At 37.5% G+C, this 144179-nt stretch overlaps 1 protein-coding gene and 1 non-coding gene across 3 annotated transcripts; one reads left to right on the plus strand and one right to left on the minus strand.

Moving 5' to 3' along the window:
* Nucleotides 1–24310: 24310 nt before the first annotated feature.
* LRIG3 (leucine rich repeats and immunoglobulin like domains 3) lies at nucleotides 24311–71891 on the minus strand. Of its 2 annotated transcripts, none has more exons than XM_077111242.1 (19): nucleotides 71650–71891; nucleotides 65855–65926; nucleotides 65578–65652; nucleotides 46409–46540; nucleotides 45738–45881; nucleotides 44561–44704; nucleotides 44115–44258; nucleotides 43553–43696; nucleotides 42530–42610; nucleotides 41556–41627; nucleotides 39504–39575; nucleotides 38827–38990; nucleotides 36436–36756; nucleotides 35020–35301; nucleotides 33611–34063; nucleotides 32546–32704; nucleotides 30745–30888; nucleotides 30373–30648; nucleotides 24311–29152 (listed from the first exon to the last, which is right to left on the minus strand). In XM_077111242.1, the coding sequence occupies exons 1-19, from the start codon at nucleotides 71889–71891 to the stop codon at nucleotides 28908–28910; spliced, it is 3366 nt and encodes a 1121-aa protein (XP_076967357.1). In that variant the 3' UTR covers nucleotides 24311–28907. The 2 variants fall into 2 exon arrangements, with proteins under 2 accessions (XP_076967357.1, XP_076967358.1); XM_077111243.1 differs by lacking the exon at nucleotides 71650–71891 and adding an exon at nucleotides 69578–71621.
* A 32703-nt stretch (nucleotides 71892–104594) lies between these two features.
* LOC143643051 (small nucleolar RNA SNORA15) lies at nucleotides 104595–104739 on the plus strand. The gene has a single exon (XR_013156093.1). It is a non-coding gene; the product is annotated as a small nucleolar RNA SNORA15 (small nucleolar RNA).
* Nucleotides 104740–144179: the final 39440 nt, after the last annotated feature.

Raw genomic sequence — 144179 nt, forward strand, 5'->3', positions numbered from 1 at the left:
AAATTTGTTCATCTATCTCTAAGCATTGCAATTGCCTGTTCTTGTCCACTGAATTGGTGGTGGAGAAAAAGAAGTGAGGAGGGAATGGTTCGAGGCCAAGATGGTCATGCTAGGGGATGCTTCAGATTATAACCATTATGTGTGTGCCATTTCATGTAATAATGGACAAGTTCTTATTTGAAATTTCTAGTCTTTCTAAATGTTTAGAAGTGCTTGACATATTTAAAAATAGAAGTAGTAGGATAACACTTTAAATAGTTTTTAGAAATTGGTGGGAAATATTGTCTTTGGGAATGAAATGGTTAAACCACCTCTGAACATGGTACTCTTGTACCTGTTCATTGGTTTGAGAGAGGTGGGAGGGGAAAAACTGCAAAAGGTATTTTGCTAATAAGTACTAGAAAATTTCTGATTATTCATTGCCCTGTATGTTATGTGCATTCATTTAACTTTGCTCTACTGTATATATTGTGCATATACTGGAAAAATGAGTCCTAATTTTGTAATATCTAGTCTCTAGATAGTAAAGAAGTTGTCAGTATATGACCAAAGTAGAGTTAGTAGACTAACACATTTTGTTCATTTTGTTAAAATTCATAGAAAGACTGTTTTCTGAAAATGACTTTTGGAAATGAAATTGGAAAACCACATCTAAGTAAGACATGTGCCTGTAACTCATCCACTGTGTTTATGGTCAAGCGATGAATCAGGAGAAATGAAGGGCTCTTCAGAGTGTTTCCATTTAGAAGACACTTTCAGATGTAACTGTTGTTGCATGTGTTTAGTTTATTCAAAACCACTGTGTATATAGTAGATGAATTTAAGTTCCTATTGGAAACATTTAGTCTTTCTAGATGTTTAGAAGTAAACAAAATATGTTAGAAGTAAAGATAGTAAAATGACACTTTTTTGGTAGATATTGTTTTGTTAAAATTCATATGAAATTTATTTTGGAAATGGAATGGTCAAACCACCTTCAGAGCAGTACACATTATGTTTTTGCTGTTTCAGGGCAAAGGGAAGAAGGAAATTCCAAGGCTTCTCTGCTTGTAAGTCTATAGTTGGACAAGATAAATCATCCTCCTCTATGTTCTGTGCATTTTATTTTACTTTGCTGTGTATATAGTGTATGGCTAAGCAAGTCTTAATTTTATATCCTTTAGTCTTTCTAAATGTTAAAGAAGTTGCCAGTGTATGACAGATGTAGAGCAAGTAAACTAATACAGTTTGTACATTTTGTGTTAAAATGTATAAGGAATGGAACTTCGGGTATTCGTGTAACAACTGAAACTCAAAGTTAGAGCCCTGAAGTTATGAAAGTCAGTATTAATCCATATAGCAAGAGCTAAAAAAGTTGAAAAAGTGGTAAGACTTTGCCTAGAGATATGAACGAGGCTGATCTGGTTAGGGTTAAGGTAAATCAGAATACAGGGTAAAGGACGATATGGTTCATATTCTAAAATTTCAACTTCTGTGTAAAAGGAAGAGATGTTTATTTGGTGCAAAATTTATATTTTTGGTAGTGCATTATCTAATTTAACTTGATTGGTCAGTTTATTCGAACACTGTGGTTTTATGAAAACTTGAATAGGGAGTGAGTGCTTGTTGGTTTGTGTGGATCAGGGTAATGCTCTTATACATTCTAGAGTAATTTGGATAGAAAATAAAAAAGTTTTTGCAAAGTCCCCTGGAGGGACTAGGGAGAAAGGAGGAAATGTTGAACTTCCTCACTTGCGGAATTTAATAGGCTGAGCCCTCAATCTTGGGGCTCACCGTTTTAAAACTTATTCATGCAAAGGAAAAGCTAAGCCTACTTATAATTATGCTTAAGAGTCACCCCCAGAGAAACTCTTTTGTTGCTCAGATGTGGCCTCTTTCTCTAAGCCAAATCGGCAGATGAACTCAGTGTCCTACCCCACTACATGGGGTACACCACTATGTGATGACATTGTGAGCTATTGATTATATACTTTGGATGAACTGTATGGTGCATGAAGATATCTCAATAAACATATTTTTAAAATGTATAGGGAAGCCTTTCTTCTGAAAATGATGGAATTTAACTTGTGGAAATGAAATTGTTAAAATGCCTTCTAAGCATTGAAGATACAACCACTGGGTTGATAGAGGTAAGGAGAAGGGTTCTAGACCAGAATGTTTCTATTTAGAAGACACTTTCGGATTATATCCTTTGTTATATGTGTGTGGTTTATTCAATGCTACTGTGTGTATCATGGACAAATTTAAGTGCTTATTTGAAACATCTAGTCTTTCTAGATGCTTAAAAGTATACAACATATGTTAAAAGTAGAGAGTGTTAAATAACATTTTAAATGACTTTTTTTCAGTTAATACATAGGAATGGCTGTATTTGGGGAATGGCATTGCTAAAGAAGAGGTCTTGAAGCAGTCTGCTGATGGAGTGGGGGTTGGGGGCAGGGACGGAAGTACAGAGGGAGGGGTTTTTTGCCCATGTATTGTTAGACAAGTTCAGATTGCCTGCCCATTGTTCTGTGTAGGCATTGTAGTTATTGCTGGGTATTAAAGGACAACTCCTAATGTCCAAAGTCTTTGAAAAATAGAGGCAGTAAAATAATCCCCATGTAAATGTCCTTGTGTTAGTTTATAGGAAGGACTGTCCTCCAGGAGTGACCTTTGTAATCCACCTCTTGGAGTTAGACATGTTTCTGTTCTTAGTCATTGGTATCGTGGAATAGAAAGAAGAGGGAGGGCAAAGAGAAGGGCTGTCTGCTAGTGTTGCTACATCTAAAAGATGGCTTTAAATTATAATCATAGTTCTGTGTGCATTTTTGGGGGGGTAAGATACCTATTTATTGTGGATAAAATTGTTCTTTGTTTCACAACATCTAAGCTTTTTAGATCTCTTTGAGGTGATTTTTTTTTTTTATAAAAAGTAGAGCTAATTAGGAAAGTGCAAATCAAAACCATACTGAGATGTCATTTCACACCAACTAGAATGGTCACTATTACACAAACAGGGAACTATTAAACAAGCATACAAGTCTTGGAGAGAATGCAGAGAAATTGGACACTTATTCACTGCTGATAGGAATGTAAAATGCTATAGCCACTGTGGAGGACAGTTTGGCAGTTCCTCAGGAAGCAAAACATAGAGGTGCCCTTAGACCTGGCATTCCCGCTACTTGGGATACACCCACAAAATCGAAAGCAAGGATGCGAACAGAAATTTGCACACTCATGTTCATAATGGCATTATTCACAGTTGCCAAAAGATGGAAACAACCCAAATGTCCATCAACAGATGAACAGATTAAAAAATGTGGTATATGCATACGATGGAGTATTATTCAGCAGTAAGAAGGAATAAAGTCTGAAGCATGTGTCGACATACATGCATCAACATGGATGGACTTCAAGGACATGATGTTAATAAGTCAGACACCAAAGGACAAATATTGTATCATCTCACTGATACGAACTAATTATGTAAACTCATAAACATAAAGTATACACTATAGGTTACCAGTAAATAGGATGGGGAGCTTCATATGTGCAGAATATTTAGCTAGGTTGACATTAAACATTTGGGAATCAACAGAGGTGACAGTAGCATGTTATTGTGAGAAAAATTAACAGGGCGGAATGGTGTGTGAATGTGGTGGGAAGGGGAAGTTTAGAGTCATGTATGTCACCAGAATTGGAGGTTAAAATATGAGAATGCATAACACAGTGAATCTTGTAATGGGCAGTGTCGGTGATTGACTCTACAAATATATAAACTAGAGCAAATGTACAACACTGTTACAAGGAGTTAATAATAGGGATTTATGGGAAAATGTACCTATTGCAAACTATGGACTATTGTTCACAGTAATGTTTTTTTAATCTACTTAATTTACTTTAACAATTTCTCCCCTATCATTTATTTATTTATTTATGTATTTATTTGCATGGTCAGGCACCAGGAATCAAACCCGCATCTCCAGCATGGCAGGCAAGAACTCTGCCTGCTAAGCCACCATGGACTGCCCTATTTATTTATTTTTAATCCATATTTTTTACTCATCTGTCCATGCTGTAGGTAAAAGGAACATCAGACACAAGGTTTTCACAATCACATAGCCACATTGCAAAAGCTATCATTATACATTCATCTTCAAGAAACATGGCTACTGGAACAAAGCTCCGCAGTTTAAGGCACTTCCCTCTAGCCTCTCTATACCTTAAACTAAAAAGGGGATATCTATATTATGCATAAGAATAACCTCCAGGATAACCTCTCAACTCTGTTTGAAATCTTTCAGCCACTGACACTTTATTTATATTGTCTCATTTCTTTCTTCCCCCTTTTGGTGGAGAAGGTTTTCTTGATCCCTTGATGCTGAGTCCCAGCTCATTCTAGGATTTCTGTCCCATATTGCCAGGGAGATTTACACCCCTGGGAGTCATGTCCCATGTAGAGCGTGGGAGGGGCAGGGAATTTGATGGCCACGTTGGCTGAGAGAGAGATAAGCCGCATCTGTCTCTCTATTATTGTTGCTCTATTTGAGCAACAAAACAGGTTCTCAGGGTGAATCTTAGGCCTAGTTTTAAGTAGGCTTAGCCTATCCTTTGCGGAGGTAAGTGTCATCTGAACAAACCCCAAGATTGAGGGCTTGGCCTATTGATTTTATTGTCCCCACTGCTTGTGAGAATATCAGTATATCACAATATCTCACTGCAATATTTTAATACAGTAATATTTTAATACTCTTTTATCAACAGTAACAAATGTACAATACCAATAATATGGGTCAGTAATAGGGGGAGATGAGGAGTATGGAAGGATTTTTATTTCTTTTCTGGAGTTACTAAAATATTCTAAATTTGATCACAGGAATATAAGCACAACTATGTGATGATACTGTGAACCAGGGATTGTATACTTCGGATGATTTCTGTGCTGTGGGAATATATCTTAATATGACTGCATTAAAAAGCAGAACTAGTGAATTAAGAAACGTAAATATCTTTTTGTTAAATTAATAGAAAAGAAGCACCTTCGGCAAAGAATTGTTAAACCACCTCTGAGCAGTAGTTATCAGGACTTTTTCATTGGGTTGGCTGCAGAAGGGCAGAAGGAAGTGCAGGAGGAGAGATGTAAGAAGATGTGTTCATATTTCCATTTTGATATGGCCATTGTATGTGCACATCTCTAGGATATACAATGGGAAAACATTGTTAAATAGTTCAATGGAAACTTACCTTCTTGCTAATATTTTAATATCGATCTGATAATGAATTCTTTTAGACACATGATACTTATTGTACTCTTGCTTTATGTCTCATTTTAAATTGAGCATTTAGAGAACACAGTATTTGTAACTCTACCAATATAGAGAGGCCTGTTGTCATTTTGGTCTTTTATGAAATTTTTTTCCCAAGAAGGGAAAGAATACACTTTTCCCCAATTGAGTTGGTGTCGTATATTCTTATCACAATACTCATGGCTTTGGGACTTTGAATTGGTAAATATTCATGAAAATGATACATTCTGTGTGATCTCAACCACATAAAAATGTATACTCAGCTGTGTGTATATCCATCAAGAACTAGAAATATATGTCAAACTATTAACTGCTGGTGATTCTAGATGACTTTTGTGTTCTTTGCTTCTTGTACTTTTCAATTTTCAACATTGCACAATTAACTTACAAGTTTGAAAAAATGTTATTTTAAAAACAAAATGAGTGTTTGACATACAGTAAGCACTGAAGAATTTTTAATCAAATTATATAACAATGAGGGCCCTTCTTTCACCTCTCAGATTGTCAAAAATTTATAGGCATCATAATAGTTTTGATGGGGTACATATATTTTTAAAAAGTATATGCTTGTATATGTGTGATATATAGTATATATGGTGATCTCTATATATTTGGATATATGGTGCTTTAAGAGGAAAATAGGCTGTAAAATTATGATCACGTTAAAATAGATAATACATGAAAATGATGGATATACAGTTTAGCACTGAGCAGAGAAATGACAGATGATGTGAATTTTCTTTTCTTTAGTGTCTAAAGATTTACACCTATTAATGTATAATAAGAACAACAATAATAAAAGAGTGTAATTGTTGTCATTTTATCTAAAGGGAGTGGGAAAAGGAGAAACACAGTAATAGGCATTTGGGGGAAGTTGGTTTAGATATACAGATAGTTCAGATACTAATATGGTAAATGGGGATATAATCTCTAGGACTTCACCTCATCTAAGTGATGAATGTAAACCTGAATCTTGCTAGTGAGTTTTAACTAATAAGTTTATAATTTTCCTTAAAACTGAGGCAATGGCAGTGAACATTCTGGGCTGTCAAAAGCCAATTCCTTGACTTTCCCATTGACAGCCTTTAACTTAAGCAAATCATTCACCTAAATGCAAAGACATGAGCAACTTATCATTGAAAAATGGTATTCAGTTTTCTAACAAATGTTTATTCGGCACCTAATTCCATGCCAGTACTAGTTAGGTCCTGGGGATACTGCAGAAAAGTGAAGCAAACGGCTTTAGCTTTAGCACACTGCTTGCTTGGGTTCAGGAGAGAGGCATTTAAGGAGCACTCATTCTCAAATATGGCAGATTTTGTGAAAAGGAAAATGTAGCATGCTACTACTTAACAGACATTTACTGAGTACTATTATGTGTAGCCTTGAACCCTATAGAGCAATATCCCTGCCTTCATGGAACTCACATTCTAGTGAAAGAAGAGAGAAATTAAGCAAAACAAATAGATATAAGGTATGCTAAGTGGTTGTTAATTCTAAGGAAAAAAATAAATCAGGAAGGAGGATGAGAAATGGTGAGCTATCAAAATTAGATAGGTGGTAGAGGTAGGCTGTCAGAAAAGGTCATAAATAACTAAAGACCAGATGGAGGGAAGGGGGCAAGCAGTGTAAAGATTTAGCAGATGATATTTTGGAGGAGATAATGAAAAAAGAAGGAGAAAGAGGCAGAAACTGAGCTCCCCTTCCGGGGCAAAGACTCCGTGTCGAGGGTATGGCTGTGCTTTCCAGGAACGGTGTAAGTAAATAAGCCACGTGCTGTAGGTAGTGAGGGAGGAAAGAAAATATTAGGTGACAATGTCAGAGAGGTAACAGCAATCCAGATCCTATATGGTCTTGTGGACAAATGTAAAGCTCTTTGGCTCTTACTCTGTAGTCAGTACAATATTCTGAGCATAAGACAGATATGATGTAACTTATGTTATAATAGGAATACTCTAGTAGTTGTCCTGAAAATAGACTGGAGTAGGAAAAAGATAAAAGTGGGGATACCAGTTAGGAGGATGTTTCAAAATTCAGGTGATGATGAGGTAGAGTTGGACAAATTGGTGGCAAGGGAGGAGATGAGAAATTTATGGATTCTGGGTATATTTTGAAAGCTGAGCCAATGGAATTTGCCAACAGAAGTTAAAAGTGATTCTATAAACTGTTTAAAAAATAAACAGAAAACTGCAAGTGCTGGAGAAGATGTGGAGGAAAAGGTACACCTATCCACTGTTGGTGGGAATGTAGAATTCTATAGCCATTCTGGAGGGCAGAGTAATAGTTCCTCAAGAAGCTAAATATAAAATGGCCATGTGGTCAAGCAATCTTGTTACCAGTTATATACTCAAAAGAGTTGAAAGCAGGGGCACAAATAGACATGGACACTGATATTTATGGCAGCATTATTCACAATTGTCAATGGAAGGAGGCAACCCAAATGTCCATCAACTGATGAGTGGAAGGGTGAACTGTGGTGTACCCATATGATGGAATATTGTGCTGCTGCAGAAAGGATGAATTTGTGAGGCAGATAACGATGTGAATTAATCTTGAGGATATTATGTTGCACAAAATAGACCAGAAACAAAAGGACAAACTTGTATAATCTCACTAATATGAACTAACTATAATGAGCAAGTTCAGAGAGTTAAATTTGAGAGCATAGGTTATTAGGAGATAGAAAGAGGGCAGAGATTGGGCAATCAAGTACAGGATGCTCAATAAGGTTGAATGTAGATGTTCAGTAATGGACAGCCCATTACTGTGTGATGGTAGCTCAATACTGTAGGTTTAATTAACAGAGCTGAATATGTATGAAAGAGGAAGGCTAGGGTCATGAATGTCACCAGAAGGAAAGCTAGAGGCTAAAACTGGGGAGCCTATAACTTAGCGAAACCCAGACTGGGCAATGAAGATTGTTAATTGTACAATTATAAGAAAGTTAAAACAAATGTACATCACTATGGCAAGGCATTAATAACAGGGTATTGTATGGGAGAGATGCAGTTAATGTAAACTAAGGTCTTTAGTCAACAGTAACATTGTAATATTCTTTCATTGATTGTAACAAAGGCACTATACCAAAGTTGAATGTCAGTAATAGGAGGACATAAGGAATAAGGGATTTTTTCCCTTGGAAGCAATGAAAATGTTCTCAAATTGACTGTAGTGGTGAATGCGTATCTATGTGATTATAACACGAGCCACTGATTGTATGCTTAGGATGGATTTTATGGTATGTGAACAAAGCTTTTTTTAAAAAAAGAAAATAGTGCTGTCATGATTTTTTTTTTGTAAAGAGTAGTTCCTGCTGAAGTTATGTGTACAAATCCATTTACACTTATCTATGCAAGAAAAACCAATTTGTGTCTTCAAGTGGATTATTTTGTGATTCTGATCTAGGTCATGAGTAAAGCTATAATGCTAAGTCTCTTGGCTTCTACATACCCTAATCTTTAAAACGAAAAAAGTGATTCTAATTTTGTTCTCATAAAAGTAAGGAAAGAATGGAGTTGCCATTAAAGAAAAACGAAAGAACAAAGGAGGGACAGCCTTTTGACAGGAAGGTAAGGAAGTCACTGTTAGTCTTGTAAAGTTCAAGATGCCTAACAGACATCTAAATGGAGATGTCAGGGGAGACATTAAGGCTGGAGATATAAACCTGAGACTCATCAGCACTTAGATGTTATTTAAAGTTATGCAGTTATGAGCAAAATAGCACACATCAATAGTGGGCATAGATAGCGAGGAGAAGAGGTTCAAGACTAACAATGGGGATTCCAATGCTAAGGTACTGGGGTAAGAGGAGAAATGAGAAGAGCTTTTCCAGGGTAGCAGGAAAATATTTTAGAATCCAAGAGAAGAAAAAATTTTAAGGTGGTGAGACTGATCAACTGACAAATATTGTTTGTAGGTCAAGCAGAGCGAAGGCTGATAAATGACCACTAGATTTCAAAACATGGAAGTCATTGATGACCACGAAGAAAGCATTCCTTTAGAGGAAAGGTGGGTACAAAAACTTGATGGGGTAGTTTCATGAGAGGAGAGGAGGAAAGGAGTTAGTACAATTCTTCCAAGAGTTTTGTGGTTTAAAAAAAAGGAGAAAAATGGAGGTAATAGAGCTAGAAATGGCATCCAGAAAGGCTTTTACCTTTAATATTAGAGAAATAACAATTGTCTGTGTCCTTTTAAAAAAAAGATCCAGGAAAGGGGAAAAATGAATTATGCAAGGAAGAGAGGGGGTGATTATTGGAGCAGTGTCCTTGAGGGGGCAGGAGGGTGGGGAAAATCTAGTGTGCAGGTGGAGGTATCATGACTTTCCTAGAAAAAAATGGAAGATAAACAAAGTTGTATGTGCTCACATGTTATTGGGAGGGTGAAATCCCAGGAAAACAGAAATAAGGATATAAGCGGTATGATGGTAAAGGAGGGAAAACAAATATAAGGGAATACTACTGATCAAGTCATAACTTTATAACAAACTCATTGCTTATTCTCACAGTATATCTCCAGAAATACTGTTTGAAGTCACTAAGGAGAGAAAGGGAGAAGAATCTGTCTAACAGCTCATGTATCTATTAGTTAAAGTTTCCTCTCCTAGGGAAGTCCTGGGGTGGGAGGCAGGGGGTGTTCATATCAGCAATGGGTAAGGAAACCACCCCTGGGCTATGCCCACAAATGACTCAGAGCAGGGCCCTTGCCCTGTGACAGAAGTGGCCGTAGTAGCATGAACCTGGCATTTTGCGTTACGCTGCTCCTGCCAGAGAACAAGGAAATTATATGTATATGGAATGATACGTAAGCCAGTAACTGCACAGAAGGTCGGGTCTTTGGTTGGAAAATTGACAGTTTATCCAAATTAACAAGAGAGTTTGCAAGATGTTTGGGCATAGATATGGGTAGGTAGGTAGTGGGAGAGCTTGTAAAAATTCTCTTCTCTTCACTTCAGTTTTCTCAGTAAGAAATAGCTGAAAGTAAAATCTGGGCAGGAGGAGGTGTTGGAGGCAGTCATCTAGGAGAATGGGAGCATAAAAAGGGGTCCTGGTAGCACTCAGCTTGTCTAAAGAGTCTTCTGAAGCTTTCTGGGGAAAGGGACCTTGGAGCTGAAACTTTAAGAATAAGCTCGAGTTATTCGACTGAACAGGGGCTTATCTTTTAGAAAAGGGAATATAGTATCTCCAAAGACCTGGGACCAGGGAAAGTGTAACATGTTTAAATATAAATATTGCTGAGTGTATGCACAATTAGCAAAAAGTAGGAATTGAGTTTGTAAAAATAGTTGGATACAAGATTTGCTTATTAGGTTTTATATTCCATGGGATTGTATAGATAAAATCTCTAACAGGAAATAAAGATAAAAATAATTAAATTAGCAAATGAAGAAAAAGATAATTACTCTTAATTACTTAATTACTTTGTGTTTGGTCTTGTCTGAAGATGTTGATAATGAAAATACTTGGTGAATTAAGATTACGAAAGTGGAAGTCAAGAATTAAGAAATGTATAAATACTTGTGAAGTACAGATACACTGGCAATTATGGATGTCCCCAGTGAAAGTCACAGTCAGCCTCATGAACAGAAAAGTAAGTGTTTTGGTTTGCTAATGCTGCCCAAAAGCAACATACCAAAATGGAATCGCTTTTAAAAAGGGAACTTATTAAGTTGCAAGTTTACAGTTCAAAGGCCATACAGATGTCCAAACCAAGGCATCCAGAGACAGATACCTTGACTCAGTAAAGGACTGATGACACGGTTTCTCTCTCAGCTGGGATGGCTCATGGCAATGTCTGCTGGCTTTCTCTGCTGGCTTCTTCAAACGCTTCCACAAGGGCATTTTCCTTCTTCATCTCCAAAGGTCTCTAGCTGTTTGGGCTCTCTCTGTCAGTTTTGTCAGCTGTCTCCAAAATGTTTCCTCTTTTAAAGGACTTGAATAAACTAATCAAGACTCACCTTAAATGGGTGGAGTCATAGCTCCATCCAATTGAGAGATCACACCCACAATTGAGTGGATTATGTCTCCATGAAAACAATCTAATTAAAAGGTCCCACCTGACAATATTGAATCAGGATTAGAAGAATAAGGTTTTTCTGGGATACATACTCAGCACAGTGAGTATAACTGCAATTCACAAATACTAAAAGTAGTCATCATTTTGCAGATAATAGGCTATGTTATGTTCGGCTCCTGTAGCTATTACATCAGAGAGGAATTTAATGACATATTTATGATAGTTAGTACCATTGCTAAAAGTATCCTAAGAGCATACTCAGAATAACACAAACACATATCTGTGAGCCTATGTAGATATTCACAGCTTTGGCAGAGAAGCTAAATAAAATGTGAAATGGAAGAACATAAAAATAAAACCAATTACTACCTTGGCAATAAGAGTTATTTTACTCTACTTAGGTATCTTTCCAAAAATAAGAAAATGTGTTAGCTTCAATTCAGATAGTAATATGTTTCAATATTTATATCTCTAGAAGATTTTTTTACTTCCCATAAATAATCGAAATATACTTGGACAAAATGACTTCAAAAATCATGGAGAATTAAGAGCAAATTTTACCGAGTAATGAGAATCCATTAAAAAATGTCACATGCGTATCTTCAACTAAACTTCCTGGTCATTGCCCCTCTCATCACATGCGTCCTGAAAAATGCTTCTTTGATGAGACCCTTTTCATTCTATTCATCTGTGTGTCTGCTATGTCTTCAGAGTTATAAATTATGGAGAATACTAAAAGTAACAGGCTACCTCCTTTGAGGAAATTCCCAGAGAAAACTTACAAGAATTACAGTTTCATCCTTCATCCCCAACTCAAATAAGGTAATTGGCTGAAGTTCATTAGGCTTCTCATTATGGAAAAGGGTCTGGTAGAACCACATGAATCATGAGTGGTTCCATCCTTAGCTATTAAGACACAGTGGAAAATATAAGTCACTGCATGCATGACATGCTGTGGTCCATGGAGGGGAAGAAGTGGTGTGCCTCCTTTAATTACTCCCATGGAACTGAGCACATGTCTAGCCATGGTCTTTTCTTTTACTATTTTCCAAATAATCGCTACTCTAATTGCTTCAGCTGGAGCAGCTCGTGCTCATTCTAATACTTGCCTGCCAGTGTTCTCTCTTTCCTCCACTCTCCCCCCACACCTGCCCTCATCCCTACTGCCCACCCCCCTTTTATATAAATTTGATGAAGGTCTGGTTTTTACTCCTTGAAAGTTTAAGTGGTTGAATTAAATCACAACTTTCTTTGCTCAATCATTCAGGGAGCTCTTTCAGAATTGGGGAAACATTTTATTTACGACTCAGCTTCCCACCTGTGCTGACATGGCATGGACTTTACAGCTATATTGAAAGCGTTATAACCAGTACCTCAGAAATTCCACATTCTCTTGAGCTGCATTATTATGGAACATTTGTCAGTCAGCCAGTTGCCTTGTCAGCCCCTAATTGATTTATATTAGCATCTGTAGGAATGAGGTGGGATGAGGGAGAGGTGAGCCTGGGCTCACTTGAGACTACCCAGCTGCGGAGTTTCATGTGGGCTGGAGAGGTTTACAAATGGAATTGAATATAAGCACCATGTTTTTCTTTATTTTTTGTTTTATTTTATGCAATGTGCCTCAATTACAGATGTTCACAAAGGCAATATAAACTTTTACTACTTGGTCAAAGTTAAGTGAGCTTAGCCACTCCATCACTTGGCTATAAAGAACACCTGGCCCTAAAGGCTGGCTTCGTTTTTCCCTTGGGCAGGAGGACAATAAAGAAACCAAGAAAACCCTTAAGATTGTTCCCCTCTGACAACTTTCATTTTCAAAAAAAAAAAGTGGTTGTTACCTTTAATAGCTCTTTCTTAAACTTAGACCCTACTCCTCCTGGGTTAGAAACATAAATCTACATTTCTCATTTAGAAACACCTGGTCTGAAGTAAGGTCCAGGTGAGGGAGTCGGGAGAAATCTGTAAAAGGGGATCACCTATGAGGATGCACAGACTACTTACTCACTACAAAGTTGTTTCTGGTGTGCAAATGGTCTATGCAAGAGGTCTCACAAGTGGAGATCTAGAGTGTCTTGGCCCATATGGTATTTTAGCTCTTGATGTCCTCGATAGACACCACAGTCCCTGCCACACCCTAGTGTATCACATGTGGTCCAATGCACACATTTAGAGTACATGTGTGACCTTCGTTGCTATGAGTTGCAATCTCTAATTTATATCCTGTCATCTTGTTTCTGCAAGAGGCGTAGAGCAGGGGGTTAGGTATGATAAGAGATAGGTATGGTCTGAATCTGGAGATGACAGAGGTGTACAGTGAGAGAAAGGAGTTTCATAGGTTTGTTCAGGACACTGACTATGGGGCAGTCACAGCTGAGAGTGACCCTAACAAAGGACCTACATTTTTTTTTTTTTACTTCTTGCTCCCAGAGAACCACTGGCTGGTCAACAGTGGCCCTGGTGGCAGGCCTGTGGGATAGAACAACTTGGTGATGGGACATCTGGGCCATAACACTTGGGCCACAGTATGCCTTGATACCCACATGCTTTGGTCACAGTACACCTTATTCATAGCATATCTGTGTCACAGAGCTCCTTGGTCACCATGTGCTTTGGTCACAAGTTGTCTTGGTTACTGAATGCCTTAGACTTGACACATTTAGGTCAGAGAGCACCTTAAAAGCAATATCCCTGAGCTAAATGCCCCATGGCCCCCCACATGCTTTGGCCCCAGCATATTGGTCACAGAGCAACTTTGAAACAGTACATTTCTGTCGTGGCACTGAGTGTCTTGTTCATAATGACTTGACCATACCATGTCTTGTCTATAGTATGTTTGCTTTATTGTACTGGGGTCTATGTGGATGGGTCACAGCTACCTTTGGCTACTGTGGGCCTCTGCCTCTGTGTTCTTGGGTCACACGGTGCCTAGCATGCTTTGGTCACTACATACTTGGTGGTCACTCTTCACCTGGACACCATGTTCCTGAGTTACTGCACACCTGGGTCATTGTGTGCTTGGGTCGTGGCTCATCTGGGTAATGGCATGACTTGGCTATGAAGTGATTTCCATTTGTGAAGTAATGGTAATTAGAAATACCTCTTGGGTTTTGGCATTCTTATGGCAGGAGGGATTCCAGAAGTACAGTAAGAGAGACATCACATAGCTAGCAGGACAGATACTCAATGTCACATTGATATGCATAGTAAAAGAATGTGTGCTCCAAAATGCTAGGCAGGCATTCTGTAGATTTGTTTGTACACACACAGAAGATATCAGAAAGGGATATATATCCAAATGGTGGCACTTAGTTTTTTGAGCTAGTGGCATTAAATCTACTTTTATTCTTTGTAAACTTCTTTATTTAGCTTTTTTTTAATATTTCAAAGAAAATGAAGCCCTTTATTCTTCAGGACCCAACTCCAGTGTCACAACTGTTGGGTACTTTGCCAGATGGTTGCCAGTAGGTATCAATCACTTTTCCATCTTATTCTGGACACTTTCTCTGTCACTCTAAGGGACGACACTGAGGAAATGTGGGGATGGGCAGGAGTCTGTCTCTTCAGCTTGCCATCTTTGTTCCTTTGAAAGCCTACCTTTCCTCCAACAGAATATGACATCACATTTCTGTTCACAAACTACTCAATGGACATATGTCGAATTATCTGCAGCCACCTCTACTGCCCCATCTCTGTATTAATTTTATAAGGCCTAGAAAAAATCCAAAGATCATTTTCTAATTTTTCTTGGCTTCCATGGTAATGAAACCAAAGCAGTCTAGAGAGGTTACATTACCTTTTCCTAAGAGTCTCCTGAAAAGCTGATTCTATAACATCCTTCATAGCTTAATAAAGCTTCTCTCTATAACCAACCTGAGGTCCTCTTTCTGAGCTTGAGAGCAGATATAGGACCTGCCCAAAAATCATCCAAAAAGCATCAATTTGACCATTGTGAACACAGGAATCCAGTTTCACCTCTGGGGTCCCGGGCCCTTACGTCCAGACTTTATAGAACTCTGAACAGTTTTGAGTGCTTTCGCAGACATATTATCCCGTGAACTTCATGACAATCTCGTGACAAATGCAGTACTCATTTTATTAATCATATTTCACAAATTAAGAAATAAAAGATTAATTTCCAGACACAATCTCTGATTTCAGGTTGGATGTAAAACCTGCTTTTGTCTTTTAACATAGGATCATGACTATGGCTATTCAGAACCCATAAGATCAGAGTGAGATAAGCATAGGAGCAGATCATAGTTTACCATAGTAAATCAAGGATTTGTCCGAGATTTTCACTAACAGAAATGAAAACAGGATTTCTACTTGTCTTGTATTTTATTCCATAATTGTAGGAAAAGAAATAGTAGTATAAGTAGTAGTAAGCAGCTATCCTTATTTAACACATTACTGAAGCTGGGAATCATACTCATGTGTATTATTTATAATCCCTACAAGAACCCTGGAAAATAGGTGTCATTTCCAATTTACATATGATAAAGCTTTGATTTAAAGATACTAAATAATTTACATCCTACCGTAGCAGGCTAGAGCAGGAATTGGCATCTCGATATGACTGACCCCTAAATCTCCCCCTAAACCATTGTGCCTCACTAAATCATAATCATGCACATTATTTGTATTGTATTCTCAATACTTATTCCACAAATAAATAAATAAAAAGCACTGGTAGTGGCTTGATCTAATTTGTTTATATTTGGAAATTTCTTCCTTATTTTCATCCCTACAAAATCACTTTTCCTCATTCAATAGTGAATCCCCCTAGACTTTTCCAAAAATATGGTCTTCCTTGAAAACAAACTCACTTGTGGATATTAAGACATTAAGTGGGTTTAGTACATACATTACTTTCCAACTTTTACCTCAAAATTTGTTGAGACTTTTCAATTATGAAAAGAGGAATACATAATTTGTCCACTTTTACCAGGACATACTAAACTGGCCACAAAGTGGTAATTTAATCATACACCACTTACATCATTAAAAATTTAGCCTGCTCTCTTATGCATTAATCTTTAAAATGTGGTCAAAAGGAATCCAGAGGTTGTGTGCCACCTCTTTGGGTTCTTAGAGAAAAGAGCATTGTTCCTGGTGGACGTGCATTTTCTGAGGTTCATCTGAGCTCAGGATGGGACCCTAGTATATGAAGGAAAATGCTCTTACAGCTCAAAACTCAAACACTGAAAATTACTTAATTGAGGATTAGGAAATATATCTTCCAGTCATAATATACCTACCATGAGCTAATCCCTTAAATAGGCTTTAATTTCACTCACTTGTAAAATCTGTCAGAGATACTGTGGTTCTCAATTAAACAAGGTGACCTATGTATTTACTAATCTTTAATTTCATTGCTTCCTTTTTCTAAGTCTAGAAACTAATTCAAGTCTACCTCACCCTAAAACCAACCTCTTTCAGTCCTGCCTCTCCTTCAAAATCAACTTCCCTTCATGGCTACACTTCTTGAAAACAATCTGCACTTCCTTTTTTTTACCTTCAAACTACTACTTAACTCACCATCATCTGTCATCTTCTGCCACTGCTTTGCTGACTTTGCTGGGACAGAGCCACATGAATACCCTCAATGCTTTTGCTGGTCTGACATCCCATTGGAGCTGTCCATAGTAATTGCCCTTGAAGGAACGCCACTTCCTTCACAAAGACAGGACTACAAATCTTGGATCCTCTAGCATTCTCTGGCCTGGAGGAAGTCATTTAACTTCTCTGAGTCTTAGGTTTCTCATCATTAAAATAGAAAGGCACCACCAACATTGAAAGACTATAAACTTTTAATAACATGGCACATTAATAATTCTAAAACGGTATGGGACACCCCTGTAGGGCACTCTCGAACAACGCTTTGACCATAATAGGACTTTCTTGAAAGTAACATCACTTCTATTCCTCCTCATTTCTTTTACGTCTTCATCTCTTCTTACCTGATTAAAATCTATGGTCCAGCGCTACAGGCACTCCAGCCTACAAATCCAACTCCTTTGTATCATGATACAACTATAATCCTGGATAAATCCAACTCTTTGCCTTTTCCATACCTGCACTTGTACAGCTGAACAGAGGCTGCAGAAAAGCAAACACTATACAATCTGATCTCACTTGAAATTCCTGTCCACAAACTCAAGCAGGCTTCTTACTGCAATGCAGAACCATACTATATATTTCATTACCATCACTCTCCCACTTTCTTAGTGGTCTGTTTTATACTGTCTCTTCTCATCCCAAGTCTCTTAAATCTTCTCCCCTATTTTTTTTTTCTTTTTTGGGGGAGCGTGGTCGTGTGTGTGCATAGTCTGGGAATTGAACCCAGGTCTCCCTCATGCTTTTCCCTTTTTTTGCTCTCAGCTAACTCCTGTTTCACTGAGACTTTAGAAGACATCAGAAGAATTTCACTAGCTCCTGCCACCACATCTATCTACCTTCTTCCATATCAGGGTCCGTATAGTCTGCTTCCTCCTGGTTCCAGGGTGGAACTGTCCAAGCCTATTGGGGCTGCCACTGGTACACCAGACTCCACCCCACGCTCTTGTCTTCTCAGGAACCTTGCTTCCTCAATTCATTCTCTCTCAACCTCTCTCCCTCTTTCTGTCCCCCTCTTTTTCTCACTCTCTTTCTCTCATGAATCAGCAACTTTTAACTCTCCACTCGATCTTTCTCACTGGAATACAAATATGCTATGCTTTTTTCTACTATCTTGAAAAAAAGAAAAAGATGAAATAGCTCTTGACTTTGCTTTTATCTTACAGGGCTGCCTGATTTCCCTTTCCTGTTATAGAAGAACCCCTTAAAAGAATTGTTAAGACTTTTTGTATGAATTTCTTTCTCCCCATTCTCTTTTAAACACATGCAAAACAATTTTTTTTAATCCAAGACTCTACCAGTTACTGTCAAGGTTATGAAGGCTATCCACATTGTTAAATCCAATCTTAAACTCTCAGTTTTCGTCTTTCTTGACCTGTTGGCAGAATTGTCATGATCAATCATTCCCTTCTCCTTGACATGCTTTTTTTACTAGGCTTCCAAGGACACTATCTTGGCTTGTTTTCCTCCTACCTAAGTTGGGCCTCCTTCTCAGTCAGCTTACCTAGCTGCTCTCCTTATCTCCCAGATCTCTTATTGCTGGAGAATCCCAAAACTCAGCCTTGGACCTTTTCCCTGTCTATACTCATTCCCCAGGTAGGCTCAGTAAGTCTATAGGCATTACATATCATCTAGAAAATTTCTCACTTTAACCATTTTCAAATATACAATTTAGTGATTGAAAAACCATAGAACTTACAACACAAAGAGTAAACGCTAATGTAAACTATGGACTATATATAGTTAATAGTTTATTAACTATGTAATAATAATATTACTTCATCAAGTGCAATAAAGGCACCACACTAATGCAAAATGTTAATAAATAGTGAAAACTGCATGTTAATAAATAGTGAAAACTGCATATTAATAAATGGGAACGCTATACTTTCTGCATGATTTTTATGTAAACTTACAACGGCTCTGATAAAAAAATGAAAAAATATATATCTATACTACTGAGTCTTGAATTTGTAAATTCATATATTCAACCTCCAACTTGACATTTCCACTTGGATGTCACTCAGAATCAATGCATCTTTCCAAAACTGAGCTGACATTCTCCACTAACCAGCTCCTTCTACTCTCTTCCCCCTCAAGTTACTGAAACCAAACCCTTATGATCATCCTTGATTCCACTTTTTTCTGACAGACTATATCCAATTCCTCAGCAAATCCCATTGACTGTAAGTTCAACATATATGAATGTTATAATCCTCACTGCCTTTACAACTTTAATCCTCGTTCAAACCAATATGACATCCTGCCTGGATTATTAAAATAGTCAACTAACTATTTTAACCTTGCTCCTCACCTGTCCCTTTGACCTATTATCAATTTAGCCATAAGATGAAGCTGTTAACATGTAAGTCCCTCTTCTGCTCAAAACCCTTCCAGGTGTATCACTGTCCCTCAGGGAAGAGGCCAACATCCTTGCTACAGCCCATGAAGCCCCATGATTGGATCCCTGTGTTACTTTTCTGACCTCATCTCCTACTCCTTTCTTTCTTCGACAAATCCAGTCACATCCTCCTGCTTCAACTCCTTTACACTTCGACTGTTTACTCTCTGTGGAATGTTCTTCCTCCAGATATCAATATTGCTGAATCCCTCCTGTCTTTCAGGACTTAGTTCAAATGATAGTGAATTTTCTCTGGCCACCCTATCTAAATTTTAGCATCTACCTCCGACACTGTTAAACCCACTTCCTTGCTTTATTTTTCTTTTAGTTCTTGTTACTCTGTAATATACCATAGATTTGACTTTTTATCTTGCTTATTATCTCTCCTCCACTAAAAGTTTAATAAGAGTTGCAATGTTTGTTTTGTCTGGCATTGCATTCCTAGAACATGGAATAATATTTGGCCTATAAAAAGTGTTCAGGACATGTTCTTTAAATGAATGAATGACTATTAGGCTATTAAAATGCTTTAAATCTCTTTTTTTGGTTTTAATTTTTCTTTTATCTTTCTGGTTCTCTGTTAATTTTACTTTGTTTGCTTGTCCCCTACGTTTTTAGCTCCCTTACATACTCACTCTACATATTCTCTTCATTTCGTAATCTCTCAAGACTTATACTCTAATTTATATGCTGATGATTCCATTTCTTCATCCAGAGCATGTTTTGCTCTCCTGAGCTTTTTACTCTCTACTGAAATTTCCACTTGGCTCTCTAATGAATCCCTCAAATTGCATATAATCAGATCCATTATTTTCTTCCCCCAAGCTTATCATGTTCTATATACTGCTTAATGGTGCTACCACTCCTGTAATCACACAAGCTAGAACTTTGGTGTATTTTTCAGTTTCTCTCAGTCACTTCCAAATCCAATTAGTAGGTCCCTTTCTAATCAGAATGGCGCTATGATTTCTTGCTTTAATTTTCACCCAGGAAATATAAACCTCTATGCATGTATGTGTGTATGTGTATGCATATGTGTTTCATATATATTCACGCTCAAAAATAAGATGAACATTTCTATGGACTAGACTCAAACAACAACAACAGCACACACAAACAGGGCAGTAATAGAGGCTAAAGCCATGCATTTTGAAGTCTAAAGGAGACAAACATATCCAGAAGTTTGAACACAAACAAAAAATTCCCCAAATATGGTAGGGACACAATGAGGCTCACAGCCTGAAACTGAAAATTGGAGCAAACCTCTTCACATGTGAAAAGCAATGGAAAGCACAGTGACCACTGACCAGGGTTAAGATTTGTGTCAATCTGTGCACTTGCAAAGCTCGTAGGAGGCAAATTGAGCTTGACCCAGCTCTACCTGCCAGCTTGGTGACTGAACCTGATAAGTGCTGAAATATTCCATGGCTTCTAATATAAAGCCTGGTTCTGGAGTGGGGTTCTAACACTGCCACAAGGCAATTGTGAAATTGCTAGAGAAGAAAATTGAAAAGAAAAGATAAACTACAAAGAAATTCCAAAATACATAACCAGAACTAACGCTAAGAGAGATGGTCACCAAGATTGACAGGTGAGAGATTATATCAGCCTTAAAAACGTAAAAGCAATGGAACAAATCTCTAGGTGATTTTGAAATGCTTTTGTTCAAGATTCTCAAGAGACACAACAAAATAGCACCCAGATGAGAAGCTGTGAAACACCAACTGCCAAATACAACTCAAGAAGAAATGGATAACAAAGGAAACAACTAGCAGTCTATACACACACACACACACACACACACACACACACACATACACACACACCCCTACATATATTTCTTGGTATAAGGGGGAAAAGGACTTTATAGAATGCAGTTAAAGTATTAGATAATTCAAATAAACAGTTGCCTAGAAAGAACACAGAAGGAGATTACATGAAAAATGTGAAAGATTATTTGAGGTTCCCAAATACATTTTGAAGGGATTTTAGAATTTAGGAGTGAATATAAAGACAGAGCAATTTTCTAAAAAAATAATTGTCCAGAAAAGAAGACATGGGTTTTCAGAAAAGTGCATCCTGGGTGCCAAGTATGAAAAATGAACCTACACCTACAATCATCATAGTGAAATTGAAAAGCATCAAGCTTTTAAAGTGAAAAGTCTTAAAAGCTACCAGAAAAAAAGATGAATTGGTAGGAAAGGGATAACTGCTAGACAGACAACAGATTTCAACAGATAATTCTGGAAGATAATGGGGTAATATCTTTGAAATGCTAAGGGAAAAATATTATCAGTTTAACCCTTTATGTGTAGCTAAATCATAATACAGTGAGGGTAAGATAGAGATAGCCACCTCTGTTATATCTTCCCTCACTTTTCCTAGAACAAAATCCTCATTTCATTATATTCATTAAGTTTCTGCATACAGTCCATCCTCCTCTTATTTATATTTGTGCCATAAGTGTTTTAGCACCACTGCCTACTTGTATTATCTGTGTCATTTAAGTATGTTTCTTTCTATTGATTTTTCTCCTCATTGTGGGTCATATTTTCCTGCTTTGCATGCCCGGTAACTTTTTATTGTATGCCAGACTTTATGAATTTGACCTTGTTGGGTGCTTGAGCTTTCTGTCTTCCTACAAATATTTTTGGGCTTTATCCTGAAGAACAGTTTGTTTCCTTTGAAACAATTTGATCTCTTTGAGGATTGCTGTTTTAAGTTCTGTTAGGTGGAACCAGAGAAGTCTTTGGTGTAGGGCTGGTTTTACCCCCTACTGAGGCATTGTCCTTCTGAGTACTTGACCTGGTCTCCTTGAATTAGGTTTTCCTTTCAGCTGGTAGGAACAACTAACACTGTCCCTGTGTGAGCTTCAACGATTGTTCCTTCTAAAGCTTTTGGGTGGTCCTTTTGCTGGCTTTGATTAATTGCCTCCCCTGCATGCACTGATCAGTACTTAACTCTACTTGAGGGGGATTCTCTGCAGACCTCTGGAATTCTCTATCTGTACAGTTCGTTCTTCTTTAATACCCTGGCTGCCTTGGCTTTCTCAGAGCCCCAATTCTGTCTCCTTGGCTCAGATAGATGATTGGGTTCCCTTTAACTCCTTTTCACTGTGTCACAACGTGGAATCACAGGGCTTGTCTCATCTGTTCACCTTTTTCAGGCATCACTATCCTGTGCTAATGTCTGGAAACGATTATTGCAAAAATCATTATGTTTTAAAGAAATCGCTTGTTATAAAAAACAATTGTATTATAAAACCAAATTATTTCAGTGAGGAAAAGAAGGGGAACTTTTGAAGCTAGCAGTTTTCACACTAAAAAATGCCAGCAATAAAGGTTTTAGTTATAAATATATAGCTAATAACATCTGAATACTTCTGAGTAAATTCCAGCTTTTGATCACGAGGTTTTGCACAGATTTTTCTTTTCCTAACTACAACCACTCACTATTATCAGCACTGTTTCTTGGATATGTGTAATACACAAATCATAAGGCTACTCAAAGGAGATATTCTGTGTGTGCAACAGCATTTTTTTTCCTGATAGTGATCAGGTTGTCTCCAGTTGCATTCTGAGAAAAGAAAATGATATCCCCTAATTAATTTGTCATATTAATATGTACTTTTATTATGACTTGCACCATAAGGAAAGCATCATAGTTTTAGCAGGGTATTACTCCCTGGTGAGAAGAATCCTTCAGTAATCCAGGCTGTGCCTCATTCTTTTTTTTTCTCTTTTGTATGGTATATGGTGGTGTCACATTTCACTATTCTTCCATGTGAGTATCCCATTATTGTAGCACCATTTGTTGAATTTTTGTTTGTTTGCTTTTCATTTGTTTGTTTTCACTGGGGAAGTGCATGGATGGGGAATAGAACCCAGGTCTCCTGCATGACAGGTGAGAATTCTACCACTGAACTACCCTTGCAGCCCTCTCATTCATTTTTTATATCCCCAGAGCCTAGCACACGACTGGCGCCACAGCTGGTACCCGTGTGTTGTTAGGATTTCTTTAAGAGTCCTTGAAACACATTTGCAAAAATCTTGATTAGCCAAATATACTCCATAAGCCTCCTTTATCGACATTCAAGATGGAAATCAGGACATGGTGGCAGCCGCAGATGTCCAGTAAATCCTGTGCAGGTCAAAGACTCAATGACCCACAAAGCACTGTGATCCCATGTCGTGACACTGTTGTTAGGGTTGGTCTTTGAGGTCAAGCTGTCCATTTTTTAACAGGAATGCAACAGATTAGCTTAATGACTTTAATGAAGGACAAAGTCAATAGACATCTTGAACAGTGTGTCACATTAAAATTACAGTTTCAAGTTAGGAACAGGACAAACTACTCGATAATAAATACACCCAAAATGCAGTGTACAACCACAAGAAACATTGTTTCTTGATATAAATAAGGCTTCAAAGGATATATTGCCAGGGTGGTGGGGAAGCTGTATTTTCAATAGTCATTGAGAATCCCAGATTCTTCCATTAGTGGATTCAAGGAAGGGAAGCTCTGGTCTGTGGCCTTTTGGATCAGTCAGCAGCCAGGAAAGGCTATGAAGGAAGGTCTGTGGAAGGTTTTATGGGACAGGCCTTAACCTGGAACCTAACACCTGTGCTCGCCATCCACTGGAAAATAAAACTTGGGTCACGTAATTACAGTCATCCCATACAGCAAGGATGTTGAAAAATGTCTAGTAGCTTGCCACATATGACTAGTTCCTTCAGAAAAAGGAAATCTACACACCTACAGCCTTACCTTCAATACACTGAGCATGGGCTGCTTTTCTTGCTCAGTGTTAAACCATATCTATTGATGATTGTTTAAAAAAAACATAGATATTTTGATTTCCTTTTATTTTTCCGTAGAAATAAACACACAGGCTGTTTATTAGCATTTCTCATACCAGTGGTATCACAGCTAGCTATGTAGCAGCTTCCTCATTTTTTATATGCTGATTCATATAAAGTTTTATTGGGAAAAATTGCTATGCTTGGGATAAAGCAAAGGTTTGTTCTTTAAGGAGGAATTGGATTCTGCCAGGTGAGAGAGGAGAAAAATCACTTAAGAGCAATAAATATGTCATCTGTCTAGAAGCTTATTAGAGGAAGGCTGTCTCAATGGTATTGTCATAGCCCAAGCGTCCAAGCACCTGGGCACATAGTAGCCACTCAATAAATACTTGCTGAAGCAAAGATGAGAAAATATGATGCATAAGGATATGAGTTATGAAAGAGCATAGTGAGTAGGGGCTGGTGAGGAGGATAGCTTATGGTTGAAACATTTTGGAGTGGGGGTAGGGGCCAGGCATAGCTCGAAAGGGGGTCTTGGGATCAGTGTGAAAGGTCTTAGATGCCATAACTAGGACTTAAAGTTTAGCCATCAAAGATTTATAAACAGGGAAGTGATCTACTCAGATCTATTTTAGAAAAATAATTCTGTGGGAGTAAAGATGTTGAATGGGGGAAGAGAGAGACAAAGGTCAAGAAGACCAGTAAGATAATGCTGCTACAGACAGAGGAAGGCCTGAACTTCAGCTATGGCAGTGAACAAGGGGGAAGAGAAGACATCAACAGCTTTAAGAAAATTCAGGTGCAAAATCAGCAGCAATGGCGACATGATTAAACAAGAAAGGAAGTAAAGACCTGGACTTGTAGGTGGAGAGAACAGAGAAATCAGCTACGTTTGGGACATGCTGAGTGAAGTGCACGTTACACTTCCCGGTAGGATAGTTCAGTTCATAGCAATTTTTCCCGATAAAACTTTATATGAATCAGCATATAAAAAATGAGGGAGCTGTTACATAGCTAGCTGTGATACCATCGGATAGTTCAGTAAGAAAACAAAGATTTTAGAAGCAAAATGCGTGCCAGTGCCAGTGCCAGGGGGCCTAAGCTACATCATTTAACACATTGTATTGTAACTATTTATTTATGGATTCCTATCCAAGACAATAATTAGGGCAGGTATCATTTTACTCATTTTCACAGTATCTGTGCAAAATAAACAACTAAGTACATAAAAAAAAGTTTGAAGGATGACAGTGTACTATCAAATGTCAACTCCAAGCTGAAGCTAAGTCAAAATAAAGCCATATGCAGAAATTTCATCATAACCCCTAAACTAATGACAATAATCTCCTAAAGATATTAAGAGTCATGCTCAAATCTGATTTTTTTTAAAGTTAAGCTTGTCAAATTCAGAGCCAAAATAACCATGAAACCCAATAAAGATATGTGGAAAACAGAGAAAATGATTGTATACAAAATCCAAGAATTATAACAGTTGTAAGTTGTTTTGCCTTATTCTTAAAATGTATTCTTAAAAAATGCAATTCTAATTTTAAAAATGGTGCATGCTAATACTGGTTAAACTTTTCTTGTATTTATAAATATCATTTTATGGGAGGATATACAATTCAGGTCCTTGACACTAACAGAGTAGGAGTGGAAAAATGTGCTTACAAATTTTTCAGTGGTAAGAATGTATTTGATCAATTGTACACATTTCAATCTATAATATAGATTCTGGTAATCTGTTTTATCTCAAGTGAAATCAAACCTCTTTACCAATATACACCCCAGTATCAGATTTCTCAAAACAATAAATGGCCCCAAATAGTTAGACAATTCAGCAAATACATGTGTTAAATCCTCTTGTCTATTAAAAGAAGATACCAACTAAAACACCTCTATGCCACTTTAGGTCAAATCTGAAACCTCTCAGGACCGTTGAAGTACTCTCTTGTTACGCATTAGTTTAAGAAATACTTCATGGTAAAGATAAGTTCTGGAAACTGGATATTTCTGGATTGGTAAAACTATTCTTTCACGGAGGACCTGTACCACTCTTTGAAAACTAATAGTTTTTTTGGCAGGACATCCTGTTATTCAGTGTCAATAAAATGCTGTTATAAAAAGTAGCAAATTCTGTCTCAGCGGAACTTCCAAAAAAAAAATAAATAAAAGAAAAAGTCGTGAGTTCTAAATTATCCTATGGCATGAGTCCAATCACTGCAGATTCCAACAGTGGAAAGAGACCAAGCATTATACAATGACATTTGTTTCTCATTCTCCTGCAAAATACCAATTTAGCACATCTTCTATTATACTATTGATTATAAATTACTTCCTATTGTATCAAAAGGACTAAAATGTCTCAAGTGTGTAACAAATGCTAAACCATTCTTTTTTTCTATCAACCTTTAAAAAGTAACGTGATTGGTTCTATTTTGATAAATGACATTTTGTTCCCTTCGTAGGAAAACTGTTAACATTTATAAAATATTAACACAATTAAGGAATATTTCTTCCCCAATATATTAAAAACAGAGAAGAGATACACAATAAACATTATATAAATAGTGTCAACAATGGAATTAAGAAATTAAGAACAAACATCCAAAAGCTGCATGACCATGCTTAAGGACATATTGTACATGAATTTGTCTTATATTGAAAAGCATAGAAAAATTAAATTGAAATTTGTAAACATTCTTCTAATAAATAAACCAAATTATTTGACCTTTATCTACATTTGGCTTTTTTTTCTTTAGTATATATCATTTTAGGATATTTTAATTCCTTTTAGATTCATATTATTAATTCAACTTGGAGTCTCAAAATTATTTATATTTTTCCTGAAAATACCCCAAATAAATCAAATTTCTCTCCTTTCCCCAGACAATTAAGATTATATCTAGTCCTCACGTTCTGGCACCTAAGCAGAGCAGAAGGGTAAAATCATATTGATATAGAGTCAATCTAATTTTTAATTTCAGGCATTAATAATTTAAACCTTTGTGCTTCAGCCTGGAAAGAGTAAATCCTTTAAAAGAAGCTCATAATCATTGACTAAGGGGCTTGTTGATGCTTTATCACATGTGGCATTAATGAAGACAATTTAACAACAAAATTTTGAAAACCTGGCATATGATAAAACAAAGCATACAGAATCACTTCTCTGTCCTTACACTGGTGGTCCAGGGAAGGTTCAACTTCCTGTCTTGGACTCTGGCATCTAAATTAAAAGAGGAATATCTTACTGCAATCTGGGTTCCAGGTTTCTGGCTCGCCAACAACAAAGCCTTAAAACCAAGCAGGAAAACTTAACTCCCAACATATCCTGTGAAAAGTATCTGCTTTTCTAATAGCTGTTTTCAATTTAGTTCAAAGAATGGACAATGGCATAAATTCACACCTTCAACTTTAGTAGATTTTAAAACAATGTGCTATATTAACTCCTTTTTTGCCATGTTAATTTAACTTGGGCAAGAAGGTTTTTCTTTAAATTAGACATATAGACAAGGATTTAGTAAAGGAAAAAAATCTAGTTTTATCACCAGAATTATGAAACTTAATATATTTGTCCCATTTAACTACTTTAAACTTCAGCTAGTTTTGAAACTATAATTGTATGCATTTATTGTGTATAGATGCCAGCCATTAAATGACATTTAATGTAAATACTGTGCTAAACAAATATTTTTATAGTTTATGTGTTCAAGTAACAGTTTTGATACTAAGTGTTTAACAAGTAGAATTTAGATGGCAAAATTAGGAAAATGTTTGGTTAATTCTTAAAGAATGTTGCAAAAGTACCATTTATGTAAAAACTGCTCATCCAGCAAAAAAAAAAAAATCAGGGTGTTCAGAAAGAAATTCTGTCAGCATCCCATTACAATCTGAACAGTGGATAAAAATCCACCTCAGTTATAGCCATTTTAGTTTCCGAAATGTGCAATAAACCACTCTCTAGTTATGGTAGAAGGAATGGTAAATGTGAAACTATTTGGAAAAGCATGAGGCATTATACCTTATAATGTATTGATATAACTAAAGAAACATGGCTTAAGCAGTGATTTAAACAAAGTTATTATACTATATTACACCAGACTCTCAAAACAGATCTAGTTTTAACAGAGTTAAAAAAAATTGACTGTACCTTGGATCTTTATAGTTCTTTATAGTTCACAATGTACTTTCACATACGTCAATCCTGTTTGACTCTGTATTACAAAAACTTTGGAAGATAAGCAGAATGGCCATTTTTGTTCATATTTTAATGTGCTGAAAGTGATAATGTACGACAATTAAGGCTAAAATATTTTGAAGACAATAAAGACCAGAATTCTATGCAGAATTGGTCATCGTATAAGTGGGGCTGGGATAAAAATGACACATCTTATGAAATGTAATGTGCGAAATAAAAAGAAGTGGCCTCTATTCAAAAAAGGTACAAGACAACTATTATTTAAAATGCTTTAGTACTTGTTTTCAATAAAAAGAAATCTGGTCTTATAAAAATACATAAAATAGTTATGGGATTTATACCATTAATTTACATAAGATACTTTTTTGCATAAAACAAAGTTATAAAATAGTTTAAAGTCATAGTCTTATATGGAAGTTATTTTTGTATAAAATTTTTATAACTTCTGTAATTTTGGTTCATCTGTATAAATAAGGCATTTTATCCTTTAAAAATTCACAACTCCATTAAAAACATAGGATTCTCTCTCTTTTAAATAAATGTCCATTTGAGGTAGTATGTTAAACTTTTCTTTGGCCCCATTCAGTCTATGTGTCCAAGTCATAAGACTGAGAATTCGGAGTCCTATAGTTTTCTGAGGTCTGTTTATAGGTACATGTGTGATTTTCTTCATGATATTTTGTCCTTTCTTTCCTTTCTTCTTCTGCTTCAGAGTCCAAGTCTAGGGAAGCATGAGCTTTTAAGTGAAAGGCTCTTGGCTGAAAATCTGATGGCTGTCCACAACTTGAAATGGCATCCAACTGAGGTCTCCTCAGAGGCTTTCCAAATGTTCCTGAAAGAGAGAAACCCCTTGAATAATGGGTCCTTTTGCTAGTCTGTAAATCAACAAAAATACATTTCAAATGAACCAAGCCAGTGAACATGAGTAAGCTTTTTTTTTTACAAGCCCACACTGTCATATTCTGGTGTACATTTATATTATGGATAGAGTACTTAAGAATAGAGCTGAGAATATTTTCATTTCCTCTTTTATAGCCACTGAATCCATTCTTTATTGCTTCTCATGACCTATATTAATCATTGGGCAATGAGCAGCATACTTTTCCCCAAATTCCACCTTTAGTACTTGAGAGCCTACATTTCTCCACGAAGGGCATTTGGATAATAACATATAAGTTAATTGTGCTGGAATATAAAAGCGTCTTTCAAAATAATCCTCATCTTATGCCCTTTCTTCTTTAATTATAGCAAACTATTTTTCAGTTAACTCAAGTTCCTATCTCATTATAAAACACATCATACAAAGCATAATATAAAACGTACTGTTTTCCTTTTTCCAAAAATGAGTATAAATAATTATACCCTGACAAAGCAAAAAATTTCTTAAAGGTTAGGTAAAATATTTTCAAAAACTACTTTTTCCTTTAATTAAGGCAAATTGTGACTCCCACATTCTCCATTCAGTGTAAAAATGATCTCATTTCTTCAGTTGTCCCAAAGCAACAGATAGAAAAACCCACAATCTCATTTTGGTGCCAGCCAGAAACTAACCCCAACTTGGGCTTTGAGGCTCTTTGTTCTTCTTTGCCAAAGGTGAAGTCCAGCTCATCTGACTAGCTTTTGTTGCTAGGTAGGATGCTGTTTTCCATCCTTCTGCTGTGGGTTCAGTTAGAAGACACTAGACACATGAAACCACAGCCATGCAGCCCACACAATTCCACCCCAAAGGCTTTTGTAGCCCAAACCACTTTTCCCACATGGCTGACAAGCTGAGCTCCTAAGTCACTCCCCAAACTCCTGTGTTTTGAAAATGCCACACACAGTGTTACTGGAATGCTCCAAAGGCTGTCGTAGCAATGGAATAAATACAAAATCAAGTAAAATCACTGATTTTGCTCTTAGAAACATTCTTACTAATAGGAAGTCAGGAAAGCATCCTAAGAAAAAAACCCCAATTTCACCAGTTTGGCATTCAAAGCTCTCATTGGTGTCCCATACTCAACTTGCAGAATGGGTCATGAATCAAGGCACCTAATGATTTAATAAACTTACCCATGAAGGAATTACTCAAAGTAACCAATGCTGGCTCTAGATTTGTACTGAAATCTAGAGAGGACTTGTTTAAACACAGATTCTTTGCTCTGGGTCCTTCATTCTGAGAGTAAGTAGAGTTAATTAGCTTCTTCACAGGTGAGGGCACTCCCGCATGGCTGATGCTCTGCTCAAAGGTCTCTTCTGAAGGATAAGGACATGGGTAACACTCTTTTTTCTTCAAGTAACCAGTCTCATAGTGGTCCATCAAAGCTGTTCTTGTGTCAGGATTGCAACCTTTTAATTTGGGGAGAATATTAGAGGGAGACCGAATTATTACTTCTAGAAGTCCGTCTGGGACAGAAACAGTACTCAGGTGAGAAGACCACATACCTGTATGGTAGAGCTCGAAAGGATCTGAACCATACACATTCCCCTTCAAGTAGACAGGGCCTGAGGATCCCAGAAAGGGACAAAAGAATGGATCTGTGACAACTTCCACATCAGCTTCACTGCTGTTGTCAATATGGCAGGTCCCTTAAAAACAAGTATCTGAGTCACTGAACCATTTCTATTCAAATACCATTCAACAGTCCCTCCAGTTTTGGTATTTCCCATATTTATAGGTGAAAGTTTTGACTAGATGTCATATAGAAGGAAAAGCTTTAGAAATGTACAGTAGGGTTTGTTTGTGAGGTTGGGTTTTTTTTTTCCATCTGACAAGGCCCAAGGATTATTAATCGAGTACATTTGCAACACCTTTTTAAAAAGAAGACTTGATTAAGCTTTGTATTGGACAGGCCAACCTTGTCACTGAGCCCACCCAACTTCTGATGGACAATGATCTCTGCATTGGATTCTGCAGCCTAAGTAGCATGATCTGGACTACATGACACCATCAATGCTTTCCCCTTCCTCCAAATGGTCACAGACGACCAGAGTCAGGGATTGGCCCTTGACCAACAACCTTTTAATGTCCAGCTCAAAGACAAGCTCAGTCAAACAAATCCTTCCTATCAGGTATTTGAGCCAACCAACCCAGAAAAGATTTCCTGGTATGGGGCAGTTGTCAGATAAGACATCCATCAGGGTGAGAGATGCCATGATGACTCATGTGGGTAGCAAGCAGGAACCAGGCCACCGGGAAGTGGATGGTGGTCTCAGAGAGAAGCAAGCTTGCGGAGTGTGGCTCAGCAAGGTCAGTGGGCTCTAGAGCTGCCCTCAGTGCATGTTCACCCCAGCCCTATCATCCCACGGCTCGGCATTTATCACACCCCGGCTCTGATAGTGCCATGAGGCTTTCACAAGCATCTTCCCAGTAAACCCCACTACACTTGAGCAAGCTTGGGTCTCAGCTCTTTGCAACCAAATGTATCTAACTAGAACACTCACTTTTATTCTCAGATATTCTCTTCTAACTCTACGCCCTCTATCATGGCCTTATCAAACACTTTGTTAATTATCGGTTGGATTGACTAAACTGTAAAGTCAAGAACATGTTTACCTTTCCCTCCCAACCATGGCAAAATGTTTGAAAGCGACATCAATAGTTTTTGTTTGTTGAATCTTTAATACATGCCTAGTGTAATGTAGATACTTTCATGCTTTCATTTCATTGCATTTTCACAATGCAGTAGGATAAGTACTACAATTATCCCTGGTTTACAGAAAAAGAATATGAGGCTTGCAGAGGTTAAGTCATTTGCCCAAGGGTACCTAGGGAGTAAGGGGCACAAGTGGGTCTTGAACCAAACCTGTGCTCCTATATTATGCCACCTCTATCGCTATTCTTAAAACCATACAGCTCTCAAAGCGACAGTCAGAATCACTTTTCACTAATAAAATGATTTTGAATCACCTGACTTTTTGACCATCCATGATGGCAGTTAATGTCATTTAAGCAAAGAGAATGTTCAGGGCCTAAGAACATTCGGAATGTAAAGAAACATTACACTGCATGGAGGAATTAAAATGAACTAAACCTACTCATCTTCTTGTTGGAAACAAAGGTTTTTAAAAGAAAAGGTATTTAAGAGAAAGGTATAAAATGATACAGTTTCAACTTTACTAGTAACCTTGGGCCATCCTAAATAAATGTCAGGATAGCAATTTCTTGTAAAAATTAATATTACACCTCAGCCTTCCATTTATGATTTCACAACAGCTAAAGCCCATGTTTATTTTAAACGCTTACCATTACTGTCATGTTGTGGTAGGAAATAGCCACCTCCTGAAGAAGTAAGGAACTGGTGGTGGCTTCCACTTTCTGAGGAGCCATATCCATCCTGTCTGTCAGCTAATGTTCCCTGAGATGACAAATAACTGGGGATATCTGCTGGCAAGTTGGTCTCATCTGTAATCAAAGAACAACATTTTATTAATTAAGAATGGCTATTGGGTGGGTCACGGTGGTTCAGCAGGTGGAGTTCTCGCCTGCCATATCAGAGCCATGGGTTCAGTTCCTGGTGCCTGCCCATACAAAAAAAAAGAATGTCTGTGATTGTGATTGCCTCACAGCCTTCCCCTGATAGAAAGTATACAGTGGTTTTGTTTCTGCCTTCATCAAATAAGGGGAGATCTATTCTAGTAAAACCATCCTGATTGTAGTGTTTAGGTGGGGCGAAATAGAGCTTTGCTCTTCTGGAAAGTACAAGCTGATCTTCCATCACCCGCTGGATGCTCCTCCCAAATTTAAAAGACAATCAATGTTTAAAAAGATAAAGGCTTAAGACTTTTTAAAGAGACAGTATGAAGTCCTTGAATTAAGCTTGATTTCTGCCATGCTCACTGCTTAATTTTATTCACCAACATGAGTTTGTACATATTATTCAAGTCACAGCCCCTTCATCACAAATCACTAAAATCCTACCTAGATGCACTCACGCACACATGCATATACGCGAATGCCAAAACAAAAGCCTACTGCAGAGAGCACACCTCATAACCAAAGAGCTGTTCCCGGTTCCCCACCATTATCTTGTGAAGAGTTAAGACTCTCTCACTCTGTGATTTGGACTCTACCTCACAGCCAACAGGATGTTCTGGTGAGGTCTTAACAACAAGTATGAATCTTTCACCATCAGATTTATTTTGGACCGGGGGGTGTTATTTTCAGCTGACCATCTTTCTGCAGCTTGTAGCCCATGAGTCGCCCTTTGGACATCCACATGCCACGAGACGCATCTTCTAGAAGAAAATTACAGCAGCACCACAAACCCAAATGACCACTGCATGCCACACCGGCCCTCTGTTTACACACCTGTGTTGGTAACGCTGCAATCCTCGTTCCTCCGCCTTGTGTGGTATATGATGACCACCCACACAAGGGACGTGCCCACCACACAGCAAACCACGGCAATGATCACGACTCCCACCGTGGCCCATCCGTCATTGTCCAGCGACGGGGCGGTCAGCTGGGGGGAGTCACAGGTGGGCGTGGGGATGACACTGAGGCGCACGTTGCCTCTCTCGGTGCCAAGCGTATTGGACATTTCACACGTGTACTTCCCAGCGTCACTGACATCCGAATCCACAATGATCAGCAGCTGATTGCCTGCCGCAAAAAAGTGCCTCTCGGTTACGACCAAAGGGCTGTCATCTTTGGTCCAGTTCAGTCTGGGAGGCGGGCTGCCCCCCGCAATGCACTGCAGGACGGCGGTTTCTCCCTTGGTCACGGTTCGGTCTAACAGAGGCCGCAAAAACGATGGCGTTTCTGAAAGGACAAAGTTACAGTTTTCATTTCCTAACTGGAAATTCAGTTTCCATTATCCAAAGACCCGGCACCTGAATTTATTCCAATTGGAAGCTAAAATTTTATTCTTTTACAACTAGCGAGCATGGTTCTTTAATTGCCTTAATATACCCAATGTTTGGGATTTCATTATTCTGCTGTCATTGACTAATAAAAGCAGTTAAGGATAATAATGATTATTTCAGTCTCAACCTTCCTCCCAGCTTCTCTCGCCAAGGCTGGGGAATTGGGGTGGGGGAAGCAAAAAGTTTAGACATCTTTATAAAACAGAAAATATATGAAGATAATTTTCAAAACAAGAATATGCTGATGGATGAAAAAAATCCAAACATCTAAGTCTTTGAACTGAAATTTTCTAGTGCCAGATACCCAGACCTACATTCAAATTCTGCAAATTACTTTTATTTGGTGTCTTAATTGGTTAGTTTAATTAATTAAGTCCTTTAAAGATGCTCATATGAAAAACCTGTTCACCTTTTTAAAAAGTGTTTAGGTAAATGTAAAAAAAAAAAGAACTCTGATTTCCAGAGGGAGAAAAGACCATTCCCTATTTGTCCATACATCTATTTTTATACATTCTTTAAAATGCTCTTTAGAGACAGTTTGTAAGAAACAATGGAGAGAGGTAGAGGCTGACAAATTGCTGCACAGAGGGAAGGCATACAAATATGGGGGTCTCCTCTCTTACTTTTCCCCTCTCCCCTCAGAATGGAGGGCGCAGAGTCAACTCAGTGCCAGAGACTTTCAGTCTCTCCCTTCTTCAGAGCCTCTGCGAAGCCGTCTGTGCTCTCTAGGAAAGGGCAGTGCCCTGTTGATCTTTTTCGTTCACCCTCACACTTCTGACACTTGGGGCATTTGGTTGAGCTAGGATCCTTCAGATTGACTGATAACACAGAATCTTAAAAAAATTTACCTACCTAGGACAGTCAGAGTTGCATTGGCAGAAATACTTCCTGCACTGTTCTGAGCTGTACAGCTATAAACCCCGATGTCCTCCGTCTTCACGTCCACGATGAAGAACACGTCATCCTCTGGCATGACATGCATGCGCCTCTCCCTCGCGGCAGGGAAATCGGTGCCCCCGTCCTTCTGCCAGGCGATCTGCGGGGTGGGGTGTCCCACAGCAGCGCACTCCAGGCGGGCCATGGCCCCAGCACGGATGGTCAGGTCCATGGGGGTCTTGGTGAACAAAGGAAGCACTGAAATCAGAACAAGAAGGCGTTAGCGCTAAGTTCCCTTTTCTTTCTTGTTTGGTTATATATAAATGTTCCATGATACAGGTAAGGCAGGGGTTATTCTCATTTAAAGGCAAGGAAAGTAAGGTTGAGTTGGAGAGATGAAGTCTCTTGCTCGAAGTTACACATGTACGGACATGATGGGATCAGGATGAGACACAGGTCATCTGATCCTCAGATGGGAGCTCTTTCTGCTGATTTCAGGCCATATTTTAGTTTCCTTCAATAACTAATGTGAAACTTGGATAAATAACTTCATCTCTTTGTACTCTGATTACTCACTTCCTTTTTTCTTTTTTAAAAAAAAAAGTATTTTCCAGTTCTAACGTTCTGTGAATTTAGGAATGTGCTTTGGCTACAGTTTTAAACTCAAAACTGTTCTATGTGCCAGGTCTCAGCAATCCTATGTTGAATGAATGCCTTAATGAATCATATTCCAAATCTCCCACCATGGCAGATACAAATGGTAAAATGACAAAGCGGTAAAGATCTTACTTTAAAATTGTGTATGTACCATAGAAAACAAATGAAGATGTACTTGTGTTGACAGTAGCTAACATTATTGCATTAATTGAGCACTTATTACATTCCAGGCATTCTGTTAAGCCCTTTACACACAGTATTTTAATCAATGCTTAGAACACACTTAGGAGGTAGGTGCTATTACCCCCAATTTAAGGATGTGGAAACTGAGGCACAGAGAGGCTAAGTAACTTGCTGAGGGTCACACACCTTAAGCAATAGTACCAGGATTCAAATTCATATTGTCGAGTTAAAGACAGTATTCTTTAACACTACACTTTGTGACCTCCCACACTGGACTAGTACATCGTGAACCCCCCAAGAACAGAAAGAATCTGGTTCAGCCTGTCACCCACCATGCTGAGTAGTGTGCCTTCAACACAATAAATGCCTGCTTAAATACAAATAACAGAGAATCTTAATTTTATGGAGAGGAAGGAGGAAAAGGAACAAATTAGGTGGGAAACATAAGGGTGGAGCAACAGGGATCAGGAATAACAGAAAGAAAGGAAACCAAGTGCTTTCTATTTCTAAAAGGTGCCTTTAAACGCAAACAGAAAAAGTCAGATCACATACTATTTACAGTAAGCTTGGCCTTGACAGAATAGGATGAGCCAAAGTGATTGGAAATGACACACTGATATTTCCCTTCGCTGGCAAATCCCACGCTGCGCAGCCGAAGGATGGTGGTGTACTCCATCACCTCACCGCCCTGGGCCCGGAGGTGTGCATAGTTTTCCATTTCAGCATCATGCAGGAGTTCGTTGTCTTTTTTCCAAGCAAAAGTCATCGGGGAATCACTGCTGCTAGCAGCTGAGCAGATAAAAGTCAAATTGGAGCCTTTTATTGCCGACTGTGTTTCTGGCTGGACCGTGATCTGGGGTTTAGGAAAATCATCTGTTCAAAGCGGAGAGGAGGAAACAAAACAACATTCAAGCTTAAAAACCCTTAAGTCCAAATGCTGCTCGAATCTGAACACCAAGAAACTCAAAACAAGCAATGGCTTAGCATGTACCCTCTGTGTGTATTTTACAGATGGATCAGCTGTCCCAGTTGAAATGACAGCTCGCGAGGGTGTTCAAAGTAATTCATTTATCTCAAATACAGACTGAGCCCTATTTATTAATTATTATTATTACCTGAGAGGTTTATATTGGAATTAATCAGAAAACCCATTGTTTACTCCAGATCGCTTGCTTCTTATAAACCCGAGAAGAAGTCAGTCAAGAAACTTCCAGGCTCATGGATTATCTTTGAATGCTACCATGGAGAACTGCCGTTTTTACCATGTTCTCCATAAATAAGGAGCAGTAGGATTAAGAAATCAAGCACCAATCTCGATAATCAATATCACTAAAGACAGCAATTAATACTTGATTTGCCAAAAACAGCCAATGTTTAAAAAACAGTAACTTAGCCATGGCAGGAGATAAAAATCCCATGGCGCAAGAAAGAGCATTCTCCAAAACTAACTGAGACACTGGGTTTGGACTGAAGTTTTGAGCAGCCAATCAATCAAACCGCGGTGCTACACTGTCAGAGCTACATTATAATTAGAGCTAAGCAACTCTTTCATTCTAAGCAGTTATATTTAGTTCTCTGTTACTTTTTTCAAAAGTTACCTTTTTGAACTTCAATCTCTCAGAGATGGTCTAAACCCTGGAGGGAACATCTTAGATCTACCAAAGTATATCTGGGTGCTCTGAGAAAAATAACTTCTTGTGTGTGAACTGGGTGGGTGGTGGGGGGTGTTCTGATAACTCCAATGCTGTTCATTGTCAATGACATGTTTGTCTATAGCCTTCAATTTGGTTTCTTGATGAAATTTATTCTGACATTTTCATCTGGTATATCAGTGTTCATATCCACAACGGAGGGGGGAAAAATCCATGAACAAAGTCCATATGGCTCAAAATAAAAAGGAGTCCATGTCTTATGACTAGAGAAGAGTGGAATGAGGGTCATGGAAAGGAATCGTGCTGGCTCTTATAGACGAATGCCAAAAGCTTATTTGGATCCAAAAGCAACACCAGAAGTTTTATTTCCAGAAACTGTTGGCTCTGATTAATGCTGCAACCTAAAAATATGTATTTGTCTCTTACTTGACCAAACTAAACAATCCTAGGCGAAGCAGTTTAAAATGAAATTTTAAATGTCAATGTAAAATACGTTTCTGTAATATCTTTACATAAGTTTAAATTTAAATAAATTTTGATTTCATGTTTTATGCAACCATTTATTTTTTACAAATGTCTTCATGGCAGCTAATAGTAAAAGAGCAGCACAGTGTAGTGAAGAGATGAGTGTATCAGGGATATGAAAACTTGACTTTTCAACTACTAAAGAGCTCTATGAACCCTGGGTGAGAAAATTTCTAATACTGAGACTCTTGGAGGCTAAAACAATGAACCTTAAAATTATGTATAATAAATTCAAACCATTGTAGTGCTTTACATACCAATAGTTAAATTCTTAACACCCATAGATCATTAGCTAATAATTTTCCCTTTTACTGCATGAATTTGCCTAGGGTTTAGTTCAGTGTCTTCAAAGAGCTTGCAGGGGTCTCTCAACAATTCAGAAGGTTTTCTGAATTGGGAAGAACAGGTGACAGATTTCCAGTTTAATAAATGCAGAGACTGAGATTTAGGGAATTTAAGTTAAATAGAAGGGGCTGAGACTATCCTTCATTTCTCCCAAGATCCAGTGTTATTCTCTTTCTACCAAAATTATCCAGGTGTCAAAACAAAGATGAAGCAATTTTAGAAAACTGTTTGTCTTATTTATAAAATTTGAAAAATCAGCAAACTATAACCCCCTTTTGGTCTACTGCAGCAACAGAAATAAAGACTTTATTAAGAGAACACAAATCTTTTTAAAATTAATATTTGCGCAAATGCCCTCCCCCCCCCACAACAACAAAAAGAAACAAAGAAAAGAAAATGAAAGGGCAATAGCTATACTCACCACACACAAAGCCATCTGGGCTAACAGCAAAAATACTTCTTCCTTTTAGCAGCTGAGGATGGGCACAACTGGCATTTACAAAGCTCTGAAAGTTGTTTTCTGCCACCCACTGTGGGAGCCATTTTAGTTGGCAGTCACATAAAAGGCTTGATGTATTTAAATGACTGAGGAGAGTAATTACATTCAATTTGTTTTGTATAAAATGCAGATTTCTACAAGTAAACTAAACTCAAGTAAATATTAACAAAGCAATGAGTTTGGAAACCAAATATGCATATCCCATGTATAGAAAAATCCTGTAGCCTATTTTAAATGCAAGAAATATATCTAGCATGCTATTTTTAGTTCTTATTGTCCTACTGAGATAGAAGTGTTGATGTATCAAAAATACCATACTACTGAAAAGCTGCTACTACGATGAAGCACTGTACTGTATTAAGTCCCACATATAATAGTTGAGAATTCAAAGCCAAAAGAAACAGACTCCTTATTTCCACAAAGGGAACAAATAAACAACTTATTTGGGTTTTCGGCATAAAAATTAAGTAATTTTTTTTATTTTACTTAAATAAATGGGCTAGGTACATTTTAGAGACACATCATCTAAGATGACACACCCCATGGCAGATCTCCCCTTTTATGTTTTGGTTGAACCTCTTGGAAGGAAAAGAACTTACAATTGTTGAAGTTTCTTCATTTGTGAAAATGCATTGCCTTGTAATGACATGATTGCATTGTCACTCAGGTCTCTGAAAAACAACCAAATTGAATATATCAATTAAGGCAAAGTTGGGGTCTGCACCACCCACCCATTCACCAAACAAAGAATCTATGCACTGAAACACCTGAAGGAGACCTTTCCAGGAGAACTGATTATGAAGCCCAGGATGTCGAATGAGGATATTTGTATCAGGGGCAGGGTCTGTACGGCGGGAGGGGTTCACTTTACATCATCACGTACAGGTTATTTGACTCATGAGGGCCCAGGCTGTTCTGCTACCTTATTTCATTGTATTTCTTATTGTTTCAATTAGTAACTATTAATAACTTTTAAATACATAAATAAAACTCCTCGTAATTATGCTTTTTGACAAATATCACTTATAGTACACTTTTTTTTGTGATATGTGCAAGATGATAGGTGATTTACACATATTATAGTATTTATTCCTCACAGTTAACTGAAAGAAGATGGTCTTATTACCTTGCTCAGCATGAAAGGGGCAGACTGGATTTGAACCCAATTATTTTCAATCCCCAACTTATGCTCTTTAATTGCCTGCCTACTCTACCCCACACTCCTCAATACTGTAAAGGTAGAAAGGTATTCAGCCAAGATATACTTGTTTACAAAAAGATAAAACAAAACAAACCACTTCAGACAGACTATGAGACAATCTTCTAGGTTGATTTTATATTTAACTTGTACTAACAAGCAGTTTAAGTTAAAGTATTCTCCACAAAGATTAATACTCTGCGTACTACTCGGTCTACAAAAGTAATCTCGCATGAGACAAGAGGCAATCTAAGACAGAGAACGAAGCTACCAGATATAGGTAGAGAACAAAGTTTGGAAAATCCTCGGAGCTTAAGAAAATTGAAGCAGAGGTTTCTATGCCACTGATCCACTAATTCCACTTTCCCAGAAATGGCATGGGCCAGATGACAAACCCTTCCAGTGTGATTTCCTTTGAAAATAACTTGTTTCAATAAGTACAGCGGTACTGGTCCATCCTTCCAAAACTCTGCTTTGCAGTACTGTTCTGACCACCTGAGCTGCTATGTCATCGGTATGGCCAGGCTTCCACGCTGTCTTCAAACTAACAGGTACAGCCAGAGGGTGACAACAAAGTAGAGCTTAGAGATAGCAGCTAAATCTTCACCCTCAAACAGCTGACAGCTGAACCACGTGTATATTGTAAATTATTACTTCTTTTGTCCGAGTTAGTAGATACTAAAAATTTGAGATGCAAAGATTCCTTAATAGAGAGAACATATTCTATATTGCTTTGTACTTTCATGGGTAAGTATAAAACATACACCCATGTTATATGCATGACTGGTTCAGTCAGTCAAAACATGGTGCTCAAGTAAGGTTTGCACTCCTATCAGGGTTGGCTAGCTTTGTTCTCCTGGTGTCTGAAAATTCCTGAGCCCCTCCATGTCATTTTAAAAACATGTGTCAAGAGATACTGGGAGTAGGAGCAGAGAATGTGCAGGCAGGAGACTGTGTGACTCAGGCTGCTGTGAAGGCACCCCAGGTCCTGGTTTAGGGTGCTGCTCCTTCCAGTTTCCAACTGTCCAATAGAATCAATGAACCCTTGGGGCCCCCACTTCTTAATTTAAAAATAAAGATTATAATAGCTATTGAATAGTTTCTTATGAGAGGTAAATGAGACTATATATATAGGTATATCCTGACATATACATAATATGTGTTAGTTTTTTTTATTAATATATCAACACTTCAGGAAAACAACTGGTAAGTAAACCTAAAAATGAGACATAGGTATGCTCTGAAATGCAAAGGAAAGCACACACCTGTATTTTATACACTCACATACACATGCACAGATAGACCCTGTAGATAGATGTTTTAAATATCCCTTGCTTTATGGTACTGAGAGGATTCCCCCAAAATTACATTCCAGTCTGCCCCATCATTCATGACATGTAAAGAGATAACCATCTTACACTATCTTTAGAGTAACTAAATTCCAGATACTCACAGGTGTTCTAAAGCATCCAAACCAGTGAAGGCTTTTTTGGTAATAGATCTAATCCGATTTCCCTGGAGTACTCTGAAAAAAAACAATGTTGGAACAGTTACTAAAACCCATTTTGAGGGACCTCTCATGAAAACAGTCACTTTTAAAAATTATTTGGGAACGATGCTATTGTCTTCATTTAAACAATGGCCTATAAAGATGCATCCGGGTCATCCATTTCATTAATACAGTTCAGCATGGTGCTCAAATTTCAATCAAGCAAGCCCAGCAAAAATAGGTGTCTCGTATACAATGGCAGCATCATGGATGGTGACATTAAAGCAGTAATTTTCATAGTTTTTAGCGATAGGCAGAAAATTTATTCCAAATAAACTGTCTTAGGACTCCAATACATAAAACAGGTATTAATGAAGCCTTTCTCCTCACTCCATCTGCCTGCGGGTAGCTTCATCAGACTTTAGGGCTATGTGGAACTCAGTTTGAAAACCACTGCTTAAAACATACAATTCAGTCATCTGCAAAATATAAGCATGTTTTTATCCCCTATTACTTGGAGCATCATGCAGTATTATCAGTGGGTATTGGATCACTTCATTTAAAAAAGCCCTCTGAGTAGAGGGCAACGTTGAAGCTTTCAAAACAATAACTGCAGTAACTTGTACATAATGATAATGTTGAAAGTCTAGCACCCGAAATAATTTAAAATTAGTATCAAAGATTAAAATAAGTTGCACAATTTCACAGTTGTGTAAAATAAGTATACAAACTAAAGCATAATGAAAAACTTTTACTCAAGGAAGAAAAACTATTACACATCTGTGTAAAAGCACTCATTTTGGGAAATGATAAGGGTGACAACGAGGAGACGCCCCTCTTTTAACTCTTTAAATTGCCAACTTGTGGAACTGACTTCAGCTAAGACAGAATTTTTAGGTCAAAGAGTGAGCCAAATTATAGTGCAAATCTTAACTCACAGCCGCCTCAATTTGTCAAGCCCAGAGAAAGCACCATTCATGTCTTCAATTGTCCAGGAAATTTCATTGTTTTTCAGGTCTCTAGTGAAAAAAAAAAAAAAGGACGCTATTAAAACTTGTACCAGGTACTTAGAGAAGATACAAGAATTTCCTTTAAAAGATATGATCAGAAATCTAAGATCACCTCACAGGTGGCAGATAATTTGTAATAAATTTCTCACCATTCCCCCCATCTCCTCTACCCTATTCAAAACAAAACCTTATTTTCCTATATAACTCGTAATCCCTGCCCTCTTCTCTCAATAGTGGGGGATTTTTGCCCATAACCAGGAAAGTTGGGCAATACAAAGCTCTGACCCTATTAATTTCTCTACCGAGATGATTAAATTCTGAAAGACTTGAATAGTCTGAAAAATACATTAAACTTTAAAACCGCTGTTCCAACCACACAAAACAAGAGTTCGCCAAATCATACAGCATATCTTTCAATTATGTAATGCTCCAAACAGTGAATGGAGCAAAAGTTTCTGACAGTGCAAAAATCAAAAGCCCATCTCAAATGAACATTTGAGAGCTTTTTCAAAGGTCAATTCATTCAACTCTTTTTTTTCTCTTAGGCAAGAGGTCAGCTTGTGAATATAACAGGCATTATAGAAAAGCATCTCCCCTTACAGGTTTCTGAAGATCCTTTTGCTCGGGGTAATTTTTAATCTGTGTTTTATAAAGAAAAATTAGTGAATTTAAAACTGTCTCCCTTGTAAGCAGTTACAAACTTCCTGGAGATCCTGGAGAAGCTAACTGTAATCTCCCAAACCATCTGATTGCCTGTCCTTTTTAGTCCTTTCAAGGAACACATATGGATGAAATGGACCTATTTTAATCAAACTGATCTGGGAAAGATTAAGACACTACTTCTGAGGCTGCACACATTTCCTTCACAACAAAGGAAATCTGCTTGGAGAAAAGGGGGCTTATTTAGGAACCAATTAGGTCTGCGTTCTGAGAGCAAAATGTGTAACTTACAACGTCTTTAAACTAGAAAGCCCCCGGAAGGCACAATCAGCAATGTAGGTCACTTTATTGTTTCCAATGTGCAATGTATTTAGTAAACTTAGACCAAGGAAGCTGGAATCGTCTAACCTCGATAACCGATTGAAAGTTAGGTCCCTGTAAAAAAAAATAAAAAAAGAGAGAGAAAGAAACAAAAAACAAATGATAATCTCTATTTTTCAATTCCACATGACTTATTTTGTGAGAAAAAAAAGGCAACATATGTAACTACAGTAATCCTCAAAGACTCTGCTTTAATAATGTTCAGGTAAACATTATTTCTAATCTTAGTAACTGAATCAAAATGCATTCTCCTTCTTTGAAAATAACCATCACTGCTTCAGCCAACACACAACAGAACTGAAAAGGCAGAGCTGGCTTCAACTTATTGCCACAAAAATATGACTAGGTTGCATGTGAAAAAAGCTGTCACCTAGGAAACTTTGTTACGAGAATTTCACAGATCAGTGGTAAGAAGCTCATGCTCTGGCATGATCCCTGCTCTCAAACCTGAGGAGAATAAAAGGCAACTCACAGCTCACTGAGTTTCTGGCAGAACTCCCAGGCATCAGGGCTGATCCTGTTGATGGCATTTTGGCTGAGATGAAGTTCCTGCAGCATCAGCAAGCCGTAAAGCCAGCCTTTGGTAATCTCTGTCAAGTTGTTATGGTCCAACTGCCTACATTGACAAGGAGAACCAAAAGCAGGATCTAAAGTTTATTAATGGTCTCTTCAAAGGGGACATATGATTACAACCTATTACAAATTTCCTATTGTTTACTAACTGCTAAACTTGTATTATATAAATACACCCTCATGTGCTTATAAATTATCCTCACCAATACTTGAAACAAAACTGAATAGAACTATACATAGGATTGTGAATTATGCGATTTGAACATAGAATTTCAAATAACAGCTATCAAATGTTTCCTGAGCATTCTATGATCATACTACTAGACTGGGCTAACCCACACTTACAAGATTTCCATGTTGCTCAGCCCCCAAAAAGCTCCATCCATAAGTTTTGTTACTCCATTTCTTTGCATTTTTAAAGACTTCAGAGCACTGAGCCCTTGGAACGTGAGCCCATCGATGTTTTTAATCTTGTTTCGGTTTAGTTCGCTGCATTGGACAATACATTAAACAGTTAACTTATAAGACAATTAAATTCTGGGCATAGTAAAAAATATGACATTACTACAAGACAGTTAAACCAGTCAGTGTTAAATTACATAGAATTTTTCAAATCTCTCAGCATTTTTATTGACTATATATTATTGATTTATTAGTGGTGAGTGACTTTCCTTCTGAAATGTATGATTTATTTTTGAAACAATAAAATATTGAAACTAGACTGCACTTTAATTTCTAAACAGTTATTCCTTGGTATAGAAGTAAACTGATTAATATTTGCTTTTAAATGATCCAGAATGAGAACACTGAATATTAAATTAAAACGTGAGGTCTTTTCAGGGAGTAAGGCTGTCAGAGGTTTATCCTGGTCAACCTACTTTACAAAAATTGTTCATTTATCTCTCACAATTCTCTTCATGTTTAATGCTCTTTCTTTAAGACAGTGGTTCTCAACCGTGGTTGTCCTCTGGAATCATCTCAGGAACTTTAAAATTACTGAAGCCTGGCTCCTACCCTCAGAGGTTCTAATATAATTGATCTGGGGTGTGGTCTGGGCATTGGGATTTTTAAAAGCTCCCCAAGTGTCTGTAATGTGCAGCCAAGGTGAAAACCACTGTCACAGGAGCCTGTTCACAAATCGTTCTACCATTATTAACAACACAATTCTCTATAGCCATTTAAGCCATCAGAGCCTCCTGGAGTTGTCAGTAGTATTCTCATAAACCACACCTGTCCCTACGATTTCTCCAGTGCCACAATGAAGCTTTTGTAAGGAGGCTGTTCAGTGATTACACCGTTCACTCTCTCAATAACATTCTAACGTGTCTTGTCAGGCAGGAGCTTGCTCCAGGTGACATTTAAGTTTCCTTCTGATTCAGAGATTCTACAACTCCAGCTCTCAAAGGAAAGATGACCACATCCTTGCTTCTGAGCGCTTTTGCCACACTGTGTTTTCTAGGTGGTAGGCACCATGGGATCAGAAGAGGCAAGGAAACAATATCCAAGAGGACATTTCACTTACAGATGCTGCAGCTGGGGCAGTTTAAACATTTTGGGGGGCACGGCTGAGAGGCGATTCTTGTTCAGCTTCAACACCAGGAGCTTATTGGCCAAATTGTCAAAACAACCAGGTTCCATTGATGTGACTCGGTTGCTGCTGAGATACCTGTCGAAAGTTTGAAGATGAGCTTCCCTTTCAGGTTTCTTTGGGATGTTACAGTGCATGCGTTCACGGTGTTACGAAGGCTATCCAGAACACCCAATCGTCATTTCTAACAATGGACCTAAGGCAATTGACTGGTTAGGTCTTGCCAAGAAAAGAGTGACTGGAATATATGAAGATTACAAAAAAATTGCTATGGAGGTATTTACCTACTTTTTATGAAACCTATTTATTAATTAAAAAAACGGCAACAGCTTCACTTAATTATTTTTTTAAAAGAAGCACTTTTCAGCCCATAAAGATTTTCTGACAGTTAAAGTCTAATTTTTTTTTTGTAATCCAAAAGAGTAAGAAGGAAACAGAGTGTGGATATTGAGGCTTTCAGCGAATTACAAGCCAATAGGAAAGTTATATTTCTTGACCGACGAGCAGCAAAATAGGCAGCTCATTATATCTTGAAGTGAATTTTTTCATTATAACACCATATTTGCATCACAGTGAAAACTTCTGTTAAAGAAAACTTCGCTTACAGATATTTGAGTTGTAGAGGTGGAAATGCAGTTTTAAGCTCTGAAATATTATTGTTGCTCAGGTCCAAAGTTTCAAGGGATTGAAACGGTTTCAGATGTTCAGGCAATATTTCAACAATCTTGTTTCCAGCCCTAGAATTTAAAGATAGCACAGATAACCAGGTTAATGGTACAACGATCTGAAAAGAGAAAAATATTTTCTATTCCCAAATTGTTCTTCAGAACTATGGAAAAGGGATTTCTCTAAACTGCGATACTTTAAAGTTAAACAGCAACATCACGGACCACTTTAACTTTGCACTAAATAGGAAATGACAATATAAAAAATCTTCCTATCTAAATCTGGCATAGCTGTCTAGCAGCTGTGGTGCACTTAAAAATAACTGCTTGATTTTTCCTTATTTTTGTTAGTGGTTCTTACTTCTCATTTATGAAATGATATATGAAATGTCTGATACCCACCCTACTTGCATACCAGGCACCCACATGTTAATTCCCTATACCTTCCTTCTTGATAAATAATCTATTTCTAATTCTCCTCTTGGAATCCAGCCACACTACAGATACCAAAGAACTGAAAATAACTCATCAGGTTGGGCTTTTATGATTTTTTTTTTTAAAGTCATGCCACAGAAATCCCCTTTTCTTTAAGAAATGGCAAATTTCAACGCACCGTGAAAGTCTTCAAAACCAGTGGAACGCACTGCACCAGGGCTTTGAATATTATAAAAGTATTACAGAAGAGCAGAACAGCCTAAATAATTCCTGAGGGTGATTAGATTAAAAGGTTTCTTTTCTTTTCCTTTTTTGACATTAACAGTCTTAAACATTTTAAACAGCAGATCTGTGCAGTCTGATATGGACGTGACTCGCCACGTGAATATTTAAAATTAAAGTTAAATAAAAAGTTAAAATCAGTTCTTTAAGTCATATTAGCTGCATTTAAAGTGCTCAACTGCCAATGTGGCTGGTGGCTATCACGGTGCACAGTGGACATAGAGAACCTTTCCACCATCCTGGCCAAGAGACTAAGCTTTTTAAAGTACTTACAAAGTCATCAGTTCAACAGCTCCCAAGGGAACTCAGCTTTAAGTGACAATCTTGCTAGAAAACAGGAATCAACGTGATGAGCAAGTCACCTTAATTGCCACATGTGCTTGAAATTAGATCAGGTGGCTTGGTCATTTTAGATAATCATTTGACAGGGAAAAATATTATTATCAAGGTAGAAAGGCTCAGGAGATGATAGAGTCTAACTACAAATCATAGAAATGGCTTCTCTTTACCACCCAAAGAACAGTGAAACGATCTGAACATTATAAGCAGAATGTTATACAAGTTGTCTGTTATATACAGTTTTATAGACAAGTTGTATGTTATATGCAATTATACTGTTTGTTTACTACATAGACTGCAGTTAACCTTCACTTAATGAGAAAACTTAGAAAAAATATCTCATATATGTATCTTTTCTACCAATAACTGTATTTCTATACTATTCTAAGTTCATTAAGTTCTTTCACATTATAACCCACAGACCTCAGACCACCTCAGTAGGTGTATATGACTGAGTTAGTTGTACCTCATATTTACTTTCACCAGACCTTACGCGTCAATCTGACACAGCCCTTAGTCTACCATATTGCAAGTTCCTTAGAAGCAGGCATATGTCTCTATCCCTCTGTCTTTATTGGGATATGAACAAAAATCTAAAACTGTTGAATACATATTAGGTGTCAAACCCTATGCTAAGCATTTTTCATTTACCATGGCATTTAATCATAATAATATTTCTCTGGTGTAGATATTAGAGATTATCTTAAAAATTATACAACTACAGTTTTTAACCTAGCAAGTCCTCACCCTCCTGAGCTACCTCACAAAATAAGTCTGGATCGGCCAGAAAATCTCTGAAGGTTTGGTTCAGAACAGAGTTTCAAAGGTGTTTTGGCAATTGACTTCTCACATGGAAAGGTACCTCCACAAAGGTCCGCTACCTCCCACCTTGCAAAAATGATGAACTTTTGGATCATAAACTCATATGGGGACCCACTCTGCTTCACTGAATCTTCCTGGTACCACTGCTAAGAATGGTCAAGAAAAAAGTTTCTCCCAAGCTATGCTGCACCCCAGGCAGTTGAGAGAGTTCCCCAAGGGTTTGCATGTGCCCGGTGTCACCAGGGCAGAAGGCACATTTTCTGAACATGCTCAAGCATTAGGGGCCTCTTTCTTCACAAGAAAACATGGAGCAAAAATGGTTGTATGTTTTTATATTTAAACAACAACAACAAACTAACGAAATCCCTCAAAGTATGTGAAAACCTTCCATAGGTGTTTCTGTGTTGCCTTTTTTTTCTTTTTTTTGTATGCTGTATGGTGGGGGTCACATTTCATTCCATTTCATTCTTTTTTCTATGTGACTATCCCACTATTGCAGCACCATTTGTTGAATCTTTTTTTTTTCTTTTTGTTTGTTTGCTTTGTGAAGTGCACGGTACAGGAATCGAACCCGGGTCTCCCGCATGGCAGGCGAGAATTCTCCTGCTGAACTATATCCTTTGCACCCCTCCATAGGTCATTTTTAAGGACTACGGGATTTGTCTGTTTTGATTTTTAAAATCTAGGTTATCAGAGATTCTAAGCCCATTTCTTAGGAACTAAGCCTACAAAAGGGAACAAGGACAGGCTATGAAATGTCCTAAGACTCTATCTTTGGTGCTGATAATAATAAAATTTTAGAAAAATAAAATAAAAAGGATTAAGTGTAAGTCATAAATATCAGTCCCCTCAGATCCCCATAAAGGCTTACAGACTTTGAAGTCCATTTGGCCATGACCTCTGATTTTGACCATTTCCCACATCTGGATTTGCCAGTGAGCAAACGTCCGGACCTAACTGTAAGGTATAGGAGTAATGCGAAGGCACACAATTCGTCAATCTCTAGGCCCCAAGATAGATGCCTTAGGGTCACAGGGTGTGTGGGGATTTAACAAAACCACACATTGGGGGACAAAACTGTTTTCTTAAATACATAACCCAAACGTTTTCATTACCAGGATGTCCTCCCACAAACTGAGAAGTAATCCTAACATGTTCCCCTTTCCCTCACTTCTCCTACCCTTGTCCACAACTGTTACCTCCCATCAAATTCTGCATCTGGTTTTGGCCCCCAGAGTGTCTGGGGCTAGTATTGCTACACTTGCATATAACAACAACAAAAAGAAAACACTCCAGCAGCTACAGAGCAAATTTGTTTTTTGAGAGAGGGGAAAGGGAGACCCACAGGTGTCTATCACATTGGTCAAATAAGGCTACAAGTTAGATAACAGGCCATGCAGTCTTTGGTTTATGTATTCGTTTGTTTATAAGGTAATTATGAGCAAGGTATTAAAACTGCCAATTACTTGAGTGACGAATAAAATTTTCCTTGCAGTAAAAGTATGTTCCAGCCAAAGCCAGCAATTTCCTGAACTGCACACCTCCTAAATTGCAGTGTGAAAGTGCTCAGTTATAGATGGAGCATGTACAGTGCGTTCTTTGTCAGCACTCATGTCTAGCACAAAAATCTCTCACAACTGCCAGGATAATAGTCCCTGTATCACACAATTTTAAATCTGTCTTAATGGAACTGAATTAAATCCAAATACCAGTTTCATATTAGCTCTCAGATCAACTGGCAAATAAGCACCTGATGTGTACCAGTTTAAAAATCAACAACAAAAAATTTACTTTATATCATGAAAGAGGGGTAAAAAAAGGAGACAACTATATTTAAAAATTAAATTTAAAAATCTTGACTATCTAAAACCCTCAAAACAAAGATATTTCATGGAGTAGGCTCCAAATTTAGAAGATAGAGATTCAATTCAATTCCAGCTTTATTTTTTCCCCCAGTAGGGGCAAATGCCAAAATTGATCAACACATTACAAATATTGCATTTAATTAGTATTTTTGGCAGGAAATGCACAACACTTTAAAAAAAAACTCAATACATATATATATATTTATTTCTTACATAAATGTGAAATCGACATCTTTTCATTGTTCAAAAATCATAATATGGTACTCTTAAGTATCTGAAGGCATTTCAGCCTTGTGCAAATCAATTTTAGAGACTAGGAATATTTTGGTCATCTATGTTTGTTGATATTTCAGGGAGTTCCAGGGTCACATTCATAGCTGAGGTGAAGTATAATTAGTTCCTTGTGGACAAACACAAACCAGGGGGCTTGCTTGGTCAGGGAAAGCAGACGGTTCCTTGGATTTTTGAGGCCTCTGGAAAAACAGGAGTCCCGGGTATTTCAGCCTTGCCTTCTCAGGCCCAATAATAGAAGTTTCAGTTTGTTGCCAGTTTCACCTTTCAGCCAATTTTGCCAAATATCTCTAACATGCAGAAGCAAACCTGGCTTATCGTTTTCATATAATGATATTCACGTGAGAATGTTGGAGATAGGTATTGCCCCTGGCCTCAGAGAACATCAAGTTCTGGTGGGGAGAACAGGTAAACCAGAAAGGGCAGGAAAGTGTTAAGTACTATGATAAAGAACAGAGTGCCGCTGCCAGAAACAGGCTCCTGAAGAGCCTTCGTGAGCATTGTGGGGGGGTCTGCCAAACTACAAGCAGGAAGGAACAATTCCGCCAGGACCTGCGGGATGAGGAGTTAGCCGGGCAAAGGAGAAGGCAGATGAGAATTCCCAGCAGAGGCAAAGACATGCATCAGAATCAGGCAGAGAAAGGAGTCTTCCCTACCAGGAAGTGAAAGAATGACTTGATGGCTGGAGCATCCAGTACATGGGTGGAGACTGGAGAAAGATGAAGTTTAAGAGTTAGGTGGTTGGGAAGAGATGAGAGCAGGTCAGGTATGTGGCATTTAGGTCGAGATCAGCTGGGGAGGGGACTGAAGGATTTCAAATACTGCAGTGAGGTGATGGAGATGTGCATTTTAGAATGACTGCTCTGGCAGCTGGGCATAGAAAGACTTACAGAGGGATGGGGTAGTCAGGTGGCTCCTGGCTCCATGCAGGAAGACAGAGGATGTGTTGGGATAAGGTGATGGTCTGTCTAGACATCCACTTTGGGGCTTGTGCTGGTTTGAAGCTGTTATGTACCCCAGAATAGGCCATGTTCTGGGGTTAATCCATTCCTGTGGGTGCAGATCTATTGTTGGTGGGATCTTTTGATTAGGTTATTTCAATTGAGATGTAATCCACCACCTTCAAGGTGGGTCTTAATCATTTTTACTAGACTCCTTTTTTGAGAGTATAAAAAACAGAAAATGCCAAAAGAGCTTAGAGAGAAAAGCCCAGAGAAGCTAAGAGAGGACCCACATAAGCTCAGAGAGGAGGCCCTGGAACCAGGAGCTGAAAGCAATGAAACTTGGGTGCAAAGAACCAGCAGACACAGGCCATGTGCCTTGCTATCTGACAGAGGAACACTGGATGCCAGTAGCTGCCTTCAGAGAAGGTATCCAACTGTCGATGCCTTAAATAGGATATTTTCAGGGCCTTAGAACTTGTAAGCTAATAAATCCCCATTGTAAAAGCCAACCCATCTCTGGTATATTGCATTCAGCAGCTTTAGCAAACTGAAACAGGGGTGAAGTACCACTCTTTCTCTGGTTTTCTGGGGTAGGGGTTGTGCTTTTCTCCTTCACTGGAGTACAAGCTCAGATACCAGCTCTGCAGTCTCTGGCAGTGCAGGCCCAGTCTACCAGCATTACTGTACTTTGCATTCACTCTTTCTGTTTCCAACTTTGTTTTTCCAATGAGACCAAAATGGGAATAATTGTCATTGTGCTTTACGTTTCTGATACAGGAGGCAATCTAATGTGTAGCACCCAGCCCCTCTCACTCAGGTCTGAGATGGTAGCGATGACATGTGCCATTCTCATATACAAGAAATATGCTCATTTGTTCTGATACTCTGAACTGTACTGAATGCAAGCATGGAGAAAACTTGTAACACTAAAATATAACTTATGAGGTTACAAATAGGATCACTTAGTAGAATGATGATTAGTTCTACTTTCTAACTCACTGGTGATCCCCAGAAAGCAAAAGTGTCTCAACAGAACTTTTATATACTCTTAAGTGGATATACATGTTAGTTTATTTCCAGAGTCTGAGAGTCACAGAGTAAATATTGTTAGTAATGAACCAGAACATCAGTTTTTTTCATACTGGAATTCCTGAATCAAACTGTAGCCTCTTGATGAATAAGAAATATCTGTCAATATTTTCAACTGTATCCTACCTATTGTACAACATAACAGGCAGCTTAAGGCCTTGGAGCTGTGATGTGTTACGAAGTGCAATCTTAGCTACACAGAGCTTTGTGCAGGCAGCATTTTTCCTTGAGAGAGGGTATGTGCACTGAAATTTAATTTGAAACCATTTTTCATATGTTTGCAATACCCCCTTTTCTTAGAATGCATTACTCTAACCACATCCTTAAGTCCAATTCAGTTACTGCAACTAACAAATTGCTGAAACCATGGTCACTCCATACAAACAAGTCTCAAGCAAGCATATTAAATGTATTGACCAGTTAATGTCTACCTCACCCCAGGAAATACTGATTTCTATATGTAACTTGCAGGCAAGCAGCATAGCATTATTTATAAAGGAATTACAAGTTGTTAAAGAAAACACTACATTTTCAAACACATTAAAGGTCATCTGTACTTCTAATAACCACCCCAACAACCTCCCCCAAAAAAGCTTCCTTGAAACTACTTTGGCTGGAATAACTAACACCCCACAATATCAGGCTTTTATGACCAGAGATTTGGCAAGCAAAGAACCACTTCATGCAGATAAAAATAAACTGGCTCTGCTCATCTCTTTTCTAAAAAGATAATTAAGAAGTTTCATTAAAAGAATACATGTCTACACTGGCCCACTGGTCCTGTGGCATTAAAGAATAAAGCAACTGAGTAAACTTTTGCAAGGGCAAAGATTCTTGGTTAAGAATTAATGCTACTAAGTAACAAATGAGCCTCAATATAAGGAGCAAAGAGTCAGATCTTTCAGCTGAAAGCCAGGACAACATAAAATATAATTATCTTTTGAATCTCAAAATTGATAAAGTTGACTGCCATGTTTTAATACAGAAGTCCTAGGATAATCAGGATCCAAGTCATGTGCCAGTCATCACAGGCTAAAAATGAAAAAAAAAGAAAGAGCCCATTCATATCACATACGAAACAACTCTTCTTTGATCTGCAAGTGTAAATTCAGTTTAGCCCTTTATATAAACAGAAATTTAAGAAGGCCTAAAAGACTGCAGGATGCCAAAGAAGACACTTATTGAACAATTATTTTAATCTGAAGTAATTTAATTATGTACAATAAAACAAATTCTCTTTCAATTCAGTAAAATTTAAAGTTTTTGTTCTTTACCTGCTTCCTCTTTTAAACTTCCAAAGCCATTTTCATATGCCAGAAGGCTGTTATGCTTAAGTTCTGTAAGTGGAGAGAGTTCCTGAGCCATCTTTGATTTCCCAGACCCCAGTATTAAACGAATGGAGGCTCAAGCCCCTAACGATATTAATTGATCCAGAAACTCTAGACCAAGCTTTAGATTAGCCCACAGGATTTATATTCACTGTTGTTCAAGATGTATCTGGACACAAGAAAGCAGTACGCTCATTACAGCTGCCAGCCAGAGGCAGTAAAGATAAAACTGTGTGATCCTATGCATTAATCAACCTGCTAAAAAGTAGGATCTCTTGCATAAAGCGATTTAAACTACAGTTCCCCAACCAAGAAATTTTGATTTTATCCCCAGTTCAGTCTTGATCTTTATTTACACCTTGGTTTCCCATCTGTTAACTGAGGGGATGTAAAGGAATGGCCTCTTTCAGCTTTAATGAATTGCAACCCTGGACTTGAATGACAAACACTGCAAGTGTTGCTACAGAAGCTTCACACAACCATATGTGAAAACCACAGCCTCTTACAGAACCTGGACTCACTTTTGGTGGATTTCTTTCCCCCTCTCTCTTCTGTTGGCATCTTGTTCCCTGAATCCCCAATCTTCCTCTTAGTATATTCCCTCATTTTCATGGGGCATAGCTTCCATCAGCTTAGAAGGCAATTTTTTTCTTTCTTAACGGCTGAAAATGTCGTCATAGGATTGACAGTTTGGATTGGTACAGAGCACAGGTTAGAAATCATTTTCCTTAGAATGATGACGATATTGCTTCACTCTGCTCCAGCTTTCACAGATGTAAGCGTGAGATGCCAAAGACCGTGCTGCTCTCTCCTAGTGGTTCTCAAACTTCCGACCGGGATCAGATCTGGGGATGCCTGAAGCACTTTTTGCTGGGTTTCGCTTCAGTGGCTCTGAGGTGGGGATGTGTCTTTTTACCAAGTTTCCAGGGAATGCTGCTGCTGCTGGAAACACCCAGAGAACCACTGCCGGTCCTCACAGGCAAACTGCCCTGTGTTTTGTTTTACTTCTTATCTCTTCTCCGAGCTTCTCTTTACTGCTGGTATTCTGAAGTCGCCCAGTAACGTACTTGAGTGTAGACCTTTTTCTTTTTCATTGGGCTGGCACTCGGTAGGACCTTTCAAACTTGAAGTGTTTTCCTCAATTCTGGGAAAGATTTTGGTATCTTTGATAATTTCTTCCTTTCCATTTTCTGAACTGCCACTCTGTGCAATTCCGATTAGTTGGCTATTAACCTCCTAATCAATTCTCTTCTCGATTTTGCTCTCCTGCTTTCTATCCCTTTGTCTTTTGGTTCTCCTTTCTGAGAGATTTCCTCAACTTTCTTCCAACATATCTATTAACAAAATTTTTTTTTTGAGTTTCTGGTATTATATTTTAAAGAATTTTTCCTTCTGCTCTATTCCTTTTTACTATTATTTTTAACCATTCTTTTCTTGTTTTGTGGATCTAACATCTTCCCTGTTCTCTTCAAAGATAATTAGATTGTTTTGAAGCTTCCTTCTCCTTCCATTTTCTCTGTATCCTTTTCCCATTTGTTTCAGACTCTTAACTGTGTTGTCAGAAACTTCCTTAAAAGTCTGGTGATCACTGGCTATGCATTCATAGTGAACAAAGAAGCACTACAAAACTTTTGGAGGGTTGTATGTGTGATGTGGTTGTTGGCTCATGAGCTTCATTACTGGGTGATCAGGAGGGGCCCATTTCATGATGGGATCTTCACATGCCAGTTTCTCTGGGTCTTTTCTCTTTAATCCTCCAATCTCCATTCTGGTAAGTCTAAGCAAAACTGCTAATATTTAGGAAGGTTAGCAGGGGAAAGAAGCTGAAAGGATTCGGATTTGACTTAATTTCCTTCATTTCAGAAGATATTACCCACACTTTCCATCCCCAACCACAGCAGGGTCTGTGTCCCAAATTCCAGAGACTTTTGGTTTAAACTCTCCAAAAAGTGAACGTCCATTCTTCACATTAGGTGAGGCAGTCAAGGGGCTTTTTGATTTGGAGAGGAAACTGGAAGTCTCCTTCTCATAAAAGAGTGTTACCCAATTCCCCTGTTTTCAGTCCTACTCTGTACTCCCCCACTTTTATAGAATTTGACTTCCTGAACCATTCTGGGGTTCTGCAAAACAGAAATGCTTGGTCTTTTAGGGTCAAAGCTACTTTACCCCTCTTTTAAATCAGCTACAATCTGTCCATTTGCTTCCAAAATTTTTACAATTTATTTAAGCTGCCTCCTTCTATTTTCTCTTTGTTCTCTGTGTGTGTACTTTTGTTACTCTTTTACTTTTATTTTAAGAAACTTTTAGAAAGAAATGGATGTATTCAGTCCACCATGCTTAAAAGGAAGTCTTCAATAATATTATATAAATTTTATAATATTAATATAAATATTAATAATTGTTATCATTTTTCTCTACAAACCAAAATAAATATCAAAACCTTTCTGCAAAAGTTACCGTAGTTTTTTAACTTAAAAAAAATCATTCAACTTAGATTTTTGTGAGATAATTTAAAAATATGGCCTATATAAAGAATTTTCATATAAGATGATAGTTTAGGCCAAAAAACATTACGTTATTATTTGGAACCTCAAAATAATAAATGATTATCATGCAGAGGATTAATTTTGTATGAGCACATCAGGCTAAATTAATGTCATTTTATTCATTTTATTTTCTGATATGATATGTAAACTAGAAGACTAGGAACATTACAGATGCAGAACATTTCACCAAGTATTTAACTTGCCTTGTAAATGAGACTGCACCGAAAATGTGATCATGATGATCATATAGGCAGGTGATTTCACATTCCTTATCTTTATTCATAGGCTGACATCAACCTAAATTTGGAGAAGCTGTTTGGTGGCTGCTACTGGACATTTCCTGTGATCGTATGCTGCCGATGTTTGTAGAAAATGGACAGAAATGTGGAAGGATTAAGTGCAAATGCCATAAAACTAAGGGTGTAGCTCATTTATTAGAGGATTCATGATCTAAAACCTTTCACTCTATTAAAATGATCTAGAAGCAAGGAGAGACATTCAGCAGAGATAAAGCCAAGGCTTTGAATTTTCAACCAATTATCTGTACGAGACCTATTTGAAAGCAATTCTTGTGCAAGAGACAACAGACTTAGGGATTTCAGCCAACCACAAACTTAACACGAGTCAACATTATAACATGACTGCTTAAAATGCTCATATAGTCTTTAACTCTGTTAATGTCCAGTGTTCTGATCAAAAGAGCTAACAGTCCTACCATATCCTGCATTAGTCAGACCACATGTCAAATAGCTTACTCTGGGCCCCATGTGTTACACTGTCATGCTGGAGGGGTGTAGAATGAGGAGGACTTCAAGGAGCTAGGCCTACAGTGTCCTGTACAGTAGCTGCTAGTAACTACATGTGGCTATTAAATTACCCAGGTTCGATTCCTGGAGCCTGCCCATGCCAAAAAAAAAAAATGTAATTAAATTAGAAATTCTTCACACTAGCCACATTTCAAGTGTTCAGTATCAAGTGCCTAGTTGCTACTGAGATAGAAAGCAAAGAGAGAGTATTTCTATCATCGTGTAAAGTGCTACAGGATAGCACTGCTCTAGACCCCAGAGCGCATAGAGAAATTGCACATTGGAATTTGAGATAGGAGAATACAAAGCTTTAAAAAATCGTTATTTATATTTTAAGACTTGTAAGTATCATTGTACAGAAAAGAGAATAAGGTCGTTCTCCCCAGCACTTCCAGGAACTAGGTCACTAGAAACTGCAGAAGGGCAGAGCTCAGCTCAACACATAAAAAGTCCTAGCAATTACAACCACCCAACGATGGAATGGCTCCTGACCACTGAGTGGGCTCTGTCTGTGCAAGTGCTCAAAGGGAGGCTGGACAACCTCTCTTTCAGAGATTTCTCTAGACAGAAAGTGCTATCTCCCAATTTCAAGTCACTGGGATGTACGCAAATGCTCAAAGCTTCCCCCAAATGAGACCTATTTGAAAGTAATTCTTGTGTAATTCTAAAACCAATTATATAATGCAGCAAAATATTTACTCCCAATTCCTCTCACTTTTTTCTTAACACTCATAATGGGATAGAGGTGAGAAAGAAAATGCAAAGAAATACTAGGAGAGGAGAATAAAAGAAAGGGAGATTTAGACAATGAACGCCCACTGGCCTGACCTTCTGCAAGCTTCTTCATCTTTGAAGAGTACTGCCTTTTATTCCTTGGCCAATACTTTGCTCTGGATTACACAGCCATAGTGATAAAGTTCAAAAGCACCTAAAAATGTATGCTCATTTTGATTCTACTTCATAATATACCTGTTTTGTTGTAAAAACATTAAGAATTTCACACACACAGTAAAACTGACAGCCCAAGGATGTATACGGTGTTTCCCCTAGGCTCTATGGCACCTTCGCAATTACACAAATATTACCTTAATATTTCATTTTTCCTTCAACCTCACCCCAGAAGCTGTTCTATGTGGTAGCTAAACCTATAAAAAGGAGTGAGAGAGCCAGCCAGGTGATTTTAAGAAAGGAAGTGCTTAGATTTATAATTGCCTTTCCTTTTCCTGTCTTGATTTTAGCACTTAAGTATCTCATAGCCATGGAAAGAAGGCAACACTGTTTAGAACTTTGCTTCATTGTTTCCATCTCTTTACCCCATTAGAGCCCCAAACCTCTGGCCCATAGAAGACAGCAGAGAAATTAGAATAAGGAAGAGGAGGAAAAAGTACCCAGGCCAGGATAAAGATACATGTTGAATCTCGCTTTCCCAACCACCAAAAGCAACTGGCTCTAATACTGTGTGTTTTGGCAGAACAACGCTCGTTCACCAGTACAAACAACTTATCATAGTAAGATGTTTGTGTGTTTGTTTGGTAAGACTTGAGCTTCATGAGCTTCTTTCCTTTAAAGACAGTAAGTCTGGCTTGTCTGTACCGGTGATGGTTGTAGTTCTCTACTGTGATGCCCTTCACCCATGAAGAAAACATGAGTTCACTCACCCACATCAGTAGAGAATATATGTGGGGATAAATTTTGAAATTAAGATGTTAAATTCCATGGGTAAGGATGGGTTATGATTTATGTTCACTTAATCAGAGGAAAGCTCCCTCATTCCTCCAGAAACTGAAGTTATAATTTTGCCTAAACCTGTTCCCATCTTCCTTAATTAACATGACAACTGGTAACCTCTTTGCAAATATTGGCCACATACTTACAAAATTACTCCAAGTATATAATGTCTGCCCTCCCTATATCCACCTTTATCTCTGAGCTGTGAACCTACTAAAATACCAACACCCTTTTTAATCCTAAACTGAGTTTGAGGAATCATTTAAATGAACTCTGTGCCATGCAACCAAGCAACAGTCTCTTGAATCCCCATCTCCTAAACTACTTTTTTTAAAACGTCTGATTTCTAGGCTGTAATGAGAAAGACACCCTAGGGATGAACATTCTCCAGATCTGATTTCTGTGATCACTAGTTCAAATCGACCTGATTCATCATATCAGTCAACAGTCATATGACTTTTCCCTTTGTGGGAAAAAGCTGTGGTCCTGACATACAGTGGGGCACAGAGCAAAGAACAGCTCCAGGGACCTATGGCTAGCAGGTTCTTGGCAAGGTTAAGATTGTTCATTATAAAGGCCATCTCATTTTTGGCTTCCCCCCTTTAGCCCACTGCCTCAAGCCTTTGCTAGTCTGCCAAGCCACGCCCCCACCCCAACCATAACAGCAGCAGCTGCTGCTGCTTCACACTGCACAGCTCTTTCATGTGCATTATGCCATTTGAACTGAGATAGATGGGCAAGCATTTTCTACCATTTAACAGATAAACAAAGCAGAGTCAATCAGGTCATTTAGTGTGAGACAAAGCTAAAACGTGCGTGTCCGATTCCCAGTTCCGGTCTCTCCACCACTGCACAAAGGCTTTCTCTCTCTCAAGCACCCATCTTTAATGAGCATCTCCTAGGTGCCTGAGACTGGACTGGGCTGCCATGGGGATTAAGAGCTCACGAAGACACAGGTCCTACACCGGGATGAGACATGTGACAAATGTCACAAGAGAACCACAGGTGCTGTGATTGTGGCAGTCTCAAAACTGAAAAGAAAGGAAAACCACCACCCTTCCCAGAATTCTACGACTATTTGCTCACACCGCACAAATTGCCAAAACGACTTGCCATCCACTATTGTTCTCTGCGGCTTATGAGTTACGTCTGACCTCTGAGGGAAGGGCCTCGGTCTCATACTTCCCCGAAGTCCCCAAAGCCTCCCCAGGACCGAGGGTGCCTGCCGGGATGGACCGGCACCTTACAGGGCAGCCACTGGGTTCTAAGGCCAGGGGGACAGAGGCACATCCATCATCAACACACCCTTGAAGATCCCTTCAGACGCAGCCGGTTTCTAGCTTCAGCATTAGAACAGATCAGTTTTGTGGCAGTTCTGTGTACTTTGGCGATTTGAATTTTTACTTCAGACCCTGCTGAAGTCATTCACGTGTGCAGGGCGCGGACGGGACGGAAAGTCTGAGCTGCTGAACACCGGAGTCACCCTCGGTGCGGTGAGACACTGAAACTCGGAAAGGCAAATGGGAAAGGGGGCTTTTATCCCCACCTCACCCGCACTCTGGGGCACACGCTCCCTGGCTGAAAAAAGTGAGCTGAAGTCCTGCACTGCCTCAATTATTTCACTTGTTCTTTAAAATATATACATATTATGGTTGCAGTGGTTATAATTTATTTACTTTGTAGGTCAGATGTACACACACTCTGTTTCCAAGGTAAATCTTTATCCACTGGGTTAGACCAAGTTTATAAGAGGAGCCCTGTCTAAGTTATGCTAAGAGAATGTGCCTGATCCTAAATATTCCTTAATTCATGCATTAATTAAGTACCAATTATATTTCAGGCACCACATAAGGGGCTGGGGAAAACAAGAGTCTGCTAGAGGTCCCACAGAAGCTGGTTTGTAAGGAAGAAAAATACAAACAAAATCATTTTACCACTGAATGGCTGGATATGCAAAGTGAGGTGGGGCTGGAGGGGCAGGAGAAGATGTTGAGGGGTAGATGCCTCCCAGTCCAGAAGCACACGGCACTCCCTCCTCACTCACCGGGTCCTGATTCAAATATCACCTTCCCAGTGAGACCCTACCCGCCTCCCCATTTTAAATTGGTTATCTCCTCTTCCTCACACACTCTTTTTTTTTTTTTAAAGAAAATAAGCAATACACTTAGAACCACCAAAAACAGCTATCTTAGAAGTAGCTTAACCATAGGCATGTTCAAATAAAGTATCCATATAATTATTGTAAAGCCTGTGTTTGCAAACGAATTCCATAAACCAATTTAAAATTAAGGCAACAAGGAAGAAATCTACATATTTAGATAGCAAAGTTCTAAAGTTCTAAGCATTAAAAACTAACTTAGATATCATCTGACCAGCTGTCAAAATGCCTCACATACTCTTAATCCTTCCTCCCTGCTTTTTTTTGCTCCCAGGGACTTGTCACCTTCTGACTACCTTTCATTTATTCTTTGTCCTTTGACTTCCCTGAGAATGTCAGCTGCATGGGGACAGAGATTTGGTCCCTTCTGGTCACTGCTGAATTCCCAGAGCCTTCCTAGAACAGTGCCTGGCATTAGGCAGCTCTTTGTAAATATTTAAAAAGAAGTCTTCCCCGACCACCTTTTGAGAGGGCCACTGAGTGCCACAGAGCTCTCTAGCCTTTTAACTTCCTTTCTCTTCCTTCATGGCACTCATCACAAATGGAAATTCTCTTTCCTTTTAGAGTGTGTTTACTTGTTCTTTTCCTCCCCTCACTAGGATGGAAGCGTCCTGATAAAAGGGAGCTTGTTTTGGTCACTGCTGTGTCCCCAGCACGTAAAGAGTCTGCCACACAGAAGGTGTCCCATACATTTTAGATGAACGGATGGTAATGACCATCATCCTCCCCATCATGGCTAACACCCGTGCAGGGCTCCGAATACATCAATCGGCTTTACGTGTAACCCTCACAGTAACCCTATAAGTAGGCACTGTTATTATTCTCATTTTATAGCTGAAGAAAGACAGAAGAGACAATAAGTAACTAGCCTAAGGTCACACACCTTGGGGAGGCCAGCATTAATTAATTATGGGCCATGTGACCCAAGCGTTGCTTTTAATCACTATTATGTGACATGATCGGAGCTGTGTTTTAGAATAGAGCCATCATCTCTCCTGGACTATTGCTGTGGTCTTCTATTTACCTATCTCTTTTAATCCACCCTCCTGCCATCTCCAGCCCATTCTCCACATTAGAGCCGGAGTGACACATTCAAATCTAATCACCTCACTTTGCCTTAAATCTCTTCAATGACTTTCCATCAGTACAGAGCTCAAGTTCTGAGGTCCCCACCAGCAAAGGTCATCAATATTTACCTTAACCTCTCTGCAATGATGACAATGTCATCTCTGGAAACTTGACAAGCTATGAAGAAAATGCTGAACTTGGGAGGACCTCTCTAACTTTGAGATAAGACGTAAAGAGAAAAACCTTATTTTATTATAACCATGACCCTGTCAGTAATATGAGGAATACTTATGCAATATCAGATCAGAATCGGAAGGGAAGATGTGTTAAAATAAATATTCCTGGGCTCCACCCAAATCCATTGGCTCAGCCTCTCTTGGGATGAAGTTAGGGAATCTACATTTTTAGCAAAGTATTCTGTGTTCCTTTGACATCCACTAACCCTTCAACTCTAGGACACCACAGAAGTATCTGCATCTTGGGTAACACTATACAACCACCTGTGTCAAGACTAAGACCCAGCTAACATTGTTTAACGACCAATAAGGCCTCTTTTGTTTGGCAATAATGTTACATAATTCATATTCAAAACTGCCCTAAAATCTAGATCACAGGCTTAAAAGATGTCCAAAGCTGGAACAGCTCATGCCACATCACACGAAGCCGTAACTATCACATCTGGCAAAGCCAATGCACTTATGATGCCAGGTCAGCAGAATTTGACTATAAGCTATGTTCATTCCAAAGATTATTCCATTTCATCCCTCAAAATAGTCCCTGCTGCCAGAGTTAGGAAATTGTGAAAGAAAAACAAATTGAAAACACAAAACATGCCTTGCCATAGCATGCCAACTGACTTCTGAGGTAGTTCTGCATAGGATTCAATGAAGAGCTGGTCTGTTTTGGCTTTTTACATTCCAAGATATCTAAAAAGTCTAGAGATGATCTTTGTTAATGGACAAATTCAACATCCAATCAACCTGGAAACCCAGGCTTCCTTGACATTATCAGAATTGGTCCCCAAATGAATTCACCTTTGCACCTGGGGTACCATTTGACCCAATACTCCCAATCTTAGCTATGCGGCTGAGAGAAGAGGGAGGTCTTAGCAGGTACCATCTTCTCTGCTTCTCAGCCCCTCCAGCTGGGAGGGAGCCAATGTGCAGTGGGGAGCACAGACATTAAAGCTTATGCTCAAATGTCCCCGTGATTTTTCCTTTTCTTTAACAGAAGTATTCAAATCATTGGACTTGTGCAAATTATCTGGAAAAATGTTTTCCCCTACAAAATGAAAATTTAAAGGAAAATACCTTGAAAACATAAATGTCAAATAGTCCTGAGAACGACTTTGTAAGATATGGGATTTAATTATGGTGCTACAGCAAGTTTTGAATCTGAGTCACGTTATGTGGTTGAACAATATTATTTTGAAATTTTAGAAATGTAATGAAGTGCTGATTTTCAGCCCTGATTACTTTCAAGTGCTTCTATGTACAAAAAAAAAAGCATTCCACCCTACACAACACCCCACAGGAATTGAAAGTGTTTTAGAAGAAAATGACTGTGTACTGCACTATCCAAAGAAACTCAAAGGAGAAAAGAAAACATCTGTGGAAGAAAATACCCAGGGACTAAATTTTTTTAACAAATGTTGTAGGTATGAAAACAATCTCTCACTATCCATATTGAATTAGCAGAACCTTCACTCCAATTACTCTTCACAGATTCTACGTAATCTAGGTGATAAATCAGATCTATCATTATATAAGATGTACAAAGCAATCACAGGTCCGATGTACTGTGACAAATTAAGGGGAAAGTGAGATTACGCAGGCTGATTTTACATACAGCACACACTTACATTAAACGCAACAAAAACAACACTTTTTTTTATAGCGTCCAAATTTCCAAGGTTTCTAACTATCCAGAGTTCATCCCACTTTTTTAAATGACAAATTACAGCTTTGAAGTATAAAATCACTAGTTTATTTATTTCCACTAGAACTTTCTGATTTCCTCACAAATTCTTACTGTTGCCAACACTACACCATGCCAAAGAGAAGATATACCATGCCGGAGAGAAGGTGTTTTCTCCACCCTACCCAGATTATGAAACTCCACTGCAGAAACCCTCCCTCAGCGATGAAGCAAATTACAACCCTCGTGTCTCTCCTGAACTCGCTGACAGAATCTGCCAATACATAGGGCAAGCGCAGCAGAGCCAAGCAGGGATTTAAAAACGTCCCATCAGTCAAACAAGTATAGCAAAAGATTTCTAAGACAACAAAGCCAGTATTCCCTTTGGACTCCAAAACTTTAAGCAACTGCGAAAAACAAAGAAAATAGGTATTAATGCTAGCATGAAAATATTTTTTTTTAATTCAGTTGTTTATTGTCAAATACCAACTGCTTTTTCTTGCATTCTTTTCTGTTTCTGATCTTTGGAAAAACCACATCAGTATCAAATGTCACTTAGTGCTTACTCAAACAGAGGAAAGCAGACACGGCGGCTGCACCAATGACTTAGCGCCTAGGTCCTCCGTAAAAACAAACCTCTATAAATCACCAGATGTAAGCAATTGGGTAGTGATCATTTTAATTAATTGAACAGCTTTCCTGAAATTCACTGTATAATTTCAACCCTCTCAACACCTTTCCAAGAAGGAACCAACAGCAGTCGTTTTTCTTAGATTGTGCAGAGAAGGCAAACATTTTTAACTTCAGTGTTTTGGTGTTAAGCTACTTACTTTTGGAAATCAAACCACGTGCATACTAAATGTTATGTGTAAAGACGAAGGCCAAAGCCTATCTCTATGCATGAATACAAACATGTTATCTGCCCTAAAAATACAGAGAAATTAACACAATTTTAATTTTATTTGAAAACTCAAGTGTGCAACGCAACATGCAATATTTCTGATTTCAATCACATGTTTAATATTAAGTGCATAAGATGATATTTTGAGTTGACGTTTCTGAACCCCAATTTTCACTGCAGGCAGCACAGTTAAGAGGACACTCCAACAGCTTACTACCCACTCCTACTTTTCCTCACAAAACAACTCTGATCAGGCTCCACCAGGAACTGATCGTATGCCAACGAGTGAGCAATTCCAGAAGTCCTAGCCTACAGAATACACCGAAGTACATGGTTTTATGGAGTGAAGCTGGCGTCTCTGAATCTTGGAAATGCAATGACGGGAAAGTATAAAGTGTGTTCTTACGACACTGGAAACTTAGGATGATACAATTAGAGGCTGGTAAGCAAATCAACGATTTAAAGAAATCTTCTCTCCATTAACCCCGACGGAAGTATTCAAAAGGGCCACATACTTTGCTTGCAAGAATTTTACTCTAGCCCTTACAGTCCCTGCAAACATATGTGAAATTCAGCTAATAGTCACTTACAAGGAGAGAAGTGTAATATTTGCTGAGACTGGTCCCAGATTTGGAATGGTCTCCAATCCATTGTTGTTCAATTTTCTACACATGTCAAAAAAAAAAAAATAAAAAAAGCTGGTTAGGTAATACGTAATTCATAGAGGTTGAAACTTTTTTATGTAAGGATACAGCCCGAGTAGAGGGTTTTAAATAATTTATTTACATTCCAAATGTTCTCTACAATTAAATCCCATGATGGATAACATTTTACTCAAACCTCAAATAGAGAACAAATAAGACTCACACTTCTCGAAGCTTCTGAAGGTGGCTCAGGGAACTTGCTTTGATGAAAGACAATCTGTTGTGACTTAAGTCCCTATGAGAAAACAAAAATAAAATTAAGTAGTTTCTAAAAATCACTAAGTGTGTAATGATATGCAAGACAGGTTGGGCTTATGAAATATCTCTATCCAGCACTAATGACACCATAAGAAATCAATGGTCCATCCCGTCCATAAACTAGATGGTAACAAGTACACCAAACTCAAAAATATAAACTCGAACAAAATCAGTTTAGGAGGCTGGCAGACTCAAATGCTTAAAGCCCACAAACAAATGTTTTTGGCACGGGGTGAACAGATCTTTTGTGAACTGGTTGTTTTGCTTCACCCTCCCTTCCCCATTCCATCTCCCCACTCCCAACTTGATATGATGAAGTCATGACTTATGAAAAGTGGCTAATTAAGCAGTTTGCTAAAACTGAAGCCTCTAAAGAAACTTTTTGTCATTATAAACCTAAGCACCAGTGCCCTTATTACATATAGTCACAAACAGAAATTGCTTCTTACACATACTTGTTTCTCTGGATTAAGGCACCAAATTATTCAGTTTTTCTCTCCCTCAATCTGTGTGTGTGTGTGTGTGTGTGTGTGTGTGTGTGTGTATAAGTATTGGAGAGTGCATAAAGCAACTTTAACCCTCCATTGTTAATTCCAAAATTTCAATATTTAGTAATACAGCATATAATTTAAACCACATTAACCACCTAACAAAGCTAAACAGACCGTAAAGAAACCTGAATAGGCTTCTTCTAAATCATCAAAATAAATGGACTTCATACTCAAAAACTCAATCTACCTTAGTAACAATTTCCATAGAACATTGTTATTATTTCAAAAAAAAGAGAAAAAGGAAAAGAGACTTCCTATGTACGCAATTCCCTAGGCTAGGAAATTATCTCAGCACTTAAGATTCAAAATATGAAACACAGTCTGGAAAATATGCTTGGTTATATTCCCTATGTGTGCCACTATACTGAATAATGTGCCTTCAAAATGGAATAATGCAAAAGAAATAGCTGAACAGCTACTGAACCACCAGTATGGTTCAAAGCTCCACACGAAATGAGGTCAACCAATCCTTACTAAATTAATTCTTAGTGTTTAAAAATGAAGATGAGCCATCCAGATAGCCAAAGTAGATTGGAGGAAAGCATGAATCATCTGTCCTATGCCATAAAAAGGGGGGAAAAAAAAGGCAGAGAAATCACATACCCAGAGAAGCACCGTGATATTTAGTGCACATCAAGTAGTTGACAATGTAACAGTAAGAAATAAGAGATCCTCTCTGTCTGCATTTTTATTCTGCGAATAAACCTGGATTTCTCTATTTCATCTAAAAAGAAAAAAAAATCTGCAAAGGTTTTATTTGAAACATGTTTGCCTAAAGACCTACCAGACAGTAACAGACATGAGTAGATTTGTTCTGGTAGAGTTATAACATGAAAAAAAAAAAAAATCTGGCACAGTCTTTAAACTATAAAAACGCTGCAATTACAACCACTGCTGTGCTCACCCCGCTGGAGCCAGACACTTTCCCTCACAGCTCAGCTCCCGTCCATCTGGACTTCATCAAGGAAATCGTGAGCCCAACAACTCATGGTGGGTTTCAAACAAAATCTGTGTGCTTTTAGCACCACAGACAGTCACAGATTTCCCACATGGCTAAAAAAAAAAAAAAAAAAACCAAGGGAAAGAGTCCTTCACCTGGGAGGTAAGCCTGAGTCAACAACAAGTTTCATTTGGGCCCACCTGACTGAAGGACATTTAAGCAGCTTAAAACTGTCCGCTGTTGTTTCAAGTTTTAAAGGGAGAGTGGGAACTGATTTGGTATTTACGTTTAATGAAGGTGCATTGCTTTTCAATTAAAAAAATTAAAACCACACTCTTCACCTCATTTTGGAGATTTTCATAAGGCATTTCTGGGAGAAATGAGATTGGGCACTTAACTTTTTTTCACCCAGTAATGGATGAGAACCCCAAAAACAGATTTTTAAAGTGAGAAACTGACTTGGGAGCACAGAACACATGCTGGGGACCGGTCATTTTTGAACCAGAAGCAGGAGCTGGCAAGCTGAAATATTTCCATTATTGAAACACACTCCCATTCCTGACTTTTCTGTACTATTAAAACCACATTATATATGGGAGAGAAAAAAAAATCATTCCTTAAGTTACTTTTACTGCTAAATACTTACGCCACAAAATTTTTAATGTACCTAAATTTAGATTTAATACCGTTTACACTTCAGAAATGATTACTTTCCAGTTAAAGGATGTCACATTTTCCTAAATCTTCCCTATATTGTTTTTATGGCTACACTATTAAAAGCAGATTCAAGCTGTACAATGCAATGTTTTCTTAAGCCTGTAAGTACATAAAACATTCAATAGGGAAACCAGATTCTTCAACTTTAGGTTTCCATTAATAAGCATCTTTCCCAGGAAACTTAACAAAAAAAGGTATAGCAAGGATTAGAATGGAAAGGGGAAGGTGATGAGGTAGAGAGGTGCTATTTTCCCAGTACTCAGCTAACCAAGTGCTTGAAAATCAAGGTCTACATGGTAGCCAGAAGGCTCTCTTCCTACATTTTACCAAGCAAATAAATACATGTGAAAATAATTCATTTACAATATTTGGGTCCAGCTATGATTCTCTTCCTTTTAGCATTTGGGAATCTGACTTCCAAGTCAAATTTTAAAATGCAAATCCAACACAGCTTCTTAATCAATCCCACTGGGATCTGCAGAGCTGCTAATTCAGCAGAAATCTGGAAGGCTGAAAAACAAAAAGCCAGGCTGTAGCTGTTTTAAGACACCGATCCAAAGTGACTCATAAATCAGCCTGCTATGTTCAAGTTTTAGTCTGGAAAATATAGAAAAACAGCTGTGAAAACCATAAGGACTATTACCTCCCACCCCACCCCCAATTCTGGTAGAGACCAGAGGATTTATAACAAGCCCACACTAAAGAAGTCACACCAGCAGAAACTACCTTTCAGACTTTCGCCTGAGCCCTGCTGAGAACCCAAACATTGCTAGGTGATAAGATGAATAATTCTTAAACTCCAGTGAGAATTTTAATAATATTTGAAGCTCTCACTGGCAATTAAACAACTTTTCCCAGTTTTGGCTAAGTAACGTATACTCAAACAAGCATTCCTTTTAAAGTTCAGAACTCTTTGCAAGCACAAACTCTAGACATGCATTCAAGTACACTTTTAAAGCAATAACTTTTCAAAAAGTCATTGTTTCAAGAGCCACTATCATTAAAGCATTAGAGGTCACTTTTTGAAAAGAAAACCAAGCACAGTATCATCATCATCATTTTACAGCTCAAACTAGTCTCCTTTCTGTACGTACAACTCCTATGGTAACAGATTACAGCTGAACAAAGTGAAAAAAACACATGCACATGTATAATAAATATAGAGACTCAATTTTTTTACTTTTGCAAATTCAACAACAATTGGTCGAACTAATGAAATAAAATTTACGCCCTAAACTTTTTCTGAAAAATGCTCTCATAAACTAATCCAAAAACTACTTTCACTATTTTAATTACATATGGAAAAGGAAGTTAAGACACAGGGAAGAACAATATGCACTTTTCTACCTGTTTTTGAACCCTGAAACAAAGAGCCTACTTAAATGCCTTTCTAATTATGTAAAAGTAGTAGCTATCTTACCCCTTTGTTGCAAATACCAAGTAACAGGGAAGGTAAAATTCATTCCACGTGCTTTTCTGCTCTTTTATAAGGTGGAGAGAGAAGACTTCTAAAGCTTTAGGCACAAACAAAAGAAACATTTACAATAAAAGAACTTAGCCACAAGGTTTGCAGACACCTACAAAGATGGTTAAAGTCACCGAAGCACAAGAATGACAGAGCTGTCCAATGAGCGATCACAGTGGGGTTTCTGACAACAGACCCAGGGCTTATTTATACAAGTGGAACTTATTTTCACATACATTCAAGGAATGTGGACTTGCATTGAGACAATTTACTGCTGGCGGAAATGTAATTAAAGACTGTGCTAACCAAATAAACTGTAATTTGTTTTTAGTGTGCCACCAAATTATCTGCAAAACAAAATCCTAATTAGGTCAGCTACTTTTAAGGCAATGTTTAAATAGGTATCAAACCCTTTTTGGTTTAAATCAACTTCTAATCAAGAGCAATATAGTTATTTTTTAACGGCATTTAAATACACAAAAAAATATACTGCAAACTAGGATATCCAATAAGCCACTTGACACTGAGAAAGTACTAAATATAAGTTAGATTCACTGAGCGAGCCAAGTGTAACAAAACGTATCCCAAGAAATACTATATTCTTTTCTTTTTCTTTCATTTCTGTATTATTCATAGGTGTTCACCCCCAGTCATTCAAATGTTCAGTTCCATATGTTGTCAATAGAGCCATTCACGTTTCATGAATAAGGCAGCATGACCTCCACAAGAGGCAATTGAACAGAATTAGCCACAACTAATTGAAACTCTTCCTGCTTTAGGTTAAAGCCTCTTATCTCCTTCTTCAGTTGTAATAAAAACACTAAATAAGACATCCTCATGATATGAGACAATATATCAATCCAATACTCCAATTCTACTCTTTTCTACTAAACTAAGGTTTATTAAAAACCTACAAAGAGCATGCTGTTTGACAGTCATCAGATTTAGCATTCACAAATAAAGGGATTTAGATTAGCACAATGATTTAAAACAATTTCTGAAACTACCTAACCAAACCTTCTACTCTTAGGATGATCTACTAGAATTGTTTAAGAACTTAGAATTACCACTGCAATTTTGCTAGGCCCAAATCCAATGATGAAAGATGAACTGTATTTTATTTCTTTTAAAACGGAAATCTTTTTTTTTTAATACATGTTTTGATTGTTTGCATGTTATAGAGTCCTCCAATTTAAAAGGAAAAAAGATAGAAGCTAGGTGTTGGGAATAAGGAAAGAGATGAAATTTGGAAAGTATCAGCATTTCCAACTAAACTACACTTTCCTCCCTGTTCTTTTACGCAGTTGGCAGCGATTTCAGGCTTTCAAACTTCCCAGCTAGAATCCAAAATCTTGAATAACAGCACCCAGCACTCTTCCAAACCCTCGCGGTATGCTGAGGAACTACAGAAATCACTGTCTTGGCTCTGAAAAATCCAGTTCCTTCTCTTCCGTATCAACTGATAGAACAGTGTTAGCAACTTCTTAGAAGATGTGAGTTATAATTTGGGGAGTAGGGTCCGGGGAAAGAACCCAGAGCCCCCTAAAGCACAGGGGAGAGAACAACAAAAGATGTCTACCATAGCTTGAGCAGTGGCCGAACTCTGTTGGGGGAGGGTGAGCTCCCCAAATAAAAGGGGGACATTCAGTTACGGGCTGGGAAGAAAATGAGGCTAATCAGTAGGAAACTAGAGTTGAGCCACGGGATCATAAACTCGGAGTGAGAACTGCAAACTCGGGAGGTCTACAGGTTGTCGTCTCTCCAGGACTGGTAGAGGCGCGGACTGGACCCCCATGTAGCGCTGAAGGCGCAGGACAGCTACCCAGTCCTTGCAAGGCACCCGGGGAAGCTGAGGCTTGGACGGCTTCTTTTCTATCCCTACAGAGCGCTGCTCAGGGCTTCAACCAGGAGGAGCTGCCCTGGTAGAAGAAGGTGCACGCTGAGCCCCGACCGCCCAGGCCCATCGTCGGCTCCAGCTTTCCAGAAAAAGTGTCCCGGTACCCTCTGCCCGCGGGAATAATACTTACAGCCGGGTGACCCAGGGCGGGAGAGGCTCAGGAAGACGCGCCAGTCGCTGGCGACTGCAGTCCAGCAGGTCCCCAAGGCAGCGGCAGGGGGAGGGACACGGCCGATCGCTGGCCACCCCGGAAGGATGCCCGAGTACAACGCGCTCCAGGCGGCTGCGGTCGGCTCGGCCCGCGCGCGCCAGCACCACGCACAGCAGCAGCCCCAGCGCCGCCGCAGGCACAACGAGCCTCGGCGCGCCCATCGCGGTCCGGAGGCCTTTCGCTTGGCCTCGCGCTCCGCAGCCGGGTGCGCACTCGGGGCTTGGAACAAACTTCCAGCCGAGGAGTGGACACCTTCGTTCCCGCCCGCGCGCGCACGCGGTCCTCTCTCGGCTCCAGGTAAACTCCTCTCTTTTACTCTCAGCAGCGAAGCCCTTTCATTCCCCGTATCAGCGAGAGGGAGACGAAGAAGAACGGCCCACTGCTGCAGAGTTGCACCGGGAGCAGCGAAGACGTGCTGAAGCCCCTTTGGCCTGCAAAAGAAACTTTTTCGCCTCCTCCCCGCTGCGGTGCGCAAAGTCCGAGCTCCACGGAGTAGCGAGGCGGGCTGGGGAGAGGCTGGAGCGCGCCCATTGGCCGGCCAGGCCCCCACCGTCCCGCAGCCACGTGACAATAACAAGGCTCCAACCCTGGGCGGGGAGAAAGTGAGAAAGTGGAACTGAGATTGTAGGAGATTCGGAGTTAGGTTTTCCAGCCTCTCTAGCCTTAAGTCTCCGCTACGTACCGGGAAACATCAAATGAAGTTGAAGGGCAAAAGGGAGTGTCTGTAACACCAGTGAACAAGTATTAGGTGGACTCTCTCTCGGAGATGAAGCTATTTGATGGCGCTTCAGGGGTGTAAAGTTAGGTTAGTTTTTGTTATCAGGAAACCTTTCAATTCTAGATTAAAGAAATTTATAAATTATTTTGTCCCCCACAGATTAAACAATGATTGTAAAGAAAAGAGGACTTTTACTTCCATATGTAGACTCCAAAAATTAAAAATGAAAGATGTAGAAGTCATGGTATCGGAAACGGTTTATTGAGTCTCAAATAACCAGCTGTTATGCACTGGATGGAGTCAGAGGAAAAAGTATGGGAAAAGACCTTCTAATAGGCTTCTACGATATAGATTCATTGTAAAAGCTAGGAATAATAAAAGAAATCACAATATCTCAAAGCAAAATGAAAACCGAAACTTGGAGTAAAAATGCATCTATGTAGTATAGTGCCCCTGGGCATTGATTGGTAATCCTCAACTGCGAATGTAACCAGGCTAGAAGTATTTGCATGCCTCCTAATCAGAGGGTGGATTCAGGCATACAGGATGTTCCAGTAAAGTCTGTGTCTTGACCTACTCTTGTAGATGATGATTTTCACAGGATGTTGAAAATGAAGGAGTCCTTAGAAATCATCTGCTTGTCCCCTTTTTCTCCAGGGGAGAAAATGGGCCCAGAGATGGTAATTACTTGTTTGTGTCAAAAACTGGAATCTTTTTAAGCAAGCTTCAGCATCCACGTTCATTGTTTTCTGCAAGCTGTTTGCCAAAGCATCTCTTAGGGCTACTTAATCTGTCCATTATTTAGGAGTGGAAATAGCTCCTGGAGTTGACTTGCACCCTGATTCTAATGCCCATTGATGGCTACCTGTATAAGTTCTTTAATTCATGGGAGAGGGGAAAGATTCACCTTGAAGTTAAAGGTAGTGTTTTAAATACAATATTCATTCCTCTTTCCAGCTACCATTAGCATCAACCCCACCACCTCTTTTACATGGATTTCTTACATCGTTTTGATGTACAATTAGAAAATATTCATAATGAGGGCACCCCTGTTTAGAATTATAATTTTGCCTGCCTGGAAGTGGCAAAGTATGCCATAGTCATGCTGTGAATTTTCCATCTCCATGAACTGAAGTTTTTAAACAGAAGAAAGGTGTCGTTTTACATAAGCATGGTTGCATGAGTGTGGTGGTTTGGTCATCAGTCATCGCTCACACAGCAGAGACATCCAGAAATTTGCTACCATTCTGGCTCATTTTCTTTTCCCATCTGCGCTCGTCCTATATTCTTTCATCTTCTTCCATGAATTCCATTTGTACCCATTGCTGATAGTTACCACATCCATATTTCCAGCACTGTTCTTTCTTCTGAACTCAGGACCCATATAACCAACCATCCACAAGACATTGAAATTGGATGTTCAAATGTATAATTCTGGAATTAAATTTCACCATCCCTAAAACTTACTCCTTTTCCTCCTGAGTTCACTATCTCAAAGAATGGCACCGCCCTCCATCCAGCTGACTTTGCCAGAAACCTGAGAGTCACCCTTGACAATTTCTTCATTCTCACTGGCCCCACCCTAGGTTCAATCAATTAGCAAGTTTGGTGAAGCTCCTAAATGTATCTTCTCTCCATCTCTGTAGAAATTATGCAAACTCAGATCACCATCAGCTCTTGCTTGGATTACTGCAAGCTCCTTTCTATTGCATTTCCATCCACAAAGCTGAGCCTGTAATTCAACTTGATGCCTTTCACAGTTTGCCATTTTCTTTAAAGTTCAAATTCTTTAAAGTGACTTATGAGCTTTTGTGTTCAGCCTGTACTAATCTCTTTAACTCACTTTATCATCTCCCTCTTACTCTATAAGCTACTTGCAGTTGCCTTCCCACCCTGTGTGACTTGCCTCCAACCCTCTTTTACATGCTCACCACTCTGTCCTCTCTTCTGCCTGGATAACGTGCACTTCGGTTTAGCCATTAGCTATCCCTTCAGTGCTCTCCTAGGGCATCCAGTGCTCAACTGGAATATAATTGCTGTTGTAGCTCTACACCATCCTAGGTATTGCTTAGATTTCCACTTAACCTTTTAGCCCATGTTTCCTTTAAGAATTTTACCAGCTCTAGGCTGTTACGTTTTGAGTACCTCAGTTTCTCAATCTCTTATCTAGATTCTATTTTTCAGCTGTCACCCTCTGTTTCCTCTGTAACACCTACTGACTGATGTCTACATACTACAGGCTAGCTAGACTTTCCCAAGTACAACCTTTGCATGTGTGCTCCTGCCAGTCAGGTGCTCATGCACAATCGTTGCAGACTGTTATATATCTGTAATGGCACAATTGAACTCAGTATAGTATAAACCAAAGAAATACGAGTACAACAAGAAAATACCTTCTTTTTTACATTAATCAATTTGAAGCTTATGGCAGACTATCTATAAAGAATCAGTAAAGCACAATGCTACAAGATGTGGGCAAGACAAATATGAAAGACTGGGAGGAAATTATAAATATCCGGGAGATTTCTACACACAAGTTGCTCTGCAAGCATCTTTCAATTGTTGTACTTTAAAGTAATTGTAATTGGGAATCAGTCAGCAGAGGATGCATTATAGGTGTGGCTTATGCTTACTCAGAAACTTCACATGGGTGTTGAGAGGATGAAATAAAATGGCATGGAAAGGATGTAGCGCAAATTAAATATGGCTTTTCTCCATTTCAGTATGTTCTCAGCCATACAGTCGGTAGAAAGAGGAAATTAGTCCTACTTTTTAATACTATCATGTAATACTTTTTTTTTTTAAACATGGGCAAACACTGGGAATCGAACCCGGGTCTCCGGCATGACAGGCGAGAATTCTGCTGCTGAGCCACCACGCACCAGCCTTACATGGGAACTTTTAAATCAGTGTAACATAGTCACAGCTACTCTGACTCACCACTACCCCGGAAAGACTCCTCAATTAGTAACCAGATTTTTGATCTAGAAAACCTGCCATCCCCAGTTCCCTAGCTGTGAACTACAGGGCAAGCAGTGAATCCCTCCCCCTGGGTATTTTCTGGGCAGATGAGGTCCTCACAGCCCTGTACTGCGTTCTTTAAAGCGAGTAGAAAAGAATGAAGGCAGAAGTGCCAGGAAAGGTGGTCTTTAGTAGAGGGAAGAAAAAGGAATTTAAAATGTCATTTAATCTCCAAAATTGTATCATTGAATTTAGCAGTGATCCAGAACCAGCTGGAATGATTCTGAGCCTGTCATGAAGGAGGTTTTCTGCACACACACAAATATCACTGTAGGGTTAAATGTTGATTTTCAGTTCTTGTAGCCAACATCTCATGAAGAAAGATTTAGTATGAGGTAGTCACATTTCATTTTTGCGTGGAGGTCTTTTTAACATTTGAATTAAAAGTAGATTAAGTGCTGGATTTCTACACTCCTTCAAAGGTTTATACTGCTTAACCAGGTTGATAACAATTGGATTTCCATTAGAAGTCACTTAAATCACATTGGACAGTTTCTTATTTATAACTCTGTTCCAGTGAATGGCAGTCCCATGTATTTACAAAGCAGTCTCCTACCATTTTGTGGTTAGTGTAACCCAGCCCCAGAGCTCTTTTCGGTTTTGTTTTTTCTTCCCTCTGGCAAGTGTGAGACTCTCTTATCTTGAGTGCTGGCAAGGGCAATGACTCACCCATAAAAAATAATAGAGGTGCTAAGCTGTCAGTTTTAACATCCAAGGACAAGAATGAAAGCTAAACACTCAGTACTTGCTTTATCATTACAATGAATGACACAGTTTGTGTAAGTGTGAGCTGTGAAAAGGAAAAAGTGATAAGGCAAAGAAGGAAGAAAAGCACAAAAAAATCCCCAGATAATGTTGCCAAAAGCAAATATGGCTGTACCCTGTAACCTAACTATTTCTTTTCCTATTCATTAAGGCATTTTAGAAGTAGATAACCCCCTTTATAGACACACACACACACACACACACACACACACACACACACACACACACACACACACATGCCAAACTTTACTCAGAGAGCAGGAGAGCAGAATCTGACTTTACAAAACCCCTGCTATGAGCATGTCTTAACTCTTTAGAAAACATTTAGAAAAATGAAGATAGTCACCCATCTGTTTCTCTCAAGTTGGCCAACTGTGCTATCGCACAGGACTTGAATTGAAAACAAACACCGTTATCTGAGCATTCACTTAGCCATAAATTTAACATATGGTATCTTGTATTTTACTAATTTCTCAAGCCACCTACTAGTAATGAGTTAGGCTCTGAGGAAAACTCTTATTGTGGACAAATCACATACCCAGGAAAATGCCTCTAAGTAGCCTGGGAACCTAAAAAGGTGTGAGTAGGGGATGGTGAAGCCTAAGGTGATCTTCAGCAGATTCTCCTCAATGTTGAATGTCCTTCCTGAGCAACAGATCCTTTCAGTGGTCTCCAGTTTCTGCCCTCTTTAGAGGACACAGAATACATTCTCCTCTTTTCCAAACCCTCCTCCACCTTTTTTGGTAGCCCGCAGCAATGCCAAGACTCCACCGGAAATCTCAATGCGCTAATGATAGCCCAACCATCAGAAATGCAGCTATCCAAATGCAACGTAGCGGGAAGTCTGACACTGAGATCAGGAGTACTTAAATCTGACTTACTGACAACTATGCTCCATTTTCCTCATCTGAAAATGGGATGAAGAAAGATGCCTTGCTTCACAGAAGTATTTTATAACTGGAAACCCAATATAAATTCTAGTTGCTATCATTTGACTCCCATATTACTATTTTGTTTTCATTATCAGGGAGATAAAGTGAGCCAGCTATGGAAGCATCCTGCTACTGTGAATATTTAGCCATGGAATATTTGAGTTTAGTAAGCTCTAAACTATTACTCCTGAATAAAAGGAGGACAATGGTGTTAGTTTAAAAATGGGAAAGACAACTTAAACCGTTTTATAACCTTAATATAAGGAATCTATGTGTTTTGACAGTATAATATACATACCCTGAGGTTTTTTGATAGGCATTTTATTATGCCATCTCAAAAAGTTACTATATAGCTCAACTTGTTATGATTTATGCCATGAGGTCAAAAAAAAAATCTTTAGGTATATTTACTAAAAAAGACTCATGTATCTCCCCTGGGAACTTTTCTGCAGAATGTTTTCTCTCATTTCTTGGATGAAGAGTTGTTGAATACACTATTTTTATTTTTTTTTTAACATGGGCAGGCTCTGAGAACCAAACCTGGGTCTCTGATATGGCAAGAACTCTGCCACTGAGCCACCGTCTCACTACCCTAACACTATTCTGAGAATTAATTTGCATCTCCAAACCATGAGAGTGCTCATAAATGAGCTATTTATTGACTTTATTTTTAGTTTCATCCTCTTACACATTTTATATGAAGCCAGGCATGACTATCAAATTATTAAGGTGACTTTTTCATGAATATTATCGGAGTGAAGTCCCCTGCCTTAAAAAGACAAACAAACAAACAAAAAAACTATGCTGCCATTCCTAAATAAAAGGATCACTATTGTTCCCAATATATTCTCATATAATTCTGTTTAAGCATTTTCAAATATAGAATGAAGAAGAGTTTTGGTTATATGGCATTAATTTCAACATAACCTTGTGCTCTTATCATAGTAAAGACAGTGCAAATGTTTTCTTGCTAAGATCTTAAAATTTTAGCCCAAAGCTTTATGCATTTCTATTATGTTTATCCATTCATACAAATAGATTTCCAGTGAAATACTGACAAGGTGCTTTAAAGGGTACCTTGACCATCTGTTTACCCTAGCTCTACTATGTCTGCAACAGGTGTGTCTCCTCCACTTCTACGGCAGTTATTTCAGACTCGAGCAAATTTTCAGGTCAGAACATTCAAATTTATAGCTCACAGAAATAAATTCCTTTTGCTGTCTTGTTGCCATTTAAGCGGTTCTATTTTCTTCTGGGCTAGAGTCTATCATCAATAAGATGCATCATATGTAGCCTTCTTAGAAATCATTAATCCATTAGCCTTCTTTTTGAAAATTAAAGAACTGCAATTCTTTTTAACATTACTCAAAAACATTACTCTCCCTCCCTCTCATATCTCATGAGGATGAGGAATGTCTCTTTTCTGTGTGCCCTAGTTAGCTGGGTATGAAGTAGAAGTCAGAGACTCCTGCAATTCTGCAAATGATGATGCTCAACATTATGAATTTGGTATATTTGTGCTATTCTCTAAGTATTTTATATGTATTAACTTACTCCTTTTTTACAGCCACCTTGTCTGGTATCATTCCCATTTTATCAGATAAGGAAAATGAGGCATGGACATACTAAGGAGTTTGCTCATAGTTCGATTACTAATGGGTGGTAGAGTTGGGATTCAAACCCAGTCAACCTGACTGTACTCCACATACTTACCAGTATGCTACCCTGCTTTCCACTATATCAGAAGAAGCAAACATTATCAGTCTCCCTTATTGTTTAAGAGATGAGATTTCCAGCCAGTAGATGGTAATCAATCAGAAAAGTATGGACTTTGCCTGATAAAACTTAAGATGATCCGTTGTAGTCACTCTCCCTCCTTTGTTTCTCTCTTTCTTCCCTCCATTCTTCATTGATCAAAGTTTAGGGAAAAAAACCATCTGTCTGATGCAGATGTATGAATCAGTCAGTTTAGGGTCTGATTTGAAAAGTTTGGTGTTCCTGCCTAGTATCAAAGTAGTGCTTGAAATCTCAACATTAGAAATTAACCGATCAGAATCAGAATTACTGTCTCCCTAAAGTTCTCTTTTGCAATTTTAATTCACTCCCATCTCCAGGAGTATTGCCAAAAAATGTCTTTGGCATTTTGAGGTCAGTGTGACTATAAACCCAAGTACAACTCTGGGGACAGCCTTGGTGGTTGAGAACCAGAAGATGACAAGGATGCAGAAAGGAAAACAGGCTTTTTTTTTTTTTTTTTTTTACAATTTTGTCTTGTGCTCTACCTAATGAAGGGAAACATGAATGGGATATATCGGATCCAAAAAGCCCAGAGAAATGAAATATTCAGCATGAGATTATATTTCCACTGTTGTAATACTTTACATTTGGTAACAAAATTCTCATTTTTTGCTTTTGGCTGATGGGTGAATGGTAATTTTCATGCTTTTCTAACTGCTGTACAATATAAAGAGAAATTTTTTTAATGGGTCCCAAATTGGCCATTTAAATTCTAGATTTCCGAATCAGCTTTTAAAATGCTATCCTTCAAGTCCAGTGCCCCAGGAACATTTCAGAGGCTTCTCATTATTAAAATAAAGCTTATTTTTGGAGCAGTTTGTCCTAGAACCTTGTTATTTAAAATAATGGTAATATTTTTAAAGGCCAAGGTGTATTTTAAAAACAGGACTTTTGACAAATTGCTTATGTCATGTAATGAAGAATACCATGGAAAGTTCATGGAAAGATGAACAATTAATTGAAATGCCCATGGGTCTCTCCCAAAAAGATTTCAATAGTGGTAGAAATTGGTAAGCATTTTCCTAAAGTTGTGATTACTCATTGAAGTTGATACGCTTATGAAGGAAACAATAAAATGTACTGCATTTCTTTTCTTCCTAACTTTGGACCTTTTCCTATTGCATTAATGAGAGTACATGCTAAGTGTCACAAGGTGAGGGTAGAATTTTCCATTTTCTTAGTAATTATACTTGACTTCTTGTGATCTAACACACAAATCGTGGAAACAAAATTATTCATAATTTGAACATACTGATTACAACCACAGTAGCTTTTTCTAAAATTTTTGCCAAAGGCAAAAGGAGAAAATTTTAAATTAGCTTTTATAAAATCACTCATATATATCAGGCTAACCTCCGTTAAGCACAATTCAAATATCTAAGTCAATCCATATTTGGTAACTATAGTTATATCTTTAAGATTTGTTCCGTATGTAACTAAATATGAGATTAGGAGGAATCTGTTTCTTGAAGCTATGATATTTAAAAGAATGAAAAGGAGTTTCAGGTCAGAGAATCTAAAATAGCTTTCATCACCCTTAGTTCCAAAATTTTAATATTATATATAATACCTTTGCTCACAGCTTGGAAGGCACAGGATAAAACGGAACAACATATGGATAATATTGTTTCTCATGAGGACATGGGAGAAGCTTATTAAACAAAAAGACTGTTTGGCCTAACTTAGTATATCAGAAATTCTGCAGGTGGATTCTGGGGATCTGCATTTTAACACACCTTTAATAGTTTGAGAGTACATTAGTTGCTACTCTGGAATTGTCGGGGACTAATTTTCCTATAATGATTTAGACTTCTAATGGTTTATTTCCATGGGTTAATGATGCCCTTATCATGGATATGTGAAACTTTTTTCTCTCCCCAACCTGCTCTGTCAAAGAATAAAGATGAATGTAAAGGAGTGGAGAAAAAGACACTGATTTGATCTTGAGTAATCATGGTAGCCTGGGACCAGTATGGAAATTAGAAGGAAAGGGAGATACTTTTCCATATAGTTACATGGACAAGAATACCACCTGTGATGTGACACAATATATATTTATATGATACGTAACTATGAAGATTATGCTGCTGCAAAAATTAATTTGTACTTTTACCTGGGTAAATGGTAAAAGTATTGAAACATAAGATATCCCATCAGGCCACATGATTCTGTTGTCTATTTATGGGAAAGACATAGAGGAAGAAATTAAATAAAACTTAAGGAAAACCCAGAGATCAAGAAATTCCCGTGTGTATTTCTATTACAGTTTTCATGCACTGTGTATGCTTGGTGGTGGTGGTGGTGCAGGGGTGGGCCTTGGGGGGGGTGTTCTGCTGTAGGTGAGCTCCTTGGGTCCTGGAGGCTGGAGACTGTCTGAGTTATCAGTGAACACCATCTCAGCTAGTGGCACCACCTTTCACATGGTCACTTGACCCAAACTCCTAGGAATCATTGTTTATTTTTCTCTTTTCCTCACAGTTTGCAACCCACTGCCCACATCAATGAGTCCTGCCAGTTTACTTTTAAAATATATGCTGATTCTGATCGAGTCTCAACAACTCCACTGCTGCCACCCTCTTGCAGCAATCATCATCTTTCACCTGGATTCTGAGTAAAGCCCATGAACCAACCTCCCTGGTGCCACTCTTCAATCCCCATTATCAATTCTCCACAAGGCTGCTCAGGTATTTTATGAAACACAAACCAGATTCCTCTTCCAGGCTAGTTCCATCTGTTGTCCCCTTTACCTAGGGCACACCTAACCTTATCACCTCACAGCTCATTCTCCTCTCATTAAGGTCCCTACGCAAATTTTACCTCCCAGAGAACCTGTTTCCTTACCTCATCCTCAAAGTAGACTCCTCTAACGTCTATACCCAGGCAGCTTCTAATCCTTACCTTATATTCTTTTCCTTCCTCCATCCCTTCCTTCCTTTCATCACTATTTGGAATTATATTCTCTCTCTCTCTATATATATATATACATACACACACACACACACACACACACACACACACACACACACACACAGTTAATATTTTTATTTACAAAAACAAACAATACACTTAGAAGCACCAAAACTAGATATCTTAGTTTATCCATAGGCACATTTAAATAAAGTATTCAGATCATCAAGCATTTGACAAAATCCAGCATCCTTTCCTGATAAAAACACATTGAAAGTTTGGAATCAAGGGAAATTTTCTCAATACCATAAAGGGCATATATGAAAAGCATATACCTAGCATCATATTTAACAATGAGAAATTGAAAACATTCCCCCTAAGATTGGAAATAACACAAAGAAGCCCATTGTTACCGCTATTATTCAACATTGCAATAGAAGTCCTAGCTGGAATGATTAGAAAGGAAAAAGGAATAAAAAGCATCCAAATAAGAAAGGAAGAAATAAAACTTTCATTTACAGATGATGTGATTCTATACTTAGAAAACTCTGAGAAATCTACAGTAAAGCTACTTGAGCTAATAAATTCAGCAAAGTGGTAGGATACAAGATTAATATGCAAAAATCAGTAATTTTTTTATACACAAGCAATGACCTATCTGAGGTGACAACTAAGGAGAAAATTCCATTCAAAATAGTGACCAGAAGAATCTGGTATCTAGGAATAAACCTAACCAGGATTGTTAAGGACTACTAGTACACGGAAAATTGCCAAAAAATTGCTAACAGAAGTAAAAATGACCTAAATAGATGGAAAGACATTCCATGCTCATGGATAGGAAGGTTGAATGTTGTCAAGATGTCAATTCTCTATTTTCAATTGCCGATGTCCTCCACCAAAATGTAAGCCCCTCAGTGGGAACTTAACCCTGTTTACCACTGAATCCCGATGTCTAGAAAAATACTGGGCATGGCATAGAGTGCCAGTTTGAAGCTATTATGTGCCCCAGAAAACCTTGTCCTATAATCCCCATTCAATACTGCTGGCTAGAATCTTCCTGATTGTCCCCATGGAGATGTAACCCATCCAGTTGTGGGTGGTAACTTCTGATTTTACAGTTTCCATGGAGTTGTGTCTCCACCCTTTCAAGGCGGGATTGCTTTCTGGAGCCCTTTAAAAGGGAAGCATTTTGGAAAAAGCTTTAGAGCCCACACAGCAAGAGATCTTTGGAAGTGAAGAAGGAAAATGTCTCTGGGAGAGCTCCATGAAACAAGAAGCTTGGAGAGAAAGTTTGCAGACATTGCCGCTTTCCCCATATGCCTTTTCAGTTGAGAGAGATATCCTGAATATCATCAACCTCCTTGAATCAAGGTATCTTTCCCTGTATGTTTTAGATTGGACATTTTCATAGCCTTGCCTTAATTTGGACATTTTCATGGCCTTAGAACTGCAAATTTGCAATTTTATTGATTTTATGGAATCTCCAGTACCAGACACAAAATCAGAATTTTCTATATCTTTGTCGACTGTTTAAGTGGATGAATATTAAAAGCTCTGCTTTTCTAGTTGCAAATATAATCCTTAAATAGAATTAGTGCCCTATGCAGGCTGGTGGCTTCCCCTGTCCTCACCTCTAATTCATTGACCATATTCTCACCACTGAAACAGATTTATTTTCTTCTATTTGGATGAAGGCAGTCAAGGAAAAGTCTAGTCCTTACTAACTAAAAAAGCAATTGGAGGCTTATTTAATCCTATAAAATAAACAGAAAATCAATTTTACTCAGCAGAAGGATATAATGGAGCATTCAAGTTACCATGAAACAAGACATTATCAGAGATGCAACAACAGAGAATGTAGCTCTTCCACTTTTTTCCTTTATCTTATTCTTTACCTCTGAGAACCTAAATACTAAAAAACAATCCACCTGTTATTGGTATTCTTTCCAATAACAATGTCAGTTTTGTCAGCAGAAACCAGGGAATACCAATTTATGTTTTCTTATACTAGCTACCTCACTGTCACATTTCTAAACAGGAAGTTATGAAAAAAACATGAGTTAATGAAAAGCTAAGGAATCTTCTGGGAGTCCATTGGCCTTGGGAAATGGTGTCTTTCTGCTAAAACACTAAGCAGTAACTTTGAAATATCACCTGCTATCACAGAAGTGTGGCCTCTGATAATATTATCCAAATTATTTTGGAAAATGAAATGAATAATAAATACAAATAATATCATAAAATTTCTTAGTGTTACAGTTTTATCCCCTTAGAATCAGTATGAGGATAATTCCACATCTGTAGACAACTGCTTCTCACATGTGAATTATATTTCAATTATACCAGTGATGTCATTGACCTGGAATTAAAAGTGCTATGATTTTTAGTTATGGTTATTTCACCACAGCTGTGAGCGAAGTGTTCCATAAAGACTGGTATAATTCTCCCGGGGACCATGTTAAATCCTCATTCTGCAATTCTTTAGCAACACAATAGTGCTTAAAAATGGATGCAAAAGACATTAACCAAGAGGTTGGTAGTTTTTGTATTTCTTAGTTAATAAGTAAAACAATTTTTTTCTCATATTATTATTTCTTATATTATTACATATTAGGCTAAAGTCCAGAATTGCTTATTAAATGAGCAAGTCAGTGAATTTAAGAGGGCAATCAAATCCATGAAGGCTGATTTGCTGGTTTGAAATAAAAGTATAAGCAAAAGGTGACTTTGAACTTTTAAACATTTAAAGAAAAATAGTCTGGGTCAAAGGTGGAGCTAGATTTTTTATTAAACGCTTTAAGACTGCCTGCTCTTATTTTGGTTGGATGAAAGCAAATCGTTAGCATTGCTGTAACCTGGATCAGAGCTGGCCTGGGGGGAATGGCTGTGCGCCCAGCAGACCCACTCTGCTGGGTCCTTCCATGGTGGCCTCTACACAGGTGTCCTCCACCCAATTCAATTCTCTCCATGTGGGGTCTTGATGATTCACTATTGAATTTTCAATGAAGAGAAGAAAGTTTCCCAAAATGGGAAAAGGGAAATACCACCCAGCAACTAAACATAAACAGCTGTATTTAGCACAGAGAAAGCAAAATTATATCTTATAGTACCTGTCAGTCCCTGATCTGATATGATATGACTCTGAATAGTTGCAGTCTATGACCCAAGATATCTGCCTGGATCCTGATTGACCACATTTTGTAGAACTGTCTGTTCAGGTCATTGCAAAAGTGAATTTTCCTGGGCTGAGATCATATGGAGAAGGATGGTTAGCCAGGATGGCCAAAAGCTAAAGAACCAATCTGGATTATGCCTCTGCTGTCTGTGTTCCCTGCTACCCAAGAGCATTTGAAGGCAAAATTATTTCTGATTTATATTTATCACTACTATATCTACAGAAATTAGCAAAGTGCCTAGTGCCTAGAACATTCAGTGTGCTCAGAAAAGTTGTTTCCTTTCTTTTTTTCTTTTCTTTTTTTAATGAATAAAAGAAGAAGGAAGAAATTGGAAGTGGGAGAATGAAAATGTTGCTGAGTGTCAGGTCCACAAAAGTGATATGTGGCCATTTTCAGAGAAGTAAAGGAAACCTGGAGCCAGAAGAAGTAGGCTGTTGAACACAGGGCAGATGAGTGTGGATGTTCAGGATTAGGATGGTGAATTCTTCGAGGACATGGGATGCTTTTCCAAAAGGAGCTCAGGTGTGGAGACAAGGCTAGCCTAGTGGCTTAGTGAAGTGGTTGGTGGCAGCGCACTCTATCACCTGCCCACTGCACAGTGCCCACTTTCATCTGTCTTCCCCACCAGAGTGTACATCAACCTTTGGCACCCTATGGATTGCCCTAACAGCCTGGAAGACATAGTATGGCTTCCAAAGACACTAATTTGCAATCAGGAAGTGGTTCAGACACCAAGCTGTTTTGGTTTAATTAAGAAAAAAATTCTTTGACAGCTACAAGTGGAAAGTTTGGGGGATGGGACAACTTTTAATAGCTTCGGACTTGGCAACCTTCAGAAGAAATTCTGCCAGTTCTTAATTTTAAAATTAAGGCTGTATTTATACAACACCAACACAACTGGTTAATTCAGTGAAACGATTGCCCCAATTTAATCTGACAATTTGTAGATGAACAGAACTTTGATTAACTAATTTACCTTCCACCCAGGTGTCAAGATGTTTCAAAAGGGAACTGATTTTTATTTCACAAGCTGAGATTTATGATATCACTGAAGAACTAAGGTTAAATGACTTTGAACTATGCTTGAATTATGACTTAGAACAATGTCTTACATTAATAATGGTGGGAATATGAAGATTTGCTTTCAAACTCATAGTATGAACTTGTTGGCTCTTATTTTAGTGACATATTTATCAAAGGTGCTGAGCGTCCATATGCACCTTCAACCATGCTTTCATTCTTTCATTCTCAGGAAACTAGAACAGCTCCCCCCCTTTTTATTTTTGGACTTTGTGACATTAATCTCTTTTCTACAACCTATCCTATACTATTAAATAAATCTCCTTAAACATTGTCTCATAATGCAATTCACATCCTTAAAATCTTTAATATTGTCTATGTGTACAAATTCTCATTATATACAGTCAAATAAAAATATGAAAAATATATAAATATGAACAAGTATACAATCAAGGTAGTAGTTATGGAAAGTTTAGTTGTGCTTCAGAAATGGGCACATTTTTAAAAAGTTTCAATGATTCCCCAGTGGGAATTAGTAGGAAACACATAAGATGAGTATAGAAGTAATTTTAAATAGATGAGCAATCATAATTAGTATAAATAGACTAAACACTCCAGTTAGAAAGAAATGTTGTCAGATTGGATTAAAAAGCAAATACAAAATCCAGCTATGTTTCGTTCATAGGAGATACCTTAAAACATATAAAGATTTCAAGCCAGAGGATAGAAAAAGTTGTTTACCACCGGATGGTAAGCTGGAATGGTTACTTTATTATCTGAAAAAAATAAATTTTAAGCAAAAGTCATTCTTAGAGATAAAAAATCCATGCCACTACTAAGATAATTCTATTCTTACATGCGCTTTATAATATAGTCTCAATATGGAGATTTTATAGTGCATCTCTCATAATCGATAGATCTGGCAGACAAAAAAACAAGGCCACAGATAATTTGAACTGTAGAATTAACAAGTTTGATCTATTTAGCAACCAAAAAATATTACACCCCATTTGTAATCAGAGCAAATGCAATTTTGCATATATATATATGCAAAACCACAATATTTCATAAATATCCAAGTTAGCAATGGTTTTAAGAATCAGAAAATACCAAGTGTTTGAAAGAATGCAGAGAGGATTTCAGCAAACTTTTTCTCTGTAAAGGATCAGATAGAAAATACTTTAGCATTTTCAACCCGTAAGCTTTCTTGTAACTCCTCCATTGTATCATTATAGAACACACAAAAAAATGCCATAGACAATACATAACCAAATAAATACAGCTTTGAGTAAACCTTTATTTACAAAAACAAGCAACAACTTGGATTTAACCCACAGAATGTAGTTTGCCAACCCCTGAGATAGAGGAAAGAGAGATCATAGGGGATATAAATGGTATGAACCTTCTGAAATTATCTAGCAACATAATCTCTGCACAATCCATTCCTGGATAGGTACAGCGGAAAAATGCTAACACATGCACCAGAGGCATGTACAAGAATTTTCATGGCAGGATGTTCATAACAGCAAAAAAAAAAAAATCAATAACATGGATAAATATTTGGAAATACTCATGCAAGGAATACTATACAGCAAAGAATATGGATGAACCACAGCTAGATGTGGCAACATGAAGAAATCTCAGAAACAGGGTTGAGGAAAAGGAGCAGGTCACAGAGGAATAAATACGAGTCCATTGGAGTTGAGTTCAAAGCTGCAACAATAAAATTAACTAGATTATTAGAGACACAGGAGAGGTGGTAAAACTAAAATAAGACGCAACAGATTGGTGACCTCAAAATTGAGAACTGTGATCATCTCTTGGGGAAGAGAAGAAATGTGAGCTGGGAAGGTCACACAATGGCTTCAAAAGTATTGGAAGTTTTTTCTTCCTTAGTCCAGTTGGTAAATCCTCGAGCAGTGGCTCAGTTTTCAGTGCTAAGTATATATTCTATATATACTCTTCTATGTGGCTTTTTTACAATAAAATGTCAAACTACCATGTGTGATCAAAGTAAGTAATATTTTAGGAAGATCACTTTGGCGAGATATTCAGAACCATAAGCAGAGGAAAATTAGTGAAACAGGCACATTAATTTGGAGACATTGGCAGTACCTTATATAACAGGGGCAGTTGTCACATAATTGGAGGGAAAGCAGTGAATTCAAGCACTTTTTTGAGGGAAGGCTGTAAAGATTTTTGATGCAGGTAATTAAAAGAAAAGAAAAGCCTAGGGAATCTTTTGTTATTTTATTAACATTTAGGCCATTTTATGTTTTCTGAATACAAGTTTAAAATACTGAAGAAAATAAAGGAAAAATTGAATAATTTTGTGTGAATTGACCAAGTAATTTTCTGTCCAGAAGATCTTAAATGAAATATTTACTGGGGCAAACACAAAACAGAAGAGAAAAAATTATTGTAGCTATTCCTAAAAAGAGTCGAGCAACATTTATTTTAATACAAAATAAGGAAAAAACAGCTTATACTATGTCATTTAGTGCATAATGATAAAGACATGCTTAGAACATGAAAAGATTTGTCGTGCTTACCAACTTCAAGAGTTTGGGTTCAAATCCTGCAGAGTCATTGGCAATCTTTTTAATGTTTTTAAGGCTCAGGTTCCCATCTATCGAACAGGTAGAATGATATCATTATGTCAGACGTTTTTTGGGACCTAAAATAATATTTTTAATATGCTTGCTATATTGGATGGCATTTAATAGAAACTTGGTAGGATAGACAAAAACAAAGATATAAGACATGGATAGGAATATTGTATCTTTAAAAAAAAAACTAAGTTTTTTCCTTAATATTATCTTATTCTGTTTATAATTTTTTTACAAGTGGAATTCTAAGCCACCTGGCTTCCCTGCTTTGTGTTGCTGGTATTGATCTCTTCCTCCATCACTGTTAAAGAAATATTGGGTAATACAGTTGGATTTATTTTAGCTCATACTTTGAAACATTTATTTTTCTTTCAATTACTTTTGGAAAGGGCAAACTCACTTAGCCAGGCTAGTTATAATTTCAAAGAACATATCTCAGAAAATAAAAATTGAATATATATGCCTCACTTCCGGTCATCTGCAAGGAATAAATGGGTAAAGAATGGGCATATGTTCATTTAAATTCTGAGTCCCAAGCTTTTTTTTCTTATGGGAAGCCCAGTTATAATTCAAAAATAGGATAAGTAAGAGAAAGGAAAGTGAGAGCCCTTGGAAATGAAGGAAGAATATCCCTATGTGGAGTGAATAGTTTAAATCAACTGCCTATGTAGCTCAAATTAAGATGAGAATAGTTGAATTTTCTGTTTTATTTTTTATAGAGTGCATTCAGCCTTTAATGGCTCATTTAAAAAAATTAATAGTAAGAACAATAAGGTCATGTCTGAACTTATATGCATGAGGGTTACGTGAAGATTTTTAAGCTATGCTTTGCCTCAGGAGAAAAACACGTACAGTCTTCAAGGTGAAACTTGAAATATTGTCTTTAAATTATTAATTCTACTTTATGGAGATACTATTTAAAAATTACTTGACTTTTGAATTAGATTGTTTAAAGCTTGGGGCCATAGAGAGTGACTATAAGATATTAATTTTAGAAATATTTTAAAAGAAAATAAAGACAAAGAAGATGGAAATTTTGCTTCTCTATGAAAATCTGAAGTCTCCCTAGTTATTTTCTCAAATTGATCAAGTGAGTCATCAGTTAATTGTCTTATTTACAGTATTTTGATAGTAGGTTACTAATCACCAAACTAACATGTATATAGTGTTTCACTTGCAAGTATTTGCTATGCTTTACAAAAGATGAAAAGTTGAGTTTTTCTAAGGCTTTTTCTTTTCAAAATATTTTGTGGGGGGAAGCATAGGTTGATCACTTCTAATTATAATTTGCTTTCATTCACTTGCTCTTCTTATGGTTTTTTCACATGTCAAAATAAATAATAAGAGGAAGAAAAGTTCAAAGAAATACACATGAAGTATCAGGGATATTCTTGCCAAGGAACTAGGTCATTAGAAAAAAATAACAACATTTCACCAGTTTGTTCAAAACTAAGAGAAAATAATTGGTAACTATGGCCATACTTACATGCTATTAAAAGCACTAGTAAATCCAATCACAACAATATTTTTTAAAGAGTTCAGTGGTATAATCTAGCCAAAGTAACTTCTTGTTAAGATGTAAACAAAATAAATTATCTGAATGCATGCTTTGCTTTTCAAGGGTTGTGTAGACAGGAGCCAACATCAGTGTCAGTTTGGTGGGATATGCATCATCATAAAAGATGAAGCGGTTATGATGTCTGCAGTTCTCTCTGATGGACAACATGAGATATGGTTAGCCAGGGACTGAGTTAGTATCACTGCTTACTCAGACTATTTATTATGTCTCAATGATGAAAGATGGAGGAATGCGACAAGCAGGAAAACCCAAGAGTATGTTAGTAAATAAAGAGAAAAATGAGAGGAAGGACCTGGCTTATTACCTTCACAGCCCTGAGAACTATAAATGGCAGGGTTCAAACTTTACTCCCTGAAATGGAGAAATGATAATGATGGCCAATGCTTTTCAGTGCTTGCTATATGCAAGACACTTGACTAAGAACTTCATACATCCTATTTCACCTCTTGAACCTTCTAACAACACCCTCTAATAATTACTCTTATTACTAGCCTGGAGAAACTGGATAAATTGGCCCAAAGTCACCAGCTCAGTAATGAAAGAGCTACTTTTTTTTTTTTTTTGGCCTGGGCAGGCTCTGGGAATCAAACTCTGGTCTCTGGCATGGCAGGCGAGAATTCTGATTCTGCCACTGAGCTACTGTTACACCATCCAGGAGCTACATTTTAAACTCTATGCTGTGGTTCTAGGGTGAAGGAAGATTTTAAATAACCCAGTTTAGGGGATTCTTTCAAGAGGTCATGATAAACTGTGAGAATGTGTCGAGATACTGTGCCAGTTTGAAAGGATGCATGTACCCTAGAGAAGCCATGTTTTAATCCTAATTCCATTTTGTAAAGAAGCCGTTTTCTTCTAATCCCTATTCAGCACTGTATGTTTGAAACTTTAATTAGATCATCTGCCTAGACATGTGACTCAATCAAGAGTGGCTGTTAAGCTGGATTAGGTGGAGATGTGTTTCCAACCATTGGAGAGGGTCTTGATTAGTTTATTGGAATCCTCTAAAAGAGGAAACATTTTGGAGGATGTGAGAGATTCCGAGACAGCAGAGAACTACATAGTGGTAAGAAGCAGAGAGTCCACCAGATAGTGACTTTTGGAAATGAAGAAAGAAAATGCCTCCCAGGGCACTTCATGAAACAGGAAGCCAGGAGAGAAAGTTAGCAGATGATGCCGTGTTCGCTACATGTCTTTCCAGATAACCCTGACCATGTTCGCTATGTGCCTTCTTACTTGAGAGAGAAACGCTAAACTTCATCTGCCCTCTTGAACCAAGGTATCTTTCCCTGGATGCCTTAGATTGGACATTTATATAGACTTGTTTTAATTAGAACATTTTATCAGCCTTAGAACTGTAAATTAGCAACTTATTAAATTCCCCTTTTAAAAAGCCATTCTGTTTCTGGTATGTTGCTTTCCAGCAGTTAGCAAACTAGAACAGATACTAACGTTGGTTAACTTGGTTTGAGGTTCTAGAAATAAGCCCTCTATTCTCTTTCTGGGTGATTAATGGTAAACACAAGAGATCTGATAAGAAATACTGCCTACTATATCTTAGATATTGTTAGAAAGAATGCCGTACTTGAAGGAGAGCAAACGTTCATCTGATTGTGCAGGAGAAAATAATTTATTCATGATCTTGCAAGAACAGGTACCTAGCCGAATACAAAATGGTGGCTGGTGCACCAAACAATAGAACATCAAAATACTTATACCTGTGCCTGACCCACAAACCTGCCCCACCCCCCCATCCTGTGTCTGTGCTGATCGAATGCTCAAGGAATTAAAGCCCATCTGGGAAATCTAACTAATTTGAACTTCCCGACAAATGTTCCCCTTTGATTATGTTTTACATTTTTAATGACCTTTAAGGATTTCATGCCAGTTCTAAGTTTGCGTCAGAGGCCCTCCCCTTTCCCTGCCTGCGTCACCTCTATGAAACCTAAACTTAGTTTCATTCTTACAGATATGATGAAGAGAACATTCTCAAGAAGTGCCATCTGTTGGCTAGACATTTCTTTTTTATTTATTTACTTATTTTTTAAACAGAATGACATACAAACATGAATTCTCTCCATATGATCATTCCATTCTTGGTATATAATCGATAACTCACAATATCATCACATACTTATATATTTATCATCATGATCATTTCTCAGAACATTTGCATCAATTCAGAAAAAAATCTAAAAAGAAAAAAGAAAAAACTCATACATACCATACCCCTTATCCCTCTTTCATTCATCACTAGCATTTCAATCTACTAAATTTATTTTCACATTTGTTTCCCCATTTATTTATTTTTAATCCATATGTTTTACTCATCTGCCCATAAGATAAATAAAAGGAACATCACACACAAGGCTTTCACAATCACCCAGTCATATTGCAAAAGCTATATCATTTATACACTCATCTTCAAGAAACATGGCTTCTGGAACACAGCTCTACATTTTCAGGCATTTCCACCCACCCACCTTAACTACTAAAAAGGTGATATCTATATAATGCATAAGAATAACCTCCAGGATAACCTCTTAGCTCTGTTTGAAATCTCTCAGACACTGACACTTTATTTTGTCTCGTTTCTCTCTCCCCCTTTTGGTGGAGAAAACTTTCTCAATCTCTTGATGCTGAGTCCCAGCTCATTCTAGGATTTCTGTCCCACATTGCCAGGATGGCTTACACCCCTGAGAGTCATATCCCATGTAGAGAGGAGGAGGGTAGTGAGTTTGCTTGTCACGTTGCCTGAGAGAGAGAGGCCACATCTGAGCAACCAAAGAGGTTCTCTGGGGATGACTCTTAGTCCTAATTTTAAGTAGGCTTAGCCTATTCTTTGTGGGGATAAGTTTCATATGAACAAGATCGAGGGCTTGGCCTATTGCTTTGGTTGTCCCCACTGCTTGTGAGAATATGGAATTCTCCACATGGAAAAGTTGAATTTTCCCCCTTTCTTACCATTTCCCCAAGGAGACTCTGCATATACTCTTTTATTTGCTGTTCAAATCACTCTGGAATTTATCGGGGCATCACTCTGGACAAACCTACAAAATCTCATACCCTACTCAAGGTTCCTTGTACTTATGGTGTTCAATTAAACTGTCCACATAAGTTATATTAGGAAATACACTAGTCAAAATATAAATTTTGTACCAAATAAACATTTTTTGCTTTAGGCTAGACATTTCTTTGTGAGTGTCTATCAAACTTACAACCACTTATGGAGGTTCAGCAAGCATGTCAGACTAAAGATGTCCTAAATACTTGTGAAATAAATGGGAACATGCACTACGTTAATTATGGCAGTCATTTAAGATGATAACAGAAAGTCTATGTAGCATATGAAGAAAAAGGATGAAAATATTAGTTGGCATATGCAGAATGTGAGTTGCATATAAATTACAATTATGACTATATTTTAAAAGGCATGTTTTTAAAAAGACCGGAAAGAAATATGCCAAAATGCTAACAAATGGTTGTGTGGGGTTGGTGAGAAATTTTTCCTTCTCTATAAATGAATCTTAAATAATGTAGATAAATTACTCCCATAGTACAAAAGTATCACTAAAAAGAAAACCAAAACAGAAAAAAAGCAAGAATGTTTCTGAGAGAAACATTTCAGGGTTACAATCAATGGGTTTCCTGACCTGTGCATATGTCTAATGACCAAGGAGGAATTGCTGAGGATTTTTTCGTTTTTCCGCAGAGTCAAATAAATTCTCTGGGATCAGAGGAGAAGCAGGTTTGGGGAGGAAGGTAATTGAGTTCAGTTTAGAATGTGTCGAATGAACATTGTAACTAATCAAAACACCAAGCACAGGAAGAAGACATTTTTAGAGATCAAGATCTGTTAAGTTTTTGCTTTAAGATTTTCTACTTACTGAATAGCCACCAGAAAACTAGTCATTTTAGGCTGGTGTTTGGAACAGAAATCAGTGCTATTATCATTAGGGGAGCTACTTGCTGATGCATCACAACTGAAACTCTGAGAGTGTGTGAAATCATCTAGGAGAATAGAACCAAGAACAGAGCCTTGAAGAGCTCAGGTGGGAAGGATGGATTGGAGTGGCTGAGACTGGACACATGGAGTCCACGTCAAAGGCTAATACTACCTTTCTTCTGTCGGTTACTGAGGGCATTGGGAATGGAGTCAGACACTGAATGTAAAAGCTGTTTAGGGTAAAACTGAGTTTGAGAGGTGATGGAGAAAGGAAAAGAGGATGACTCCCAGGTTAGTGGTTTGAGTGACAGTGTGAATGGTGGCATGAAAAGCAAAGAGTAATGGGGTAAAGAAAACCAGTAGGTTTAGGGAAAGATCAGAGATCTAGATTCTGAGTCTCAGGTGTGTATCCAGGGAGAGATAGCAAATCAGCAGATAGATCTTCTAATTGGAGCTCATAAGTGAGAGCAGGACCAGTGATAAGGATTAATTTGGAGTGGGTGCAATATCCCAGAAAGAGTAAGTCAAACAGTATTAAATACTGCAGAGAGAGGTTACAACAAGGACTGAGAAGAGAGATGGCTACTGACTTGGTTGTAAGGAGGGGTATAGGAATTTGGTAGAGAGATAGGACCAAAAGTCCTACTGTGGTGGTTTTTAGTGAAGCACTACATCAAGTACAGGCCACTTGCTCAAGAACTCTAGTACATATAAGTGAGTCTCTTGGACTGGAGAAGAGATGCATGGCATGTTTTTAGGGAGTAGAAAAAGAACCAGAGAAGAAGGAAAGGTTGAAAATACATCAGCATAAGGATGATGGATAAAGAAAGTCTAGAGAAAGTCTTGGGGAAGTAGTGAAGTTGCCATGGAAAGAATAAGATTATCTACTGCTCTGAGAAGACTACTCTAAAGTGCTTGGCAAACATATATTAAAGCAACAGTTCCTTCTTTCTCTCTTCGTCTATGCAAGCTTACTTCTATCTTAGAACTAGCCTAACATTGTTCCAGAAAATCATCAGTAATCTTTAAATTAATAACTACCTATCATTTTTCACACCTTGCCTAGTTATAGGAGTTACCCAAGGAAGAAGGAGCTCCACTGCTAATCAACTTATGAAATTTGTATGGTCTGCCCTTTTGAGTTTGAAATTATAGTCTGTTTCCTCTCAATCATTTGATAATGGAGACTGTCTTACTTTGGAGGCATCACTGGCACCAAAAATGAATATTCATGGTGTATGCATCTTATGTAAGATCATTTCAAAATATCCTCCGAATTTGGTAAAAATCCATCTAGCTGTCATTTAAAAAAATCATAATAGAGTAATAAAGAAAAAAGTTAATTTCATTTATATATTTTTTAAGCATATAGTAAACATTTTGCATAAATTACCTCCACATCTTCATTTTGGGAATGAGAAAAGCTGAGGTTCAGAGGGATGATGTGACTCATACAGGTCAGAAAGCTGGCTGTTAGCACAGCAGGAGCTAGGAACTAGGTTGCCTGGCTTTAATTCCAGTATTTCATCCTGTGGCATACAGTTGCCAATTGAGATCAAACATGTCTTCTGTGATGCTTTTTCTTTCTTTCACTACTTTTTCTTTCAAAAACATATGTTTGCTGTGTGTAATCTCAAACATGTGGTCCATCCTCTTATTACTGTGGTGGATCTAATCTGGGTCTGTTTGAAAGTTTTGCTACCTACCCATGTGACATTATCTAGCGGCCAAATAAATGAAATACTGTTTCTGCTTGTCTCAACTGTGATCTTAAAAAAACAGCTACAAAAAAAAAGTTGTAATTAATTTATTTGTAATTATCTCCTTTGTCAAGAGTATTCATTTCAAGTACTTCTTCAGCTTTAATATTTGCATGTTACAATGTCTTATGTCCTGAATAATGTGTAAATAATACAAAATAAAATAAAAACAAGCAAACGTATCTTAGAACTGATATATTATTTGTCCTAGAAAGTTAGTTGGTGCTAGTTTTATAGATTTAAATATAAAACATATGAAAATATTCTTTAGAAATTGAACCTTTGAAGTGTTCTTAGACGAGGAGGTCCTGTGTGTATCAATTGAATTAAACATGGCATGGGATTCCCTTGGTGGAAATTTAAGCTCTTCAAAGAGTGTGAGGTGATTGGACTGAAGGGACAAATAATCCAGAGACATGGAAAGTTTATAGGTTTAACAAGTATTATTTACACTCTTGAGGGTGGTGGCTTGTAAAACAAACTAAGATGTGTCACTATTGGTATCTAAATCCCTATTGTTTTCATTTGCTAAAGCTGCTGGAATGTGACATGCCACAAGTGAAACAGCTTTTAAAAAGGAATGTATTAAGTTGCAAATTCACAATTCTAAGGCTGTAGAAATGTCCAAACTAAGGCATCCAGAGAAAGATACCTTAACTTGAAAGAAAGGTCCGATGATGTTCGGGATTTCTCTCTCAGCTGGTAAGGCACATGGTGACCTCTGTTAGCTTTCTCTACTGGCTTCTCCTTCAAAGGATTTCCCTGGGGGCATTTTCCTTCTGCGTCTCCAAAGGTCTCTGGCTGTGTGGGCTATGTTGGCTCTTTCCGAAATGCTTCCCCCTTACAGGGTTCCAATAGGCAACTCCATAATGAATGAGTGGAGACACATCTCCATGGAAACCATTTAATCAAAAGTTACCACCCATAATTGGGTGGGTCACATCTCCATGGAAACAATAAACAACCTCCCATCCAGCAAGATTGAATGAGAATTAAAGAGTATGGTTTTTCTCGGTTACACGATAGTCTCAAACCAGCATACCCATGTAAGATTTTCAGTTCTTTCTGTGGTAATAATCTTACTTATTTAGTTGGGGTTGCTGCCATTCTGCTTCAGAACTGAAAATTCTTTTCTATACTATGCATCCTTGCCTTTCATTTGAATGATGTTTTCGTGATGATAGGGACCTAGTACAACTCTGCAAAACAAACCAACACCCATTGCTGGGTATATTATATTTAAAGGTATCCCTTCAAAGACAAGACATAAATAAAGTATATCAATTACGATTGGATTGGTCTAACTTCAACAATTATGTGGGCAGGAACAGGCCTAAATTATAGCTCAGCAGTTGGGGAAATCCTTCAAATTCTAAGAAGATGAAGTCAGTAACTTAGAAATAACAGCACTGTGTTGGAAGTTCAGTGTGTATCATGTGCTCCTTAGTTACAGTGGATATCATTACAAGTGTGTATACTTTAGCATTTCAAGGTTTGAAAACTGTCACGGTAATATATTTTTTTTCATGTTTACAACAGGTGATTTTATTTTTCATTGATTTTAAAACCTTGCACGTCTTGTCCTAAATTAAAAAAAAATACATAAGTAGAAACTAACATTCCCATATTAAACCCACTATATAGGGGTAACCACTGTAAATATTTGAGTCTTCTTACCTCTTGGGTTTTAAAAAATGTTAATGAAAACAATATCATAATAAGAATAAACAACAATAAAAATAACACTATAATGGTAGCAGCCAACATTTATTGAGAAATATGAATCAGGCATGATCCTGCATGTTTTAGCTAAAGTTCTTCATTTTGAACCTCATAAAAATATTATGTGATTGTTAATATTGCATCCCCATTTTTCAGGCAACTAATATACAGAGAAGGTAAGTAACTTACCCAAGAGTATAAAGAATGAAGTGATAGAGTGGATTCAAATTCAAGCAGTCTGACCCCAGATTCTCTACCTGTATTACCTCATATATATGCTCCTATATATTTAATGTAAATCAAGCTTTAGCAACAATGTAAATTCTGATTTTTGCCATAAAATCAGAAGAATTCTCCATGTTAAGAGTTCTTCATAAACGTATTTTAAATAGTTACCAAATGCATTATTATATGCCTGTATCCTAATGTATGTAACCGTTCCCTTTAAGTCAGGTATTTTAATTGCTTCAGGATTTTTGGTATTATAAGCAATCCTATGATGAACTTATTTTTACATAACTCTAAACATTTCTTAAAATTTTCTTTGAATATATTTCTAGAAGTAGAATTACATCTTGCTATGAAGACATTTTAATGTCATACTTTTGTCATCAAGTCATTTTGGGTTTAAAAAAGTACCACATCTACATATGAACTTCAGATCTTCTTTAAAAGCTACTTAATGGGAATACCTTAAATTTAAAGCTTTTATGATGTGATGAGAGAAGGCAGGAGGCTAAGCAATGGGGAAACCATTCTCTAACTCAGGCTGACCTTTGTTCATTAATAGGCCACTGGCTTATCTTTGTATGAACCCCCTGGAGCTAAACCACAGGTGGAGTGCCCATTGATTTTGAATAAGCTGTGTTCTCAGAGGGGATTTTTAGGGGGACACAGCAGGAAGAGAAATCAGGCCAACAATTGCAAAGCACATGCAGATGCTTGAAAGGCACAACGCAAAATGTTGTTTTTAATCACGGTTCTCATAGACTTCTTTGTAACGCCTGCAAATAATAAAATGAAATAAATTTCTGGTTTGAAGTGATGATTTAACATGAATATGAGGATTTCAAGTACCTTATGAAATAAAGGCAGGGTGAGACCTCCACAAACAGTCATTATTCTTGGAGCAGGAGCTAGTACCAGTGGTGTGAATGTAGCTAAAGTGGCCATGGTATCACTCAGTAACTGAAAATATCATTTGCTTCCTTTTAAATCCAACTGCTGTTTGCTCTTTTCTTCTTTGGTGCTTCTGTCTTTCAGTCTGGTTTTATCAATCTCCCCACCAAACCCCAATATTATTGAATTTGCTCTACTCGATGCTCTTTTCTTTGCCTTCTGGAAAGTGCTCTTTTTTTTTTCCCCCAAGTTGCTATCTATTCTTCTCTCCACTTCAAAAGTCAGAAAACCTTTTATTTGACTTTATTTATATTTATAAATATGTGTGTGTGTGTGTGTGTGTGTATGTGTGGTGTGCCTATGGGGCTCTTTTAAATATACACTCTCTTCATTAACCAATAGGCCTGGTCCCTAGGTGAGACTATAAATCCTTATTCAATGTCACCTCTTTACTTCTTGTCTTCACTCATTGCTTTCGTGCTGTCCTGTGTTCCAGGTAGGCTTTTCAATCTGGGCTTAAATTTTGATAACTATTTTCCGAAAAATGACAGCTAAGTAATCGAATATTCAAACTCAAACTATATAAAAGGGCATATTCTTGGCTCTAGTAAACTGAAAAATGAAAGCGTGGAGATTAAATAGAAAGTGATTATAATAAGAATACATAAATATATAATAGCACTTAGGATTGGCTAGGTGATTACTTCCCTGCAGTTACTCCTTTCCTTAAATAACACACAACTGCCCCCTTTCCAGTGCTTCCTCAGGGAAAGTAGGACTATGTATAATGTTACTTATTATAAAGGACCCTTGATTCTTTATTCAGAAGCGTAGGTTTAACTTCTTGACTTTCAAAGAACACTGTGTCAAGAACTCCCCCTCAGCGAGTCTTTAAATACTAAAGAACAGTGGCTCCCAAATTTGGCTGCACATCTGAGTCACCTGGAGAGATTAATAAAAATGCAGTGGGGCCTGGGAATCTTTATTTTTCTAAAGCTCTTCAACTGATTTTGAGGCTCACCCAGGTTTGGGAAGTGTTGCATTGTGGCTGTTTATATGTTATCGAAACACATAAGTGGGTATTCAGTAGGTGGCTAATCTGTATTGAGCATGTGCATTGTGCCATGTTTCCAACTTATTACATATCAATGTAATAAACGTATAATATTTTTTACATTATGAAATGTAAAAAATTTACAATTTAAATTTTACATGACGTTTTATAGCCTAGGAAATTTGCCCAAGTTTGTGAGTGGCAGAAGCTAAGACCAGAGCAAAAGCTATGTGACTCCCAAGTCTGAGTCTTCATCCTTATAGAGCCTTTCAACAAAATGTTCATGACTAAGACACCAAATAAGGTAAGGAACAGGCTGGAGTTCAAAGCTCACACTTTAAATCTTAGTCAATCAGTTTCCTCATCATAAAATGGAAACAGTATTACCATAAAGACTTTTTATTTCACTTGAAATAATTTTAGACTTAGAGAAATTTCAAAGCTAATACAGAATTCCCGTGTTGTTCTCGTGTACCCTTCACCCAACTTCCTCTAATGTTGACATATTAGATATTGTACTATCTAATGTTAATATTTCACATAACCATGAAATATTTATCAAAATTGAGAAATCAGTGTTTAGATGTCCCCAATTTCTCCACGAATGTATTTTTTCTTCTGGTATCCAGTCCAGGACACCCCACTGCATTTGGTCATCTTGTCTCCTCCAGTCTGCAATGGTTCCTTGGTCTTTTCTTGTCTTTCCTTTTCTGATGGTTTTTAAAAAGTAGCCGTCAGGTAGTCCATGAATACCTGTTTGGGTTTGTGTGGTGTTTTCCACACAACAGACATGTTCTTTTTCCATCATATCTGAATCTTTGTGAGATTTTTAACAATTGATGTGACTCATGTATTACCTCTCATTAAAATTATTTAATCAAAAGCAAAAGCTGCATCTGCAATGCTGAAGAAATCTTCTGCATCGGACAGGATTGCCAAATGCCTTCCAATTTTAAAAGTCTAAAATGGAAAAGTGAATACAACAAATAGAAAGTCATCCAATAAAGATGAATGAGACTTGAATAGAGCTTAAAGACTGGAGAAAATTAACTCCGAAGAATGACCCACATCTTACAGAATCTCCAGTTCTGTCTACCTGGGGGTTGATTTCAGACACTGATGTCTGCGTGCGTGGGGGATTTTCCTCCAAAGGGGAGCCCTTAATATAGCTCCTGACGAGTTATCTGTAAGTGAATGTTTGTTGTAGGTAGTTGAAGCCACTGAGTTGCTTTCTTGGTTTTGTTCTGTTTTATTGAAAATTAAATTGATGTGTAATCAAATGGAAAGCAATAAATTTGAAAGAAAGCAATGTCCTTGCTCTAACTAGCACTCTATGGTCTGGGTATGTTATGCAACTTTTTATGCCTTAATGTATCAAGAATCGTAATTCTTCCTGAAATGTATTGACTTATATTGGACTCAAAACCCATCTGCAACAATACAGTAACTACCCGCAGCAAAATCTGATGAATGTGGCTAATTGAGAAAGGTTAATTCTATATTTCAAATACATGCACTGTTAAGGTGATTCATTATAAAATCTAATTTTGGGGGCTGGCCATGGTGGCTCAGTAGGCAGACTTCTCACCTGCCATGCCAGAGACCTGGGTTCGTTTCCGGGTGCCTGCCCATGCGAAAATATATATATATATATACTTTTAAAATGAAAACGCCAAGCAGACTAGTTTACTGAAATGTGCCTAAATTCCTCAGGAGAGGTGGAGACACAGTTGCAGCACTGTAAATGTTATGTTGGACTGTTGACAGTATGTCTTGGAAAGACTATGGTGCCATTGAGAATGCTCTTGGAAATCAGGATACCTGCCTTAGTCTCAGATCTGCAGCCACTTACCATATGGGTGACTCCAACAATCACTAATCTAACTATTTGGCTTCTTCATGTGTTACATTAGTGGATCAAACATGTTGTCTAGAACTCCAGCTCCTAAGTCTATGGTAAGAATTTCTTTGTTATGAGACTTCATCCTTTTACGTAAATAAAACTATTCTTTGTTGCTAATATACTGTACATAAATGTATTCTGCTCCTGTTCCTTTGACAATTCAGGAAATACTTAGTTACCCATTTTCTAGCTTGAAAACAGTAACTTGTAAAGTTGCTCACGATACTCATTTGTTTGAAAATTTGATACCTTTTCGGTGTGCTTCTTAGCTAGACAGAACTGCTTCATTTGAGAGGGAGAAGAAGAGAGTTGATGAGATCTGATAATATTTGAAAAAGAAAATGATCACACAAATGAAATGTATGGAGAACTTAATGATTAATTTGTCTATGTTCATGTTGTTCAAAGTTCTTTATTTTATTGGCATGAAAACTGTAAAGTGTTTGGAAGTGTTTCATTGTGTTAAGTATAATCAAAACATTTCCTGTGCTATAGTTGCAGACCTGTTCAAAAACAACACTGAAAGAAAAATAAAGTGACATAATGTCTGGGAAAGAGTTCCCTAATAGAAACAAACTCAAAACCAAGGTTTGTGGGTTTGCAAGGGCATGGTTTCTTCTGGGAGGCCCTCTTGACAGATTTACTCTGATCATAAAAGCAAGGTTAATCATTTATAGTATCTCTTCAGTGTGATCTGGTGCTTGGATCCTTGCTGACCAAAGAGTGAGACACAATCAAACTAAAAAAATGCTTCAAGCATCCTAGCTCCTTCCTTCTGGAACTTTTGCCTGCTGTAGCTAACCCTTAAAGCTACATGGGGAGATACCTTTAAGGTTTTTCATAACACCTTCAAGAAACTCACCATTACGCTGAGAGGCAAATGGAGCTTTGTGATGGGCCACAGCCATCATGAATAAGCAAACACGTCATTTAACATCAAATTCTAATCTGGGATCAAACCTGAATTTGAAAGTTACTTGTTTTTAAAATTTACAGAGAATCAAGCTATTCATTAATGATTTTTTGTCTGGTGGTTTATTATAAACCACCTTCAAATAAACATGAAGAATGCTTTGGTTATCATTTCAAAGTCAGACTAGTTACAATCTATGTAGAAAATAATAAGATGAAATACTTTGCCACATTTGCAACAATGATTCTAAAAACTGTTATCTCACTGTGAATTTGGATGTCATAATTTATACCCAGTTGTGTGGTAGATGTTTAACAGCAGGTTCTCTCAAGTAAAAAGTGCTGATATATAATATCTACCCATATCCATGGTGTAAATACTCCCACTAAGACCACTTTCTAGCTCCTAGGATTACTATGCAGGGCGTTAAGAAGAGAGGTGCACAGTTGGCTCTCACCATGCAGCTCTGGCACCACTGACTATACTCACTACGCAAATGAAGAAAGATGAAGACCAAGGGGTAGATTCAGGGTCAGATAGTCATAAACAGCCAGGCAAATGGCTTCCTGAATTCAGTCAGGCAAGCCCGGCAATTTCACAGACACACCCATCCAATTCAGAACATTAAAAATGACCTGTGCTCAGAAGTAGAGCAAAAGGCAATTCCTTCTTGATAAGGCTTGTTACCACTATTTTAAAAAGTTATGTCATTTTCATCCAAAATTACATACATGGGGGATCCTGCTGCATAAAACTAGAGAGTACTCTTGGGCTGTTTGGTGACAGCAAGAGGGAGAAATCACACAGAAATAGTACGTGTCCTATTGCTCAACTCTTGCATGAAGCCAGCACAGGAGCTCTTAGTTCAGCTTCCAACAACTTTGAAGAAGAGATTTGAGGGCTAGGGCTTTTCTCTGGGCTGTGTAATGTGACCTGGGTGTTTATTTTGCAATGTTTTAGCATCTGTAAATTGCTTTTCTTACTTTTAGGTCCTGACTGAGCTTTATTTCCATGACCTTAGAGCAGCTAAAACTACTGTTCTTGCATTTCACAGGAAGGACTCTGAAGATAAACTTGATGACTAATAATTTAATGGTCTTAATTACGAAAATATTCACTTAAGTGATTTATGGTGTTTGCTGTACTCGAAATACAAATACAGTTCGCACCTCTTTTGAATGCTGATATTCCTTAAAAGCCTACTTAAAACAGCTCTTTCTCAGGCTAAGATAGTTACGTTTGTCTGAGGAAACTGTCATTTAAATGTTAGTTTCACAAACCTTTTAAATGCTTTCTCTTTCCTTTTCTCCTTTTTTCTTCCTTCCTTCCTCCTCTCCTCAACACCCCCACCTCTTTTCATGAAGAAGGAGAAAAATAAACCCCCCAAATGAATTACAATTGAAATAAAAATACAGGAAATTCCAGCTTCATATGGCAGAGTTAACTTGCCCACAGTATATTTTGCATCTTACAAGTTTTCCGTGTACTGATTGCATCAGTATAAGATAACCAGATGTCCTATATTAAGCAAGATAGTGTCTTAGATTTCAGCTTCTTTTCTCCTAACATTTCTCAACTGTCCCTACCAGGGTCAACCTGCTGAGGCGCTTATTTTGCTTATAGAAATGCTAAAAGCCTCCCTTAAAAAATTGTCTTCCCAGGACCTTGAAAGTGGGCATTTGTTCTCAGATAAACTACAGTAGTGTCCAAGAAGCAGCAGGAATCTAAATCGTAAACTAGTAAGGTCTCTTCATCTAATGTACCAATCACCACTCATTGGCAGCTAGCAGAGGACACAGTCCATTGCAATGGGCTCCTGGAGGCAGGAAGAAAAAAAAGGTGCCTTGAGCAAGTAACATCAGGACAAGCAGCATCTGAACGCAGGGGAAGAGCAAAGTAATTTTTTTTAAAGGGAGGGGTGAGAAAGCATGGCTGAATACTGTGTTCTTTTTTTCATGAGTTTACACAGCCAAACATCATGCAAAAGTATATATAGCCTTCTCTTTAAAATGGTTATGATGCTATGCTAAGTTTTCTTCGTAGCATATCGTTATTAAAGGTGAACACACACACACACACACACACACACACACACACACACAAACCAAACAGATAGAAAAAGGAAGGGTGAGGGAAGTTGGATAAACCAAAGAGCACCTGGGCACACTGGACATTTCTGACTGTCCCATTGTTCTCAGACAATTCTTCTCTGTTCTCTGATCTTCCTTCTAGCCCCCTTCCTTTTTTTAAAAAAAATCTCATTTTCTTTTGCTGCTCAAGATAATATTTATTTGTTAATTCATAGGGTATTTATTTGTTGATTCATAGGGTATTGAGTTCTTTGATTTCTACAACTAGGGGAAAAAGCCTATCCATTTGGCAATGCTCATTTTATGATTTTACATATGTAATCTTAGATGGGCTTCTTAACCCAGAACAGTGTCAGCTGTCAGTGAGCACACATTCCACACATCATGAGTCTCTCCATTTGAAAGCGCATCTAAAATATATGGCGATTTTATGCTAGTGATGGAATTCTAGGTTTAAATTTGTGCCATCAAATAGTTAAGTAAATACAGTATGGTCAAATCATGTGCAACATCCCAGCCCTTCATGAATGGACCTACTTTTATGAGTTTCTAGTCTGACCTTCAATCATTATCTCACACCTGTGCTCTTAGTATATGGAACCACAGTTGAACAAACAAACCACGCAACTTCCTATTTTTCTCTTTGTACAGTCTTTTCCTTTTACCTGTAATTTACTTCCCACTACTTCTTTTTTCTCGTATTTGCATGAAATAGAAAATGAGATAGTAAGTAAGATAAAGTACTTCATAGTAAGTAAGACAAAGTACTGTCTTAGAATTAGATAGAAGTATGCTGAATTTTATTTAGTAAAATAAATAGGCAAGAGGAGCTAGGAACTTTTTTGAAAAAGAATACTAATGGGGCAGGAGGAGGTGATTGTCTAGTAGGCATTCATAGTATCATGAGATATTAATAATGGATTAGCAATGGATCATTCTCCTTTGAAATGCACTATATTTTTCTTTTTCCCATCTGAAATAATGTTTTCTGGAACCCATATCCTCTACCAAGAACTACATCATTTCTTTGTTCTCTTTTGCAACAGAACCCAACCCGTTGTGGTTGCTTGCTTTGTTAATGGCTCAGTTTTCCACATATCCTTGTTTCCATACCCTTTGATAATGCCTTCCCTCATTTTTAGCTGATGGGAGCAGAGTCTTGACAAAGCACTTGTAAATATTCCTATTTTCTCTCCAATCCTGCTACTGCCCTGAGAACAAGCCTAGTAGCCTCTTGGAGAGATGTGAGAGATATAGGGAGGAGTGCCAAGTCCTACTGAAGCTGTTCTAGATTGGTTAGCAACCAGATATCTCACTAACTGATTATAGATGCATGAATGAAACCAGATGAGATCAGTTGAGCTTGGCCCAGATCAGAACTGCTGAGTTATTGTTATAAACACCAAAAGTAGTTTTGAAGTGGTTTGTTAGGCAGTAATAACTGACTGATCCACCTTCTAAAGAGTTGCCTGTTCTCAGTACCTCTTGCAAATCTTCATCCCACTCTTAAATCCATTCAGCTCACATGACACAGCAACATTAATGAAAAATTACAATATGAAATAGAACCATAAAAATGGATTAAAAAGGTAAGTGGTATACTGGTGTATCAAAATCATCATAAAAAAGAGTTAAGACCCCGAAAAGACAAAAATTAACTGAACAATTAATGCATCACAAACAAAATTTAAAAATGAGTGAAAAAGTGGGAAAGTATTTGCAGCCAATAAGATGTGAATTTTTATCCTTAAATAATAAATAGTTCATAAAATCAATAGAATAAAAACATTAATGTTCCCTGTATAAAATTGGAAGACAATAAAAAAAATTTGCAGAATGCATATAAATAAACACATATTTAGCATCAATAATATTAGCTCTAGTACAAATTAAATAATAAAGGCATTTTACATGGGTTTTTCTATTGTCATTATTGAAATTTTAACTGCCAAATTCCTAGAAATTACAAAAAGTGATACCTATTGCCACCCCTGACAGAAAAACCTATGCTGAAAATAAGAGATGACATCCTAGCTTAGCCAGACACTGAGGAATTTTTGAGAGAAGAAAAATAAATGTAGAAAATTATAAAATTTTATAAAAGCTTAAAAACATAGGCCTAAATAAATATAGGGATAGATCATGATCATGGGCATGAAGACTCAATCATGAAAAAAATGCAAATTTTCCTGATATTAATTTCTAAATTAAGTGTCATTCATAGTACAATGTTAAGATTATTTTTCCTGCTAGTGCATAAGGAAAATTGTATATAGAAGAGTAAATATTCAAGAATGGCAATTGTAAAAAGAAGGGAAAAAAATAGATATCTGTCCTTTAAATTAAAACATTTTAAAAAGCTATACTGATTAAAATAGTGTGGGGACAGACAAATGGACCAATGGAACACAATGGCGACTACGAAAAAGACCATGTGTGAATCAAAATCTGATAAATGATAAATGTGATATTTGAGATTAATAAAAGATTATGAGATATTCTATTTTTTTTGAAAAATTACATAATATTTCTACTTCATACTGTTAAAGGAATAAATATCAGGTGTATTAGAAATCTGCAAGAAGTAAATATAGAATAATGTGTGCATTAGTCAGGGTTCTCCAGGGAAATCATTACCTAAATATTATGATATTTCTTATAGAAATTGGCAAACGTGATTGTGGGAATGGGCAAGTCTGACTTCATAGGGCAGTTTCAAGCTGGGAATTCCAATGAAAGTTTTTGATGAATTTCCCCAGGAGAAACAGCTGGTTGCAGTAGAGATGGAAATTCTTACTTCTGACCACTGAAATCATCCATTTTTCCTCTAAGGCCTTCAAATGATTGGACGAGACTTATTGTTGAAGACAATCTCCTTTGTTAACTATAGATATAATCAGCTATAGATGCAGCCAACTTACTGATGACTTATTCAGAAAATATCCTCACAGTAACAGTCTGGCTAGTGCTTGCTTGACCAATGAACTGGGCACCATAACTTAGCCAAGATGTCACATGAACTTAACCATCACAATATGATTAATACCTTTAGATAGGGAAAGCTTTCTTAACCAAACAGAAAATCAAATTAAGAACTATTCCAAAAGAGACTACAAAAAAGTTTAAAAAATGTAAAAGACTGAAAATATAATACACCATATATAACAAAGAATTGGTCCATATATTGAACATTAAAAATCTACTAAAAAATTAGTATGAAAAAACTAATAAAAAGTGGGTAGGTATTTAAATAATAGATTTATAGAAAATTATGTAGTTCATTAATAAGAAAATAACAAAACAAAAATCACACCTTATTATTTTACCATAAGATAAATCAGCTTTAAATATTTGTTAATAGCATCTTTTGAGACAGGATGGGGTGATACACATTTGCATACACCTAAAGGAGTAATGTGGCCTCATTTATTAATATTTAAAATGCATATAACCTTTGTGTCACCAGTTTGATTTCTCAGTAGGCATCAGAGAAATTAGCACAAGGAAGCACTTGCAAGGATATTTAATGAACTGATAACTGAAAGACTGAGAAACTTGTTTCATTTTACCAGTAGGGGGATATTTAATGTAAAGAAACTGTGGGATCCTGTGTAGCCCTTTCAAAAAAGGGGGTAGCTGTATTTCAAAGACATGGGAATACATTCATGATATACTCTTGAGGGAGATGAGTACATTTAAGTAAGAATAAATAAACATAATATTTGTTCAACAATATTATTTTATGTAGTTTCATTTGTATGTATGTAAATGCATACAAAAAGTTCGGAAGACTCTATATTAAAATGATAACTATGTATGTCTTTGGGATAGCTTTTGGATTGGGAAGCAAGTGCCCAAGGGAAAATTCAGCTTTATTAAAATGCTTTGTTTATTTGTTTTCAAGGGGAATCTAGCCTGCATTATTGTTTAATTAAAAATTAAGTTAAAAATTCCATTGTTTCATGTTATGTTCTAGTAAGATATTTTTCTATCTTCTTTTTCTAGTAAGGTATTCCATGGAAATAATCACAGGCATACACATTTATATTCAACAATGTTCATTGCAGCATTAAGGATTAAAACACAACATTGGAACCAACTAGAGTACATAAGAATATATGGTTCCTCTTATTCTTTTATTAAAATTCACATAGTTTCCTATTCAAGTAGAGTTCTGCTTTTTCCTTTCAAGGAAACACTTGGCTATGTGATAAAAGAATCCAAGCTAAGGGACTACTGAATCCTGAAGGCAAGTATGTCCTGATTCCCTAAAGTATTAGTATTTTAACAAGTATTCAGGGAGTAGTTCTCCCAGAGAAGGAGTCTTTAATGGTCAGACATTCAGACATGGTGAGATGTTTTGAAGCAAACCAGACATCAGAAACTTCTTCACACACTGGTTTTTAATTAGTGTCCTACTTTTCTGATACAGCTAAAGTTCATAAGCCCTAAGAAGTCCCACAGGGGGGTGTCTAATCTATACAAGAGGAATGTAAGTAGACTGGGTAGCTGTCTTGAAATGAGTGAAAAGTTAATCTATACAGTATAGATGGATGTGTTCCTTCATATAGTCAACGCAGGGAGCAATGAATGAAAATTAGAGGAAACATTTTGTAACTTTTATAGGTGAAGTTTTCCCAGTAATGCTAATAATGTAGTGGGTTACCTGGAAAATTAGGGATACTACTATTCCTTTAAGTTTTAGTAGATACGGTATGAAAATTCACTATGGATAATATAGAATGGATTCCTGCATTGTACGGGTAGTGTGGATGGATGATCTCCATGGTTGCTTGGAAATCTTAGATACAAATATGTTATGCAAAAATGTCTTTGTTTCCAAAGGCAGTGAGTCCTCTGACCTACGCAGTCAATGATCAATTCCTGAGATACTGGGGTTTCAAAGAGAGAAAGAGTTTATAGCTAGGCACAAAGCAGTAGATCAGATGACATAGGCCAAAAACGTGCCGCCCCAAATTGCAGTAATTCTGATAGTTTTATAGTATTAAAAGTTGGGCAGGTTTTAAGATAATGAGCACAACAGCTCCAGATGATATCATTAGAGGTGATCTAATTATTGAACATGCACAGATTGATTACATGTGTAGTCACAGAACATACGTAAGAAAATTTCATCCTTAATATGATTATGGGCATGATTTTTTAGTATTACAATGAGACATAGGTGATTTGTAGGTTAAAGTCTAAGCTGCTGCTCATGTCAGAAGGCCCGTTTCCATTAGATGCAGCTTCGGTTAAGATAACTTTGGACTTCGGGTGAGATAGTTCTGGGCTGACCCAAGACCCTTCATTAATAAACATTAGGGGTTCGCTTTAGTGATTATAATACTCTAAATTCAAAACCAGATGAAATGGGTACAAGTGAAAGTTAGTCACAAGGTTTTTACAATCACAAGGACAGAAGATAAAGTCTGTATTATTGTTTCTGTTGGAGATCACGGCCGCTGGATTACAGCTCAGAGATTTTAGGTATTTCCCTTGGTCTAGTCTAATATAGCAGAAAGTAAAAAGGAATATCTCTATAATGATTCAGTAATCATGATCATCCCTTAAAACTCAACTTCTCGGTTACATCTTGGGTGCTTTTTGTGCTCAGTACTAAAAAAAAAAATAGAAAGAATGCATGCAAGTCTGTAAAAATCCATGATATTTTCAGCTCCAATCTTGCATCCTTTGAAGAAAAGAGGAGCCGGCTGCTCTTCTCATGACCTCTGTGGGGAGCAGTGGGTTTTGATCGTAGGGCTCATTCTGTTGAGTTTGAGTCTTAGTCATGGACTTTAGCAGGGCTCATTTCTTTCTCTGTTCTCATTTTGCTTCCCTGGTTCTCATTTTTCTGAAATATGGGCTCTAGCACTAGGCTATGATGCATTCGGAGAGACTTACCTTTACACTTGTATTTACTCTCATTACCTAGTCCAAGAGGAAGAAATTGTCTCTGTTGCTAAAACTGTATTTTATATCCTCCTTGATAGCGGTAGATAAATGTTTTGGCAAGTGAAATTGATAGAGTCCTCAGAGAACGACAAGGTCCTTTGAGGTTGCACCTGAACTGGAACCTCCCTCTGATCTTTGCTCTGTCAGGAGATACCAGAAATGACCTAATAAAATTCGTCTACTGGAGGACTGTCCCATGAGACTTGGGTGGCAGCCATATTCCATGTTCCTGCAATAGGCTTTTAGTTTAAGGAAATTTAGTATTAACATGAAACTAGGTATGTGGAGAAGCTTGAACTTAAGAGAGTGCCACATGGCTAAAGGTCATATCAATATTTGTTAAGTTTATCGATACATCTCTGGGGGGATAGCCTTGCTTTCAAAAGTGAATTTCTAGAACTGGGAATGGAGAGGATCTAGTTTTTCCTGTATTCATCTTGTGGTGCTCTGTGGCTAAGTGGGTGCTTTGGGAGCATTCGGTGTGGCTCCCAGAGTTCTGAACCATTGAAAAGAAAAAAAAATTATTTCTATTTTGTGGACTTCTGAGGGGATTACTTTTCAGCGCTCAGTCTTAGGAGATGCAAATAACCATGGTCTCTGGTTTTAGAAGATCATTCTCAAACTTCTTAAATGTTCTTTTTGCCCTTTTCTTAAGTTAATCAGGTGACTGCAATTCCTTGGAGACAGTATTTATAGATAGCTGTTCATTTGGGGTAATAGACAGTGACTGGACAAATGACCACATAGAGAGTTCTCTGCTGGGAACCCCTGGGTGTCGGGCAGCTCTGTGCACCGAGTGGTCCTAATGGACGTGAACCTCGTCTTTATGATGTAGGTTTCTCATGAGTAAGCACCTTGAATTATCCAGATAATTGTTTCAATTCTTAATTTTTCTGTGTTAGCAGAGATCTGACTTTCTCCTTTTTTTTTTTTTTTTAACATGGGCAGGGACTGGGAAATTGAACCCGGGTCTCCGGCATAGCAGGCGAGAACTCTGCCACTGAGCCGCCAACGCACTGCTCCAGAGATCTGACTTTTATGATAAGAAATGTTATGGCTATTTTCGTGGGCCTGATTTAAAATGTGACAAAAAGGGATGCTGTCTAATCTTCGAAGTTATCAATTCATGTATGAGAGAAATTCCTAACATTGTAGTCACTGGAGAATTTAATATTTAGTGCAAGAAATAACATTGCACCCATTATAATTTAGACTAGGCTCAGCTTATACATTATTACTAATCACAGTGAAACATCAAAGAATTTAAATGATTAAGAATGGTCAGTGACCAACAACGCTATCTGAGGGGCCAGTTTATGTACACTGGAAACTGAAATGCCTGAGGAGAGAATAGGCATTTGTTTTCTTTTTGTTTCTTTATCTAAGTTGCTTCTTTCTTGAATTTTGACATGGCAAAACTTAAAAATTTAGGAATAAAAATATTTTCTTGCATCTTGATTTTTATAATACGTTGGTTACACGATATTAGATTATTTCTATCTTTTTTTCTCCTATAAATTCATTTGACTTTGTCTGAGCTCTTATAATATGTGGAACTTATTATGTGATGCAGTGTGGAAAAGAACATGTATTTTGGCATTAGGGAGATTGAACTTCAAAGCTTGCTTACTACTTTACTTGTGTGACCTTGGACAAGTTCAACTATCACATTTTTTAAATGGCTCTAATACTGTGTATATTGCAAAGATGTTATGATGATTACAGAAAATTTTAAACATGCATTATTGCATACACATGTGTGTGTGCGTGTGTGTGTGTGTGTGTGTGTGTGTGTGTGTGTGAATGTATTTGGGCTTCCAATACAGTAGTGCTCTATAACAGATGAATTTGTTTAGTGTAGTATATTAAAATTTTAAATGTTTGTATTTGTCTCTACCACTGGGCTTTTGGTCTCCAAAAGAACATTAACCATGTATTATTTACTTTGCATTTTCTCCACAATACAAAATGTGATTTGTAAAAATCAGGTATTCAAAGAAGAATTAGGTGACTGTTTGCTGAATTGAATTATTGAACGTTTTTCTTTAAGATAGGTTTTTTTTTCATACCTGAAGTCTAAGATCTATACATGCAGGTGCTTGTGAATTAATTTTCAAAAACAAAACACTTTACATAATAATATTTCCTCCATTTTATTAAAAAATCATTTTTTAACTCTAGATCTCTAGCTTTTCTTTGCGTCTTTTGGGTTAGAAACCAAATAGGTGACAAGAAAACACAATACACAGATCTACTCTAGAGGGACCCTCAGCCATCTGAGCCCCCAAATGTTTGCAATTGTTGAACTTTGCTTCATCTGTAAGTGATTCAGCTTCAGAGAGAAGTTAAAGGTCAAGGGACCCCAGTTCACTAGGGTAGTTTGTAAAAATCAGGAGAACACAGGGCGCTGAGGGAAGCCGAAGGTCTTCCTGTCCTGGCTATGTGCACCATATGGAAATTGATTTGTCCTACAGAAAAGGGATTTAGGGGGCAGGGAAGAACCCAAAGGAAAATAAATTTTGTTTGAAATTATAATGAGGAAGAGGAAAGCTAAAATTGTCAGGAAAGCTGATGACTGGCATAAAAATCTGCATCTGCCATCAACTCAATGTTTTGAAACTTTCAACCATTATATAGAATACAGAAGATCTAAGCAAGGGTATTTTATGATGTTCTTCTAATGCTTTTTATTTCATACCTATGTTAAGACCTCACTGATGTGAATATTCACCCACCAGGGGTAATTTTTGGAAATCTCCACAGCTTCACATCACAGTTACATGACTGTGCTGGGTTCATGAAACTATGGTGGTAAAAAGGGGCAGGCTCTGGTTTCTTATCCATGTACAAATGGCAAAAGCACCAGCAGTCCTCAGTCTTTCTATGTATGCATATGTATACACTTATACGTAATGTAACATGTGCTTTATGTCTAGTATATAGATGATAACATGTGCTTTATGTCTAGTATATAGATGAAGAAAGGAATTTTCAAAGTATTGCTTTTATTTTCCAGACCAACTTTTCCTCTTCTAAAATATAACGTAAGACAGAAATGAACAGTAACAGCAGAGAGCAATACATTTTATTCTTTCATTCATCCATTCATTCATTCAACAGCTGTTTTTGAGTGCTTACTATGTACCAGACACTGTACCAGGGCAATAGCATTGAACTAAGCACACCTTTATGAACTAAGCACGCCTTTATAGAATTGATAGTATTGCCAAGGAAAGCTGAAAATGATAATAATAATAATAATAATAACAATAACAAGAATAAATTATAATCAATACAGTGATTAGGGATTACAGGGCTGATGCCAGGGCACCTAACTCAATCTAACAGAGCAAATTTTTTGTTGAGAAAAATTTTGTTTTTTTGCTTTGAAAGATTTCAAACAGTAGAAGAACATCATCAAATCTGCATTTTAGTAAGATTACCCTGTGTTGAATAAATTGGGTGCAGGGGTTGGAGTGACATAAGATGAAAGTAGAATTAACCCAGCTCCATGGTGTGGGCCTTCTAGAAGATAGTCCTTCCATGCAGGGAAAAACATATCAAGGCATTCTGGAAATCCATTCCAAGACTGAATATGCATGTGGGAGTATAAGAAGTAGAATGGTTGCCAGGGCTTTGTTAAACCTAGGTCCACGGGGAGGCACTGGTTCATCGCTAAGCAGGTAGGACCGCCAAGGCCCTTCTCACTGTGTGCAAAGTAGTCTTAGGAGTTCCCGAGTGTTCTCTTGCCTGCGTGCCTCTCTTACACTTGTCCAAGCTTTGACTTATGATCACCCTTATTTTAGGCCTTGACTCAGCCAATTTAACTCTGTATTCTGAGAGAAGACTTTGCCTCTTGATTTGCTGTTTCAGGGATTATGAGAATTATGAATTCTCTGAGAAAGTTTCCAATTTGTTTGCCATGTGTAGAAAGTTTCCTCCCTGAAATCAACTTTCCAAATGAAGAGCTAGGATTTATAATATATTTTCAAATTATACCATATTGCAGAAGGAAAGTACTGTGATAACATTATTTAAAATAAGGAAAAAAACAAAGCAAACTTTTTATTGAGGTAAAAGTCTAGAAGTTAATAAAATTAATAAAATAGTCCCACTAGTTATTCCAACCTATCTTAGGTTCCTAAGGCTGCTGTAACAAATTACCAAAAACTGGATGGTTTAAAACAACAGAATGGAACTTCCTGGAAGATGGCGGCTTAGTAAGACGCGCGGATCTTAGTTTCTTCTCCAGGACACCTACTAGGGGAGTAGAAACGATACAGGAAGCGCCCAAAGCCACAGCAGAGATAAAAAAGACAGCGTACCCCATCCTGGAACGGCTGGCTGGCTGAGAGAAGCAGCTCGGGTGAGATCGCCGAGGCGGCGGGCCTTACCGGGCGGGGTGGCAAGCGGCCGGAGTTACTCCCTTCCCCCTTCCCGGGCCGGCTGGGAGAATTGGAGAGGTGGTCCCCTGAAACCAAGGCGACTGGTGCCCACACCACGCGCAGCCCCCGGACCAACTGAGAGAATTGGATCGGAAACCCCCAGGCCGCGGAGAACGGTGACCCCGTGACTCCCGGGGAACGTGCACTCTCTCGGGCGGGCCGCTGCCGCTGGCGCCCTCCCGCCACGCTTGTTGCCCAGGGCGGACTAGGAAATTCGGACGGGCTCTTTCCCTGGCTGCGGCGACCAGCAACCCTCCCTGCGTTCGGACCCAGGGCCGGCTCAAGCCACTTCGGCTAGCGAACCCCCAGGACGGCGAGAGTTTTCCAAAGTTTAAGGTCCCACAGCACCTTTTACTGGTGGGACCCGCAGACAAACGTGTGCCACAAGCGCCACCTACTGGGCAGGATAAGAAAAACAGAACCCAGAGATTTCACAGAAAAATATTACAACCTTGCTGGGTCCAACACCAAGAGAAATCTGAATAAATGCCCAGACGCCAGCAGCAGAAGATAACTGTCCACACTCAAAAGATTGAGAATATGGCTCAGTCAAAGGAACAAACCAATAGCTCAAATGAGACACAAGAGCTGAGACAACTAATGCTGAATATACGAACAGAAATGGAAAACCTCTTCAAAAATGAAATCGATAAATTGAGGGAGGACATGAAGAGGACATGGGCTGAACATAAAGAAGAAATAGAAAAACTGAAAAAACAAATCGCAGAACTTATGGAAGTGAAGGATAAAGTAGCAAACATAGAAAAAATAATGGATAGCTACAATGATAGATTTAAAGAGACAGAAGATAGAATTAGTGATTTGGAGGATGGAACATCTGAATTCCAAAAAGAAACAGAAACTATAGGGAAAAGAATGGAAAAATTTGAACAGGGTATCAGGGAACTCAAGGACAATATGAACCGCACAAATATACGTGTTGTGGGTGTCCCAGAAGGAGAAGAGAAGGGAAAAGGAGGAGAAAAACTAATGGAAGAAATTATCACTGAAAATTTCCCAACTCTTATGAAAGACCTAAAATTACAGATCCAAGAAGTGCAGCGCACCCCAAAGAGATTAGACCCAAATAGGCATTCTCCAAGACACTTACTAGTTAGAATGTCAGAGGTCAAAGAGAAAGAGAAGATCTTGAAAGCAGCAAGAGAAAAACAATCCATTACATACAAGGGAAACCCAATAAGACTTTGTGTAGATTTCTCAGCAGAAACCATGGAAGCTAGAAGACAGTGGGATGATATATTTAAAATACTAAAAGAGAAAAACTGCCAACCAAGACTCCTATATCCAGCAAAATTATCCTTCAAAAATGAGGGAGAAATTAAAACATTCTCAGACAAAAAGTCACTGAAAGAATTTGTGACCAAGAGACCAGCTCTGCAAGAAATACTAAAGGGAGCACTAGAGTCAGATACAAAAAGACAGAAGAGAGAGATATGGAAAAGAGTGTAGAAAGAAGGAAAATCAGATATGATATATATAATACAAAAGGCAAAATGTTAGAGGAAAATATTATCCAAACAGTAATAACACTAAGTGTCAATGGACTGAATTCCCCAATCAAAAGACATAGATTGGCAGAATGGATTAAAAAACAGGATCCTTCGATATGCTGTCTACAGGAAACACATCTTAGACCCAAAGATAAACATAGGTTGAAAGTGAAAGGTTGGGAAAAGATATTTCATGCAAATAACAACCAGAAAAGAGCAGGAGTGGCTATACTAATATCCAACAAATTAGACTTCAAATGTAAAACAGTTAAAAGAGACAAAGAAGGACACTATATACTAATAAAAGGAACAATTAAACAAGAAGACATAACAATCATAAATATTTACGCACCGAAACAGAATGCCCCAAAATACGTGAGGAATATACTGCAAACACTGAAAAGGGAAATAGACTCATATACCATAATAGTTGGAGACTTCAACTCACCACTCTCATCAAGGGACAGAACATCTAGACAGAGGATCAACAAAGAAATAGAGAATCTGAATATTACTATAAATGAACTAGACTTAATAGACATTTATAGGACATTACATCCCACAACAGCAGGATACACCTTTTTCTCAAGTGCTCATGGATCATTCTCAAAGATAGACCATATGCTGGGTCACAAAGCAAGTCTTAACAAATTTAAAAAGATTGAAATCTTACACAACACTTTCTCGGACCATAAAGGAATGATGTTGGAAATCAATAATAGGCAGAGTGCCAGAAAATTCACAAATACGTGGAGGCTCAACAACACACTCCTAAACAACGACTGGGTCAAAGAAGAAATTGCAAGGGAAATTAGCAAATACCTCGAGGCGAATGAAAATGAAAACACAACATATCAAAACTTATGGGACGCAGCAAAGGCAGTGCTAAGAGGGAAATTTATTGCTCTAAATGCCTATATCAGAAAAGAAGAAAAGGCAAAAATTCAGGAATTAACTATCCATTTGGAAGAACTGGAGAAAGAACAGCAAGCTAACCCCAAAGCAAGCAAAAGGAAAGAAATAACAAAGATTAGAGCACAAATAAATGAAATTGAAAACATGAAAACAATAGAGAAAATCAATAAGGTCAGAAGTTGGTTCTATGAGAAAATCAATAAGATTGATGGGCCCTTAGCAAGATTGACAAAAAGAAGAAGAGAGAGGATGCAAATAAATAAGATCAGAAATGGAAGAGGAGACATAACTACTGACCTCACAGAAATAAAGGAGGTAATAACAGGATACTATGAACAACTTTACGCTAATAAATACAACAATTTAGAGGAAATGGACGGGTTCCTGGAAAGACATGAACAACCAACTTTGACTCAAGAAGACATAGATGACCTCAACAAACCAATCACAAGTAAAGAAATTGAATTAGTCATTCAAAAGCTTCCTAAAAAGAAAAGTCCAGGACCAGATGGCTTCACATGTGAATTCTACCAAACGTTCCAGAAAGAATTAGTACCAATTCTCTTCAAACTCTTCAAAAAAATCGAAGTGGAGGGGAAACTACCTAATTCATTCTATGAAGCCAACATCACCCTCATACCAAAACCAGGCAAAGATATTACAAAAAAAGAAAACTACAGACCAATCTCTCTAATGAATACAGATGCAAAAATCCTCAATAAAATTCTAGCAAATCGTATCCAACAACACATTAAAAGAATTATACATCATGACCAAGTAGGATTCATCCCAGGTATGCAAGGATGGTTCAACATAAGAAAATCAATTAATGTAATACACCATATCAACAAATCAAAGCAGAAAAATCACATGATCATCTCAATTGATGCAGAGAAGGCATTCGACAAGATTCAACATCCTTTCCTGTTGAAAACACTTCAAAAGATAGGAATACAAGGGAACTTCCTTAAAATGATAGAGGGAATATATGAAAAACCCACAGCTAATATCATCCTCAATGGGGAAAAATTGAAAACTTTCCCCCTAAGATCAGGAACAAGACAAGGATGTCCACTATCACCACTATTATTCAACATTGTGTTGGAGGTTCTAGCCAGAGCAATTAGACAAGAAAAAGAAATACAAGGCATCAAAATTGGAAAGGAAGAAGTAAAACTATCACTGTTTGCAGACGATATGATACTATACGTTGAAAACCCGGAAAAATCCACAACAAAACTACTAGAGCTAATAAATGAGTACAGCAAAGTAGCAGGTTACAAGATCAACATTCAAAAATCTGTAGCATTTCTATACACTAGTAATGAACAAGCTGAGGGGGAAATCAAGAAACGAATCCCATTTACAATTGCAACTAAAAGAATAAAATACCTAGGAATAAATTTAACTAAAGAGACAAAAAACCTATACAAAGAAAACTACAAAAAACTGCTAAAAGAAATCACAGAAGACCTAAACAGATGGAAGGGCATACCGTGTTCATGGATTGGAAGACTAAATATAGTTAAGATGTCAATCCTACCTAAATTGATTTACAGATTCAATGCAATACCAATCAAAATCCCAACAACTTATTTTTCAGAAATAGAAAAACCAATAAGCAAATTTATCTGGAAGGGCAGGGTGCCCCGAATTGCTAAAAACATCTTGAGGAAAAAAAACGAAGCTGGAGGTCTCGCGCTGCCTGACTTTAAGGCATATTATGAAGCCACAGTGGTCAAAACAGCATGGTATTGGCATAAAGATAGATATATCGACCAATGGAATCGAATAGAGTGCTCAGATATAGACCCTCTCATCTATGGACATTTGATCTTTGATAAGGCAGTCAAGCCAACTCACCTGGGACAGAGCAGTCTCTTCAATAAATGGTGCCTAGAGAACTGGATATCCATATGCAAAAGAATGAAAGAAGACCCATCTCTCACACCCTATACAAAAGTTAACTCAAAATGGATCAAAGATCTAAACATTAGGTCTAAGACCATAAAACAGTTAGAGGAAAATGTTGGGAGATATCTTATGGATCTTACAACTGGAGGCGGTTTTATGGACCTTAAACCTAAAGCAAGAGCACTGAAGAAGGAAATAAATAAATGGGAACTCCTCAAAATTAAACACTTTTGTGCATCAAAGAACTTCATCAAGAAAGTAGAAAGACAGCCTTCACAATGGGAGACAATATTTGGAAATGATATATCAGATAAAGGTCTAGTATCCAGAATTTATAAAGAGATTGTTCATCTCAACAACAAAAAGACAGCCAACCCAATTACAAAATGGGAAAAAGACTTGAACAGACACCTCTCAGAAGAGGAAATACGGATGGCCAAGAGGCACATGAAGAGATGCTCAATGTCCCTGGCCATTAGAGAAATGCAAATCAAAACCACAATGAGATATCATCTCACACCCACCAGAATGGCCATTATCAACAAAACAGAAAATGACAAGTGCTGGAGAGGATGCGGTGAAAGAGGCACACTTATCCACTGTTGGTGGGAATGTCAAATGGTGCAACCACTGTGGAAGGCAGTTTGGCGGTTCCTCAAAAAGCTGAATATAGAATTGCCATACGACCCAGCAATACCATTGCTAGGTATCTACTCAAAGGACTTAAGGGCAAAGACACAAACGGACATTTGCACACCAATGTTTATAGCAGCATTATTTACAATTGCAAAGAGATGGAAACAGCCAAAATCTCCATCAACCGAAGAGTGGCTAAACAAACTGTGGTATATACATACGATGGAATATTATGCAGCTTTAAGACAAGATAAACTTATGAACCATGTAATAACATGGATGGACCTAGAGAATATTATGCTGAGTGAATCCAGCCAAAAACTAAAGGACAAATACTGTATGGTCCCACTGATGTGAACGGACATTCGAGAATAAACTTGAAATATGTCATTGGTAACAGAGTTCAGCAGGAGTTAGAAACAGGGTAAGACAATGGGTAATTGAAGCTGAAGGGATACAGACTGTGCAACAGGACTAGATACAAAAACTCAAAAATGGACAGCACAATAATACCTAATTGTAAAGTAATCATGTTAAAACACTGAATGAAGCTGCATCTGAGCTATAGGTTTTTGTTTTGTTTTGTTTTGTTTTGTTTTGATTTTACTATTATTACTTTTATTTTTTTCTCTATATTAACATTCTATATCTTTTTCGGTTATGTTGCTAGTTCTTCTAAACCAATGCAAATGTACTAAGAAATGATGATCATGCATCTATGTGATGATGTTAAGAATTAATGATTGCATGTGTAGAATGGTATGATCTCTAAATGTTGGGTTAATTTCTTTTTTCCCGTTAATTAAAAAAAAAAAAAAAGAGAAGGGATAATTGGAGATGAAGGGATACAGACTGTACAACGGGACTGGATATAAAAACTCAGAAATGGACAGCACAATACTACCCAATTGTAATGCAATTATGTTAAAACACTGAATGAAGCTGCATGTGAGGTATAGGTTTTTTGTTTTTATTTTTTTGTTTTTTTTCTTTCTATTATTGTTTTAATTCTTATTCTGTTGTCTTTTTATTTCTTTTTCTAAATCGATGCAAATGTACTAAGAAATGATGAATATGCAACTATGTGATGTTATTAAGAATTACTGATTGTACATGTAGATTGGAATGATTTCTAATTGTTTTGTTAATTCTTTTTTTAATTAAAAAAAAAAAAAAAACAGAATGTGTTATCTCAGGTTCTGGAGGCTTCAAATCTGAAATGAAGGTATCAGAAACGACATGGTCCATCTGAGACTGTACGAGCGAATCCTTCCTTGCCTCTTCTCGTTTCTTGTATTTGCCAGCAATGTACGAGGTATTCTTTGGTTTATAAATAGATCACTCCAATTTCTACTTCTTTCATCTTTACATGGCCCTCTCCCTGGTGTCCACCTATGTGTACAAATTTCCTCTTATTTAAGGATACCAGTCATATAGGATTAGGGCACGACCTAATCCAGTTTGCCTCATCTTCACTAAACACATTATTGAAGACATTATTTCATTCACAGGCTGGGGTATAGGACTTGAACACCTCGGGGACACAAGTCAACCCATAGCAACCCCATTTCTATTTTTAAATTTAGGTGTGGCTCTTAAGCTGTTCATTATGTTGTCATTGAACCTGGTTGATTGATTCTGTCGATTCCAGATTCCCTGTTTGGTTGCAGGTAGGCTGTGGTTTCCTCAGGCCCACAGCACATTCACGAGCAGACAGCTGTCACACTACTTCATGCCTAATCCTAAATACATTACTAATGGAAATTAACACAAAGGTAACAGAGAGCAGCTTCATTTCAGGATTGTTGAGTGAAATTAACTTCTTTTAGTCTTACAATGGCTCTGATCCTAGAATCAGAATTTGAATACATGTTACTGGGGGTGGGTAGGAAAAAAAAAAAAAAAAAAAAGAAACTGAATTGAGATATTCTGAACTTCAACCCTTGGTATTAAGCCAGATTTAGGATATCATCAAGAGTCCACCAGATGATTGAAAGATTTCTTGCTTTTGTTTATACCTCTCAATGACTTTTGATACTCAGAATCAGAAAGAATTATACTCTAAGTAATCACAGATGCACTGTGAGAGAATGGTTTTACACGCATTCTGACATAGTCAGAACTGAGCTTTTCTTTTTCCTTTTGGCAAAATATGTATCATTGTAATCAAATTCTAAAGTCAGACTTTACTTGGTGTGTTTCCATATTTATTTTATTGATAATTGATACATGACTTGGGAACATGCAGGCTTTTCTCTGCACATACTAGTGCTCTCAGTTCTATTCTTTGAGGTTTTTGTGTTATTTCCTTCAGACAGAAAGAGCTACTTTTATTTTTAACAAAATATTCCACCTATTTAGAGGAAAGTTTGCATTTATATTTAATAGTGAAAGTTATAGAGTTTTAAGTGAAATAACATAAACTTATTAGAATTTTAAAAAATGGATGTATAAAAATCTTTGATTAAAAGTTTTATCTTATATAGTCTGATTTCATTAAAGCAAACTTCTCCCAAAATCTATAAACCTGTCTTATTTCCTTCAAATCTTAATTTCATTATTGTTCCATTAAAAACTCTTAAGTTCTCTGGACAGTAAGTTTATTACTATTTTTTGTCTTTGGTACCAATCATTTATTTAGTACAAGAAACATTCTTTTTTGGCATAGCCTTCACATGAAATCTAGATTATTTAATAGATGCCTGTGAAAACATGAGCATATACTTTTTAAGTGTAAAACCATTTAAAAATAAACTAGGAACACATTTAGAGCAGTGCTTCTGCAAAACCTTCTGCAGGTTTCTGCATAATACCATGAATAATGACATACTATATTTGCTTTGTGTTTTTTTGGATTCTTCTATTTTAGGGTTATTATCAAGCAGGGCTGTTTTTCCCCCGTGCAGGCATTGCAGGTAAAGTGCCTCTCTCCCTGATCAAACTTCTTAGGCTGCTGTTCTTCAGTTGCATCTTTTCCCACTTCAACTCAGCAATACAACATCTGGGGAAGCAGCCTACAGACAGGAGAATATCTCCTGCAGGGAATGCAGTAATTGCCCTCCTTCTTCGTGAAATGGATTTCAAATGAAATCAGGCCTGGTTATGAGCTACCCGTCATTTTACCTACAGACTTGACTGAATTCAGTTGGGATAATCATTGCATTCATTTGTGAAGGAATTGCAAGCTGCAGGGCTTTACTTTGGGGTTCCTGAGAATAGTTCCTCTGCATTCTACACTCTTCCCTTAAAATTATTTTCTTCGAGCCAGCCTGTCTAGCCAGAGCTTGAGTATAAATAGCTCCAAGTTTGCATTTGTTGGGCACTAATTCCCCGCTATTCTGGGTTATGTGAAACCCTTTCTTGTGTTCAACACAAGAAGCCCGTGATTATTGTTACCACAGATTCTCACATTCTTAATCAGTTCCACCTGGCCAATAAACAGGAAAGCCAGGACAGCTTCTCTTCTGTGTGGGTTTTCTACTTTATGGGTAATAAAACTGTCCTCTGTGTGATTTAGGAATCCCTTTGATGCCTGCTATTTACTGTATTGATATTTCAGGGGTGTTGGCAATCACTGGTGAGGCTTCACCGCTAGCATCCCTGACCTGTAGCAATGAGGTAGTTTGGGTAAATTGTGAGGGAAACATGGCTGCTAATGCATTTTCTTTTATTTAAAACCTTCAAGGAATAATTTAGAAATGGCTCTCTTGAAACAAGCGCCGTCAAGGGTGGTTAGATTTCTCTCAAACATAGAGAACAGAAAGAAAGAAGGAAGCAAATGGAGAGAGAAATGTAAGAGGGAAAAGGAAGAGAAAAAGGAAAGAGAAGATGCCATGTAATTTTATGAACTCCGTGAAAATTCCAAATTGTTTAATGGCAGTGTTGCTTTCTTAAAATAAAGACGTTGCTGTAAATCAAGCCTATAGCCTGCAAGTTAAAGAAATGAAGCTGGGCTAATTCTTAGCCTTTTGGTATTGAATTAGGGTGAGTAAAAGTGCACTCTGCAAAGTTGAGGGGAGAGAGATGTATTAAGAACATACCCTCAGCCCTTTTCCAGCTCTGAGTTTGAAGTCTTTCTATTAATTATTTTGAGGGGGTCATTTTTATGTTTTTGTTTTTCTGACTGATTTGTTTAGGATATTCAAAGTGGAAAAGCCTAAAGAGTGTAGGAGGTTAATTCGTATCAGATCCAGAGGCAAGAAACTGATGCATCTGCAAAAAGTGAATATTTTGTGAATCTGGAAAGCTCTGGTTGCACTATTAAGTTTCAACAATTTATTTTAACCGTATTAACCAATAACTTAAAATAGAGAGTCCTTTGGGCTTTGAGGCTGTTTTGTAACACAGTGCTCCTCTTTGCATTGGTGTTTCTTAATCTTGCCTTTGAGGAATTGCTCAGGTAACTTTTAAAATAGGGTAAATGCCATTAGTCTTATTATTATTGTCACGTTTTAATCATAAACAATATTCATTGGTTTCCTTTTTAAACAGTTTAGGTAAAGTTCTATAATTAGAGGCAAGTACTCTCCTGTGATGCCTAGTGCCTGAGTGTTAACAATTGTTTGAGAATTGCTGACATCATCTATGCATATATGTATGTATATATTTTTTTGTGTGGGCAGGCATGGGGAATCAAACCCAGGTCTCTGGCATGGCAGGTGAGAATTCTGCCTGCTGAGCCGCTGTCGCACTGCCCTATGCATATTTTTAAAGATTAAAGTTTTCTCCCAAAGTACTTCCCTCCCCACAATTAGTTAATATTCCTGAATAAATACATACATGGTTTTTCAAAAATCTCACTCTATAAAGATTTATTGATCCGTTTTTGGAGATGATAAGTCAGCTAAACTACTGGGAAAAAAAACACGGCATTTTAAGTACAAACTGAACGTTGTGTGTGTAAGACTATTCATTCAGCAAACATCTAAGGAGCACCTATTGTGTATGTGCCAGGCACTGTACTAATTGCTGAAACTTCAGAGATGGATGAGACAGAGTCCTTACTTGCAAGTTGTATGGTGCAATGGGGGTGATTACAACAGAAAATGATAGTACAATAATAGAAGGTAATTTTGCTGGGGGGAATTAAGAAAGGTTCCCTGAACAGGAACCTTTGAATGGCATTTTGAGTGAATTAGGATTTGATAAGAGCAGGTGGCGAGGAATACTGCACTAAAGGGAGACACCTGAGAGGCATGGAACATGAGAGTAACTGACATGTCGGGAAGCAGCTGGAGTACGTAAGAGAAAGACAAGAAGCAAGAAATGTAATTTCTTCTTCTTTCAGTCTAATTTTTACTTATTAACTACTCTTGCAAAAAGATTTATGAGGGAGCCAGGTTGGCAGTCGTTCTGGGTTTCACAGTATGTAGATGAGGGTATTTCAGAATAGAAAAGTAGAAAATCCAGCCATTTTAAACCAGAATGAAATGCATATTATCCTTCCAGGATTATTGTTTGCTCATATGAATTCTCCATGCATACATGCAATTACTTATAATGTATGTATATCTAGTTTGTTTTTTTTTTTTTGAAATAATATAAATAAAGATTTTGGTAGTTTTATACTATTTGGTCACAACATAGCAAATTTCTTACATTAGTATAAGTCAACATTTCTAGCTGATTTTAAAGGACAAATTTTAGGTTTTAGAAAAATTGGGTTTTGGTGAATACTAAGTGTGAGGGGGAGGCAATTTTGTTTTATTTCAGTTGTTTGCCTGCATGAGTTAAATATTTATAATTCTTTTTTCCCATATATTTCTCCACGAAAATGAGATTTATTCAAGTATGAGTAAGTTTGCATGCCATCTTACTTGAAGCTTGATAAGTTAAAGATGCCAAGTTAACCCCTTCATATTATGCGTACTTACCTCTCTCACACTTTGGACAGCCAAAAAGCAAAATGCTAAAATATCTTCTGATATGCTTACATTTTAAAAATAACACTGGGTAAGTCCTTTGGTTTAGGAATTGCTGTGAGAAAACACTGATGAATAAATTGCTAGACCATTGGAGGTCTCTTGTCTATTTCATCGATATAATTTTCCACAGAAAAATTAAATATTTAAAATATTTGAGCCTGTACCGCATTGGAGAAAAATTGCTTATTTAAAAGGCAACAAAATTAAAAGGTCTTCATTCTGTTATAGTCACAGCAAAAAAAAAAACAGTCAAGCTACAGCTATTTAAGTCATTGTAATGAAATGTGGAAGTATATTTAAGGCTCTGTCTGGGCACACAAACTTTTAATTTAACTCAGTTAAAATAATTTAATTGAAAGTAAATTGTGAGATTATACAAGCTATGCCAGCTTGTCTGCTTTATTTTATTTTTTTTTTTCATTTTACAATTGACAACTTTATTTAATATATTGCCCGATGCACTGTTGCATGCATTTGGGCAGAAAACCAATTCCTATCTCCTGAAATCAGAATTCATTGTCAGTTTCCTTACTTCCTACATGAGAAAGGGTTAACCTGCCTGCCTGGTGCTGAAGAGCGGGGGGAGGAAACCCAGAGTGAGGACCTATCCTGATTCTGGGATGCAGAAGGTCTGCCTGCATGATTTCAGAGCAAGGGGAAGCCACGGGTGGGTGGGTGGCAATGACACGTTCCAAGACAGATGCCATGTTTTCTGGAGTTGTTTTTTCCCGTTTGGGAAATGGGCTAGTTATAGCGGGAGTTGTAGTTGTGATCGTATTCGTCATGGGCTGTGTGACCGGGTGTTGCACTGAACTTAGTATAGTGCCTCGGAAGGACTTATGTCAACCATTTCGAAATCTACCGCATTTTCCTAGGACTCTCTGAGTGACCCTGTTCCTGGACAAAGGCCATGGATTCTTTCGCCGGATGCACTCAATAACTAATTCCTGAAAGAGTTCATTACTAGGCACAGAGTAGGAGAGCAGATGGCCTAGGGGCCCAAAATCTCACTCCCTAAACTGCGGTAATTCGGATTGTTTTATTATTTAAAAAATGGGCAAGGTTTAGGATAATGAGCACAGTGGCACCAGATGATGTAATTAGAAGTGATCTAATTAATGAGCATGCGTAGATCAGTTAAAGGCTTAGTCATAGAACATGTGTAAGAAAATGGTGGAATGAGACCTGTAGGATAAAGTCTAAAGCACTGCACATGTCAGGTGGGCCCATTTTGGTTGGAACCAGTCTCTTTTTCAAGATTACTTCGGACTTGGGGTGGGTTAGTCCTGGGCTGACCCAAGAACCTTCATTAAAAAACATCAGGGGCTGTCTTTAGTGATTACAAGACTCTGAAGTTGAAAACTGGACAATTGGGTATAAATGAAGGTTAGTCACAAGGTTTTTACAATCACAGGGGCAGAAGATAAGTGCTATATAATCGTTATCAGAGGTCAAGGCAGCTGGATTATAATTCAGTGATTTCACGAATTTCCCTCTGTCTACTCGTATGCGCCAGAAAGCGAAAAGGAATATCTATATAATTTAGTAATCAAAATCATCCCTTAAATCCTGATTTCACAGTTATAACCTCAGATGTATCAATAGCACTAATGCAGATCGGACACTCACATTTCATTGGCTGATGTGTTGACTAAACGAATATTAGGCATTTTCACAGAAGTCTTAGCAAAGGGGACGTTTGGTCGAATTAGAAAAGACCTAAAGCCAATCAGTAGCAGTGATTCAGTAAAACTAGTTTTTCCATCTCATTAGAGTCTACTCCAACTTTTCAGTTGCTGGGAACAAAAACTTGGGATTCATCCGTGACTCCTCCCTTTCTTATACACTCCAAATGCAACGCATCAGGAAAGCCTCTTGGTTTAACTTTCAAAATATATCAAAATCTATCCATTTCTCATTACTTTCATCATTATGACCGTGGACTCGGCGGCTATCACCTCTCTCCTAACCGCTGTAATTGCCTGGCAACTGCTCTCCCTGCTTCTCTTTTTGCCCCTGTGGTTTCACTTAGTACAGTATCATTGTTTATACATTTCATTACATTTTCATCTCTGCTCCTTCTTGTACTCGCAAGAATGCAAGCTCCCAAGAAGGCAGAGACCCTTTTGTCTCTCTTGTTCACTGATGTATCCCAAGCATCTTGAATAGTGCCTGGATTTAGTATATATTCTCCAAATATTTTTGGAATGAGGAAATATCAAATGTAAACTTCAAAAAAATTAAAAATGTATCCTCTCCTATGATTGCCACTAATAAACCCACAACTTCCATACCTCTATCTTTTGTCAGAACTCTTGCTTGAGTTTCAGACAAATGAAATCAACTACAGGGTGGTTTCAGAAATGCTTAATAACTCACTAATGACCTGTAACTCATTTGTAGTATCTTCTAGTTCTAACAGCAAGGCCATGCTTTCATACAGACATGGATTTGAAGCCCAGTGGCTACATAATTCTGGATAAACTTGTTAAAATCCTCTGAGATTCAGGTTTCCTCATCTGTCACAGCAGCATGATAATTATTTACTGTTGTGCAGAGTAAATGATCTTCCTTTGCATGTGACACATGATAAGCTCTCAGTGAGTGATGGCTGAAATGAAAAGGAGTATTTATTCTGGCCTTTATAATTTCTGTTAGAACACTGATGAAAGTGTTTTGATTTCCAACAATGTAGTACAACAAGTCTGACACTATGGAGAATCAATTCAGAGCTGACTTTTCTCATGATGTCTCCCACTAGAAATATCAGCTAAGGACTGCCCAGGAAAAAAAAGTTACGTGAATCAAGAATCAATTTGTCTTTTTTTGTGAATCACTGAGTAAACGCCCACAGTTATAATGAATGATTTCCATTATAAAATATGGAAAAGGTAGAGTGTTTTTTTCTATAATTTTCTATTCCAGGCAAATTCTTAAAAGCATTCAAGTTCCTTGAACACATTATTGGTTAAAAAAAAAGATTTCCTGCAGATTTTTCTGATAATTGTAATCTCTCTAATTTATTCTCAGAGTAAATTGTAAGGACTTTACCCTTCATTTGGGAGTGGAATATGAACACTATTGATTGCTGTGTTAAATGATACAGAGAATTTAGGGTACAAGTCTCTGACTGGTGTTCACTTGTATCTCAAAGCTACCAGCATCTATTCAAAGAAGTCAGCATTTTTCTGGAAGTGACTCTTTTGGTGCTGTTAATAGCTTCCATTGATCTTGGGCAGGCCAGAGACATTTCTGAGACTCACCTTCTCCTTTTTGAATTATATGATTTTTCTATGTCCTTTCAATGTTGAAAATTCTATCCTCAGGAAGTAGTGCTTGCTTTCTTTTTTGAAAATTTAATATTTCACAGGAATAGCATGAATAGTTGATCATTTTAATCCTAATCAGTCTGACAAAATGAATATCTCATAAGCTCTTATTTATGCATAAATAAGATGAAAAGCTTAAATGACGTTTACTAAACTATGATGACATTTGTTAAACTCCGGAGGTTAATGATAAGATGGCCTGGGAACCAATTAATATAACTTTAGGAAACTAATATCATGTGAAGCCAAATTGTCTCTTTGTAGAATCCTACAGGTTGTAACCCTGTCTTCACTTTAATCTTTCTTGGTTGCCCACCATCTGGGGTCCATTCTATCAATTAGAAATGAAGGCCTATAACTTAGGTCCTAGGAGCTTCTGTGAGGCCTTTTGAAGAAATCTGGGCTCTGTAAAAAATGGCATACTCCAAAATCTGAAAAAAAAAAAAAAACATAAAACGAAAGCAGTTGATAACTGTTTAATTAAATATCTACAAAACATAATATAAAATCAACATTAATAATTTTTAATTAGTATTCATAAAATGTTCATGACATTTTATAAATCATTTGTAATTTAGATTTATCTTTTTTAGTAAGAATTCCTGCATATGCAAGATCATTATCATAAAATTATAACCAATTTCAAATTCAGTGAGTTGCCCAGCCAAGGAATTTCAGAAGCAAAATTATAAAAAATCCACTCAAAATGTTGTAATAACAAAAATCAGATTTAATGTGTGATGGTATATTTTAAGATGTGTACTAAGTATAATAATATTAATAATTTTATTATTATGCAATATACAAGAATGTATCATTAGTAACATAAATAATTTTGATATTATTATAACCGACATGTATTAAACGCCCTTTATGCACCAAATCTTCTAAGCTCCTCTTGATCATAGATATGCCCATGGTTTTAAAAATTTCTTTCCCTCTAGGCCATACCTAATCAATTTTCTGTCCTACAATTTTATCTTCCAATTTTCCTTTAAATCTGTCCAATCATTTATTTCTCCATAGCCACCTGCAATTCACCCCAACTCAGGCTATCACTATCTCTTGACTGAACTACTGCCAAAGTCTCCTTGAGTCCTTTCCGTCTCCTCAGTTCAGTCTCCAGGGGTAAGCTTTTAAAAATGTAAGTCTGCTTTCAACCTTTCAATGGCTCTTGTCACTATTATAATCAAGTACAAAACCTTAAACCAGACCTGCAAAACTAACCATTTTGCAAACAGCCTTTTCTCAGGGCTCTGGCTAGAAGAACTGAAAAAGTCACAGATCCTTCTGCTTCAGAGACCAGGGCAGGCGGGGGTAGGATTGCTCAGGAGGGTTGTGTGTTAGTTTCCTAGAACCTCTACATCAAAGGACCACAACATGGATGACTTAAAACAACAGAAATTTATTGTCTCCTGGTTCTGGAGACTAGGAGTCTGCAATTAAGGTGTCAAAAGGGCCAAACATTCTGAAACTTGTAGGTGAGAATCCTTCCTTGTCCCTTCCTAGCTTCTAGTGGTTTCCTGTCCACCCTTGATATTCTCGGCCTCCATGTTCACATGACATTTTCCCCTGTGTTGGTAAGTTTTTTTTTCCGTATTAAAAAGGACACCAGCCATATTGGAGTAAGCACCACCCCGTCCAATCCAATATGACCTCATCCTAATTCCATTTTCAATGACCCTGTTTAGCCTAAGATATTTGGATACAACTCTTTTTGAGATCACATTTGAACCCACAACAAGGTGTGTATGATATAGAGAGGTATTGGGAGTAGAATAAGATCTGTGGAAATCCACTATTACTACCAAAGGTGGAGGGTGAGTACTGGAGAGGCAAGGAAGAAATAAATGCTTATTGAGACATATTGGGGCTGGCTATGTGCTTTACTTGCACAAACTCATTTAAAACTCACAACAGCCTTTGAAGTTGTTATAGTGAATGCACAGATGAGGGAACTGATGTTCAGACAGACTGAGAAGCTCAGGGCAGCACAGCTAGTGAATAGCAGACTTGGGATTTGGAGCGTGACTCCAAAGCCAATGCTTTTTTTTTTTTTTCCACTCATTTTGTCTTGCCTTACTGTATAATTATCTTTAAAACCCCAGCCTACCACAGAGCCCAAGGACATCAAGTATCTATTCAATAAGTATTGGTCGAATCCCATCTCAGACTAAATCATCTCTAGCTGAGGGATTCCATCCTTTGAAGGAAATCACCTCCCCTCTCCATCGTAGCAGTTGAGATGATGCTTGCAGAGGCTGTTGCCCTTCTCACCGCATGCTTCCAGGTTCTCAACTGCTTTCTAGAGGTGTGATGCCATATTAGTAGGATAATTATGGAGAAGTCTGATTTTCATATTTACACATAAATTCTTCCCACCGGAATTGTTTTTTCAGGAGTGAAATTTAGTGATCCTCTGAATAGAATGGCACAGTATTTCCATGACTTTCCAAAGTACCTGCGTATATTGTTCAGTTTAGTTTTTATTACATGCGTATATAAATAGTTTAGAATGTTCACTCAAGCAAGGCAGGTAACTGCTTGGAGGCTTGCCTGGCAGCTGCTTACCACCTGCCAACAAATTTCTCATGTCCAATGCATTCTGGTGTTTGTTTTCTCCTAGTGAAGGAGCAGATGAGTGTCCAGATGATAACCACATGTGCAAGAGATGGAATGTCAGCTTCCATCAATGTTCCTCAGAAGTTCACCCATAATTCTGTTTTTCTGGGCTGCTTTCTGTATACATTGTTTAAAAAATCTGTTTAAAGATGTAACAGAGACTGATGACACTTTTAGATGAGCTGTTTGACTAAAATAGAAACCAGCAATGGCTTCGAACTTCTCCCAAAATTGTTTCTTGAAGTTTGAATCTAGCATTTATACTTATTGGCACAACTTACTCTTTTTTCCCTCCCAAATGAAAGCTTTCCATACAGGCCTTTTGATTATACTTCATTTTCAATAAATCAGAATTCAGCAAATAAAATATCTCATCTTGGATTAAAAGTGGGGCTGGAGAGGGTGAGGTGTGGCTGCCTAGTAAGTGATTATAGGCACATATCTGATGTGAAGTGGAGTCACAGTTGATCTGTGCTTTGGTTTGATTCCTGGGCTTTATCTCTCCCACCCAAATCAGGTACTGGCAGGACATTTCATTTGCTGAGATGTGGTAGAAGGCTGGACTCCCTGGGGATGGGTGAGCCTAGATAAGTGGAAACAGACAGTCTATTGCCTAAGTTGGATGATATTCATGCCCCAAATACTCAAGTGTGTGATGTTCACTTATTTCCACTTTGGGGACTCCAAAGGTCACTCAGTAAGGCTACGCTACCCGGATAAATTTGGAATATCCTTTAGAGCATCTATGACAAGTTGTTACCTAGCCTCTGCTTGTTTACCTCCTGGACAGGGAACTCAGAACCACACCGAACCTACTAGAGCCACACCAAACCTACTTTACCTTTTGATGGCTCTGATTGTCAAGAAGTTCTCTCACATTTTGGGCTTAGATCTATCTCCTTTACATTTTAGTCATGAGTTTCAGGTCTCTAGCTGAAGATAATATAAAGGCAACTTTATATCTTATTCTGTATTTCAGCATTTGAAGCCAGCTGTCTGATCTACCTGATTGCTCATTTCCTTATGCTAATCAACCCAAGTTCTTCATCTAGGCTTGCTTCGTTGTGGCTACAAGTTCTCACAACACTTTGCTTATACTCTTCTCAATGCTTTTCAATTTGTCTATGATAAATAGGATTATTTTCCCTATCAGAGAAAATAATGAAGCGGAGTCCCTTGGAGGTCTTAATTCTGAAGCAGGGTGACAAAATGGGTGAGGTTATTGGTCTGATACCAGAGACGAAGTAGCAGAAGAAGCCAAATCTGAGCAGTGGGTCCAGCAAAAGGGTCAGAGGGCACCCAGTTGCTCCAAACAGCCTTTGTGATTTAACTTGTATTTCAGATACTGCAAATAGGTACTTAAAATATATAAGCATCAATAGTTTTGACTGATTTATTTTAGCTCTTTATAAAGGAACTGTCTTATGCTAAATCACAGTATAGTTAGAACCTCCTTTCTTATACTGTCATAATAAAGAATTACCTTTTTGACTGTTGTTATTTTTATCCACTGATTTTATCCCTGATTGCCACTACTGGCAATGTCCAAAAAAGTAATGCATAAATTAATCATTATCATTTTTATCAGTATTGCTACCATAATATACTTAATAATATTAGCATCATCATAATATATGTAGTATACATAATATATTTGCTGAAAGCCCACTATGTGCATGGCATTGTACAATTCATAGTCAGGATACAGGGCAGGTGTGTGTAATCAGGATTTCAATGAAAAACAATTTAATTGAAACTTTAAATTTAAATTCAATTTAAAAACATTTTAAAATGCAATCTACAAGGACGTAGTGCATATAAAATACAAGGACTACTTGTATCTGTCCTACTTAAAACTCATAGTTAATTTTTTTTTTTCTCATGGGCAGGCACCAGGAATCGAACCCAGGTCTCTGGCATGACAGGTGAGTACTCTGCCTGCTGAGCCACCGTGGTCTGCCCCTCATAGTTAATTTTAAGATCAAATGATAAAATGTGTAAAAAGAGCATTAGTAAGTGATAGCAAACTATTGCTGAGATTCCCTATGTGCAAGGCTCTATTTTATGAGCCTCACATGTATTCAGTCATTTACTTCTCACAACAACCTTATGTGCTGCATGCTAATAATATTGCCATTTTACAGAGTGAAGAACTAAACCACAGAACAGTTAAGTGACTTAAAGGTCATATGACTAGTTATTGGAGGACCTAGGATTCAAAGGTAGGCAGTCAACCTCCAGAATGTGTTTCCATAACCACCTTGCTGTACTACTGCTGTTAAAAATACACGTAAAACTATAAAATGTCTATTCACGCAGTGCATTATGAAATGATATATTTTGCATGTCATTGGAATTGCTGGCAACAAGGAAGATTTAGTCTATTTATGGAATTTACAATTACTTGATTATTTTAGTCTGAAATCATCAAATTAGATATTGGGCAGTCTCATTAAGATAGGTCTGAAGATTAGTTTAGTTACATAGGAAGTCTGGATTATGCGCCAGGTGTTTTGTAACAAAATCCTTGAACTTGCCCTTTAGCTATAGAAATGTTGATTTTCATCAGACTTTTTATGTACTCTCTTGGGAGGAAAATAAACAAGTACCTTTAAAAAAGTAATATAGATTGTACCCTACTAGTTTAAAACATTGGTTTCATCTCATGATTGTTAGAAGGGCTTATTTCCACACTAAACCCCAAATAGCATAGTTTGCTTTAAGTTCCCTTCTCATTTCTGACATTCTCGACTGCACAGGAAAACCCCTTACTGAAAATGACTATGCATTTCTTACTTCTGCTTTGTACTGATTTGGAAAAGGAAAAGGAAAAGGATTGATACAACCAGGCATCTCCCAAATTCTCCCAGTATGTGCTCGTCTGACTTTGCTCTTTCAGTTCCCCGATACTTTTGATGACATTAATGGATGAAGTAGTAGGTGATGACCAGGACTGGACCTCTTCTTCCAAATCGAATGCATCATTATACAAAAGCCTTTTATGTTTCTGCCCCAAGACCAAGGGAGAGGGAAAGAGATTATACCTTCTGCTCTCTCTCTCTCTGAGGAACCATTCCACATTGAGGGAGGCTGGATAGATAGAGTTTGGAAGTTGGATTGTTTAGTTTATTTTTGCCTTTTAACTTTTTTCTAATTTTTGGTAAGTAGCACTAATTAGATACAAAATAGGAATAACAATAGTAGCCATTTCATGGTTTATTACTAGGATTATCTGTTAATCTTTGTATTGTAACTATTTAGTAATAGATAGTAAATTCTTGACAGATATTAGTGATTATCATTATTATCAATAATAATTAATAAGGAGTACTGTTATTTCTTTTTCCTTTGATGCCTGGTAAACTTTGACTCATACTTGAATACACTTTTGCCCCTTCCATGATGTCTTCTGACAGTCATTTTCTCCTCGTTGGAGGTTCCATATTAAACTGTCTACCAGTTTCTAAGAATGTGTTTCTGTGCTTTTCTTCCCCAGAACTCTCAGATATAAAAAAAAAATATTTAATGTTGATAGTAACGGCCAGCAAGGTACTAAGTATATTAGGCACCTGCTATTAAGTGAATAAGTAAAAATTGAGATGATGCTGAGCTATAGCAATGATGTTTACTACATTTCTATTGATCTACTGTTGGTTCTAGGTATGCAAGCAAGATGAAGTTCATTGCCAGAATCCACTACTGGCAAGAGTAAGGCAATTTAATTACCCTAAGAAAGGTTGTCAGAACTCCAGTAAAATGAACACTCTGGCTTTGGAATTTTATTTGCTTTTGGCAGAATGATAGAAGCCCATATGAATTATAAAAATCTTAACTGATTTCTCTGCTTATAATCTCAACCCCCCTTAATCATTTCTATTTCTTCCCAGAAGAATATTATTTCTAATTTTTCCCTGCTTTCAACATTTTTCCCTGCTCCAAGACCCACAATGTTTCCAAATACCTAATAAAAAATATACTGCATGCTATTTTGAGCGTTACTGAGTGCCAGGTATTGTGCTAAGCACTTCCCATGCATTCTTTTGATGTAAATATCCAATTAGAAAGGAAACTCAATGAAAACAGGACCCTTGTCTTTTTAATTCAATACTATTCCCAGATTAATGCCTGATAATACTCTCAGTAAATGTCTGTTGAGTGAATGAGTTTGCTATTCAAATTATTCTTGTTTAATAAATAAGAAAAATAAGAAACAGAAATTAGTCCAGAAAATAAAAGGCAGAGCCAAGAATTTAACATATGTACACTGCTTATCTTTTTTAAAGAATAAATCCCACACTTCTCAACCTAGCATTAAAGAAGTAGTAAATTCTGATCCACCACAAGTTTTAGACAAACTACTTTCTTGAGCTCTTTATTGAACTTGCCATGCTCCTAGCCAGGGATAATATTTGCCCTACCTAGAGTGTACTTGTTTTCTTATTTAAATGTGTTGAATGTATAGATCAAATAGATTTTAGATCTTGGAAGGCATTGTTCTCACTATGCTCTACTATTTCTGGTTGGTGAGGTTTAAATACCTATGTTTTGCCTTTAGAGAAACATTAAATATTTATAAATTCATTATAAATTTATATAATTTGTATATAGCACCTATTAGATGTGTTCTTGGATCTGGTGATATATAGCACTAATCCTGAAAGACAATGTCTTTATTTCAAGATTCTTACATTGGAATTTTATAATCTTATAAAGGCAGTTAATAATAAATAATAAGCAAACATAATAAGAGAGATGGGGCCAAGTGCAATGAAGAAAATTTAACAGAGGGAAGAGCTGGCGAGTGATGAGAGGGGAGGTGTTTGTTTGGTAGAGACAGATGGGAGGCTTTTCTGAGAAAGTGGCACTCGAGGGAGGTTGGTGAGACCTGAAGGAGGCAGCGGTTGGACAATCTGGGCAGAGCACTTTGCGTGCTCTTGAGGCAAAGACAAGTGGGAGGATGGGAATAGCTGGCACATCTGCGGAAGGGGAAGGAAAGCCCGAGGGTGCAGCCAAAGGACTGGGGGCAGTGGTCAAATTATGCGCTACCTTTTGGCCACGAAAATAAGTTTTGGATTTATTTAAAGTCCAGTGTACCATCACTGAAGGATATTAAGCATCAAAGATATATATTTAATTTATATTTTAAAAGATCATTTTATTTGAAAAAGTAAATGTGGTAGAGTAAGTGTACTGGAATGGAGAACTGTTTGTAAGCTGTTGTAGCAATCTGTAAGAGATGACACAACTTATTCTAAGGCAGAAGTGGTAGAGATGGAGGGAGAAAAGAGAGAAAGCAAGGCGCAATTAAGAGGAAGAACCAATTGAATTTCCTATTGAAGTATATGTGAAGGATCACAAAATGATAAGAATTATAGCTGAATCTGAGGTTTCTGGCTTGAGATTTGGGTGGACAGTCGAGCCATTTACTGAAGACGGAATGACTTCAGGAGGGGCAGAACATAAAGAAATAAATGGGTGGATCAAGATATTAAAGGGACAGATCTTAAGTACTTATTTACCTCTTTACCTATTCAGCAACTTGATCCACAAAGGATTTGAAGTATCTTAGCATAAGAATACATATTTATAAATAAGAATAAAGTAGAAATAGAGAATAAGGACAATGGGGAATATAACCAGAAGTACAAAAGTCGATACAGGGTAGAAAAGATGTATGCCCACAATTAGAAGATAAATAGTTACTGCTATTCAGCCTCAGATTTCCTCAGGAGAGGGGGAACGTCTTCAAGCATTAATTATCACTGTAAATTTTTTTTGGTGCAGGGTCAAAATCGAACCTGAATTTCCTGCATGGCAGGTGAGCATTCTACTACTGAACCTGCCTTCAAGTATTAAGTTTCAAAAGAAATTTCTTACTACCAGGCTCTGAAGAGGGTGCACTGAAGTGTGCAGCCTGAGAATTCTGATAGAGTTTCAGTCAAGAGCTTCCTAAGGAAAGGACTAAACTCTAAACAACGTCTCGACTGAACAGACATGAAATGAAATGAACAGAAATGAAATGTCTGTTCAGTAATGTAAAGGAGTCAACATGGTGAATAGTAACCTTCACCTGTGAGTGAAGACTGATCTTTATGGTTTCTAAGCTCAAATTCTCCTTCAGGGTCCTCCTGAATTTTGCTCACTCTTCTGTAGAGAGGCACAGCTGCTGTCTCTCAGCTGGATTTAGCCTTCATTATTCACTGAGGCTTCTGATGGCCGGTAGTTTGCAGTAAATTTTTTCATCATAGATAGATGGTAGGTTAAAAGATCTTGGTTTGTCCTGTTAAAGCCAAGATGTCATTTTGGATCCCAATCTCAAAGGTGGACTACTTCTCTGCTATTCTCCTCCCCTTCCCCACGTCAATATTTTATTTCCTAAAAAAATTTCCTCCACTATCCCCAGGAGCAAGTTCTTTGCAGGACAAGATGTAGTAACATTTGTTGTTGAAGAGCACATGCTTCTAGTTCTATACCTTCCAGATGATCTTGGTCTTTGTAGACCACTGTATAATCTAGAAATCGGGATTTAAGGGATGATTTTGATTCCTGAATCATTAGCTAGATACTCCTATTTGCTTTCCGGTATATTGGAATAGAAAGAGAGAAATTCCTGAAATTTCTAAATTGTAATCCAACTGCCTTGATCTCTGATAATGATCATATAGCCTTTATCTTCCATCCCTCTGATTATAAAAACCTTGTGACTAACCTTCATTGTACCCAGTTATCCAGTTTTCAACTTTAGAGACTTGTAATCACAAAAGACAGCCCCTTATGTTTATTAATGAAGGGTCCTGGGTCAGTCCAGAACTAACCCACCCCAAGCCCAAAGTTAATCTCGATAACCAAGACTGGATCTAACCAAAATGGGCCTGTCTGACATGAACAGTAGCTTCGACATTAACCACAAGTCACCTATACCTCTTTAAAATACTCTGCCATTTTCTTTCACACGTTCTGTGACTAAGCATGCAATCCGTCTTTTTCTCTAATAAAACTATCAGAATTACTACAGTTTGAGGAGACAAATTTTGGGCCACTAGGCCATCTGCTCTACTATTATGTACCTAGTAATAAATTTTTCTTTCTTTGAAACCCCAGTGTCTCAGAAATTAGTCACTGAGTGCATCAGGCAAAAGAAACTGTGGCCTTTGTCCAGTAACAACTGGGCAATGGCTTAAGCACGTGTGTTCATTTAAACATCTGGCTCATTGGGTAATTTTTTCTTTTAAAGTGGAAGTCAGGTTTTTGTTTCTCTGAGATTCATCTGTAGAGGCATTCGGTCTGCAATTTGTGGTTAAGAGTGGAGCTAATAATAATTTAAACATGGGAATCTCTCCTTAAAATGTACTAAAGATGTAGAACTACTACAGCAAAGAAGTCTCCTCAAAGTTCTAATGAAATTGCTACTTTACAATAAAATATTCAATCAAATAGCATAAATATTTTAGTGTTATCTTTCTTTGCATTTATGATGAAATGCTCATAATACAAAGAAATCATAAAAGGAGAGCGCTCTAAAATTCACAAAAATAGAGTTAGATTTCACATCACTTATTAAATATGTAAAAGGAATGATGCTAATATTTTATATACTATAAAATGCAGAAGTAAAGCTAGTACCAAAAAGAATAAAAGCATCAGCTTAATAACAGAAGATAAGTACTTTCAAAACAAGTTAATACCAGAGAAGCCAGGGCAGTTTTGAGTTGTTGACTAAAATCATGGAAATAATAAAACTAATAATATACTGAAATTATTTAGCACTTATCTTTGAATGATATCAAGTGATATTGGAACATATTATCTCAGTTATCCTTATTTCTGTGATAGTAGCCCAGTGCTCAGTGTTTTAAAAATCATAAAATGTATAAATATATTTTTGTGTATTAATATATTCAATTGCACAAATGTTTATTCAGCTTTGCAACAGCCTATTAGAAATGACAAAGACGGCTCAAAGTCTAGTTGGAGAGATGGTTCAAACACAACTAATTCTAATAAAAAGCACACATTTATAAATGCTTTAATGAAGGATCAAAAGGACCCTGCAATAGAAAGAGATTAGTTTCTATTAAGGAACTACGAAAAGGTCTTGGGAAGCTGATAGGATTCTGAGGAGAGAAATGAGGTAGACTTGTGATAAATAGAGAAGAAGAAGAAAGAAAGTTTTTGGAAATGTGTTTTAGCATATTACTATTTCTGTTCATTACCTACTATTCTTCCTAATAAATTTTAAATTTTAGAAGATAACATTACTAAACTCCACAGTGACAGATTTCCTGGTTTGACTTATTTTATTTATTTACATTTTTACCAGGTTATTTGATGATTACTGTTACTCTGACTCTAGGGCATAGGATTTGTCCATCCAAGCCCCCATTCACAAGCCCACCTGTATTAGAATTCCAGGGTCCCCAGCACCCACTGGTAAGTCACTTAGAGAGTGGTGTTAGGAGTCAGAGGACCAATGTTTCAATTATTACTTTCAGCAAGTTTGTCAACTTCTGGGTTCCCTTATCCCTAAAATTGAGCAGGATTTTCTATTCATCATTGTGTGGCTGTTTTCAGGATCAGGTGAGCAAATATGAGTGAAATGTCCTATTCCTTAGTATATTTTTTGGGAAAGAATCACTCAGAAATGAGGAAGAAATTAAAGTGTTCACATAGAAAAGATTAGGGCACCTCCCAGTATCAAATATTGCTACTTTTTGAAACCAACAGGACTGTTATATGTTATGGATTCTCACCATAGAATTTCAAGTAGGCTTTTTTTTTTTTTTTTGCATGGGCAGGCACCAGGAATTGAACCTGGGTCTCTGGCATGACAGGCAAGAACTCTACCATGGCCCACCCTAGGTTTTTCTTTTAATAGTATGATTGTATTAATTAATTCAGCAAATATATGTTGGTACCTCATTTGTACAATGGCAAGTGTTAGGTACTGGGGTTTGAGAAGATGAGCCAAATATAGAATGTGGAATTTTACGTACGGTTAAATTATCATATAAATGTTAGAGTTGGCTTATACATCTTAATAGAGACCAGCTTTGAAATATATTAGAGGATATATTTCAAGAAGGGGAGAAATGGATCGAGGAGGAGTGATAAAATTTGGAACGTTAAGTATGGAGTTTATTTTTGTATAAATAAGTAATGACTGAAAAAGAAACTCATATATACATAAAAATCTGGAGGAACTATTCCAGATAAAATCAGTGTGTGGGGGGGTGGTGGTGGTAGGGATAAGGGTGGGTGTAGAATTGATGGAAGGAAGAACTTATTAAGGTCCTTGATTATTCATAGGAAGATATTGATATTGAAAACTTTAGACGCTGAGGGGAGAAATTAGTATTGTTTCCCCAAATTTAGGGATAACCATCAGAAGAATAAAAATGGCTTGTATTATATTTAATCTAGAAAAAAACATTCTATTCACTGGATGCCCAGAAAGGCAGAAAAGGAAACAAAAACAATGGTTAATAGATACCACAAATTACTGTAAATGTAATCTATTAAATTCACTGATGGAATTCAGATGGAATTTAAAAACAATATCTAGTAATATGTCAGATAACACAGATATACTTTTAAATGCTCTAGAAAAATTTAAAATAAAGAGATAAACATTTTCCAGGCAAATACGAACCATGTGTATTTTAGTTTGCAAGCTGCCAGATGATATACCAGAACTGGAATGACTTTCATGAAGGGGAATTTAATAAGTTACAAGTTTACAGTTATAAGGAAATGAAAATATACAAATTAAGGCACCAATGAAAGGTTACATTCACTCCAGGAGGACTGAGCCGTCTGGAGCACCTCTGTCAGCTAGGAAGTCGCGTGGCTGGCGTCTGCTGTGCCCTTGCTCCTGGGCTCAGTTGCTTTCAGCATTTGTTTCTGTGGGGGTTCCTCACTTTGCTTCTCCAGGACTGACTTTCATCTCTCGGCTTCCCTTGGCTCTCTCCAGGTTCTGGCTTGCTTAACATCTTCGGCAATGTCTGCTGGGCGCTAAGCATTCTAAACAACCGTGTCTCTCTGTTCTCTGAAGCAACTGTTCTCCAAGCATCTAAATCTGCTTCCTGTGTTGGCTCTGAAGCTTCTGCCATTTCTGAGACTTCCATCGTTTCTGGCTCTCTCCAAAATGTTTCATTCTTTAAAGGATTCCAGTAAGCTAATCAAGGCCCACCTGAAATGGGTATAGTGGCATCTCCATCTAATCAAAAGTCATACCCACAACTGGGCGTGTCACATCTAATCAGAAGATTTCAAACTATGGTATTCAATTAGGATGAAAAGAAACAGTTGCTTCCACAAGATTGGATCAGGATTAAAACATGGCTTTTCTGGGGTACATCATAATTTCAAACTGGCATGATGTCCTTAAGGCAAAACGAACAAATGCAAAAATAAACAAACAAAAAACTTCATAAGGAGCAGAAAGGTACAATAGATCAAGAATCTCTAAAGACCATGAATAAAACTAATTGGAAGGTAGATTGGAAGGCAAGATATTAAATAAAAGAGAGTGAGTGGGGCTCAGTGGGAGGGAAAGGTAAGGGATTGGGAATAGAACCTGATAGAAAAAAATGTGCATAAACTAGTGGTGATACCTGCCCTGGTCAGTCTTGCCCGTCTGAGCTTCGAAAGAAGATGAATTAAAGGAAGAGGATGGTGGTGGAAGCCATGGCATTTAGTTAGAAGGCTCTGCAATTAGGGACCCCTTAGACAGTCCTGAAGTGTGCCGTATATTTCTGTCTAATGTTTGAATGGATGACGTCATATTCAATCTTAGGGGAGCTTTATAGACTCATGAATAAGAGCAAGGAAACAGCCTTGGCTTCAGGTCTTGACTCCACCTTGTGCAAGATGTGTGATCCTGGGGGAATATTTAATCTAAACTTCAGTTTCTTTGTCTTTAATTTGAACCAAAGGGCTATCTAATAAGGATGATGTGACAGTGGAATGAAATAATACTTAAACAGTTTAGCATGGTTCTTGCACATGTTCCCTTCCAGAAAGCAGTATGTTTAAAACACATTTCAGGGCTCTTTCATACCTGAGCACATCTATTGCCTTTCTATCCATTTTGCTGCATATAGAATTCAGGGTCCCAGTGTTGACCCTCAAAACTCTCTTGCTATTTCTCCACTGTTTTAGAAATTCACAATTGCAGAGAAGGATGAGAGATGAAAGGTAGCCTCTTTTTGTTTTTTCATTGTAGGATAGCTCTTTTCTTGGTTTTGATTTTGGGGGGAGACTGTTTTCTTTGTCATTGCATTTTAAAAATTGAACTATATGGGTATATTTCTTAGTGATTTTTGTCTTGAACCCGGTATGCCCTTTCAGTCTATAAATGGAGTACTTTCTCCACCTCAGAAAAAAATATTTACTCTATTATGTTTTCATTATTGCTTTCCTTCCACTTTTATTGAGATTTCTTTTTTGTTTCAACACACTGTTATAGATATTCCATGAGCAATGTAGGATACAGCGTTCGATGTGTATGCACAGGTGCGTTTGTGTGTGTATATATGAAACAAATTTATTAATTATATTTTCTTCTGTTTTCGATTATTTGATGTTTGCCTTTTAAAATTTTTAATTAGCTCTATCTAAATGTGCTAACTCTTCATTTGGGAAGCAGTTTTCTTACTTTACATTTTAAGAGTTAAGTTTTGGAAATGGAGGTTGATTTTAATATGGCATTTTGAAAAATAAATTAATTTAATGCTTTGCCTAAACTATATTTGCCCATTCGTTTCATATTTTGTGACTCTTTGTTTTAGGTATGTTTCTTGTAAACAATATCCAGTTCAATTTTGTTTTTAATTCAATCCACAAGTCTTAACATTGATTATCTCTTGTATGCTTGCAAATTTTTAAATATATGCCTTTCATGATGTTCTTTGCTTTCTATTTTTATATTTCCTTCCCTGTTGCCCTCTTTTAATTTTTTTTGTGTGTTTTTGCCTTTTTTTCTGTATGGTCTAAATTTTCTTTGCTTTTATGCCCTTTACTCTTTTGGAAAGCATAATTTTTACAATGTGGTTCCCTCTAAATTTTCCTAAATTATGTTTAATCTCTATTTGGCTTATTTCACTGTTGAATGAAATAATATATTTAAATGTCCCTATTTGGGGTTTGATGGAATCTTCACATGGAATATT

This window comes from Tamandua tetradactyla, chromosome 7, assembly GCF_023851605.1.
Source record: "Tamandua tetradactyla isolate mTamTet1 chromosome 7, mTamTet1.pri, whole genome shotgun sequence".
NCBI classification, from domain to species: Eukaryota; Metazoa; Chordata; class Mammalia; order Pilosa; family Myrmecophagidae; genus Tamandua; species Tamandua tetradactyla.

Coding starts and splice junctions, on each gene's coding strand:
- LRIG3 (XM_077111242.1), bottom strand. CDS start 71,891: ATGGGCGCGCCGAGGCTCGTTGTGCCTGCGGCGGCGCTGGGGCTGCTG. Junction 45,882..46,408: donor CCTCTACAACTCAAATATCT/GTAAGCGAAGTT, acceptor AACTTTCGACAG/GTATCTCAGCAGCAACCGAG. Junction 32,705..33,610: donor TTGCAGCGTTACCAACACAG/GTGTGTAAACAG, acceptor CTTTGATTACAG/ATGAGACCAACTTGCCAGCA.